Source organism: Rhyacophila brunnea, unplaced genomic scaffold, assembly GCF_057557595.1.
Source record: "Rhyacophila brunnea isolate RB1 unplaced genomic scaffold, BYU_Rbru_1.0 scaffold_7, whole genome shotgun sequence".
In the NCBI taxonomy this organism is placed as follows: domain Eukaryota; kingdom Metazoa; phylum Arthropoda; class Insecta; order Trichoptera; family Rhyacophilidae; genus Rhyacophila; species Rhyacophila brunnea.
The window spans coordinates 34,681,293-34,792,336 of NW_028233339.1; the positions used below are offsets into that span (position 1 = coordinate 34,681,293).

The following is a 111,044-nucleotide window of genomic DNA, read 5'->3' on the forward strand; positions in this document are numbered from 1 at the left end:
ATAATAATTTGTTATTTTCCTTGGATAATGAATACATATTACACACATTGTACATATTTAAATTCATTAAGCCCTGCCTAAACCAAACTATAATATATTATACAAAATATTTGTATATCTATAAAATATCCAAAGTTATGTATGATTCAGTTGCGTAATTTTAGATATTTTATAGATAGACGAGTATTTTTTGGCTATTATCTATTATGGCTTGATTTTCGTAGGGCTTAATTGAATTTTAAAAACTAACCAACACCATCTGTAAATTGTAGTCTTAATTCAATGACAACATATACGTATGAGTCACAAAGTTTAGTGTGCACTATTTATGGTAGATCTTAACAGCTTACCTCCACCCTTCGCCACTGGTATATAAATATAATAGTGTATAGTTTTTTTTAGATCATATTCTGTAGTTTAAACTCGATGAAATGGTAGCTAGTCATGCAATTATTTTATATATTATATTTAGTCAAAATAACGGCTTTTATTTTAATTGGCTGTGTCTTCAAATACCTTCGTTTTAACAATTTAGATAATTTTATTTATTCAATAACAGTAACAAGAAAATATATAACTCATTTTAGGCTTATCACACAATTTCTTGGAAAAAAATTTAGACTATGTATGCACATAATTGTAGAATTATTATCATTCATTATTATGGAATATTCAATCAAATATACTTACCTTGTTTTTATTTGTTTTGAATGTTCCAATATATTATGTATTTAGAATTAGAATTAGAATAATAATTAAATATTTTTATTATGAGGGACATAAAAGTTAATAAAATAAAAATTGATTGTATTATTATATCAAAATATTATTATTGTAACACATTGACGATTCTTGAATAAAAATATTTCAAACTACTTACTTTTTCTATTCTGTTTTTATCTTTCTAGATTTCTATATATTCCATTAATATAAAAACGAATTAAACAAGATTATTTAGACATTTAATAAAACATAACATTGCAATATTTTTTTATTAAATTTTCTGAATGTCGAAAATCTGTATCCGGTATTTGAAAATTTAGCTCACTTGCTGGAAAATGGCTTATTAATTTTTTTAGAGAGAAAACTAACCCTCATTTTTTTTACTTGGAACCATTACTATCTAACGTAATATTATGTTTTTTTACGATAATAGAAAAAATCTATAGTCTTTGTATGTAATTAGATGATATTTCAGTGACTTGTAATTTTATAGTGACTGTTCAATTCTTCGATTATTTGGAACAAAATTTTACAATAAATAACTATTGATTGATAAGATTATATTTGTATGTGCACATACTTTTGTGTAAAGTTTTCAGGAGTACTATTTTACAGCAATTCTTATTCCTATATTCCTTGTGAATTAACTTATTGATATGTAATTTAAATAGTGCACTCATGTGTATATTTTTACACTCCTTATAAAATTAATATAACGTTTACCTAGTGAATTTCGCAGATATTTATTCACCGTTGTAATGCAATGAAGGAATCTTACAGTAAGTGTTGATTTTTTAATGTACCCATTTTGTTATTAAATGATTTTTATGGAAAGTTTGTCTTTTATTTGTTGAGTAAAATTCCTCTTACATAATATTACTGTGATCTCCAGTTTTCATCTTTTAAAAATATCCGTTACTGTTTTAGAGTGCCATCTAGTTTCATATTATGTAGTTATTTAATTGATTATTCCCATAAACAAGCAATATCTACTCTTTTCAATTTCAGACAGAACCAGGTGGATAAAATAATCAGTACCTTTTTGAAAAATCTAATGGAAGGATCTATAACAGGGGTGAACCTATGGCACTGGCACTATACACATGGCTATGTCATTATTATTTTTAATATTATATCTATATAAGTATGTACTTATATATTTATTTGAAAACTTTTTATTAAAGAAAACACTAAGTATAATATATAAAATAGTAATTTCTTTTCTTTTCAAAATGAAACATTCACGTGCCATGCAAAATCATCTCGCGTGCCATAGGTTCGCCATCCCTGTACTATAAGTTTTGAAAGAAAAAAATGTTCCAATCAAAAACATAATTTTTTGTTCACTAGAATTTGCTGATCTTGATTCGGAATGGAACTTATAAAACTGATTTTTTTTTAAAACTTCGAGAAGTATTTAAGAATTATTTTTGATCACATTTTCAACCGAAGGCTACGCATACTATGACTTTTGCCTAAATACTATTAATTTCGTGGACCGCGTATGGCACTATGTTTCTATAATTCGGTAACAAAAAATTGTTTTTATTACTAAATATATTTTGTATTTAAATACAAACATAAGTTCACCTAAGGCCCAGATGCATAGAATGTCGATATTACATAAATCTAACTAAGGGCGAAAGCCATGCATAGGTTAAAATCGAATGACAGATGCGAGAATTTAATTAATGCAGAGCTACTTTCTGTGATCAAAATGGTTTTTTTTTTTAATTCCGATAATAGTTATTAAAAAATTTGTATGAAAACTGCACAATATAGGTAGGTATATTGTAGTAAATAATTATAGTCTTTAAATAATTTAATGGTTGCTTTATCAGTGATTTATACCTACAATGTCTTCATCATCATATATTTTTTTATCGAGATGCCTATATAATTTTATTTATAATCAAAATGCAGTCTGTTGATACCATAGATATCGATCAAGTATCAACACTTTAAAGCAGGGCTAGTCAACCTTTTTATACCTACCGCCCACTTTTGTATCTCTGTTAGTAGTAAAATTTTCTAACTGCCCACTGGTTCCACAGTAATGGTGATTTATAAAGTAGGGAAGTAACTTTACTATATAAAATTTATAAAGCGGTTAAAGCATATAATAATAAATACTTTATGTCAGACTTTCGCTGAGTTTGGCAGAATAAATCTTTACAAAACAACTTACTGTAGTTAATACTAAATATAAATTGTCACGTGGAATTTTATGAAAACATAATTAAAATGTTTTTAAAACCCCTACCGCCCACCATGAAAGCTGGAACGCCCACTAGTGGGCGGCAGGGACCAGGTTGACTACCCCTGGTAAAGAATGTAATAAAACAAATTTAATACTGCTAGTTTTTTGTGTAGATAATCAATACTCAAAATAATTTTGCTTTGTAGGAAACAACATTAAAAACTTTATTTATTTGATTTCTGGTTAAAATATGTACAGTCCTACAAACTTATCTAAAGAACGGTCAAAAATGGAACTATGGACGCCATTTTGAAAACGTCATTCGAATGTCAGATTCTGTCGTTGCGATTCAGATTGCGAGTCTTGATTGGGTAGTTTTCGAAAGTGGTTCCCCGATCCATTCTATAGATAAGTTTGTAGGTCTGTTTTTGTTTCACCTTTTCGTTGCTATTGAATGCGCTACTTGCTTGAGCACACCTGTTGCACATTTAATTCCATTTGATTAGTGGCATACTATGCATCAGAGCCTGAAGATTTTAATTATATCGGTAAGAAAAAATACAAGGGAAGTTATGTTCATTGGTAAAACCTTTTATTAAAAAATATGTAATGAAATACATAAATTATTGAAATATTTAAGTCATTTTAAATGCCAGTATAATTGAACATACATAATTTTGAAAAACATGGCCTTTTATAATACCTTTATTAACTAAATTAATTATCCAAGAATATAATATATTATGTATTATGAAATTTATTCATCTTGCAAGAATATTTTCTATTCTTGTCCGAATCAGCAAGTCTTCTAATAATTGTAGCTTCTTTGGAGGAAGCTGAAAAAAAAAACAATATTAGTTTTAACAACAATTGAAGCCTACTAAGTATGCAATAATTTAACAATATTCTTCATACATAGACCAGTGTGACTATGATGAATTTTTACTGGCTGCCTTTATGTGCTGTGTAAATATCGAAAATTAAGAATTTAGGGTGTCTTTGAAAACTCAGTATGAACAATCTGTAGACTTTGTACGAAACATGTACACATATTATGCTCAACCTCTTTTCACCTTAGTAATCAACATTAATTCATGATCATATAAAATAATATATTAATACGCCATAAACGTCGTCGTTTGAAATTTAGAGTAAAGCCATGTCTGTGATTAAAGCCTTTAAAAACAATTTTTATTTTTTCACCTTGGCAATTAGTTGTAGGTGTACTGAGAAAATTCGCACAGTGATTCTTTAAAAAGCTTCGGAACTCCTAACAAGGGAACCCATGCTTTAGGCCAGGGGTAGTCGACCTGGTCCCTATCACCCACTATTGGGCGTTCCAGATTTCATGGTGGGCGGTAGGAGTTTTTATGTTTTCATAAAATTCCCTGTGACAATTTAAATTCCTCAGGGATCTCCTTAATAATTTTAATGTGATTTCATCGGACTTCATGCTTCTATGTATACAAAGTATAAATGTAAAGATAGATTTAACTACAGTAAGTTGATTTATCAAGATTTATTCTGCCAAACTTAGCGAAAGTGTGACATAAAGTATTTGGTAAGTAATTATTATTATATGCTTTAACTTGCTGTAACTCTGCTTTATAAATTTTATAAAGTAAAGTTACCTCCCTACTTTAGAAATCACCATTACTGTGGAACCGGTGGGCAGTTAGAAAATTTTACTATTAACATAATGTATAAAAGTGGGCGGTAGGTAAAAAAAGGTTGACTACCCCTGCTTTAGCCCATTTATCTCTAAGGAAATATAGCTCAGGATTTGATTGAGGCTATTATTGTTTTAATAAGAAAACAAATGAATTTCAAGCCAATATGTATTGAATTTTGATAATAAGCAGTTGATCATGTATATTGTTTGATATCCATACAACTTACAATTGTAGCATTTGATTTGAAAGAACTCTTAATAAAAGAAATCTGTTCATTTCTGACATTGATTCCGTAATGTCGGCATTCATTAGTTACATCCAAAACATTTTCATAGAGAAAACATTTCATAAAATTTTCTATGGGATACGTCAGTGCAGCGCTGTTAAATGCGTGACTCATAATTACCATTCCATATCTGGAAAAACAAAAACAAATTTCTAATTACTTATATAGAAAAAAAAAACAGAATATTCATGCAGCAGTAAAGAAGTCTTACGGCAGACAAAGAGGAGTGGAATCACTTCCTTTAGGTCAGCGATACTCAACCAGCATGCGGCCCTTTAAGCTTTTATGTGCGGCCCGATACACATTTATTATCAGGAATTTCGTATATCTTGAGATTCGTTTCGACTTTGACGCACAGATAGTGACACCCGAAGAGGATTGTCATTATGGTTAATTTAAAAAACAAGCATAATTTTTAAAATCTCAAAAATGTTTTGTAAAAAAGGGGGGGTTTCATGATTTTTTTTGTCACACAATGCGGCCCGCATTACTTTGCAAATATATGTATTTGGCCCGAAGAAAAAAAAGGTTGAGTATCATTGCTTTAGGTGGTTAAGACTCACACCGGGTTGCATGGCCCCCACAAGGGGAGAGCTGATAGGACTTTAGCCTGGGGGCCCGGTGTGACGGGTAGACCAGATAAGTAAGATAAACACGCAACACAAATTTACACTAATAGTAAAAAAAGTCGCCTGCGGTGTTATTTTACTTCGAGAGTAGTGGGTGTGCGATGTAATTTTCGATACTCGACAAATCCTTAATTCAAGTGGATGTACCCATGAACACAAAATATCCCTAAAGTACACAAAATACTCTTAATTTTAACTCGAACACCATTTGGAAAACGCTACTATAGAGCGTCATACTGCCTTTAACCTTAGTGGTATGTAGGGGGCCCGCCAACGATCTTAGTCTGGGGGTCCGCTTTAGGATGTGGGGGACATGCCGGGTTGTATTACTGATAATGATAAATATTATACTCTTTGGGCTGCATATTTGTTTTAACTATAAAGGATTGTTCTTGGGTAAATTGTAATAGACAATTAATAATGAAAGTGGAAGAAAGGGAATTTACCTTCTGATCTGAGGAAGATGTAACACCGCAGTGCACATGCATAGTGCCGGCAACTGACTTAATAGTTTTAATTCTCTAATATAATTTCTTTGGATGTGACATACAGAAATTTTATAGGCAACTTTTAATGTGTCTGCTCTGAAACATATAAAACAAATTATGTACCTACATTAATAGTATTTACTAGTGGAATTATATTTTATAAAAAGGATATCGTCAGTGTGAGTGCAATACTGCACTGTTTATGAAAATATCTAGGAGAGATAAAAAACTTTGCTACTGTTCGGGTTTGCTTTCACATAATTCGAATATGATAGTTCCACGATGGTTCATCGATGGTATTGATTTAAGCTGATAACTATAAAATTATTGGCCGATTCTGAATTTTTACAATTAAATATGTATTGCTTGGTTTACACCTTTAAAAAATGCAACAAAAAAAATATTTTTTAAATTTGGCTCAATTTGCGGTATTGCTGATGATATAATTTATAATATTAAATTTTATAGATTGATTTATTCGTTGGTAGCTTTTTTCGTTGTCACACCATTATCATTATCAGTCTTTATACTGGTATGAAAACTGAATTAGCTGATAAATCAAATAATTTAATATAACCACTGGCAGTTTTAGGTACGTGGCAATCTGAAATACTGGCCTCTTTGAGAATTTTTTGCCTATGCGATAAGTCATCATTGAGTTACAAATACAATAATAGTTATGTTGCCAAGATTGATCAGATCTTCAAAGCTTCTACGTTTCGACTACCAGCATCATGAATGCACACCGCCATCACCAGGACACCATGGACTCCACAGCGACCAGAAAATAGACCATCGCCACAACGACGATGGAAGACCAGCTCGATTTCGCAAGCCTAACAACAGTGACACAAGGATTTCACATACACATTTTTTTCACAAACACAATCACAGCATGAAACAGAAACACGTATAATTTACCCAAGACCTTCGTCCATTAAAACATTCTTATGCAAAGGATTTGCTCTAATGCTGTGCAGATTCCGCAAACACACTTTAATATGTAGGTTTTGTTATTAAAACAAAACATTAGCAATAATAATTGTCAGAATATTCAGTAATTCATAGTCATTCATAACTAGACCAGTACAGTTTGTTTTGATTGAGAATTACGACAATATATATCGTCACTGTACAGGGCAATTGGCGTAACCCTCACTTTTCACCGAAGTGACATTTTGATGGCAATGGACTTATTACATACTCTTACACGAACTGGCCAAGTATCATAAATCTCAAAAAATTATTTCATATCAAAATATTTCAAAACTATTTTTTAAGTCACTTGTAACTTGACAAAAAATATTCCAGCCAAATGCTGTAACCATCTAAACGCAAGCCACTGATGTGTCAATAAAAGAAAATTCTCAATTTGTAATAAAATGATATGTATAAAATAATAAGTAAATCCAATGCCCACAGTTTTTTTCACTTCCTGAACAATTTGATATTTGAGGGTTATGTCAATTGGTCAGCACAGTGACAATATACATACTGCATTTAATATAAATAAGAAGAACAATCTATGAACTAACACTCCACTAATAGAGTCTGTCACGAGACGTAAGTACTGCTATTGTCACGAGTCCTTCACTCGACATAGTACAGCCGTTATTCCAGTCGAATCAAATCTCTCAGTGAAGTCTTATAATTGATCTCTTGATCATATCGATCTCATCAATACATCATTACCTCGCGTTATTAATCTCCACTTTGACATCTTTATTAAAGTATTATTTCACCCTTGGACCGTTCCACATCTTCATATTTCTAAATATTGTTTAGAAAACTACTAACTTCTCCACTGGGCAGGAGTATCAAGTCAACAAAAAGTATAGAAGACCTGGGGGAAAGTATGTGAGGGACGGAAGTCTTGGAGAAAAAAAACATTACAATATTACAAAGGAATTACTTTAAATATTGTGGCAGGTTTAAATATCTTGTTAATGGCTCAGTTTCTCCAATATTGCTTAGTATGTAAATAGCTTCCATCATTGGACGATTTTTGTGTTCTTCTTTCCGACTTTCAGTAATTCCATTACGTTGACTAATACAGTTGACATTTTGCATATTGAGTGCTTGCATTCCATAAACATTGTCTGAAGGTATATATTCATTTTGAATGTCATCATAGCAGACGAGCAACTGTTTTAGATATTCTCTCAATTGCTTTTTATTCAGTACGGGGTCGAAATTACGCAATTCCTCTTCACATAATCTAAAAAAACAAAATATATACTGTATGTAGATTAAAATTCACAATATTACGATACTTACAAAATGATTCACATAAAAAAAACACAGTAAAAAGCTTATATGTACTGACGTACAAAATGGTTTCAGCAATAAGGTAACATAACTATAAATTATCATAGACCAGAACAAAAATACTGTCAGAGAAGTATTTGTGGACCTTGAGTAAAACGCCAGCACAATTCTTAAGATACTTACTGTTAACATGAACAAAACCAAATATATGGTTGTATCAAGAGGGTCGGACAGACCTTGAGATACATTCTGGACACTCAACAGGGCTTTAGAGGGGTCAAGAAATTCGTGTACCCGGAGTCCTCTCGTAACAGTGAAAGAGCGTGTCTAGGACGATTCGGCGCCAGGACAACTGGGCGCCGATAGATGTTTGTGAATTATAGGCACTTTAAAAATATATATTTAATATTATTATTTACTAGCTGACCCGGCAAACGTTGTTCTGCCATATAAATTATTTGTAGTGAATATTTTGGTTGTTAAATAAAAAATAACGAATGTATCTATAATATCTGGGGATCAGGCGGCTCTCGTGGTGCAGTTGGTAAGGCGCTCGCCTTCCACCCGAGAGTTCCTGGGTTCGATTCCCGGTCATGACAAAAACATTTATGTGTTTTTCTCAAAGCCTGGGTGTTTGTGATTGTTCAAAATTACTAACAACCACCTTGTACGAAAAAGCAAGGACATGGTTATTAATAATTCTAAAAAAAAAAAAATATCTGGGGATCTTGAATCATATAATATGTGGGAATGGGATCTATGACAGAAAGAGGAATGGAGCGCTGTAGACGATGACCGCCGATAAAAACAAAAAAACACCAACCATTCATTTTCTCAATTCAAAATGAGTAATGATGTTCATAATGAATGAATTACCTGTGACAGGATCTCGTTGTTTAATGTTTATGCAATATCCGTCTTGTCCCTACCAGAAAATTAGCGGATATTGGAGAGCGTCGTATGAACGGTGTGTGTCAGCGATGAACTCCAGATTATTGTTTCTTCTTAGAATCACGAATTCTTGCGTCGATTTGCGGTCGACAACCATGATTCCAGCAATGTCATAAAAAACAGGTGCATTGAATCGATGCACGTGCTCTCCAGCTGATGTTTTATCAGGACTGATGACAATAGCGTGATTGTCACTTTGCAATTCGTGCATGTGTGCTTTGAAGAATTTCAATAATTCATTGTGCTCATTCAATAGGACGTCCAGTTTGCCGACGATACGCCTGGCATTAGGCGAATTGAGGTTATTGTAGCCGCAACGTACATCCACACGATTGATGTCCTCACCGCCCATGAAGTAGATTTGTAAAAAAATATGTGGTTCGTTTGGCATTGGCAGCAATGAGCCTACTTTGTGGTATACCTGGCCTTTGATTTTGAACGTAGAATGGAATTGTTGACCATTTGCCGGAGTATTATGAACTATTTCTGTTGCTCCGAATGAAGTCATTTGGAAACATGAATTGAATGTGCGAATGGACTTCAGGAACAGGTTTGAATCTGGAACCATGCCGATGAGCAAGCCGTTCAATGGTTCTGGTGGTATCTCAATTTCTGGTAGTTGCACTTTTCCTGATGTGCAACACATCCCGGCTGACTCATGTTTGAATTTGAGCGCATGACAATGGAGACATTCTTTGTCCATAGCACCAATCAGCACTTTCGGATGAGCGGAATATTCAATATCTGGCTCGTATTCGAATGCGAGACGAAGAAATGAAGCGGATGTAAATGCTCGATGTACTTGTTGGCGTTGTCAATCATTTGCTCTGCGTGTGTTAACTACGAACCGGCGCGCTTGGCTCCGCTCCAATTGTCGTTGTTGATTTCGTTCAGCTCGTGCCTCTTGTGATTGAGATGCACGCAATTGCGACATGCTCACACGCACGTTTTTGTTATCTTGTTGGATTTGTTCGTCTGTTCTTTCTGCTCTACTATTTCGCATGTTTGTGGCTTTATTCGTTCGACGGCCCAAATGGCCCCCTTGCGTCTTGCTGGCATTTTGTACTGTAATACACGCACGCAAAAATAGATAAATTAAAATAAATCGTACAAAATTTTGCACGCACTGCGTTGTGATATGCAGAATGAAATGTCAAAATGACGCGACGCTTTTCTTGAATTCTTCTCGGACGTAGCGCCATCTGTCATTCAACAACATAAATAATTTCGTTCTGTTTGAAATACGAATGACGGTTAAATTTGTTCATACAAAAATATTAAAATCGCAATTAAAAAAATGGGAGGGTGGGGGTAGGACGGTGAAAATTTGGGGTTATAGGTATTTTTAGATGCCAAATAATAAAAAAAATACAAAAAAAAAATGTCAAAAAAATAAAAGAAATTTTTTTCTGGATAGAGATACCCTAATCACCTAGCGGTATGAAATATACTTGTTGACCTATTCTCATACTTAAAAAATATACATAAAAAAATCATAAAAATCGGTCGAGCCATTTCGGAGGAGTGCGACCACAAACATCGTGACACGAGATTTTTATATATATAGAGATATTTCAATTACGTATATTATTATTAAATACTTCGTGAGAATTTAAATAGGCACACGTAAATAATGATTTAATTGTGCATGTGTTTAAGTTCCAACGAGAAGAGAGTACAATATGTTTATATAGGCATGATAATTCTCAATCCGCAATAAAAAACATTATGTTAAGATCAAAAAGATAAAAACTAGTGATAGTACTAGAGAGAAACTGATTAAAATTCCCTGTCTACTTTCTGTATAAAATCGTAACAAACGTCTATTTATGTCGTTCGACAGTGCGCCGCCCAATTGTCCTGGCGTCCAGTTGTCCCATTCCCGAGAGAGCCTAGAAATCAAAGATTTGTGCTAGGCAACAAATTTCGCATCATTATCATGAAAGTGCTACGTTCCAAGGCATTGAACCGACACTTGAAATATATTTTGTACAAAATGCTCATAGGACCAGTTGTCGTATAGCTCGGAAACCTGGTGCATGACGAAAAGCATGGAAAGAGATGAAATGACATCAGACGATATATAAATATTTTCATCCTCCCCTCCTTCATTGTCAAAATCTTTTACCACTTCACAAATAACATCACATTTTCTAAGTACCTCTTCGTTAAAAATGATTGATATCAGTGGGTTATAATGTTCTCATGGAATATTGATGAAAAAAATAAGAACACCTCCCCCTAGCCCTATCATCAGAAATCATGACATCATATTATCTGACCCCCTCTCAGCCCCTAACTGAAAATTGCCATAATTATTTTATTTGATTTGCTTACAGCACCGAAAGAGACGAGTGTTACTAGACGTCTGCAGTATAGTTTTAAATATAGTGGTTATTTTATTTCTTCCCCATGAGCATAACGTGGGTGGGGCTAATGTTTTCATGATCGATATCGCTGACTGCATCGCTTTGTCTCGCTCGTAACCCCTTCTACTCTTTCTTGTTTCCTGCCCAAATTATCGAACTTTACATATAGAGTGGTACATTCATACATATTATCACGTGACATGAAGTTTAATATATAATATGTTTTACATTATAATAAATCCACAAACCTGTAGCCATATAAAATATGAAATTTCACAATCGGTTCCAGTATTTTAATTCTGTCAGAAGAAGGAAAAGATTGAATAACCATGTCTTGACCGATGGATCTCAATCTGTCTGCGATAAAGTCATAAATGTAAAATAATTTGAATTGCTTATCGTTCACGACGCTAGAATATAAAATTTATACATAGTATTAATTATTATTAGTAGTTATTGCTATCATAATATTCAGAATGACTCACTTGAAATAGACTGACAAACTACAAGTTGATGTTTGGCACTAGTGTGACAGAGTGAGTATTGCTAGTGTATTACGAGCAATTAGTTTTCTAAACCGTCGCACCTCAAGTTATAGTTGTCGGTCTCTAATACTACTTGAGAAATAAGAATGTCTGATTTTTTCGTGATGAAATAGAAATAAATTAATGATATCATTTTTATATTATCATTAATTTATTATTCAATACATATCACCAAAATGCAGAATTAACAAAAACTTTGTTGTGAAAATCCATTGTAATGGAGTTTTACCACAAACACATCAGCACCTTTATTCCATTGCACCGACCGCGAGTGGAATGTATAATGAGCAGGTGATCAACTTGTTATTACCTCGAGGTTAGATTTTCTGCCATAGTTATTATTAACCTTTTCTATGCCTCACGATATTACTATGGCAGTATCTGACAGGTCGCAGATTTTTAACGACTAACGTTTAATGTAGAGTGAAGCTCTTACTAAAATCGCTGTAATATCAATAATTTATGGCTTAGTATTTCATAATTATTCAAACAGATGTCACTGGGTGTACACGTTTGTAGAGTATGCAAATCAATCAACAGTGGCTAGTAATTTGAGTTTAATGTTGGACGAGATAACTCGTGAAATTTGTATGTGTGGCCTGTCGATCACGGCCTCATAGAGCGAGAAAACTCGCTGAAGGCATAGAATCGGTCAAAGTAGTGAGAGTTTTACTTACTTTTTGCAGCAACAAAAAATGTTGGTTAATCATTTCCACGCGGACGGCACACCCATTTGTGCCCTCATTATTTGGCCATTCGATATAATTAGCATGTTATTTAAATGCGGTAATTATTATGTAGGTGGCATTCCGATTACACTTTGTAATTTTTCTTTCTCGGCCAGCTAGGTAGGTCTTTCAAAAAAAGTTGGGCAATTGCCTAGAGCAGTGATTTTGCACGCAAAGGTGCTCTAGGGCGCACATAAGGTAATAACAATTTGATAATTGTGGAGCGATATATTCCACATGCGGTGGGTACATTGGAATAAGAGTGCAGGTTGATTAGTAAAATTATATTAATGTACTTACTCTGTCAACAGATATCGAACTGTATCCGATAAAACATTTGCTGGGCGTAATAAATTTGGATTGGCTAAATTGTTTCCAGCAGCTGACCGACTGAAGCTTTTCACCACACGTCGAGGATCAGCTTTTGGAAGCTTTTGTTTCTCCGTTCCATGCATAACTTCTAAAGGATGTAACAGACCTTCGCGCTCTCGCCTAAAGAAATAAAATATTCCTATATTCCCTGCTATATTAGTTAAGTCACTAGATTTACTATCTAATGGACTGACGCTGTAATGAATCGAAGCTAGTCAATGGTAAGTAAGTCACTTACTCACTAGTGCTAGTCAATTGATATATATTATTAATATTTTATAATGGAAGTAATAATAAAAAAAATATGGTTATTATTTAATTGACTGTGTATTTACTAATAATATATTAGGCTTACATACAGTAAAACCTCTTCTTGCGGGCACATCTGCGTACATTTTCCAACGGTAAACATTGTTAGATTTAGGTTATTTATAACATAACATGAATGTTAATCCCATCAATTAGAATCTCAACAACGAAATTCCTCTATTATGAATTGTAAACAAAAATAATCGTCTGAACTCAGATTATAATTAATTGATACGCGAATCAAGGCGACAAAAGTAATAAAAATTGACTTTTACATTGTTGACATAATAGAGTACGATGTATTGATAGGTGACACGGGTGACAGCACTGACAGCTGTTTCGACGTTTATAGGGGTGTCCTTTATAATTATTTTATATCACTGTCCAGTATCAATAATTTCAATGGATCTGACTGAGTAGGTAGTCGCGAAGCAATTTTTGGTCGAATACATAGATAAGATACCTACGACCTCACGTAGTCACGTATATATCTGTACCTCAGAGGCAGACGGATGCAAGTGCCAAATACCCAATTGTTCAGGAGAGCCAAAAAACAATTTATACCTATTTTAAACGAATACTCATAACTTCTAAGAAAATATACATAGACTGATCATTATTTTTTTTATTCTAATTCAATTAAAGTACTTCTGGAATATGTAACAAAGGAATAAATATAATACAATTTTATATCTAAAAAAATAAAATAAAAATCGTAGTGTGGATTTGCATCTTTCTGCCTCTAAAGATATTTTGTTAATGTGGATTTGTATCTTATTTACCTAGCCAAAAAAAAACAATTTATAAGCTAAAAAGAATTATAGGTTTTATTTTTTTTTAATTTTATTATGTCATCATCATCACCACCAGCCTGAATCTATTCACTGCTGGATGAAGGCCTCGCTAATCTCCAAGCTGATTCCACTTCTCTCGTTCCTGTGCATTGCGTTGCCAAGTTTTTCCGCAGAAATTTATCATTTCATCGATCCAGCGGCCTCTAGGTCTACCTTGCGGATGTTTTATACCTCTTGGATACCACTGGATGACTAAATTTGTCCAACGATTGTCCTTTCTTCGAGTTATGTGTCCAGCCCATTTCCATTTGAGGTTTTTAGCAAACTCTATCACATCATTAATTCTTGTCTGTTTCCTTTTCCACTCATTCCTCTTTTTGTTCTTTTGCGTTATGCCCAGCATGCACTTTTCCAAAACACGTTGTGCTACTCTAAGTTTCTGGATCTCTCTTTTACTTAGGGTCAATGTTTCACACGCATGTGATTACGAGAAGTACACACTGGTTGAACACTTTGCACTTTAGGCACAGTGGGAGGTCATTTTTGAAGAAATTATTTAAGTCAAAGTCAAAAGCACTCCAGCCTAGCTTTACTCTGCGAACAATTTCGTCAAATATACATCCATCTATAGACACTTGTTGTGCCAGATAGATGTAGTTTTTCACCTGTTCGAGCTGAATGCCATTGATGAGGATCTCTTTTTGGCCCGCAAAGCAGTTGAACATGACTTTCTTCTTTGATACATTTATTTTCAAACCTATTTTGTTGCTTACTCCAGCGAGTTCCTGCATTCTGCTTTGGAGGTCTTCTGAGTCTTGCAAACTACTATTTATTATCATCGGCAAAGCGCAGATGACTCAAGTATTCTCCATTTATGGGGATCCGTGTCATTCCAGTCAAGTTACCTAAATAAGTCTTCAAGTGTAGCTGTAAACAGTTTAGGTGAGATTGTATCACCTTGTCGGACTCCTTTGCTGATAGGAAATGCGCGATAGTTTATGGAGATGTTATTACCACTCTAATTTCTCTGATGACTTGGATATGGTCCATAGTACTGTATCCTCCTCTAAAGCTCGTTCTCCTAGCTGGTTCTCGTCTAGTACATATTGCAGACGGTTTGAGAGAATTTGATCTTAGTGGATTATTGGATTTGCATCCTTCTGCTTCTAAGGTAGGTATAGCATTTGCATCTTTATGCTATGCATACCTTGGACTAGGATTTCCATCTCCCTGCCTCTAATAAATAAAGCCTTTAGCATGACGATTCTTAAAAAAACTCATTTTCCCCAAAAGTGGAGTTGCATCCGTCTGCCTCTGAGGTACAGATATTAGTTCTCCAGCATTTTTAAGCAGATTTTAAATTCAAAACTTACCATTAATACAGCTACAAAATAATAATTGTTAGGTAATTCAATTCAAAGAAAGTCCCTCCAATAGTCTATAAAATTGCGTCTTGTTAAATCCTTAGTCTAAGAAGGGCCCCCAGAATTATTATTATTCGAATTTGACTTTGAAGTCCTTGAGATAGGGTTTGCTCTTTCTTCTTCGCGTGAGGATATATTCTACTAATTTATTTTCCCTTTTCTTGTCGTTGGTCGTTCCTGTTTTTATTTACTGGTCATACCCGCGCGTAAATTTTTTATGTATGTAATTTGGGATTCTTTTGTCTCCATTATGGATTTGCCTTTTGACAGTTTCAGATGTAGCCTATGATTTGACGTTTCTAATTATCAAAAAAATGATCTTGGACGAACGTTAAGTGATAGTTAAGTGAACGTTAAGTGATCAGTGATTATGGCGCAACATCTGAATTACCGTGAGGAGGATATTCTAAAAGCAATGGACAACAGACGGCGAAGCAGAACTGCTACAGGAGGAAAAGTTCAACGTAGGTACGAGCGTCGATTAAGATGCTAATGTTTGAGGTATCCTCGTTACGTACCTTATTTCAGCAGGGGGACCAGCAAGGAGTGCCACAACGCCCAAAAAACAATTCTTGCCCCTACGGTCGTAGAGTTAGATCTAAATGACAAGTTGCGTCGGTGCGACCACTCGTCATCAGCTAACCATCTGACGAAGAGGACCATCGCGGCCCTCCAGAATGCGATGTTTTCCCATCGGGACAGCTTCTGAAAGCGTATGCAAGGGTTAGTGGATTGGGCAACCAATCCTCAAAAAATCATAACAGTGATGAGCCTGTACCAAAAAATCGAAGGGGGTTTTGGGGACAACACATAATAAAATTTGCGAGAACATGACTCAGATCCTTACCGGAAGGATACCTTCACTCGGGAGGCACTATCAAGGATTCCTCCGAGCTTAAAGCCCGGAAGGCCCTCGAACTCAAATTATGGCCGGGGTACTCCCAAGGGGCGACGTCCTGTGGGAAGGGAGTTCTCCATCGGAGGTACGGGCTCCACCAGGGATCCGTACTCTAAGCGAAGGTGACCGCATCTGGACGACCAATAACATTGGGGACCGCCTAAGAGACTTTCGTGGAGTCTGGATAGCGTAGTGTACCCCCCCCCCCCCCCCAACATTGGTAAAAAATAATAGCCGTAGCCCGCATACCTTTTGTGCGGATACCACTATTGGTAAGTCCTTCTTTACTTTTACGGAAAGATTTTAAAACGCAACAATCAGCAGAGGTCACTCTCGAGATCGAGGACTTAAAGAACTCAGGGGTTCTAGAAGAAGCGGGTAAACCCCCAGTTTTTCTCTCAACCCTGTTTCTGATCAAGAAAAAAGACGGGGCTCTATGCCCTGTTTTCAACCGAAAGCGTTTGAATGCGTTCCTACAGCCAAAGCCATTCAAACTAATTCACCATTACGAGGTTGCAGCCGTCTTACAAACAGGAGACTGGCTAGTAATAATAGATCTAAGCCAGGCGTCCCTCCAGGTACCAATGGCTTCTCAACATCGTCGATTTGTTCGACTAGCCTATCAAGGGGAGCTCCTACAATTCACGTGACTCCCGTTCGTGCTGCCAACCGCTCTGATTATGTTGGCATCCCTGACCAATTGGGTCGCCGAACGCCTACGAAAGAATGGCTGAGAATATTCACTAACCTAGACGACTTCTTAGTAGCCAACCAATACGAGAAACAGTCTCGGTTCAGGTGGAATACAGGATAACCTTCCTACAGTCTTTAGGGTGGTTAATAAATATTAAAAGATCCTGTCTGAACCCAAGCCAACAATGAGGGTCCCTGGACATCACGTAGGACACACACACCAAGCGGAGGTTCCTGTCGCCGGAGAATTGTGTAGCACTCCGTCACCATCTGCTAATGCAGGTACAAAAAGGCAGTTGGTCCCTCAGACAGGCACATATCCAATCCCTTCTGGGGCGACTCAACTTCACATCCTACCTCCACGAGGAAGGTTGCATTGCCGACGGCTACAACGCTCCAGTCATCAATATGGCCGAGGTCCCATCCTCGCCAATTGATGACAATCCCACCACAGGCCCAACGGGACATCACGTGGTGGCTCTAGGCGATAGGATCCTCAGAGTTGACATAACGCAGGTACAAAAAGGCAGTTGGTCCCTCAGACAGGCACATATCCAATCCCTTCTGGGGCGACTCAACTTCACATCCTACCTCCACGAGGAAGGTTGTATTGCCGACGGCTACAACGCTCCAGTCATCAATATGGCCGAGGTCCCATCCTCGCTAATTGATGACAATCCCACCACAGGCCCAACAGGACATCATGTGGTGGCCCTAAGCGAAAGGATCCTCAGATTTGACACAACGCGGGTACAAAAAGGCAGTTGGTCCCTCAGGCAGACACATGTTCAATCCCTTCTGGGGCGACTTAACTTCGCATCCTACCTCCACGAGGAAGGTTGCATTGCCGACGGCTACAAAGCTCCAGTCATTAATATTGTCGAGGTCCCATTCTCGCCAATAGACGACAATCCCACCACAGGCCTAACAGGACATCATGTGGTGGCTCCAGGTGATAGGCTCCTCAGAGTTGACACACATCAATCACTTCCTGATGACAGACGCAGCTGACACAGGCTAGGGAGCCCAACTGAATGAAAACCACCTATCAGGTACGTGGGAACAAGACCAGTTACCATGGCATGGCATTCCAACAGGAAGGAAATGTTTGCAATTCAATCTCAGATACAATCAATCATAGGATCAGATCTGCTTCTGCAGACAGACAACAAAACAGTGGTGCCATACATCAACAACGAGGGCGGCACAAAATCTGTCACCCTCCTAAACCTATGCCGACAGACACTAGTATTTACCAGTCTAGCCAACATCATGTTTACTACATTATACACAACTGCGTGGCAGATCATCTCTCCCGCAGACAACTCATTCCCGAATGGCACCTCATCAACACCGCAACCACCCCCCTGTTTCTGTTCCCGAGGTGGATTTATTCGCAAGCGAAACAGCACATGTCATTGCAACGTATGTGTCACGAGACGTTACAGACAGTGGCGCGCTGTTTCACGACGCCTTCAGCCGAGTGTATGACTTCAGATTGGCGTGAATATTTCCCCCACCAAACTTAATTTCACGAGTCCTAGCGCACCTGAACTCAGAAAAAGGGAAGTACTTACTAGTGGCACCGAGCTGGAAATAATGCTTTTGGGGAGTGGACTTACGAAAAAGGGCGATAGTACCTCCTTATACAATGCCGCACCTACATACGACACTAGTAGGTATGGAGACCAACCGTCCACCTCCAAGGACCCAGGACCTGTTCCTTCAACTATGGCTAATTTCGGGTGGGGTGGAAATAACATCAAATTGAATGGTGGAAGAAAGGGCACTCCTTATTTTCAGATGGCGGCCTTCGACTCTAAAAACTTACAAACCAGCTTGGAACAAATGGAAGACAATGACATGAGTAACAAGAACCTAATGGATCATAATAGCCCTCAACGAATGGAATTGGCCAGATACCTAGGCAACATGCACAACAAAGAGGGTTTGTCGTACAACACCATCCTGGTGCATAAGTCAGCCATAACCACTTTTTGCAAACCGATTATCATTGTAGATATCAGCATCAACGTGGTAGTACAACACAATATGTTACAGGCAATTTCGGTACATAAAACGAAACCCGTCAAACCACCGGTTTGGGATCCAGGACGAGTGGTAGATCATCTTAGGAAAACAACACCGGTGGAGTACAACCTATTCAAAACCTCTCGCAGGACAGCTACCTACTCGGCTGCTTCTCGCATCGGGACGAAGGGTTCATGGCCTCACACTACTAATAGTAGACAATGGATTGGTGGAAAAACGTGACTACATAATTGTATGGCCAATGTTTGGCGCAAATACAAATACCGCCAAGCATCGTCAATCGGAATGGAAGCTAAGCGCTTCCACGTGTCAAAACATCGACCCAGTATTATTCTGGTTACGGAAACTCGTCTGCATGTCAAACCCTAGGAGAGGGGAAGGTAGGGATATTTCGGAATTATTTATATCTTCAAGAGGATCACCAAAACCAGCCACCAGGACAGTTATAGGGAATTGGATAAGGTCAGTACTGTTGGAAGCAGGGGTACAAGAACCACCAGGCAGTGTCCGCTCAGTGGTGACTTCCTTAAACTGTACATATACCCAATGATAATCTTAAAGAGAGTATCTGGCGTAGTGAGTCAACATTTCACGACAACTACCAGAGAACGATGGATACACCACCATCAGAAGGGGAAAAGAACCCATTAACTTCTCTATTCAACCATATACATGGAAAGTCACGATGGTCTTTTACCTCGTCAATTAATCATTGTCACATACAGGAATTTGGCATACCCAACACCAGGTGATAACAAACAGATATCTCAAGGACTTCAAAGTCAAATTCGAATAATGAAAGGAGTTTTACCTACCAATAAAACTCTTATTATTCATGTTGACTTTGAAGTCCAGGTAACTTCTACCTGGTTCCTTGAGTCATATCATAATGAAGACAAAAGAATCCCAAATTACATACATAAAAAATTTACGCGCGGGTATGACCAGTAAATAAAAACAGGAACGACCAACGACAAGAAAAGGGAAAATAAATTAGTAGAATATATCCTCACGCGAAGAAGAAAGAGCAAACCCTATCTCAAGGACTTCAAAGTCAACATGAATAATAAGAGTTTTATTGGTAGGTAAAACTCCTTTCATTATTGCACACAGATTTAAGATGGATAAGTCGAAGTAAATTTTTGCAACGACTTCAATAGGTAGGTATCTACATATTTATTTTGAACGTAAGATAATAAATTGTCTGAAACAGCGAAGATGATGAATGCAAAAATTTGTATGATGGAAAACGGCTTTGTGATATATTGTTAGTACTTAACAGATTTTACATCTACTGCAAGGACAGTAAAATCACGTCTTAATATTTTGATCGAGGAATTTCAACAAAATAACATTGATCACTTTTCAAAATGGATGATATTAAAAAAAATCACAATTTTAAAGAGGGACATAATACGAATAATATAAACTCTCAGAGTAAGATTCGTGAAAATATGGTTTTTATGGAAACTTGCAATGGTTAGTGACTAACCACAAAAAATATAATATATTTATTGTGGTTATTTTATATATATACTAGCTGACCCGGCAAACTTCGTACCGCCTCAGAATCAATAATCTTATTAGCTGAATTAAATTCAGTTTTTTATTAAGTTAAAATGAATACTCAAAATGAATAAGTTCAATAAATGTGCAAAAATCAAATCAAAATGAAAAGTATTTTAATTATATTGAACTGTACACACTGTACATACACGATGACCGCGTGAATTAAGCGCCGGTCTATAGTGTCGAGGGTCCCATGTTAGAATCCTGGGTCTGGTAAGTTCACATATTGTAATTCAATTTCAATTCAATGATGACTACCGAGCCAACCTTCAGTCGTAAATTGTGCGGTGGCAAGCCAAGCAGATCCAATGAGCATAAAAATTCAGTTGGATAGTTGGTTGCTTCGTCTTCGTTTGTTACACAGTCGATAGATTTGAAGGAATGCAGTGGACCAACGATTTGATTTTGAATTGTGAAGTTTAAGTGATCCACATCTTTGTTCTTTACCGCAAGAATGCTCGTTCACTCAACCAATTGTCATGTTTGTGATTAGCAATGATGTTCGGTAACACTTTGTTGATGAGTTCATCCTTAGTTGAGAAGAAATTGGAAAAATTCAGCGGAAACGAAATCAATCCGCTCGATTCATCGACAGGAACACGGCCGTTACCGATAGTCAGCAATTGCTTGGAGAAATCTTCGGCAGATGGATCGTTTAGCAATGCAACTCGCATGTTTGTCGTCAACTGAAGTGTCTTCACATAGTACCACACAGTCGATGATTTGAGGCAAGCATTTATTTCATCAGCAGCGGTCGATCTTGGAAGTGGAGTGTTTGGCGAAAATCGCCAGATAGTAGAATCATTGTGCCTCCAAAACTTCTCTGAGCGCAGATCTTTCATAGTGTGCTTTCAATGCGCGTTTATGCGCCATTGTGCATCCATCCCAGGTGATGATTTTACTTGCTAACAAAACTTTGGCCATTGTTGCATGTCGGTTTTTCAGTCGGCAATTTCAACGTTGAATGAGGCGTTCGGCATCCTTCTTACAACGTGGCCGCTATCCCAGAAGAAGCAACTGCTACAGCATTTTCGGATCTCGCACGAACAGTAGCCAAAATCAATGACATATTAAGGAATGTCTTCCCAGTTCCATCGGGCGAGTCGAGGAAAAATAAGCCACCATTTCCATCATCAATTGCCTTCATTAACGTATCGTACACTTCCTTCTGTTGATGGTTCAACAGTGGTACATTCGTTCGAACTGATTGGTTCTATGCATCTCGATCATATTCACGATCACGTTCCAATTCTCGATTGAAAGCGTCGTTCATTCCACGATGTGGCGTTGGCATTCTTAACTTGACTAAAAAACTGCCGCACATGAGGTAACACATGTATTCTATCAAAAGCAAAGCCTGGTTATATATCTCCTCATTCACCTCGAGATCGGAATTCCCTGAACTGACACAAATTCGATGTAAAATGTCTTCTGACATGTCATCCTTTCACTTGTTCCACAGTTCAGGTGGATTCGATGGGAAGCATGTCGAAATAATGATATCAAATAATGTGCGTATCTGACTTGGAGATGCAGAAACAATTGCTTCAGCGATTATCATATCCCAATGAGTATCGTTTCAAGCAAATTGAGCTGTTGACATGAAGCACGAAATGTTGGGCACACTACACCATTGACAGTTAGACATTTCGACCATATTTCGACTATCATTCTTTCTTTTGTTTGTTTGTTTCTTCTTTATTGTTTCTGTCATGTATCAGAGATGGCGTTGTATACGGATTTAATTTTTTTGCGATTTTCTTTTATTTTCGAATGCGCGAGGTTTTCATCGTTCAAATTCATCGATGTCATTCAAAAGCCTTTCCATACAAAATGTATGAGAAAATTAATTTTCTTCATAATTTATTTTTTCCGTAATTTATCCAATGTTCTATTAGTTATTCTGCTATTCGGAGCGAAGACAAATCCAACAAATCAAAGGTTATAAAAATCGGTCCAGCCGTTCTTGAGTTATAAATGGTGTAACTAACCCGACTTTGTTTTATATATATATATATAATAACCACAATAAATAAATATAATATAATAGTCAATAGAAAGAAAATATAATATACCTACCTAAGTCATCATATTTTGTATTAGCTTACTCATTTTGAAGTAAATATTATATTTCTTACATTTAAATAATACAAGTTAGTAGGTAGGTAGATATAGTTAATTCTTGTTAATTTTCACGTTTTGATGGTAGTGGGCAGTTTTTTGTGATTTTTCTCAGGGGTCGCTGAGTTCCTTGAGGTAGACATAAACTGACATAAACTTATCTGTAGAATTAATGGCGAGACACATTTGATACACTGACAGTAGAATGACTTAGGCATTCAATATGGCGTAGTTAGATTTATTGTGCATTAATTTAATTTTTGACCTCCCTGCAGATAAGTTCATGAGAATTCAATAAATTAATGTAAGCATTGTGAACTACAATTTTCGGTAGTCAATACTAATACCTAGAATAGTATTGTCATTATTTTATCTAAACATCTCTAGTAAAAGTATTGCCAGAATAAAAACATCTGTTCTGTTATTTTTCTTTACGGTAGGTAGGTATGTAAAAATATATTAGGATAACCAAAGAGTTGGATGGATAGAAATTGATGAAAAATGCAGAGCTATTCTACCCACCTAAAGAAATACCTATGCATATATCTCGCTCCTATATATTATTACCGTAAGAGATTTTGGAAAACGCACAAACAGCTCATTTAAGCGACATTTTATTATTATTTTTACATCTTCATTTCGAAATGCGCGCTACCGATTGAATTGAACACATTTCAGAAATTTTCCATGATTTTACAAGTACGTGACGTTTATATCCGATATTTTCTTACATACCGTATACGATCGCCATATTTACTGTTCACGCCTAACAGAATGACGTCTTCGTCGCTTAAGACCTTCTAATCCTTTATTGACAAATGGGACCGATTATTTTAATTCAAATATCGTAATGTAGGCATTGGCGCACTTTTTTCCGGCGAGAAAACCATTATCTTGGTACAATTAAGTACGTAAATTATCTTATAACAGCCGCGTTCGCCACTGCTATAATTTAATAGATAACGTGATATTCCAAATTTGATTTTTTTAAAATACTTTTTACACACTTTTTTATTGAATAATTTCTTTCCATAGATTAATAATATAACCAAAATGTATGCCAAATTTGAATCTACTGAAGACAAAATTGCCATTGTAATGAATGAAACAGATAATTTAAATCTTTATTTTAGACAATCTGACATTAGTGAAAGACATCAATTATAATAACGGGTGATATTATAATAATATCTACTTATTTATATAATATATCCACTACGGGATGAAGGGTTCCGCAACCTGATTATACTACTATCGGCTATACGAATTTGTGATATTATACCTATTTCTATCGTCTTTATCATCATCGACCTGGACCAATCCACTGCTGGATAAAGGCCTCTCATATTTGATTCTACTCCTTTTTGTCATATGAATTGATATATTTATCAAAATCGTTGATATTATAAAACTATCTATTTATAATGTCATTATTATCATGAGTCTGAATCAATCCACTGCTGGATGAAGGCCTCTCTAAGTTGTTTGTATTTCTGTCGGTCATATGAATTGCTATATTTATCAAAATTACTGATATTATATTAACCCATTCATAATATTATAGTCATTATCATCATCAACCAGAATCAATCCACTGCTGGATGAAGGTTGTCCCAACCTAATTCTACTCTACTTGGTCATATAAATTGCTATATATTTTTTGAATTTGTGATTGTATATACTTACCCATTTATATCGTCATTATCGTCAATCAACCTGTGTCAATCCACTGCTGGATGAAGCTGATTCCACACCTTTGGGTCTTATAAATTCCTATTCTTATCAGAATTGGTCAATTCCTCTCAGATATAATATGACCATTATTTATCAACATTTCGATATGAATGTCCCGCACCAGAAGACTATGTTATTAAAAGTTAAATTTTAATTAAAAATTTGATTTTTTAAATATTATTCAACGGCTGCAAGCATTTATTTTTTATAGACTGCTAACCTTTTATTATCTAAATGGGTCCCGTGCAATGACATTAATATGGACGAAGCATGTGGGAAAAAAAATGACACTCATTTTTTTGTCGGGTCTGCCGAATGGCATAATCTGTACTAACGCCATTATGATAAAGGTGATATTGCTATAAATTTCCGATGCTTTTGTCGGGTCTGCCGAATGGCATAATTCATATTTTAATATCAATATCGCTCACTCAAATAAACATTGACACTAGAAACACTGTTCTAACGCCATTACAATAAAGGTGATATTGCTATAAATTCCCGATACGTGATATCGCATAATGGAAATTGCGAAATTTTGTCACGTGATGTCTACCTATACATGAGCGAATGTCGCTTTTACTTGCTAGCTACTGTACTGAGTGCGTTGTCCATTACTAATGTCATTGGTCCCGTGGCAGATTAATATTCACATTATATTGGATCGCTATTTATAATAATCACATACATTGCTTTATATACGAATTTATGAGATGTATAATTATTTATCATATTTAAATGCACGTGTTTTAACGAAACATTTATATAACTACACATATTATATTCTATTAAATTGTCCATGGTAGCAATCGGCGATTGCCAGCTGTTCTACTTGGCCTATCAGCCTGAGGTGGTGTCAGACGATATTGTGAAGGCCAGACTCCTGAATAGACTACAAATATGACCCCAAATTTATATTGGCAGTGACGACTTGCAAATCGTAAAACTGACAAATCAGCGAAATGTCAAACTGTCTGAGGTGAATGAAAATCCAATCCGAAGGGAAAACTCTATGCATACTTCACAATTATATTAAAATCCAACACCGCCAAGCCGTATGCAAGACCTAGCGAGACAGACTGGCGACTGCCAGCTGGCACTGCTAGTTTAATTTAATATTTAAAATAGTTTTTATAAAACACCATTAAAGTGATCGGGAGATGACAGCATATGATTTACAAGACAGAGTGGGGGGATTTTTAGTTTCCTAAATAGACTTATAAACAATATTATACTAGTTCCCCAGATGGCAGTGATAGTGTTTCAACTTTTTGGTTGTTGTTTATCTTTCTATTTCAAATTGCTTTTATTTTTGTGCGCACTTTGCCGTATTTTTGTGCCTTGTGATCCCTACCTATGCTGAGAATAATTCTGACCCACATACTAATAAAGGAAGGTATTAAGATTGGGTAGATATAAAAATACATAACAATAATAATAAAACAATTATACAGCAGTTATATTTTTAGAAAAAAGTATTTTTAATATTTATATCTTACATACAAAATATCACATTTTGAACAGGTTTACAAAATTTAATGGGTTATATGGGATTACTGCCATTCCTATTTCTTCAAGTTTCTATTAATAAGATTCAATGTAAGTAGGTATTTTTGTAAAATATTTGCCGTTTGAGGAATGAAATAGGGTAAGTATTAGGAAAAATTGATTCTAACGTCGGTTCCACACGATGCAGTGATTAATTGTAGGGTTAATAATTATTATATTTATAATACCATGAATGGTTTGTAAATAGATAGCTTATCACATGTCAAACTCGTGAAAAAGTTATCTTCATCTTCTTGAGCCTCCTGTCCTCGGATGAATCAATGCATCATATGAAGTTAGCTTAATAAAAGAATAATACACTTAGATACCTACTATACTGGTGCCACAGTAGAAGTATGGTGGATAGATACCAATTACATCCATGCACAGGAAATTGGCGGGACTAATTTGTATATTGGCTATGTTCACTGTCATCGCCAGTGTTTAAATCGCTTTTGTCGTATCGGCTGGTCTTAGTTGGGCCCTCATGACCTTTCTTGTTATCCACCCAAACTATCGAACCTTATTTACAATGTGGTACATTTATAAGCAGTGAATTTCGAATGTAAACAAGTTCACTTAAATCTAATTTATAACATTATCAAGTATCTATCATTAATAAGGAAACATTAATAAATGCTATGATTTTCATTATTTTGTGTATCTCTGCCCATAAATAAGATTCAGAAATAGGGGCGGCATACAATGAAATCTCAATATTCAGCATCATCACTGTACATGCCAATTGGCATAACCCTCACTTTTCACCGAAGTGACATTTTGATGGCAATGGACTTATTGCATACTCTTATATGAACTGGCTAAGTATCATAAATCCCAAAAATTATTTCATATCAAAATAATTCAAAACTATTTTTTTAGATATTTGTAACTTGACAAAAAATATTCCAGCGAAATGCTGTAACCCTCTAAACCTAACCCACTGGTGTGTCAATAATCAATTTGTAATAAAATAATATTTCATATAAAATTGTCAATGTTCACAATGAGTTGATTTTTTGCACATTACTCCTCCAAAGTACTCTGAGCCAAGTGGCGTAACCCTCATTTTTTTTAATGAAAAACATTAATAGTTAAATAACTACTTATCTTATCATTGTGAAAATTTTAACAGAGCTTTGAAGTCCGTTTTATATCAAATAATATGATTGATAATTTTGATTAATATTAAAATAAATCCAATGTGTACAGTTTTTTTCACTTCCTGAACAATTTGATATTTGAGGGTTACGACAATTGGCTTGGACAGTGACGAATTATAATGATATTTTTTTAAAAACTTAATATAAAATAATGTTTTGTTTTCATGTAGGTACCTAAAACAATAATTTTTACAAAAATTAATTTAATGCTTAAACATAAACGGTTTCAAAAATAGGTATTAACTAATGCTTTGGCTTACATTTATCAGTACAAAAACAATACTTTTTTAAGTGTGCAGTGTTTACACATCCACCGTCTCCTCTATAAGCGGTCAGTCGACTCACAATACCTTCAATTTGCATTTCATCAGTAACAGGAAAGTGCCTAACGGTTGCTTCAAACATCATTGTCCCAGGCTTAGTCACAAAAACTAATAAATAATCTGTATAGTTATCACTCGGTTGTAAATAATCATAAACATATAGATTAGTCACTTTTTGTAAAGATAATTTGGCACATATTCTACATTTCTCTGTATTCACAGTGCTTAATGTTTTTTCTATGTCTACATCAATAACATATTGAACGGCTTTCAAAGCTATCTCATGCGTCAACGGCAACGATTTCAGCATGTTGCAAGTGCACCAATGCGGTTCTAACGATGAATCGTCACATGACCTGTTAAAAGGGACAGGTTGAAAAAGACTTTGGCACATAGGGCAGCCTTCACTCGCGTTTAATTCAGTTTTTCTTCCAGAAAGCAAAAGGATATCTTGCAATGTAATATGAACGTCATATGGACTAGTCAAACGTTTAGTATTAATCAGCATTCCTTTGTGTGCTTGAGGGTGTTGATCTTTAAAGGAGTCAGGGAGCCAAACGAATAGACTCGGCAACCTTTCTTCATAGTAGCCCGAGAGCAATGATCTTAATTTTCCGAAACGTATGCCATGATCACTGATAAACCACACGATGGTAGTATTTAAGGCTCCGGATGCCTTGAGAGACACGAAGAAATCGACTACTTTGTCATCCATACTGGAAGGAGAGCTGACGTCGTCGTGACTGAATGTATTACTCCAGAAGAAGCCGAAGAATGGGTCATCAGCATATTTTTTTACAAAGTCGAGGGCATAACTGAATAAGAGCTCTCCAGAGGTTGTTTGGCCTGAGCAGTGTAATCGGTCTCCATTCCGGCTTTTGGTAGTCTTTTCAACGGCCATATATAAAGGACGTAAGTAGTGATCTGTGGGTGGATTGTTGAATCCTTTGTGTAGTGGTTTTCCGAATGTATCGATGCCTATATAGTCTTCAGCGTATGCGCTGACGTATCCAACATTTTGATAATGCTTCCACATGAAGTCGCAATTATCTGGTGAATTAATACCCTTTCCGTCGCATGCTTTTCTTGCTCGAGACTGGTTTCGGCCTGTTAGGATAGCCATTAAATTTGGATAAGTGTTGTCATCCATCTGAAAAAAAAAATATTACATCATTAATGCTTATCACTTTGAGATTGGAAATTGCTTAAATTTGTGTGAATGAAATGCAAAGATTTTCCGAACTCGCATTAATTTTTAACAATGATGTTTTAGCTTGACTGAATTGAAGAGTGTAGTATTGTGATAATGCAGTATTAATTATATTTGTTTCTACAATTTAGTTGTTCTAGTCAACACTAATTTTATTTAGGTTATCACACCATTTTCAAAGATTGAAAAATAAATGGATACTTATGGGAGTGCCATGCTACTATACATTTTCTGGAGGCATCTAGCGGCGAAATATGAAAGACGCAAAAACCGTTAAAATACACCATTTTTATTAGGTAGGTAGTACATAGAATTTTATGGATATTTTTATGTAGGTTTTAATTAGTTCTTTATAAGATCATAATAATATATTAATTAATATAAAGATTTTTCAACAATTCATTTTTTTAAATGTATATTTTAAAATTAATTTAAAAAACAACAACTTTTCTAAAAACTAAATATGTGTATAACTTGAAATCTTTTATAGTTCTATCAAATTGATCTTCAGTAGTATAATAATATTCCTGAGTATTTACAACATCTTGTACCAGTATTTTAAAAGAGATAAAAGTGTCGGCTATGACTTAAATGCTTGAACTGTAACCTTATTGTATCCTTGGAAGTCGAGCCATCCGTTCCTTTTCAAATATCTAAAAGTTTTAGGCATCGCTCTTGCTAAATTGATTCTGGATAGAGTATCAATTCCAACCATTAACACATTCCACGGTTTCTGTGTAAAGTTAGCTTTGAAGGTCTCCAGTCTTTTTTTGATATCCTCTGTTGGATGAATATTGGAGTGAGCATCTTCATAAACAGTCTTACTGTTTCTCTTGTTAGTATTTTTAATAGTACATTTGGCAACTATAAATTCTTCTGTATCTAATAGTGTAACTGAGCTGTTGAAGTCAATACAGGGTGACCGTCTGAAACATAGGAATAACAGTTCATTATTAGATTTCATTTATGAATTTGAATGAATAACCTTAATTCACAAATTTAATCTATCTATTGAAACGGAGTCTTGTTCTTAAATAATAAGTGGCATCTGCAATTTGTAGTGTTGGTTCAATGAAAACAAATACATATGACTGACAAAACTTAGTGTGCACTATTATTTATATCGGATTTTAACGGCATGCATCCACCCTTTGCCACTGCATGATAATATAACACAATACAATATATGGAATGTTACTCATGGCCTCTCGGTATTAAAAGAAATCATTAATATTATAATATAGTTAATAATATTAACATACACAATTTTTGCATCGGCATATTTTGGATCTGTCGGTCTTGTAATATTAAAATAGCAGCAAGCAGTTTGTTGATATTTAGTATTTTTTTTCTTCATTAATGTTGTATTAACGTGTAAAACTCCCTTTCCATTGGCATCGTGATCTAGATATGTGAAAGTAGGCTCATTCGAGCATGATACGTATTTCTTCGTGTGGAACATGACCATTGCATCTTTGCCGCGTGGATCGATGTCTGGTATTCGACACCGATGGCTCCAAACCAGGTATCCACTTGGAACTAGAATCAAGAAAAAAACATTATGTCAGCCTTACAAAATATTCAGTACCTGTAGCATAACCAGTGGCACCGAAAGTTAGGTCAGGTTAGGTTGATTATTTATTGAATTAACATTAAGTGGTAGTGTAAACGGTATTCGGTAGGTACTATGAAGATCTAGTGACAAAATTTCAAAAACTGAAATATTAAATGTTCAAAGCATAGGTACCGATCTGAAAATAATATAATATAATATAATAATATATAATATTATTGAAAAAATTACAATTTTTATACGATTACTTTTATCATCGAAAATAAATTATTAGTCAATATTATAATATACAGTATTGTCTCCAGTATAGCTTTATACAGTCATATTATTTCTTTTTATTTAAAAATATTTAATTTTTAAGAAAATAAAAATATATCTAATCGAGCCGAGCCACCTTATTCTGATGACCGTCTTTTAGTGGTTTTCAATTAAAATTAAATTGAATTATATGTGTAATAGGTACTGGCCAACTGCTATAATTCTGACAAAGGATTCATTATAATCTTGTTTGAAGTATGAAGCCATTTATATTATTTTCGTAATTTTTCAATAGATTGTATGTCTCTTAATTTCATCGCTAGATGTCTCTAATACTCATTACACTAATTATTCACATTCTATAAGGATTTTTTGCTTTGACTGAAAACAATACGTACATTTTTATTACAAGTCACTTTACATTTTTCATTCAACTAGCCGTACATTAGGTACCATATATACCGACATCGACAACTATAACCTGAGGTGCGACGGCTTAGGAAAGTAATAACTCACAATATATACATCGCGTGTATCAAGTTATAGTTGTCGTTCTTTAAAATATACAACACAATTGAATTCGTCACCTTGGTCAACTATGTACTGCGGTGCGAGGGCTAACAAGTGCAGAGCATCACCGTCCTGGAGTAAATGCTGATGATGGAAGGGCACGTAGGAAGGTCTGCCGAGGATGTACAGAGATGGAAGCAGCAGCAGCAAGATGGCGACACCGACCGCCCGAAGCCGTCGCGCCACCCGTCCGCCTGATGGCCACGGCGCCATTACCGGTTTGGAAGTGAGGCTTTCATCCAGTAACCGGACTGTCTCTGCCATTCCTGAAATATTAGACATCACCATCATAATTTGTTTTATTAATGTTAATGTATTGACATAAAATATAAGGTTTTCATTGTAGTTTCAATCAGCGCTCTAAATGGAATTGTTTACTAACCGGAACGCTCGATAATTTTAGAAAAATATTAACATAGTTATCTAATCGAATGTGTATTTTATAAAAAAATAAATGTGTTAGAATTTTTATTATACTTATGGTATATTATTTAGCTCATACGGTTAAATTAATATTTCCACGAGACGGAGCGATAACTTTTGGGATTTTATGAAGCGGAATGGCGCTCCGGTGTGCTCCGGTCATTTCGAACCATGGTTTCAATTACAAATTTTCAAACATTCTGTCGTTACGTAGGTACCTACTGGGAATTGCAATACCAAACAGAAATTTTGATTCCGGAGTTGGACAAAAATATGTAAAATTTTACCCAAAAAGAATTTTTTTGTTTATGATCTAAATGTGAAATTATACAAGAAATTTCACATTCAGTCCCATTTTTTTCACATTATTGATTGATAATGACGTTTATATGAGTTTTTATAAATAGGTAGGTACGCATATCACTTCGATCTCGAAAGCATATAAAGAATAAGTAGTGATCAATTTTTATATTTTATTATTATATAAACTAGAATCTGACTGAATCTGAGTCGCGTAGAATCATAATTCACATTTTGCAATTTTGTCTTTTTTAAGTTCAATATAGGTACCAAGTGATTCCAAAGGCATTAATATATATAAAGAAAAGTAGTTCGCTATCAAAAGTCACTTTCAACGTTTAAACCATGTGAAAATCGTTGACAAAGTTGACTGTTGGTATCATAACTTATATTTTTCAATTAATAATGTGAGTCCTATCATCAAGGCCTTTCAAACCAATCAGGGAGCTGTGTGTCTGCAGCCTTATGAGTTATGAGTATTATATATGTTAAAAAAATAATGTAATTCGACTCATTCACTCATTAATATTCAAGAAAGTTTAATACTTTTCTTCTAATTAGAAAAAAAACAGTTCTCTGGTAGTTTTTTGCGATTATCTTAAAACTCGATTTTGGGAATATGTGAGTCTATAAGCAACTCATCTGTATAAACACAAAATTATGGAGTTTTAAAAATAACTTCACAAATAAATATACATACTATATAATATTATGAATCCTGAGACGTTTCCATAGAAGTGATCGTATTGCAAACATTTATATTAAATTTATGTAGGTACCTACATTTTACCAGTAAAATACTAATGACTACATCAAATTAAATACATCATATTAATTTATTACTCAATATGAAAAGGTAAAATAGTCATTGTTGCCTTTGACTACGTCGTACAGAGTGGTGATTGATATTATTGAATTATGTTTATTTTCATTTGCAATAAATTGAATGAATTGCAACCAAATTGGCCCATCTCCAATTGACTGATTTTGATTTGCACAGCAATAAGTCTTGATGCGAATCAGAATAGTCTATTGCTACTGTCCATAAAGGATGATGTATTGTAATAACTAATGTCCATAATGCTATTCATATAAAATTGTTCAAGCTATGTCATCAACTGATAGAGCAGTGGCGTAACTATTGGTGTGCAACGAATGCAATTCACGCGGTCCCATGCAAGAAAAAATCTATAAGTACCTACTACTAATCGACTATATCATTAAAACGAGTCATGATTGAACAGTAAAAGTATTTAAATAATAATATAATAGAGAAATAATATTAGCATAAAACATGTTGGTTTATACAATATTATAGTGGAGGTTGTTTTAACATACCTACCTACTTTTGGTTGACGAAAAGTCTCTATATATGTAGATATTTCGAGTTGCTATTATATCGTAAACAGCGTACCGCACCATATTTGAAGTAGGTATAGAGTGCCATGGGCTTAGAGCCGGATTTACATTAAGGCTAAAGGGACTGCCCAGGCCTCTCGAAATCGATTTTTTTCATTTTTTTTAATACCTACGTTTTGATTAGTTACGTTTTTTGGACCCTCCGATTAGCCCAGTGGGCCAAGTGTAAATCTGACCCGGTATGGGTTGATGAGAAAATGTTGTCAGCCACACGCTCAACTAACACATTGCATGCAGTGACGTCCCGCGGGGGCAGGCAGATTGAGCGTCGCTTAGGGGCGGCAGTTACTTGAAGAGCGGAAAATCGAGTAGAATCATTTGGTATAATATATACAAATATCTACCTACACTTAGTAATACCGAAAATATTTTTCCATTAAAAAATTCAGCTCACTGGTTGAGTATCTCTGATTTCTGTATAATCTCACGCTGTTTTTAGATCTGCTTTCATATTTCTATCTGTAGGTATGCCTTATGGTCATCATAATTATGTTATACTGAAAATAGCTAAATGAAAACAAAAAATGTTGAGGACTTCTTCGAGGACGAAAAGTTTTTTGAAATAAATCAATAAGTATACCTACCTAGTTACTGTTTTTGTTGTTTAACCTGAATTACTACGTACTTACCAATGTTATGTATTGTTAAATAATGAAACAATCAATGGCGTATGTCCTATCTATAACATGACAACCTATGAAAATGATTTAAATTAAATTTTGTATGTTTTAGTGGTATATTTATGTTGAGTGAAAATGTATCCATACAACACATTTCTTAGATATTGGAGTCATGAATGGATGATACAAAATACTATAAATAATTGGGGCGGCAATTTGGCGTTGTCTAGGGGCGGCATTTTGTCTATGATTTTGTCTATGGCATTATTGCATGTTTCGTATTTTGTCAAAGTTTTCAATTGAAAATCTATTTATTATACATCGATTACAATGATAATGACAAATTACAAATTCAAAGCGTTGTGACATGCCATAAAAAACTAAGAGAAATGAGTGTTGACAATATTTAAATAAATTACGTACAAACATGTAAAAACGTATGTACAATGATCCCGAATCCCGGGATCCCGAGCTATTTTCGATACCTATGAATCCCGGGATTGATAGACATAATCCCGAAACCTTCGGGATTGATTTTTTTATCAATTTTTATGGAAAATAAAATAAAAACGAAAATATAACAGAAAAAATATTTTTAATAACAAATACCTACATTAGAAATAAACCGAGTTTGAATGAAATTCGATTTATACCCGTGTGTAAGTTGCCGATTCATTTTATTTTTTCACATAAATTAATACAAATGAGAAAGATTGGAAAAAAACAATGCTTCGCACTATTAACAAAATGATTCCACCATGATCTCATACGTTTTACGGCAGTTTCATATTTGGCTGACTAATTAGATTTATGAAGCGGAAAGGCTATAAGTACACCATGAATTGCTTTACTATTTTAAATCTCGCTAACCCATTCATTAAGTCTTTACTATCAGAAACAGCAATCTAATATTAAAATCACATTATTACTTATATTAAAATATTATTTACTCCATTAAACTTATGTATTTACAAGATTGAACGTATACAATATTAACAATAAATGTCTTAAATAGTGTAAATTCAATGACATTAATATGGACGAATCATCTGGGAAAAAAATGACACTCACTTCATTGTCGGGTCTGCCGAATGGCATAATCTGTTCTAACGCCATTACAATAAAGGTGATATTGCTATAAATTTCTGATGCTTTTTGTTGGATCTGCCGGATGGTTCGGTTCGAACGGGTTCGCTCAAATGAACATTGACATTAGAAACACTGCTCTAACGCCATTACAATAAAGGTCATATTGCTATAAATTCCCGATGCGTGATATCGCATAATGGAAATTGCGTGACGTCTACCTATACATGCGAATGCGCGAATTTACTTGCTAGCTATTGTATTGAGTGCGTCGTCCATTAATAATGTAATTGTGTAAATTATACTAGATTTATTTTTGACCGATTTTATCATTGTTATTTGTAAATATAAACAATTTATATTAACAATTGAGAAAAATGCCAATCCCGGGACCAGTCCCGGGATCCCGGGATTGTTAAATTGTAATCCCGAAATCCCGGGATCATAATTTTGGCTCGTGATTGGATTCCCTACTTCCGACTATGCCAAAAGTGCGAGAGGCTTTTAATTTCGTTCTTATAACAACACCTACATCGTATTTATCTTAATAAAAGGTATAATTTTCTTATAAATGGAAAAAAATATTTAGAACAATGCGTACTTTATCTTAAAGTTTGGTATATAATATAATATATATAATAAATCATGTCACTCACGATTGAAGCAAAAATATGATTCCCCTCCCTTCAATTAAATGAATGTATAGTATTATTTGCGAACATAATGTCGACGTTTTTTACTTTATCTTGTTTAACATAGGAAATATAACCATCCCGTGGCGTTGTTGCATGCTATTTATTACTAACCGATGTTTAATAACACCTGGCAACTTTATTTCAAGCATATCGAGTTAATTATTTTATTTGCGGGATACCACTTAACTTTGGCTGTTACACTTGACCCTTTTTATTACGGAGCATCAAAATCAGTTTTCGCCCACGGCGCTCAAATGCCTTAATTCTCTACTGGTATCATAATTTTGCTAAATTATTGTAATAGCGGATACAGTGATTGTACGCTGATTCTATATAATAGTGATGACTGATGATATCTACATAATCGTTTCATAATAAACTTTTCAACGTTTCTCTTGCCCTCTAATAAACCTATTTTTTACATAATATTATTAGGTGGAGCTCTCGTCGATTTGTGTATGTATTTTTTGTTAGAGATTTTAGCAGGGAATAATCGAAATTAATTGCAACAAAAAACGATCACGACGTCATGGTCATATCTCAAATAACAATATGTCTGAGAACATGTCATCTTGATAAATTTGTAAAAAATAACCTTGAAATCTTTTTATAATAAAACGTAGATCTTATTATAAAACGTAGGTATCTATTATAACTATTAGTACCTGCTAAGTCCACTGCCCCGTGCAGTGGCGTTCTTAAAAGAGGTACATTAATTATAGTCTTCCCCTCAATAATGCTCTATGTTACATTTTGGCAATTTTGAACTAAATATGCAACAATGATCTATTTCACATTGCCTCTGTTTTGGCATATTTTTTTTTTGATCTAGCAACAATAAGTCACTTATTTTTGATCCGTTATGTTGGCCTCCCTACAATAATGATCTATGCATCTGTCAAAATGGAGGGTGACACGAGAGGTTTTGTTAACTCTGCGGATGCACAAAGACTTCACAGAGAAAAAATCATATGGAAAATTGGAAGAGGAATACAAATAAGTGATTAAGGAATTCAGGAGAGGCCTTTTAATTACAAATAATTTCTTCTCAACAATATTGTTTTATTTGATTATCTCAAAATATCCAAATGTAACATATTATATCATTATTAAGGGGGAGGCTGCATTTAGTTATAGCATTTCAAAAATATATAATATTAATGATGACTTGGATTATGTATTAAGAATGCATTTGGGTGTATTACTGGTTTCGTTGATGTTATCGTTTTTTTAATAATACCCATTAAGTTAATAATATTAAAAGTATATATTATATATATCTACTGACACCTCTTTTTACGATAGGCAACCACCTGGACACTTCCAGCCCACTCTCACTCGAAAAGTAAATTCGCAAACGTATTAAGTTTACGACGCTTACTACAGATGCACAGAGTTCACTCCGCTCATGTTTTTTAGATGCAGTATCTCCCTTCGGATTTTGATCAATACTACTCCCCTGTTCACGCATTGTACAAGGTGCTAAATAATATCACGTAATACATTGTTCCGACGCGCGACGTCGCGAACTTTGAATAAAACCGACCTCCATGCGAAGTACTTAAATGCGTTTTAAGTTCTCCGAAACTCTTTCCCCTCGCACAGGTTATGCAAAATGAAATATTACATGCGTAGATATTAATTGATCTGGCGACCAGGCGTACACGTGATATAACTCAATTTCTATAGTTTTGAAACAATGTGATAGGTATTTGTTAATTCTACTCTATTCCTACGTTGCCAGCAGTTTCGGACTATAAACCCATCTTCGGAATTGTTGACTATAACTTTAAACAATGAAAAAACTTTAGAGTTTTAGACCATTTCCACTAACCTAGCCTAACCTTGGCTATTTTTGAAAGTTTGTAGTCAATTTAGTTTTATATATTCGTATCTGTACATATTATCGTTTTCAATGCTTTTTCTCCATATATAATCATTCAAGTAGAAAGTTAATTAGTCAAAATGTAGGTAAGTATGTCAATATTTCCCATATTAATATTCTTTACCTGCAAATCTTTGTGCATTTAGAGTTTGATTTCGTTTAAAATATGAAAACACGGGAAAAAAACGGGATAGAAATATATCATATTCTTCATCTTTAACCTTGTCCGCCCCTTAATTGGAGCTTCCGGATATCGCACGGCGTCTCCAAGAATCCCTGTCGCTCGCGAGTCTTATTGCATATTCCCAGTCATACCAGCATCCCGTAGCTCCACAGTAAACATTGGGTGGATGATATTTAGTACCCTTCCAGAACGCCGGAATCCATCTTGCTTGATGAGCATGCAAGACAGGTTGACATGACCTCTGCACTCTCAGAGTGATGAGAGGCTGATTGGTCCACTCGCAGAGTTATTGTAAAATACGGTGAAAATCGCGTAAATACGGAACGTAAGGCAATTATAAAGTGTAGAAAATTCCTGCTACGAATATGTATTGCCGAATTAGATGTTGAAAATGTATGTATTGATTACAGTCTATAAAAGGCCAATAATCGTTAAATAATTGGTTACAATTTTATTAACGAAAAAAAAATATTATAGTAATGCTGTACGCCACTGAGTTGTCGGCTAAAAATCATGACTGAAATCCACCTGTTAAATAGTTTTGTTAGGTATTTATTTCAGACAGTTTGGCAAGGTTAGGGATTTCGACATAGCAATATATTTTTAAAGAGATACAAAAAATACACAATGTATTATAGAAAAAAAGGAATTTATTTCAAAACGCTCGAGTTGACTTCAATACGAAGTAAAGCTTCTTTGATTCCATAGAATAAATTACAATAAGCCGAATGCACGATTTGATGTGCTATTTTTAATGCATTTTTAGTCTTTTTAAGAATGCCGGCAAAATCTTGACAAGAGATAATAATTAAAATCTATTATAATTGCCAGTCATTATTTGACTCGTACATAGAGACAGAAGTGCTAATCTGGCTGGAAATTAAATTTTCATTATTACAGTAATTTCGACATAAGATACAATTGATAGCTACACTTCGACTACATTGCCTGTTGGTATATAATATTATATTTATTTTCGCGGTTTGAGATTTCGTAATATATTTTCATCGTTTTCTATAAAAGTTTAATTAGGTAATTAAAAAGATTTCAAGTTACTTACACACATTTTTATATTTTATAAAAATCATTTTTTTTTTAAAGTTAAATATACATACACGAAAACAGATTAACAAGATAAGACGATTCGCTCGGCCAAATAAACAGATGAACTTGCCAAATGATTAGTTCAGTTCAGGTAGGTATCACATTTGACAACAAGAAACCATAATTATCACTGGAAACGAATCTCGATAGTGTAAGACTATAAGGTGCTTAGTTTTAAAATATAGGACCTGTATGATCAAAAGGGTTAAAGCTAATCAGACTAAGCTGATGGACTGTAAGACTGTGAGTGATAAAAATTAAGGAGTTAACATAGAGTTAAATCTTAATCCGTCTACATAACGCTTGCGGCGTCAAGTCAATGGGCCGCGCCATCTAGGGGTTTCTTTTCAAAGTCACGCCGCTACAAATTATATTAAAACTATGAAATATTCAAAAATACTTTCAATTCCGTAGAAAGAATTTATTAAATTAAGTAAGTACCGACTTATTAATTTGAGAATTTTTTACAACTTTATTTAAATTAAAGTTCATATGTATTTGCTTTAAAATTATTGTTTTTTTTTCACTTATTCACATTTTTAGATTTAGAAAATTGACCGAAAGTGGGCCTTATACGATCTCTGCGGCAGTGACAAAGTTTTGAAATCATGGACCTCAATAATATTAACAAAAATAATACATTTATTTATTTTAATTCGTCACTGTATGTTAATATAATTTTACAAATAAACAGTCATTATTTAATAATACCTATAAGATATCAATTAAAAATGTTTTCAAGGTATTCTCTATTTTAATTTATTGTGTGACGAATTGTTTCAATTAGTATTTGCACATAAGTACCTTCATTGATTGCTCGGATCGATGAGCAATTAGTCAATAATCTAAACAATAAATTTAAAAAAAAATAGGCGGTGGAGAACGGGTGGTGTAGGAGCTAGCAATTGGCTCGACTATATATTATTATTTTCACAGGCTGAATCCCATGACTGGTGTACTCCGACTATTTCTATCACTACGGTCTAACAACTAGAAATTGGCGATAACAGGAAGTCGCTGTAGTCGCATATAGAAGACTTCTCAGCGATAGAGGGGTGTTTAAATAATGTATCGGCTCTACTTTTAGATGCGACTGTTTTTCTTCTTTGCAATAAACCAAAAGTTTACTAATAATAATTCTAACATCACTCCTGATCGTTTTAGACATATCTTTAATATACAAAAAAAGCTTCAATTTACGTAAATTGATAGATCCGTAGATACAACACGGCAGCGTACAATCAAATGATAAATTTGAGGGGGTTCCTTATTTTGAAAACGGAAGTGCGATTAGCTGCACTAGAGGAGATTGTTAGTTCACAGTTTTGATACGTAGGCAAGAAGTTTTTGTTCGACAATAATAATGGTGCATTCATATGAGTGCACGGTTGAATCGTTCCAACGACTGGTGTAATTGGGAACTACTGGGAAATAGTGATCAAGTCATGAAATTATACACTGTCCTTTGACTCGTGTCAACATTAAATTTATCGACAGCCAGCGAGAAACAAGTGGTCAACATTTGTAGGTAGGTACAAACTTACCAATTCCCATAACTTCTATTAGCAAGACGTGACAAAATATATTTCGTCCGGTGGTATATAGGTATACCTACATCGGAAAATTCAACGAATTGTGCACTTATGTATAAAAGCATGAAATTTAGGATGATATAGCCATATATATCGTAAGTGTCATTTTTAAGATATTGAGCCGTTTCAAAATTCACTCAAGAGCCCCTAAATTCCAAAAAGGCGGATAAAAATGAAACTTCTTATCACTGACAATTGATTTGGTTGATTTTCAGTTTTGTCATGGATTCTATATGGCACTGAATACTACTTTGGAATGAAACTCGACGTTTTTCAATAATTGGAAGCCCAAAAAATACCAAGATGGTGGCCAAAATATTAATTTTCTCTAATAAAATCGCGAGTTGACATATTTTTTGTTTATACATACATTTTATGGTGCTGTATTATAATTAATTCAACGTTAAACTTTATTTATTTCATATAGTTAAACTGGTACTTCATTTATGATGTAATATTTATATTATTTAGCAAAAATGCATTTGGTTAAGATTAACTTTATAGTGCATGAATCCATATTATGACAGTTAGTACACATATTGAGTTTCATTGGAATGCAAAAATTTAAATACATATATTTGAAAGAAATTACTCAATAACGAATTAAATCTAATATATAAAAATTAATATTTGTGTGTTTGTGTGTTTGTTTGTTCGTATTTAATGCGCAGCCATACCGTTCATCCGATTGCGATAAAACTTTGTAAACTTATTGCTTGCACTTGCGGGAAGAGTATAGGCTATACTAATATATAAAAAATGAATGTCTGTCTGTCTGTATGTCTGTCTGTGTGTCTGTCCCGTATGCGTTCCTATACCATTCATCCGATTGCAATGAAATTTTGGTAAGTGGTTGCATGCACACCCATGAAGATTTATGAATTAGAAAAATCATCATCTTCTTCTTCTTCTTCATTATATTTTCTTTTATTCGTATGGTTCCTATACCATTCATCCGATTGCAATGAAATTTTGGTAAGTGGTTGTATGCACACCCGCGAAGATTTCTGAATTAGTACAACCATCTTCTTCTTCTTCTTCTTCATTCTATCTTCTTTTATTCGTATGGTCCCTATACCATTCATCCGATTGCGATGAAACATTCGTCAGTTGTTGTGGTAACACCAGCAATGGTTTTTGAATAAGTATAACTATCTTCTTCTTTTTCTTCTTCTATTTGTATGCGGTTCTATTCCATCCATCCGATTGCAATAAAATTTTCGTCAGTAATTGTGCCAACACCCGCGAAGGTTTCTTCTATTCTATCTTCTATTCGTATGCGTTCCTATACCATTCATCCGATTGCAATGAAATTTTGATCACTGTGAAGTGTTGTGCTCACGCCGCAAAGGTTTCTGAATTGTTACAACTATTTTCTTTTTCTTCTATTCTATCTTCTTCTATTTGTATGCGTTCTTATACCATTCATCCGATTGCGATGAAATTTTGACCAGTTGTTGTTAGCACGCCCGCGAAGAGTTCTAAATTAGTACAACCATCTTCTTCTTCTTCTATTCGTATGCGTTCCTATACCATTCATCCGATTGCAATGAAAATTTGATTAAGTGTTGTGTTCACGCCCGCAAAGGTTTCTGAATTGATACAACCATTTTCTTCTTCTTTTTCTTCTATTCTATCTTCTTCTATTCGTATTCGTTCTTATACCATTCATCCAATTGCAATGAAACTTTGGTGAGTTGTCGTGCGCATGCCCACGAAGATTTCTGAATTAGAAAATCATCTTCTTCTACTATTCGTATGCGTTCCTATACCATTCATCCGATTGCGATGAAACTTTTGTCAGTTGTGTGCGCACACCTACGAAGGTTTCTAAATTATTATTATATAACATACAAAGTTTGTTGTTTGTTTGTTCCATCCAATTTTGATTTTTTTTTACTACATATTAATAACATTAATAACGTTTTCATATTTTGGATTCGATTTTAATTTAGTGTTCTTATGTTTGACCTTTACTCCTATTTGAATTATTTTCATATTGCCATATTGTATTACACAGATATTTTAATATTAAAAAAATAATTACCTCTTATTATTTTTACATAAATATAACCACGACGCGACCCTGTGCGAAGCCGGGTACTTTAGCTAGTATGTTATAAAAATGATATTTGAGAGTAGCTACGTTTTCAATAGGAAGCCATGACGCTCAGGCGCGTACGCAGACAAATGGTCGGAGGAAGGGAGGTCCATTTCGAAAAGAATATTTATAATAATTTATTATTTATTTTTAAGGCGCCACCAATATTTACCCCGCATAATACTTATATCTTCTTATGGCTTTCCGGATATAGTACCAATACGCACTCCGTACTTTGAGTGTAATGATAAACACCTGATCAGCAGCTATATTTAAGTGTGCTCACCTACGAGATATAGTTACGTGTCGCATCCAATCGATTAAGCAAACATTGGATGCCTCAGATAGGTGCAACCATTATTCATGAGTGCCACGGATGCTCTAGTGGCCACAGGCTATGCGTATCGTCGAATGCCAATCCATTGAGAAAGTTTTTAACAGCCAAATCATCCAGGCCACGATCCTCAGACACGAGGTCCTAACGAAGAGGAAAACTAAGCATATCTTCCATTCAGCTAAAATTATTTGTATTTTATCCGTTCTTGGCTGAGGGGTTCGGATCCAAAAAATCGAAATAATTGAACATCTTTTGAGTCATAAATATAGTATATAACGAAGATTTTTTTTAGGTTTCGAATAATTGATTTGGCATCGCTAAAAAGGTTCTAAGGCTGTTTTACTTGCATTATAAGTACACGCTGATTTAATAATATTGCAATAGGTACGGGGCCATTTAATAAATTCTATTTAATACCTTGACCAGTGTTTCTCTGACCTTGGAGCACGTGGACCTTTAAACTATTATATAGTAATTTATTAACAGTCATTATCATCGCCGTATATGGACAGGTTTGTTATAATCGCACACATCTGACAATGATTAGTGGATATTATCGTTACGTATATAAATGAGACGAATAAAGAAGTACATAATGGAGACTGGTAGTAACGCAGTTAAAGACAGTTTTTATTTGTTGTTGTTGTTGAGACTTACTCTTTTCCGAGCTGTTATAATCATATATTTTCTTTTTGGAATCATATTTGAAAGCTTTTCTCAAATAATTAGCAAAAGAGGGTTTAAAAATTAGGACTGTAATAGGACGAACGGTCAATGCACATATGTACGAAGTTTTATAATTTACCATGTATATTTTTCCGATACAGTAATTCCACGAAAGTTAGGATGCTGTTTTTTTTCTGAAATTTTAATATTTTTGTTAATAAACAACCCATTTTCGCCGAAATTACAATATTTTTAATCCTGGGATTTCGGAAACAATAAATTTAGCGAGATTGCAAACCTTAACATCTACGCAACATCCAATATAATTTATTAATTAATTAATACCTATAGGTTTGCATTTTTTTTTATTGTATCATTACGTTGTTATAATATCTTGGGGTTGCTTCTAAAATTTGGTAAAGCGATAATTTATGGATTTCGAACTAACAACAGATTATTTGTTTATATATTAATATTATGTAGCTATGCTAAAAATAATTCTTACAAGATAAAAAAAACTTTTTATATACTTACAACATTTTTAAATTTTCTGTTAAATCATATAAACTTGACTTGACTAGCTTAAACGATCATAGAATACTGAAATGTCATATTGACATTTCATTTTGATTTCCATAGTAACGTGCGTATATATTAAGGCCATACCTCAGTTGAGACACGGTCTAAAAAGATCGTCGCTAGGCGATGCGTGGATTGCGGGTCGCGGGTGCAAATGAGGCATGTCAAACCAAATATAATTTGTCTTATAAATCCAACATGTGTTCATTTAATGTTCTGTTTATTGTTTTATCAGTAACAATAATAATATATTCATTGACATGTTTTCTTTTTAAAGTAAATGGGTAACGTTTTAAGTTATCTTTACACGATTTAAGAATTATTACGGCCGTCGCTATCACGAAGCAAAATGACGTGGTTCCAGCTCTACATTCTCTCTCCGAATGGGAGCGAGTGCAAAATTTCGTCGCGCCTATGGTTGAAAATTATTTGCTGTTTCACTGATGAATCACCTTAATAATTTAGTCGCTAGGGCAATCCGCTTAGCAACCAATAATGGTGTCGAAATAACTTTTCATACAAAACAGAATTAACTGAAAATGAATTCAATTCTACTTAAAGATGGCTAAAAGTATTAAAAAAATGTATTGGCATCGTGTTCTGGTATATTCTAAAAGTTTCGAATGTCTAGCTAGTCGGGAAGTTAGTTAAATATCGATTGCAAGATTTGTACCGGACAAAGACCCACCGGAAAAATAAGAATACGAGCTAAGAAAAACGTTGTAAAAACAAGGACAACGATATATAGAACATGTCGAACTTTCAAATTGCAATTAGGCTCCATAACGTGATTTCGAGACTTACCAACTTTTGGCAGTATCCTCACGATATACAATATACCTACATACAATTTGATATGAGTAAATATGATGTTATTTGAGGCGTAACCTAAGGATATACCTAAATTAAATCTAGAACCGGTTGTTAAAAAATGCGAATGAAATCACCGCAGACGTCATATTTTTTTGCATACTGAGTAATATTACAAACACCTGATAGGACAGTGACGTCCCTAGGCAAAGCACCGCCCTTACACGAACTCAGTATGCAGCTCTCTTTTTATTTGTATACCTATTAAATGAGTAAATTTTACCATTTCTTTTCATAATCTTAAACGGGAAAATAAAATTATTTTAGTCTTAGGACTCTTAGGTATATGCCAGGGAACACAGACTTAATGGAAACAGAAATAACTAACGGGTGTGGAGTAACAGCAACCGATATCGAATGTGGAAGAATATGGGATAAATTTAAACAAGTGTCAAGCGTCATTCAAAGCTTGACGTTCGTTCTGACATCTGCTCTCGGTTTATGCACTGACACTCAATCAATTTTGGTGTATTTGAAGGTTGCAATACATGCTATTGTACGCATATAATGTGTGTTTCATTTTCGTAGGACACATGTAGCGTATTGGGGTATACTTAGTCTATCTGAATTACATTTATTAATCTGTTATGTGGTATATGTGCATCATTCTACTTTGGCACCATAGGCGATTTGCGAGTGTATTGGCATTGTTTACTGCAATGCCTGTTTCAATGCTAGAAAAAATTAGCACCACTACAACTACAAGCCGCTTTTGCCATCCACATGATGCCATTATAACATAATAATGTAAGTACATATAAGTGATTTAGGTTAAATGTAAAAACATTAAAAATGTATATCTTTCTGTATTGAAAAAAATGCATTATTTCTCATATTTAAATTAAAACTAAGTAGTAGGTATTCGAAAACAGATGTGATCAAAGAAACTCAAGAAAATCTTTATCTATAGGTACTCTATAGAGATGGAGTCTAAGCCCCAAGTGTAAATTTTCAATCAAACTGAATAAAAGGTTAGTGTCACTAACTCGGTATCCCTAACTAACCTGTGACGATCAGTGGCGCACCCAGGATTTAATATTGGGGGGGGGGGGCAAGGAGGAGAATATAAATTAGTCCCATAGGCTCTTTTTTTTCTTCACAGCCTAATTTCTCGTTTATCGGTCCGTTGTCTGTTGCACTCGGTGTACCTACACCATGGTCCCCACATCCTGAAACGGGCCCTCAGGCTAAGATATTTGGCGGGTCCCCCCTACCTACCGCTAAGATTAAAGCCAGTGTGAAACACTACATTAACGTTTTTCAAATTGTGTTTTAGTTCAAATTAAGGGTAGGTACTTACACAGTGAATTATTGGCGATTTTTAATACATCCACTTTAATAATGGAGCTGTTGAGTATCGACACATAATAATCAAAAAATATATTGCAGAATTATATAATTGAAAATGTTCATGACCATGAAGTATAATAGCGCCGCAGGCGACTTTTTTTACTATTAAAGCTAATTTATGATGTGTGTTTATCTCACTTATCTGGTCAACCCGACACGCCGGGCCCCCCACAGCCCGGGCCCCCAGGCTAGAGCCCTGTCAGCCCTCAGAAGCCATGACCTACGCCACTCCGGAATTCGGGTGGACACCGAGAATTTTTAGACAGTTCCATTAGGGATTAGGTTTCTAAAAAGTGTGTTTTGTGTTTCGAAAGTGTTTCGAAATTTTTGTGTTTAAAATTAAAATCTAAGAAATTTTCTAAAAAGGGTGCTGGAGAATTACAAATCATTTTTTTGCCGTTTTTTATTTGTTTAAGCCCAAAGGTATAGTTTATTGGCTTTCAGTTTCAATGTTTAAAATCATTCTGATAATTTTCATGTTTGGGGGGTGCCAGGGCCCCTTGCACCCCCCCCCCCCAGGGTGCGCCACTGGTGACGATGTCTCATGACAGGGTGCTAGTCATATTATTATACTGGTCTGCATGTAGAGTGTAGGATATGATTGCGTATCAGGTTCATTTGCCAAAAGATGATCTGCCAAAAACGAATGACGAAACGATCTCCACTACAATGTTTAAAGTATGGTGTAATCAATATACGTACTTTGTTTGTAGTATTAAAATATTAAATGTATTTAATTATTAGGATGTTTATGTTTTTTTAATAACAAAAATACTCACGATTACCAACGGTAAAAAATGTGAAATGTGAAAATGTTACGGCGCTGCGGTGTGTTGAATAATAGAAAGTGAAAATCATGATGATAATTATAACGGTGTCTTATTGTTTCCGTAATCTGGATTTAGATTTAATTATTGTTGGTAGGCACTCTATCATTACGTATCTTGTAAGAATCGTTCACATCTTTTTTTTGTTTACTGCAGAAGTCAAGCGTTACCTAAACAATATTTTTAAACTTGTTTAAAAATATTTTTTGTAGGCAATGTGTTTTTATTTTCTTGATTGGTATCCGATGAGAATGCTTATATTAGAATATAGTATATCGAGGAGATAAAGCTTTTCGTGGATAGATAGAACATGTACTTATTTACTCATAGTCAATGTTTACACAAGCCGAATGCAAAGATTGGCACCAAAACTCGTGTCCGGAAACATGTACGTATGCAGTTCGCCGTAACACACTTCACCATGAAATGTTGTATCGGAAATATATGTCCGTATATTAAAGACCAACCTCTTTGGGTTGTATAGTACTGACATACTATTATGTCTAAATAAAATAGAAATCGAGAGCATCCGTTGTTTGTTCTCCCAAGGTGCAGAACCATTCTGCCACTGGCAATGCCAATTAGGAGGGCGATGACTATGTTCAACCAAATTGCTTCGGGTGTTGATATATTCCACATGAGTGAGGGTGAGTTTAGGTAGACGCTATTTGATAAATTCTTAAAATAGGGTCTCCTGAGCAAACTCGGTGTACTTCTTTGAACTTTTATATGTATAATTGTATTTTCACTGCTTTTGTATGTTTATATTATGTTCTCTTTTTATATTTTCATTTTTATCCCTTTTATGTATTACTTTTGTTTTTCTTTCTTCTTTATAATAATGTTTCATGTCATGTTGTGAACGTCTTAAACTTATAATTTGTAATGTCCACGATATGTAAAAATAAATAAATTGAAATTGAAATACACTTTACAGGAAGACAGCAACTAATAAATTTTGAAAATAGCCGATATATTGGATTATTTGTTAGGTTAGGTTTTCATTCTTGATTTTTTTCAAATCAGCTATGAAAATTGAATTAATGTTCATATTGAATCTAATAAAATTGAAGACCGAAAGCTCACGGTGAACTATGCCACGGTGAAAAGTTTTACGTAGAATTTACATGTAACCTCCAAAACTACGTGGAACTTTTTCGTAACTTTCAAAATTAAGATGCACTTTTTAATGAAAATAAATAATTTAAGCAGATTGTTTTGTTATTATTAAATAATTACATAAAGTATGTACATATTTAGACTATCGTTACAACTATCAAATACCTCAGATTTAAGCACGATCAAGTGATAAATAGCTAATGTACATGAATACAGTATTAGTGTAATTGAACGCTCAAATCATGAATCGAATTAGTTCACGTGGAATATCTATTATATAAAGATTATTTTTGAAATGCTAAGATTCCGCGTGTGCGTTCAACGCGTGCGTTGTACCCATGCGTAAAACGCGCATTCTAAATTACAGCTTGTGATTGTTTTACAATTATTGAAATTAAAAAAAAAACACCCAAAACGAAAGAGGATACCAACATCCTTCCAACGCATGTGTTGTACGTAGGTACGCGTATAATACCCCTTTACACGTGCACAGATTTACTGCTGACAGTATGTATTATCGCGGCCATAACAATAAAATGATCGTGTAAACACGTAATATCGTGTAAGTTGCAAGATTGCATGTATAGATAAAAAAAAGTTCAGAAGCTTTGGAATTTTCACGCGACAGTTGGATTTGTGCGATATCTGCGCCCGCGCAATAGAACGACGGTGGTGAACCTGCCGGAAAAAATAGAAACTACACCGCGAAAAGCATTTCGACGTTTATATTTTTTACAACCAATCAAATAGCACCATAAAATGATAACAACACGTCTCGCTTACGCTTAAAGAATGAGTTTGGCAACACAGTCAGCACGTTTACGTGTAAACAGTTATTGTCGCGATGGTTGAATTTACACACTATTGGTGCCAGTAAATCCATGCACGCGTACAGGCGCTATAAGCTCCCTTATTCATTGTTTACAATATGATGTATATATACATATGATATACTATATTACTACAATGTGCTGCCCTTAAATAACGCATGGTCAGAAACACCTAATAATTATTATATAATACTAGCTGACCCGGCAAACGTTGTTCTGCCATATAAATTATTTCTAGTGAATATTTTGGTTGTTAAATAAAAAATAACGAATGTATCGTAAGTGTGTGGGGATGGGGTCTATGACAGAAAGAGGAATAGAGCGCTGTAGACGATGACCGCCGATAAAAACAAAAAAAAACATCAACCATTCATTTTCTCAATTCAAAATGAGTAATAATGTTCATAATGAATGAATTACCTGTGACAGGATCTCGTTATATAATGTTTATGCAATATCCGTCTTGTCCCTTCCAGAAAATTAGCGGATATTGGAGAGCGTCGTATGAACGGTGTGTGTCAGCGATGAACTCCAGATTATTGTTTCTTCTTCGAATCACGATTTCTCGCGTCGATGTGCGGTCGCCAACCATGATTCCAGCAATGTCGTCAACAACAGGCGCATTGAATCGACGCACGTGTTCTCCAGCTGGTGTTTTATCAGGATTGATGACAATAGCGTGATTGTCACTTTGCAATTCGTGCATGTGTGCTTTGAAGAATTTCAATAATTCATTGTGCTCATTCACCAGGGCGTCCAGTTCGCCGACGATGCGCCTGGCATTAGGCGAATTGAGGCTATTGTAGCCGCAACGTGCATCCACATGATTGATGTCCTCACCGCCCATGAAGTAGATTTGTAAAAATTTATGTGGTTCGTTTGGCATTGGCAGCAATGAGCCTACTTTGTGGTATACTTGGCCTTTGATTTTGAACGTAGAATGGAATTGTTGACCATTTGCCGCAGTATTGTGAACTATTTCTGTTGCTCCGAACGAAGTCATTTGGAAGCATGAATTGAATGTGCGAATGGACTTCAGGAACAGGTTTGAATCTGAAACCGTGCCGATGAGCAAGCCGTTCAATGGTTCTGGTGGTATCTCAATTTCTGGTAGTTGCACTTTTCCTGATGCGCAACACATCCCGGCTGACTCATGTTTGAATTTGAGCGCATGACAATGGAGACATTCTTTGTCCATAGCACCAATCAGCACTTTCGGATGAGCGGAATATTCAATATCTGGCTCGTACTCGAATGCGAGACGAAGGAACAAAGCGGATAAAAATGTTCGATGTACATGTTGGCGTTGTCGGTCATTTGCTCTGCGTGTGTTAACTACGAACCGGCGCGCTTGGCTCCGTTCCAATTGTCGTTGTTGATTTCGTTCAGCTCGTGCCTCTTGTGATTGAGATGCACGCAATTGCGACATGCTTACACGCACATTTTTGTTATCTTGTTGGATTTGTTCGTCTGTTCTTTCTGCTCTACTATTTTGCATGTCTGTTGCTTTATTCGTTCGACGGCCCAAATGCCCCCCCTTGTGTCTTGCTGGCATTGTGACATTGATACACGCACATAAAAATAGATAAATTAAAATAAATCGTACAAAATTTTGCACGCACTGCGTTGTGATATGCCGAATGAAATGTCAAAATGAGGCGACGCTTCTCTTGAATTCTTCTCGGACGTAGCGCCATCTATCATTCAACAACATAAATAATTTCGTTCTGTTTGAAATACGAACGACGGTTAAATTTGTTCATACAAAAATAATATAGTCACGATTAAAAAATGGGAGGGTGGGGGTAGGAGAGTGAAAATTTGGAGTTATAGGTATTTTTTTATGCCAAATAATAAAAAAAAATACAAAAAAAAAATTGTCAAAAAAATAAAAGAAAAATTTTCTGGATAGAGATACCCTAATCACCTAGCGGTATGAAATATACTTGTTGACCTATTCTCATACCTAACAAATATACATTTAAAAAATCATAAAAATCTGTCCTGCCATTTCGGAGGAGTTCGACCACAAACATCGTGACACGAGATATAAATAAGTAAAAAATTAAAGCATTTATTTACACGAGTTATCTTGACACAGATCAGGGAATATAAATCTTTGCTGTGATTAACTATAATTTTAGTGTATATATATTTTAAAAGTTAAAAAAATTAATAGTCGACTAGTGTATAGTACTGACCAATCAATTTCTTATTTTCATAATATTAATTCATTATTTATAATTTTTCAGAATATTGTTCAAAAATTGGTCATAATTTTTTTTTTATTCTATTCGCAGAACCCCGGATGGAATCACTAATATGAATATTTAAGTTTCCACTATAATATTATGACAAACGTTCAACTTATTGAACGGTTCTACGGAATTATAAAAATGTCATGTTATAAAATGTTAATAAAATATAATTAAGTATTTTATAACGTAAATTACTATCAGCCATATGTATGCAAAGTGAATAATTAATAATGAACATTTTCATTAATTTGTTATAAATTCAATCAACTTATTGCCAAGTCAAAGCTTCTATAATGGGAGGAAAAGAATATTTTTATACACACCTTAATAATTAATGCAGGACGATGTTCTAGCGTGAGGAATGTGTTCAACATATTGGCAAAAAAATAAACCTGATTATGTTGCAATAGCATGCAACGCAGAAAACAATATTCTCGAGACATTTTAGTTTACTATTTATCTACTATCTATGGAATATCCATGGGATACATAAAAACAAAAGTATGGAACAACATCGGTTGGGTGTGGTTTGAAATCGTTCAGCTCAACTGGGTGTGATGTTTATTCTATCCTAATTAATAGGTAAACAAATAAATACAAGATGCCAAATATATTATAACATGATTAGTTCTGTATTTTTAGGTTATATGTAAATTGTACGTAATACATTTCGATGTAACAGCTCTTCGTGTGGTGAGAAAAAATAACGCGTTGTTCATGGAGCTATATATATTTATATTTATATTGACCGTATATTTATCTTTAAATTAATTAATAACCATACAGATTCCCCACAACTACTGTCTTACATTAAATTCAATGTACCAAGAGTGAATATTCGTCCTCACATTTTCTCACTTTTATAAATACATACCTACTTATAAAACCAATTTAGGTCACAATTATTGTCCGGTGGCTCGACTCTGCAGAACCTTGAATCTTCACAGTGATCGAGTGAATCTGTTTTGTTCTCTTGCTTCTTTCGATTTAAATGGCTCCAAAATCTACGACTAATTGTATCTGGACGAATGCTTATTTTTACAACGTTTTTATTAGCTCGTATTCTTATTTGTCCGGTGGTTGTTTATCCAGTACAAATATTGCAATCGATTTTTAACTAACTTCCCGACTAGCTAGACATTTGAAAGTTTTAGAATATATCAGAACACGATGCCATTGCATTCTTTTAATACTTTTACCCATCTAATTCTGTTTTGTACGAAAAGTTATTTCGACACCATTATTGGTTGCTAAGGGGGTCCTAGCAACTAAATTATTAATATATACGTGCGTTACTATGGAAATCAATATGAAATGTCAAAATGACATTTCAGTATTCTATATTTATTCAGTATTTCTATCAAGTACAAAATATAAGTATTTATTAATACATAGAATTGTCAAGTTTATATGATTCAACAGAATTAAAAACGTGGTACTTATATAAACAGTTCTCTTTATCTTGTAATTATTAAGTGTTCTATTTAGACATGAATTTGATCCATATAATATTACCTATACTGTACCACTGTACCTAACATTTTCATTATACATACCGTCCTTCTCATAATATAATTTCATGTTATAAATAAAAATATACAATTTTGTTAATCGGTGGTATGCACTTGATATAGGATAGGATATAGATTTGCGGTTGCTTGGTTTACCTACATAATATAGTATATAATAATTATTATCTACGATAAAAATGATACACTGATAATAGTGATAACTGATAATATTGTGCTAATTCCATAAAGTGTCGATGACATCACTTCAAAAATAGTAACTAAATATTTGCAATTAATATAAGTACTTATATGAAAATTCATGATCGAAAAGTATCAGTTACTGGTGAATTTATGACAACTAGGTATATCAACAAACACTGTACCTATCTAAAAATAATAGTATGGCAACGATGATTACCTGCATATTATAATAAATAAAAAAATGTGGGAATTTGGCCACGTAGGTACGAATCACCAAAATTACTACTAATTTGTGAACACTTACAATGTCGCTGTTTTATAACAATCGGTAGTATAATAAGTAACACGCATTGTTTCATTTTCTTATTTAAAAATGTGGCACATGCATTTTAAGCAATCTTGTCCTCAAACATCTTCTTTAATTTATTGTATATTATATATGGCGTGCACCACCGCCATCTTTAGATTATTAAACCCTGAGCATACATTTTTGCACAAGCAACGAGTGGTCCACTTTTTAGCTGTCAAAATCATATCCCAGATTGCGTGACATATTAATTCGCCCTTTCTCGTTTCAAATTGAATTATAAAAAATTCTCAAATCAAATACATTATTAACTATCAGTGTTATTAATAAATAATATACATTCTTGTTATTCATCAGCTGTCAAAGTCAGACTAGTCCTTCAAACAAATACCGGTGGTATTTCGATTTCCAAAAAATATGTAGCATTGATCTATGCATTGCATTTGTAGAAGGTGTGTTAATGCTAGTCTATCATTTATCATGTAACTTATCTATTCAAATCAAACCATTTCCTGTGTGAACACGAACATGAATGACAGTTCATACATAGACAACAACGGGAGGGGCGGAAAAAGTAGGACCAGTCGTTGTGAATGTATCGGCTTTCTACTTGAGTCGGCAATGCGTGCACTCATTATATATTTTATGCCCGCGGTGGCTGAGCGGTAACGTGTCGGCTAATAAATTCGTGGGTCCCTGGTTCGAATGCGGAGTCTGACAAAATCACATGTTATTTTATCCCAGAGAATGTACCTCATAGAGCAAGTAGTTATCACACATTAATTTCTCGTAAAAAAATCTGTAAGTAACGAAATCTCGCTGTGATGCGGCCAATATTCACGGATTTTAGAGCCAATTAGCATTAGTGAACATTTTAAATCACTAATTAAATGCATTTTCATGATATGATTCGTTCCTCATATTCTATTGAAGATCCTATTATTGGCAAGATTTATATTTTTAAGTGGTTCTAAAGACTGTTGATGCATGATGAATGGTCCGACAGGTATAATAAAATTATTGAAAAGTTCATGATAATTTATTAACGTCACCTATTATTAAAACAAACGTGTGTAATTTTTAATATTGATATTACACGTAAAGTTAAATACCACGGTGATAAATGGTTTGCAGATTGTATTATTCGAGACAAGTTAAGTAGGTAATGGTTATGTAATAAATTCGGCGAAGTGTTTATAATAATAATTATTGTGGCCTTAAAAATCATGACCAAGGCTTTTCGGTTTTAAGAGAGAACAAGAATGGCCAGTTTTTTTTAAAGATATAATACTTTATGCTGTATTTCAAAATTATCTAATAATGATAATTGTTACAGGATGCTGATAAAACAAATAAATGATTATAAATAAAATCACAGTGGGATGATGTTTTAATTTTAAGGCAAACGGAAGTTGACCACGTTTTTAAATTCCTTTTTTAATATGATTTTATTTTTAACGAGTCTAGCAATTTAATTACTTAGCACAATAGAACACAAACGATTCATGCTTATGGACATAATATGTGAATAAATCAGGGCTCGAAATGGACCGGAGCGCCGTTCCGGTTCATAAAATCTCCAAAATTATCGTCTCGTGGAAATATAAATTTGACCGACTGAGCTAGATATATCATATAATAAAAAAATCTAACAGACTTATTTTTATAAAATAAATATACAATTAATAGATAATAACGTTAATATTTTCATAAAATTATCAAGCGTTCCGGTTCGTAAAATTCTCCATTTCGAGCGCTGGAATATATATAAAAACAGTAATAGGATTCGACATCAATGAAAGACAATGTTTTTAATTATTACAAGCATAACCATATTCTATGGTTAGAATCAGGGCCGTTTGAAGGAGTTTGTAGGCACTAGACCAGAGGTCGGTAATCTTTTCTTCGTGGAGGGCGCAATGTTTGAAAACACCTAGATATCAAATAGTAAAATTGTGCGAAAGACAATAATTATTATCATAATAATACTATTGTTGAGTAGGTACATATATACAATATTAATATAAGATTTTTTCTACCTACTTATTTAGTGTAGGCGAAATATTAAAAAAATCCATTGTTTAATATTTTCTGAAATACACATAAATTCTGCATAATAACATAATATATAATCTTTTAATATGTAACTGGTAAATATTTGTTTTGATAAATGAAACCACTTTTATTGAAGATACTACCACTACATTTTTGACCGATTACAGTAATAAAACATAAAAAATATGTAATACCTATCACTCAAGAACAATTTTAAAATGTACACAACTACAAAACAAAATTTCGACGCAGGTAACAGTGGTTTTCAAACTTTTTAGTGTCGCGGTGCACTCAGCATATAAAGATTCATTCACGGTGGCCTAAAATGAATTGTAGTTAAATATTTCCTCTTTAGAATCATATTTGACACTTCATTCCCGACTTACTAATTTAGTATTTTAGCTTCAGTATCACATTTGATTTCTTTTTTAGATTTTATGAGAGTAAAGGCATATTTCCGACTTTTGCTCTATGCGTAATGTTTACGACAAGGGAGGAGCGATTAATATTTTCCAATTGCATGGAGCAAAACAGCCACCGAAACATAATATTATGAATGCATTATTATGATCGTAAATCAGCGCATTTAACTATGATTTTTTTCGAACACCCTTGAGAATTGCTCACAGAGCACATGTTTAATACCACTGGTAAATGAAACAAATTTATAAGAAATATCCAAAACAAAATTTACAAGATAAATGGCTCCTTAAATAAATTCTGGTATATTTTGCTCAATAAGAGTTGGCAACTCTGGTGAGGACGCATATTAGGCAATTATTTTGTTGTAATAAGTCAACGCCATCTTTAGATTAATAAAGCCTGAACATATCTCTTTGCACAAGCAACGAGTGGTCCACTGTTCAGCTGTAAAAACCAGATCCCAGATTGCTTGACATATTGATTCGCCCTTTCTCGTTTCAAATTGGATTATAAAAAATTCTCAAATCAAATATATTAACTATCAGTGTTGTTTATAAATACTATACATTGCTGTTATTCATCAGCTGTCAAAGTCAGACTAGTTCTTCACACAAAACCGGTGGTAATATCGATTTAATATGTAACATTGATCTATGCATTACATTATTGTAGAAGGTGTGTTAATGTAGTGTATTATTTATTATGTAACTCATCTATCCAAATCAAACCATTCCCTGTTTGAACACGACAGAGGCGTCAGTTTGAGCACTCTATAGAACAATGACAGGTCATCCATAGACAACAACGGGAGGGACGGAAAAGGTAGGACCAGTCGTTGTGAATGTATCGGCTTTCTACTTGAGTCGGCAATGAATAAGTACAAAAATCGGAATATTTTCTATAATTTCCAAGATAATTCAAGGAAAATAATAATAATATGATGAAATGCGATAATAAAAGTACGAATAAAAAATATATTTTTATCCTCGTACAACACTATCGATAAAATCACACGGAGTATATATTTGCTAAAGATGATAGATGATACAATTTGAAACGTAACATAAGAGTTATTTGATTGTTGAGAAATACTTTGAACTATTTATTGACTTCATCAATTCAAATTTGTTAGTATTTTTTGATTAAAATGTACAGTTTTTGTGTGCTTAATTAATTTAATGTATTTTTGTTTGTGTAGGCACTATGCGGGATAAAGCAGTAATTAGAAGAATAATAGAAAACATTTACTACACATCATGGCCAATCCTTGATATTAAGAGAAAAATTACATGCTATTGAAGTTAGAAACAAATATTTACTATATGTGCTTATAATGTTGCATTCGCATTACAATTATTTTTATACGATTGTTATCTTAATGCAGACTAGCGTTTCAAAACAATTTTGGTAATAGAACATTTTTCATTATCAACATCAATCAATCATCATAGCTTATGCAATAATACTCGTCCGGTCCTCCGCATTGCGCCGTGTGGTGCCAATTTATTTTTGACGCCAAAAACTCGAAAATCCTTCACTACAGTTAGTAGTTGAATCACCAAAATATCGGTCTCACAAACTGGACCAAAGAATTTTTCGTTGAAAACGAAATCATATAATTAACGGTGTCCATTGCTTCTGGCCGAAATGATACATTTAAATTAACATTTTTCAATCTATAACATTTCAAATTTTTAATTCTAATTTTGAAGTAACGCATTTTTATAATACACATATTCAAAAAATCGAGTTTTTAGATAATTGCAAAACACCACCAGAACACTGTTTTTTTTGTGATTAGAATAAAAGTATTGAACTCCCTTGAATAGTAATGAGTGAGTGAGTCGATTTACATTATTTTTTTTATAAAATCTATATAAATAATACTCCTAAGGCTGCAGACACACAGCACATAAATAGAGTTCCCTGATTGGCTAGAAAGGCTTTGGTGACAGAACTCACATTATTCATTGAAAAATGTGAGTTTATGACACGAACTGTCAACTTTGGTAACAATTTTCATATGGTTTAAAATGACTTACCCAACAATTTTTCTTTATATAGATTAATGCATTTAGAATCATTTGTTATATTTAATAAAAAATGACAAAATTGCAAAATGTGAGTTATGATTCTAGGCGACTCAAATTTTTAAAAGCAATTAAAAATTTAAAAATACATTGCCGGTACCTATATAGCAACCAAACGCCCAGGATGACCGAGCGGCTACGCGTTATGCTTATAATGACATGGATTCGAGTCCCAGGTCTGGCAAAAAAATCACATGTTGGTTTTCAATGTGTATTTGGATTCAGAGTATGGGCCTAATAAATTGAGCAAGTGAATTTCTTGTAATTAAAAAAATCTGCTATGAAACCTTTTCGTGAGGCGGCCAAAAATAAATAGTAATACATACTCATATAGGTATAGCTACCAAACGAAATTGTGCTACAGGCGACTTGTTTACTGGTTTGTATGTACACATACCACGTTATTTATAAAATATGTACGGGCGATGATCAGCATTTATAAGATTAAAGGGAACATATTTAAAGAAAATCTAGCATTGTTTCATGTCAATGTATTTTTTTCTTGTCACATTTGAAATATTTTTTGTTGATGGAAGTTGCCAACAGTTATGACAGCGTCAGATATCTTGCATTAGCGTATTGACTCGCGTGTGCGGCGTTGACAAAATGTCTCTTACAACTTAGCAACCTCGATATATAGTTTGGAAAATCAATATATATATATATATATATATAAATTAACTTCATCGGAAATGTTTCAAAAGATATTGTTTAATAATATTGACCCTTGCTTGTACATAGTACATAAGATTGGCGATCATCATTTGTATCCTGATTATATGCTGGAGAAGGCTGTCGAATGGCCAAATCATCCGGGTCACAATCCTCAGTCATGAGGTATCTGCCAACAATGAATAAAATAATTGTTTTGTACTTATTTGAAAACAACGCACACCTCTGCACGTCGCTAACATCAATAGTAACGATTATTAATCATTCTTGGCATATCAATCATATATTTTTTGTAATATTGTAAATATATATATTATATATTTGGTTAATGGGTTTTTATAATTTATCAAATATTTATTGTTTGATTGGTATCAATGATAATGATCAATTTATTTGAATAAATGCAAATGCACTCTTTCACTTTGTTTATTTATTTGGTTTGGTTAAAATTCATGGACAATTATTGTCTTTTAATATCACCCATTACAAAATTAACAAAAAAATCATTTAGTATAATTTCAGTCAAGAAATTTCAATAACAAAATTAAAATGTACTACAAAAGATGGCTGAGTGACGGTACTTCTTTGCTTTAGTAGACAGTAAGTTGTTGGCAAACGTTTTGAAGGTATGGATTATCATACAGCGATAACACGGTATTTGGCAGCGCCGCCTTAGTCTAATCAGTCACTTGACGTAATTAGACATACAAAAAATATTAAGCTAAACAGATTAGGTACCTACAGCAAATTATTTATCTCGGCGGGCGGACGCGAATCCGAACCGCAGAGCAAGGGATGTCCGAATGCCTGAAAAGGAAAGTCAGTAACTCCAGAAAAGCTTCCAGCTCTTTGGAGAAATAAGGATGGAGCATTATTATGAAGGGAGAATGTGCGTCACCAGGTATGAACCCATTTATATATATTAAATTATTGTAGGATGTTAGAGCATGTTCACAATTTCAGTATGTATTTGTACTGGTTAAAACTAAAATTGTATTGTCGCGGCACCCTGATTTCTTCATTTGGTGTTACTATATTATCAACATCAGCCCGAATCTATCCACTGCTGGATTCCACTTCTCTCGGTTTTGTGTGTTGCGCTGCCAGGTACCTCCGCAGAACTTAATCATTTCATTATCTACCTTGCGGACGTTCTGTACTTCTTGGGTACTACTGCGATGGCTTAGAGTTAAAATATTGTATCTCCATAAATCATAATATTGAGAAAACTGCAATTGGAAGTTTGAAAACCTTGGAAAATTAGATTTTGTGATATAAAAATAGGTATATATCTTTGAAATGGTAGGTTTAGAAGATGCAATATTTTAACTCTAAGCCATCGACTGGATGACTAGATTTGTCCAACGATTGTCCTTTCTTCGACCTATGTGTCCAGCCCATCATATACATCAGTATAAATAATAATGTATGTACTTAGATTCTACATAATAATATTTAAAAAAATATAGAAAATGTAAATAAAATAATTAGTAAGCAACCATTTTCGATTCTGATCCTCATTGCCATGATAAAATGGAGGTTATATTAAGATAGTGTTTGGTCCTTTGCTCTGGAACAAACACATATTGGAAAAAAATAGATACTCGTATTAAACGTACAATATATAATATGCAGATACATTATCTGCACATTATTATGTATTATTGTACGTAAGTACGCTATAAAATGAGTAGTTGCTCGCACACCGTAGACAGCTTCATACAAAGAGCATCTTTTCGATATTAAGACATTTAAAATTATTTTTTCTACCATATTACAACATAATATATTAGGAGAACCACCGATTCATAAAATTTTATTTGTTATTGGCCAACATACTCGAATTATAATTATCTAAAAAAAATCGTTGAACATTAGCGGAATTAACTACCAACATAAATAGTATTGGGCTGGAAATAATACTTAGAATGCCATTAGGCAACTTAATGGCATTTAAGCCTAATTTACGATAATTTCGTAATAATTTTGAACTAGCCTAGTAATCAAAAATAATATTGTCTGAACAATCTTTTCGTGCGATCAAGTTAAAGACGTCGGTATAAGATAAATTTATTATATCTCTTGTCCGATAAGTCAATACTAGTACCTAGGTACAACTTTAAAATATAGAGTGTATATAATATATAAAAAAAAAAATGATTTTTACTTCCGGCGTTATTTCTAAACATCGCACGCGTGTTAATATTCAGATAATGCAAATATATTTAAAGTAAGGTACCTACACCTAAAACAGTGATACACAAACTGCGACCCAAAATAATAAGTACTTCATCACCAATATGTAACTATTAAATTTAAAATAATAAGATGGTGACATGCATCTTAGTATAATATGGTTACATGTAAGTTGTACGTATGCAGTTCATCGTGGGACACTCATTCGTGCGCCGCAGTACGTAAAACATCAGTTAGTATAACATTTTATCAAATGACGAGTTCTTCGTTGAACATTTCACCGTGGAATACATTTGTACGTATCTTACAAAATGCGGCGATAGTTTGCAAATAGTACTGTTTCAATTAGATTAACCCTAACCTAACCTAACCTAGTAAAGACATCTCATAAAATTCACCACATGTTGTAGCATACGTACAAATATACTCCACGGTGAAATGTTCAACGAAGAACTCGTCATTTGATTAAATGTTACACGAACTTATGTTTCACGTACTGCGGCACACGAATAAGTGTCCTACGGTGAACTGTTATACGGTATAATATATCATTATTTTTCAACATTTCAACCCACTGTGGCTCGTGAAAATTTAGAAAATGGATAAATAGGTTGTGAAATAATTTGTCAAAAATTATCAATGAATTTCACTTGTAATGATAGATTATAATCTCGTGTGCAATCAGTAACGTAGTACAGCGATTAAATTAAGCCGCCGTCTAGCTAGATTATCACAAGCGACATCTTAAAAAGACGCATTTACGTATGAAGTAGATTTTGTCTCTGTTTTAACGCAATTAATTCAAATATTTTCAGAAAAATATGTTTTTATAATGTGTAGCGAGTGTATTATAATATCGCCATAATAGTGATTAAGTATATAATTTTAAAAAAATCCTTAATAATATGCAATAAGTATATTATGTATATTAATTAAGTATATTAATGTTCAACCAGTGTGTGCTTCCCGTGATCACATCGTCGGTGTTTTGTAAAAAGGACGAATTAACCAAAATGCTACTTTACAGGAGGAGAATTTTTAACTTTTGACATTTATTTGTTTTTTACCTGTAGATGATTATAAATATCTAACAAGTTTATAATAAAGCTTAGAAAGAATACTGTCATTATAATAGGTATTATTATATAATATTTTTAAAGGCCTAATATGTCACATTTGCTTTTTATTTCGTAATTTTACTTAATTTAATTTTAGTCGATTATCGTTTTTAAGTACTTTCCTGTGGAAATAAAAATTCGCCGTTTTTACACAAAAAAGCTAGTGGGGTACATATTGTATTTTCATTAAAATCTCGATTTCGCCAAAATGGTTGATACGCCCTTTTTACAAAACACCGACGACATATGCGTGTGAAACATGGACCCTAAGTAAAAGAGAGATCCAGAAACTTAAGAGTAGCACAACGTGGTATGGAGAGGTGCATGCTGGGCATAACGCGAAAGGACAAAAAGAGGAATGAGTGGATAAGGAAGCAGACAAAGGTTTACGATGTAATAGTTTATTAAAATCCTTAAATGGAGATGGGCTGGACACATAGTTCGAAGAAGAGACAATCGTTGGACAAATCTCGTCATCCAATGGTATCCAAGAAGTACAAAACGTCCGCAAGGTAGACCTAGAGGCCGCTGGATCGATGAAATGATAAAGATCTGCAGAAGTACGTGGCAACGCAATGCATAGGACCGAGAGAAGTGGAAGCAGCTTGAAGAGGCCTTCGTCCAGCAGTTAATAGATTCAGGCTGATGATGATGATGATATTATTATTAAAAGTTATAACTAAGCTTCGAGATATACCTATGGTGACAAAAGTAAAATAAAGTAAATAATTGAACAATATAACCAAACAAAAAAGAAAATTATTATTTTGTTTTCAGCAAATAAAAGTTCTAAAATGCCACGTAAACGTTAATAGATGAAAAAATACAATTAAGGGGAGAGGCATGCCAGCAGAGGCACTTACCGGAAAAATACGAATATTTGTTGCAGGGTCCCATCTTATTATGGTCATATTTATTATTAAAATTTAGTTTATTAAACTAAATTTTAATTATAAATATGTCGATAAAATATAATGTAATAATAACGTAACTCTACAAGTTGAACAGAAGTTGAATACAGTTGAAATTGTAAATTATCAAAAAAATGTCTTAAATTGTAAGCTTCGTATTTTTCCGCTAGGTGCCTCTGTTAGTATAAGGATCCCCCTTAATTGAAAAAATAACACAATTTTGGGTTTTTACTATTTCTTTTATTTTTATTTTTTACACAAATTGACACCGATTTCGTCGAATACGAAAATGTCATAATCAATGAAACCAGTGGTATTTTTTTAAGACGTAGAAATCCTATTTTGTAATTCTGTACATCATTTTTTTAGAATATCATATTATGGGATTCCACAGAGTAGAGGATTGCATTAACATATTTTTGTTTTTTTCATGAGAAATTGATGTTAGCTACTTACTCAACCTTTTTGGTTCATACTCCAAACACACACTGAAAAACGATATGTGTATTTTCTAGTCCCAGGATCCGAACCTGGGCATTAAAACCCGACGCGTAAGCCGCTCCGCCATTGTGGTCGATTATTAGCAAGGATTAACAGGAAAAAATGAAGAATATATTATTAGTTTCACCGTAGAAATGATAATTTATGGAGAGAAAATGGTTATAAATTTAATAATGTAAAAATGTTTTAATCAATAAATAAAAGATAAACTAAAATCCTTAATAAGATAGAAAGTAACCTAACATAAAGGCTAATTGGATACACTGAAGCAAAATGTCATCTTAATTTATTGTCATTCTAGGAAAAGTTAATTTTTAGACATGGCAAGTATAGTTTTTTCGTTTTCCTCTACAAATAGACTCTCGGACTACTTGGATTAGACAATAAGTAGTGTAGCCTTAGAACTACCCCATAGCAGTGAGAAAATACTTTTGCAAATAATATAAGTAGGTACGTTTATTGTTAAAGATATATTTTTATTACAAAAACTTCCGGGTTATAATGTCTTCGCGACAATAATAACTTTTTTTTTATACTGTGGTAATATTATGTTAAACATTGGTTATTAAAATCAACTTCTTCTTTATGTGATATGTAGTAAATTTCTGTAATTACCTAATATTACATATTTTTTCCTTATATTTAAACGAGCGCGTAATTATATAAATATACTTACTTAAATAAAAGTATTGGAATATTTTATTCTAAATTTATTCTATGCATTTACTACAGGTACAACTTTTGAAAATAAACTCATGTGAGTGTTAATTATATACACAAGTATGTATCAAATATACATTTTAATAAAAATCTATTCATAAAAAAAGACAAGTGGAAAGTTAAATACGGAAATTACTTTGAAGACATACATTTACAAAAAAAAAACATTTAAATTTATGCAAATTATATTATTTAAATATAGATTTATATTGGCATGACGTTGGTAATGAAAATTGAAAGTGGTCAATTTATCATCATAAAATTTCAGAGTTCATGAAAGGTCCTTCGATTTTTTTTGTTGCCAACACACATTTTTACATCGCGATATTTTCTAATTTCTTTGCCGATTTGCCAGTACAAAAACGATACGTCTGTTTTACATTATCTTTTGTTTACTCAGTGCATAGGTATTTAAAAAATAAACACACACACACTGGGCTAGGTTGTTAAAAGCCAGATATTAAGCAAATAAATAAAAAAAAATGTATATGTAATGAATTAAGTACTCTACAAACAAGAGCAGGACACAAAGCTTGAAAAAGATGTTCAGTGGAAAAATTAAGTAATACGGTTTTACCCAAGATGTGCAAAATATTCAAAAAGTTGAAATAAGGTGCATTGGGGTAATTCCGACAGGAATTTCTATGAGATGACTAGAGGTTATATATTTCGGTTAATTATTCAAAGTGTTTTATATTTACTGCCATTATTGTTTTACCTCTGTGTACTTAAATAAAAGATGTATGATAAATATATATTAGATTCTTGAATATATAGTTGGTTTCTTTAAATTGAGAATTTGAAATATTGAGTCGTATATTTTTTGGCATTGGGGAAATTACGAACTATCTTGGGGTAATTCCGAAATTATTCAAAAGTTGATTTTATTGCACTTTGACCGAAGGTTTACCTTTCTTTTTCGACCGTAATTACTCCTAACACAAAATATCATCAATTTTGTTAATAGTATCCATAATCCCTAACTTTTGATACTATTTGTTCGGACTTACCCCAAAAAAAGATAGTGGTTCTCAACATTTCAGTTAAGAACTTAGGATTTAAGGGATTGTGGAACGGGATGGAGCAGAGCAGGTTTATTCCCGGTTGTTACTACCAGTTTTGTTCCCACCGGTGAGAAATAATGAGAAAAAATATCCCAATATGACACAAGTACCTACCACCTTAAATCAATAAAATAAAGACGAGGAAAATCAAAGAAAGTGATAGTTTTTATAATGATAATTTGACTACCTTGATAGAACAATATTTTTTAAAAAGATATCTTTTGTTTACTTACTGCTTTTTGCATAGCAAAATAAACTTTCTTCATACCCATACACTTAAATTAGTCAACATTAAAAATGTTAAATCAAAGTCGGAACTTGTCTTTTTAATCATTTTCATCTACTTTTATGGCATAAACTTATAATTTATTCCTGCTAGCAAACTTAAAACTAAAATGCGGGCTACACTGTTAAAAAATATAACAGAATTGCTTAAGACATGGTCTGAAAGCCTCACATATACATAATAATGATCTATTAGTTTGGTACGCAATCAGTCAAAATAAATTCTATCTTAATAACAAATAATAATTAATAATAAACAAATTACATAAGTAATATTCTTTTTCATCAGCACTTTTTTTTGTATATCTATCCTCTTCACTATTAATGACTCTGGAACGTTGTCACTATCTTTTCTTTTGATCGTAATAAAGGTTAGCTGCTGCTGTGGTCTCAATAGTTTTTTAAGAAGCTGACAGAGAAGTATGTTTCCTCATGTTTTATTAGTTCTTCTATGAACCCAATATAGTACCTCCATTTTTTCTGATTGAATATCTGACAAGCACTGAATCATTTAATTTGTAATTTTCCTTCATGGCAGGGTCCTTTTCTTGAGTTTTGTATACTATATCTTTATTTTTCAGTTTTAGTAGCAGTTGTTCATCTTTGTCTTTTTCTTTTGAGTCTTCTCTAGTTGTCATATTTTTTCCTTTTATAAAAACATCAACGTTGTCTTTGTCATCTCTTTCAATGTGTCTTTTCTCTTCGTTTTTTTGTCTGTTTTATCCGTTTGATTTTCTTTACCTTTACTTTTTTTGCGAACACCTTTACTCTTAGTACAGAGAGAATTTGAATCGTTGTTGGTGAGTATCTTTTCGTTAGTTAAACTTTCGCCGTATTTCACATCTTTTGTTTTTTTTTTGTGACCTTGGTTCTTCCTTGTATATTTTTCTATCATCTTCAGAGTATTCATCCATCAATTCTTCAAAATCAAGATTATCTATAATATCAGCATTGCTATATTCGCTCATGATGTCGGATACACTAGTTATGCTGTTAAGTGGAGGCTGGCGTTACCGCACTTACCCAAGATTATAATAGGGCGTGCGATAGCTTCTTATTAGGACGACGCTAAATTTACTTACTTTAATATTAATTTAATTAAGTATATTATGTACATCTAAATTAGATATAATTTTAGTTTCTTTACAGATTGAGAATCACTGCCAATTACTATGAAAAAGTTAAGTGGGCTATTGCGGAATGAATATATATCAGAATAACCCCAAAGGGGTATTTCCGAAAAAAAATTTAAAACACAGCTAGGACGTTGTGTTCTCTCACAAATTCGTAAAAAACGATAATCTATGGTAAAAGCAATCACTTATTCAAATAACTTACCAGAATTCCGAGATATGTATGTTGGGGTAATTACGAATCAGCAAAAATGGCGCGAAAAACACTTCTCCGAAAAAACTTAATGGTATGCACGCATTGTTGACACTAGCGACTAGCGACGACTTACGAGGCGATCACAATGAACATGGCTTCTAGACTAAATGTTGCCAACAGGAAAATATCGCTTCGATTGGTAGAATTTTTGAACTTTCGGAATATACCCATATTCGGAATTACCCCAATGCACCTTATGTTGTTAATTTCTGAAGAAGTGCCTAAGCAACGAGACAACACCATTTACAAGACCGAAAAAAGTTGAATTAACTTGGATACGTTTTTATCGAGCATTGGATTGATCCAAGTTAATGATGGTGATGCATAGTATAATATGTAGGCATATATTTTTTTAAACACCACAACAGGCCACGAGGCCCAATGGAAGTAGTGTAGTAATACAGTGGTATAGTTAGTAATAAAAGAGAAACAATTACAAATATCCGGGCTTTGGAAATATCAAATAAATATATTGTCATCTCACCGAAAGTCGAACCCAGAGCCCTCAGAATAATTATATACATGCATGTATAACGAAGTTTTACTTGAATAATATTCTATTAATTATTAGATTTATTCAATACTGATTTTACACACGTTTCAAGAATTTTAGATTCTTATTCATTATTGAGAACTATTAATTAATTCAGAAATACCTCAGAAAAATACGAACTTTTAAAAATTTCAGAAAAAAGTTGAATCGAGTGGGATTCAACTTTACATCTTTAACTGTCTGGGTAAGTGCTCTTATCCATTAAACTAACTTTCAATCCTTCACTTATATGCGAATTCAAAAGGTAACCGAAATTGAAATTAATCACTACAATTACTAATATCATCATATATGGGTAAAATTGAAGCATTTTTATTTTTTCAATAATCAGTTTATGATGTAGATATTTGAGTCCATTTTCCACCCTTCGAATTAAGGGTTGAGTAAATTGCTATGGATTATGAATCGATCCTAATAATACGTAAGGTAAAAAGTCAAACCTTCACATTGTGGCTATATTATGATTCACAGTGGAAGGACAATAGTGATAAAATTGTTTAAAAATTGTCTCTAAAATAACAATCAGATCTACACCATTGGAATATAATCAATATAATATGACGTATTATTATTATTTTATAAATAATATAGGTTTAATTTTTTTATTTATTTTGTAAGTGCATACCTAAATTTCGATTCGAATGTAAAATTTTACGACTTGTTTGGAAAGTATTTTCTTCCTAATTAATGACAATAATTAATAAGAGTGTATTGTCACTCAGTTAATTAAAATGCCATTATCATTGCTAGTTAGGAATCCCCGGAGGTCAGTGGTGTGGGCAGGTTATTACGTAAAATATGTCGAATATAATGTAATCAATCTTTGATGAAAAAAATATCATAAAAACGTTCTCAAAAAATGAGGAAACAATAAAATAATCTTTCCAGTCGACGGAGATGGGATTGATTGAGCGAGAAATCGTTAGTCACGGTTTCTAGAATGAAATAACGTTCAACTATCAACTCCGAATTATGAGATATCTTTTTAATATGGCGGCAATGAAAATTTGAGTCTCAGCGAATTTTAATGAAAATTCCTACCTAGGAGGGAGATAACTAACTTGTTCATTCCACTTTGCTTCGTGATTCTTCAGGCTTGACTGATTTAGGTTGAATTTCACACAATGACGTCAGAAACACCGGCAGGACGCGACCAGCAAAGCATAAAAAGCTAAATTTGCCTTTTTGTGTAAAGTACCACCTACTTATTATCCGTTTGTTATAAATATTGCGCAGTTCGGTATAAGTATATATAATATATTAAAATATTTAAGACGTGGGCAGTGGATGTTTTTGAGTGTTACCAAAAAACTATTATTGTATCAATTTCAGACTCTAGATCAGACTTCTTTTACTATAAACAAATTAAGTACTTTACAATTTTTGTCAAGGTCAATAATTCATAAAAGTCTTATAAGAACACATACACATGTACTAATAATACAACAAGTACAATATGAAATTTAAAAAAACAATTGAAGAACAAAAGACTTTCATTCAAAATATATCCAATTCTGGTTTTTGGAAAATTGTGTTGTTTTTGTCAGAGCAACTTGGATGCACACTTCGTAGTTCAAGAGAATTTTCTAATTTTTTTTTTAAATTCATGTCAGGAAAAAAACATGATTGCAAAACTATGTTGTTACACAAGTTAGCAGCTTCTTTGCATCGTCAATATACGCAGCACATTTATAGAAACAAATAAATGTAAGTATAACAATTATTTGGCTTAAATTCCTTTTTTTGTATTTTTAGTGAAGTTTACCCTAATTAGGGCAATTTACCCCTAGTTCTTGCTCCCTGATCTAAGAGGTTTCACTATGTAGAATATTTTTTCTAGATTTTTACATCATTGCCAATTTTATTAACACAATGATTTAATTCAAATTTAACCTAACGTTTAAATTATTTCTGGAAAATTGGCTGTAACTAGTACAATATTTTTTTTGATAATTTTGCAAAGGCTTAACTTTAGATTTAGAACGTTAACATTTTTCGTTATGTTTGTTCGGAATGGAAAAGTTTCGAAACAGCAGTATCTAAAATCGGTCTAAAAGTGGTCGGCAACCTTTTGAGAGACTGGGTAAAAAAATCAATTTTGAAAAAATAATTTGGTTATTGGATAAAAGTTCGAAACAAGTTTTTAATATTAACAAAAATAATTTTATTTTTATAAAATAAAAGTATATAGATACATATGTATACATTTCGCAGAGTATTCTGGACACATTTAATGTTGAACCAAATGTTGGTAATAGAGCAAATGCAATTTTCTTTAAGCATGAAAATTTTTGTGGTAATGACGCCCAGCATGATGGTATTACAGTCATGTGATCGTGTTCTCTGTTTTCAAGATGCTGGCAAAGATATTTAAATTTATCTGTCCATTTGAACTGAACATTTGAATTCAATGTATTCTAATTCCAGATTATTTATTTCAAGATATTCAAAATATTTAAGCTCAAGCTCTCCCTTAAATCTATCTCATCCGGTTTTATAATAAAGCTAAACATTGGAACATACCTACGTCTTTAAATCATCAAATCTTGCGTCGAATTCCGTTTTTATAGCGATGATATATTTCACAATTATATTTAAATCTACATCTTCAATTCCTTCGTGTGTTTTTCAAATACAGATAAATCCAAACAAAAACCTTTCCAACATATTTTCATGTTTTCTTGGTGGGTAACTCAAATTGTTTTAGTGGGTAATTCAATTACCCGCGGGTAGTGGTTGCCGACCACTGATCTAGATTTTAGAGCGTTTTACTGAAGATTCCTTGGTCAAAGTTAAGATCAACGCAATGAAAATGAAACGAATTGGTGGCTTAATTCACGAGACATAAATATTTGAAGTTTCAATTAATCATTACACAAGAAGAAACAATGTACTACTTATTTGAATTTTTTGGTTTCGTGCTTTATTTTGTATTTCTTTAATAATTTGTAGGTATTCATGGTAATGGAACATCAACATTATCAAAAGATAATAATATTCGATATCAAAAATATATTGATTTGAATTCAGATTTCACTGACAAAATCTATAATTTTACAATCAAGTAATGATGCATAACAATATTCTCGAAATATTGCTGGAATCTACCTTATTTACCACAACAACTGACCATCAAACACAATGTCAGTAGTGTAGAGAAACTGGAATGCAGTAGTACAAGCGAAACGATCACATAATACCCAGACTTTGAGTAAACCACAATAGTTGTTTCATGATGTCACCGGGAATTACCTGGGTGATGACCTAGGGGCGGCAGGTTATATGAAAGTATGGTGAAGCCGAATAGTATGGCGAAACAGTATGGTGGGGCGGGCTGGTAATCAATTTGTGGCAAAATTTGAACGTTTACATTATATTATATGGGTACGTTATAATGACCAAAGTAAATCCTCTGTGATGCTTTGATTTTTTTTTATCGCGTCGCTATTTTTCGTAAGTTATCGGCTATTGTTGGCCTGCTTCATTCAGCTGTATGAGAAAGCCGATTCGTTTACCTCTATGGTGATGACCCAGTGTTTTACGCACTGAACCACGGGGGCAGCCGTCTTGACATAATCATACATATCCTGATTTCTCCAGAACATGAGACATTTACAACGAAAACACACCTGATGATTTGTTTGTTCCCATAATCTCAATGATATCAAGCGATTTGCCTATATGCAGAATCAAAAAGTTTCAATTATTAATTTGTTTGCCTTCAATCGTTAAGTGTATCAAGGAATAACTTACGTGATGAATTAATACTTCTCCTATGGTCAATTTTATGGCACAATTTAATGAGCGGATAATTCAAAAATCTACTGGCCGATGAGAATAATTTCCAAAAAGATTGTCTATGTCAAAGGTTGAACGATTATCTTTAGTGAAAAAAATTTAATCTAACCAAGCAAACGCACAATCAGAATCTATAAAGTATTGGTGTTCTGGACAAAAAACTAACGACACATTTATTATTTAATTTTTCGTAAAGTAATATAGAACAGTAAAAATGTGCAAACAAGGAAAACCCTAAGCGAAGCAGGGTATAAACGTCAGAAGAATAGAAAAAAACCTATAATGGCTGTTGTCTAATAATTATGCTGTGGATGTTTTTTGCTCTCATTTTCAATAGCAAGTCAGTAATAATTATTGTAAAAAATAAAATTGTTTGTACAAAATGATGAGCGTTAGTTTTTATTAAAATACTACTTTAGTAGGTGGGTAATAACTGAAACTTATCATTTGCCTAGGAAATAATTTAAATCATGAATATACGTCATATTATATATCAATACCATGGCCCGGGGCTGACAGGGTTCTAGCCTGGGACCCGGACTTAGAAAGGGCCTGGCGTGGTGGGTCAACCATATAAGTGAGATAAGCACACATCACAAATTGATATAAAATTTAAGTAAAAAAGTCGCCTACGGCGCTAATTTACTTACAATATTAATGTTAATTATGGTTTAAAACATGTAGTTATGCCAATAATATGCCAACATATAGTAGTAGTAGACAATTGAATAAATCAAGTGGATGTATTAAAAAATCTTTTATTTTATTAACTATCAATATTCATGTTGGAACTGCATTGTATTGTTGTTTAATTTAATAAAACCCATTTTTTTGTAGTACTTAATTGATTTATTGATAATATTGTTTATTTTATTATTTTTTATATATTTTTTATTGTAAAATTTGACTAATCATAAATATTTGTTGTTATTAATGTTATTGTAAGTGTTGATTGTTTCATATTTTGTGTTTTGTTAATATTTTAAAATAATTTGTTTAGTGCCACTGATGTAGTATGAAATATTAATTTCCATCCTCATTAGTTTTAAATTAATTTGTTATTGGGAAGGTATTATTGGACGGATAATTTATGTACCTATTGATATATTATTTCTGTCGCTTTGATAAATATTGTTTTTAAAAAAATGTATTCTGTTGAACATGTCCCTCTGAGGCGGACGAAACCGGTCCTAATTTATTGATTATAAGTGGAATAAGTACTACAAAAAATGCATTTTATTAAATTAAACAACAATATTAAAAAATCGACAAAAAATATTTAATTTTACCTCAAACACCATTTGGAAGACGTTACTGTAGAGCACCATACTGCATTTAATCTTAGTGATAGGTAGGGGGCCTAACAAACACCCTGGCCTGGGGACCCGCTTCAGGGTATGGGGGTGTGATCAATACCTATATACAAGTATATGAGGTGTTCCGAAAGAATATGTAGGTGTGTTCAATAATGAATTCTTCGTTATAAAATCTTAGATAATATTATGTCTTAAAGCAGTTTAATTAAAAAATATCATAAATATTCTTAATTTACACTAACTAATAGATTGCCATCCCCCAACAATGGGCATAAAACTATATAACAAGAGTAAATGAAAACAACGACAATGAGGAATGTATAATTCAGTCAATTACCAACATATTTTTTATTCAGAGATCAATCAAAAAGATATCATCATTGTTTGTCATACTAATGAGTGATGATAGAAAATATAGTACTTATTACCACGTTTTTATTAGCTCATATTCTTGTTTGTCCGGTATAGATTTTTTCTTGTGTGTCCAGTACAGTACAGATTTGTATTGGACGATTGAAGATTTTTAACTAACTTCCCGACTAGCTAGACAGTTGAAACTTTTAGAATATATCAGAACACGACGACAATGCATTATTTTAATACTTTTAGACATTTTTAAGCAGAATTGAATTCATTTTCAGTTAATTCTATTTGTATGGAAAGTTATTATTGTTGGTTCTAAGGGGGTCCTAGCAACTAAATTATTAATATATACGTGCGTTACTATGGAAATCAATATGAAATGTCAAAATGACATTTCAGTATTCTATATTATTATTCAGTATATCGATCAAGTACAATAAAAAGATTTTTATTAATAGATAGAATTGTCAAGTATATATTATGATTCAACAGAAAATTTAAAAACGTGGTATATAAAAAGTTATTTTTATGTTGTAATTATTTTTATTTTGCTTTGGCAACTAGGCATATTATTATTGAATAGCTGAAAACGCCAATTACGAATTTGCGTGCATAAGAACGTTGTACCTACTAATTGTTAGGAACCACATTCCACTGTTAGTCAAATAATATATCAATATCGAATATCATGATAGCCACTTTGAAAATAGCTCCCGATTTCAATATAATTTTACAAGTGAAAGAATCTGAATTATTTGGTTTGTCGAAAAGTATAAAAAATTGTGTACACACGAAACATAAATGAAACAGTTTGCTTTGAATTTCAGTTTCGGGAAAATCTACCAATTGGTACTCCGACTTCACCAATATAAAATATACGTTGGTTGAAGAATTTTACCGTATTATAACATATTATTTTAAATATATTATATAATTAAAAAAGGTTTAGTAAGTTTTTTTCGAAAGTCACAAAGATTTTTTAATAGGTGGGTAATTCATATTTTTATGTAAAAATGTTTTAATATTTAATTATAAACAAACATCTGTTTTTCTAAAATATAAAAATGTGTAGGTAAGTAGGTACCACCTTCTTTACTTTTTATAAAATTCGATATTTTTGAAAATTAAACATAAAATACATCAAAACCATGAATTATTATTTAAAAAATCTCTTTTTGACCTACGAAATAACTAGAAAATAATCTGTAGTAATCTGAGATCCATAGATTTATATTATGGGTTTTCTTTAATTGCACTTAAATTGTTTTTTAAATCTATTTAGAATATTTTTATATATCTATGGATTGATAAATAAAAACACTTAGGTACTTAAATAATATCTCCCTGGTAGAATTGGCATAGTTATGCACTTCGCCTCTAGTTAATGTCAGTAAATATTTTACACAACAATACTAGAAATGGTTCATGTGGTGCGGATGTGTTGCAATTTCGTTTCCATCACAGAGAGTAGAGTAGAGAACGGATTTAATGTAGGTACCGTATTTTTTACCACAAAGCGATAAGAGAAAAATACGCATTTGATTAAAGCGTGGAGATTCACATCTTCTCATTCTCTAACTCCTTCTGCATGTAGTAAATGATGCAATATGAACAGCGCTCGAAATGGAAAATTTTACGAACCGGAGCGCTCGACAATTTTTCTGAAGATATTTACATAGTCATCAAATCGTATGTGTATTTTATAAAAATAAGTGTGTCAGATTTTCTATTCTATGGCCTATCTAGCTCAGACGGTTAACATATTTTTTCCACGAGACGGAGCGATAATTTTACAAATTTCACGAGCCGGAACGGCGCTCCGGTGCGTTCCGTTCCATTTCGAGCCCTGAATATGAATCAAGTGATACAGAGAAATCATGCGGGTTCCCTTTTAGTTAATTTGAAAACGACTTCCAAGTTAATTGGCTAAAGAAATACAAATAGGAATAGTTAATGTCAATCTTCAACATCTCAATGATATCACGGTTCACTTCCTATGGAATAATATTCTATGGTGTGATCCACCAAAATCTATCCCGCGATCAACACTTGGATATGCCTGCCCTATAAAATGACTGTGGAGTGTGGCGCTTCAACTGTCATACTACATACATACCTAAACTAATAATTGTATTATTATTGATGAAAGCTGATTGTCATTATCTGATTGTTTGTATACAACAATAAATATTGGGTTTGTCGACTAGTCACTAGTTAACCTAATTATTCTCAATAGCAATTAGGCTGAAACATGTTTCTAAAAATGTGTGTCTGTTTTGATTTGACAAAACAAGTTTAACGATTAGATGTGATGTGGTTCAATCACCTGATTTGATCATTATCGCTAACACGTTAAATAAACACGAGGTAGGTACTTCAAAGTTCATACATATATGTGTATAGGTAGAACTAGTTGGTTAGTTATAGGGATTGCAATACTGGTATTTCAAAACCGGTATTCCAGTATTTATCAATCCCGAAATACCGGTTTTAAAAATCCAAAATACCGGAATTTTTGATATTAAGAAAGCACACTTGTTTACATTTAAAAAAATGAATGTAATGTTATTTCTCCATTAATTTGTACTATTTTGCCTATAAAATTGAGTAAGTATATAAGGTATGTGCTGCTAAAATAATAATAAAACAAAATACCTACATCAAATATATTTATCAAATTTTTTCCGATGAATTAACATAATATTATTTCGAAATAGAAAACATCCGTAACAAAATGTTCAATCATAGTGTACATGTGTTGAATTTAAGAAGGTTTTTCTGCCGCCAAACTTATTTGCACTTGATGAACTAGCCTTTTGGAGGGCTTTAGTTAAAATTACCAATATACATATTCAAATTATTTGTAAAAATCACGAGTTCTACAATATTATGATCAATACATATTTTTAAATGTCAACTGAATAAATGTAGATAGGTAGGTTTTTGCTATAGGTACAATAATGTGTTAAAAAGGTTTTAATAGCTACATGTACTGATAAATAGTTCTGCTTTTTATATATATTGTATCGAATACCGGTATTAATACCGGTATTCCACAATAAATACCGAAAAACCGGTATTGATATTCTCATTCGGTATTGCAATCCCTAGTTAGTTACCTGAAATGTTTCCATAGCGTTTTTTATTATCACATCACATTTCACGGCCACTCTGTTCGATGTGAGTGAGATTATAAATGTGTAAATATGTATAATATATTTAGTAATGTTGTGGTTTATTTTTTAGCAACGTAAATGTAAAATTAATTATTATATACCACAAACTACTGCCTGAGAAAAGCTTCCAAAAATGTCACAATCTTTTTTAGCCTCTAAAATACATTTACAAATAGTACATAGTAGAGTACCTAGAATCTAGATATTGTGAGCACGCAATATGTAATAAAAGTATTTTTTAATTATTTTTTATCGTTTGTATTTCCAATGAAAACTTGTTATAATTAAAAAAAAAAATACGTTGTTGGGATAGTACTTACACTTATAACACAAATATAACTATTTGAAATGGTCATGAGCCAATGAATTGTATACAATATATTATTATTATGATGAATAAAATGAACGAAGATGGACGGTTTATCCAACTGCTGATTGACTTTTAAAGACAGCGCATCGTAAATTGTCTAAATACTTAATTAATTAGTAATGTTCGATATTTATCTAAATGACAAACTATTCATATTTAAAATATTTATATAGATGTCATACTCATATGTAATCATGTAAAACCATATAGGGACTGTATCAAAGCTCGTTTTGACATAAATAAAAAAAAATCTTTATGGTTCCTTTGAAAAAACTTATCAAACTACTTTTTAATGATTAAATAATATCCATTAAATACAGCGTAGGTATTAATCAGGGAACACACAATTAATGGGAAATGGCTTACCTTACTGGGTGTGGTATAACAGGTTAAATATCTCGAGTAAGGAAAAATATGGTACAAACTTAAAGACGTGTTAAAGAATATGCATTTTAGCTTGTCACGTTAATTTAACGTCCTTTCAATCTTTGGGAACAGTCGATGCGGTTTTTTCACTTGGGTTTTAAGGCGGTCAGGCCATAAAATACCTTGCTTCAAAACTTTGGTCTATGGCGATAGCTTTTACATTTCTATTTATTAATCTGTTCTATGATATTAATAAAGATTGGGTTTTCAATTAACGCATATTTTATATAGGGGTGTGGGAAGATAAAGTTTTTTTTTAAATTATTAGATAAATATAGAATATTTGAGATTAAAATAATATATTAAATTGCAGATTTTAACCTTTTGCACTTGAATTGAAAGAATACCATATAGGTACTTATTAATATTTGGTGGATTTAATATGGTATAATATTTAATAAAATATAATATTTTCTGTAGCCTCAATCTTTACATTATTGAGAATAATTTAAAAATTGGTTACCTATGTTTGTTTATGCAATTATTAACGTACCAACCTATTATTAATGCATAATAACATTAAGATATAATATGTATCGTAGTGCACGTGTTTTATGCATATTTTTCAGACAAACTCGCGATTTTGCTACACGTTATAACACCTACTGTAGTTTGCAATAATATTGCTGCTATTAATTTTATGATTACGTTTGTATAATTGACATTATGTCGCATTAGAATTGGTTTATCTAAAGCAAACATATTAAGTATCTTAACTTTTCAGGAGACGAACAAAATCATAATCTTATGTTTTAATTCCATGAAACCTTTCACTATTTATTTGTTCACTATCTATTTGAGAATATATTTTAAGTAATATCAGTGGATATAATAGCTCATTTAATTGCATCGAAAATCGACCTATTCTATATCCTAATTTTATGATTTCGTTTGTCAATGTGTGATATCTGTAGTTAGCTCCGTGCAAATGTCTTAAGTCCGTTTAAAAAATCGAAAACGAGTTTTCCCGAAAGTGTTAATTTAATCTAGCTCTCATGTGCAATTGTTGTAAATACATAGTTAAATAAAAATAATAATATCCATAGAAAATCCTGCGTTAATCGAAGTCTTTCTACATAATTATACACATACACATATTATATTATTATAATAATTATTTATTATTTAATTTAATTATTTATTTGTCGATAATCCATGACATTATGTGAAAATACAAGACGATATAATATACTGCTTATTTTACGATTAGATGTACACGTGATGTTTTTTTTAAGTTATTAAAAAATGAACACAATTCTTAGTCAAACTAGAAATTAAATAACATTTGGGTATGGCTCCCGAGTCACTCTATAATTTCGGCAACAGCAATAAATGGAGACTGAATAAATCAGCATGAAATAATCTCTTCGTATCTTGATTTCTTAGGAATTTATTAAAAAACATATCTCCGTGTCCGGAGGGCAAAAAAATATATATTTTGCTATGATTTATAATATGCCTATAGATAAAATACATAAATCTGCAAAGAAACTCTTTTTTTTTAACGAATGTTCGACAAACCAATTCTACGAAGATGATGATTACGTCTTAGCAAAACATTGTCGGTAGCCAAACATGCCACGACTACACGCTTGTTATTAAATTCAATAGCTACGCAAAAAGAAACATTGTATGTATGTACTTATAACGTTATTATTAATTATATTCATATAATATTATGTTTCATCAGCAAATTTAATAAAAAAAAACCTGGCTCTATTGTGTAAATTCCTTTATGTAAATAATAACAATATCTATGGTATGGCTAATATTAGAAACTTGTTTCATGATTGATTTTCATCACAAAAGTTTCAAGCATAGTATAAAAAATATGGAATGGCTATAGGTAATTCTTTTAATAATTAATTTTTCTTTATGACACTAGTGAAGTCAGTTCGGTGCCATTGCGGTGATACATCCAGTGACGTTTTTATACAACCTTTTTTACGGATTTGGGTCGAAATCCCGAATGCTGAAATCCAGAATGGACGAAATCCCGAACACAAACAGAGACAAAAACCCATTTTTTCTACAAAAAAATGATTTTTTGTCTCTCTTGTAAAATTTGCGCAATGCAGGATAAGTATTAAGATTGCGTATTAATTATTACTGTTTGTATTTTTTTATTTTTCGGGATGCCGGCCATTCGGAATTTCGGCCTTCGGGATTTTGGCTTTCGGGATTTAGGCTTTCGGGATTTCAGCATTCAGGATTTCGTCCGGCACACCTTATTTACGTCATAACTTTGATCTGACGACGGTGTGATCGATGACTAACTTTTACTTTTAGGGATGTTGTTGAAAAACATACATACAAAAACATACAGATAATATGTATTATCTAATTGATTATTTGCGGGTGGTCGATGACGTAGTATGGTGTGTGATTTTATACTGACTATATTAATAATATATTCTTTAAAAGTTTAGTTAGATTTACCACCGATCGCAATAATATGAGATAGTAGCTACTGTATGTATTATTTCTGGGATTGTTTTGAATATATTGGCTGATGATAATAATATTAATTTAAAAAAACATACATACATTATTAGGTATAATATTTTTCCTAATAGCAACAATGTTGGCAATATGTTATACTCGGCTGTAGTGACATCTATCCCCCCAAAGTCACACTTCGTCACATTTTTGAACCCGCCTACCCTATTCATTATAAGGAAAATTTGTTGAAAATGATTTTCATATTTAATACAACTCCTCCAACCACTTCGTCACAAGTCAACACATTATAACAAGTGCATGGATTTACTGGCAGCAATAGTGCGTATTTTAAACTATCGTGACAATAACTGTTTACAGGTAAAAGTGCTGAATGTCTCTCCAATCGCATTTTTCAAGAGTAAGCGAGACGCGACGTTGTCATTTCATGGTACTATTTGACAGGTAGTGAAAATCGGTTAATCCAAAAATGAGTATAGGTCGGTAGGTTCGCCACTATCGTTCTACTGCGCAGGCGCAGATCGAAAACATCTCTACTGTCGCATGAAAATTCAGAAGCTTCCAAACTTTTTTGATTCATGCATGCAAGCTTGCAACTGCAGGATAATAGGTAAATGTTTACCCACATACATGTAGAGATACATAACTATCATCCTCAGTAATGTCGAATAGCTTTACAATCACACTCATTAATTCTCAGTAAGTATAAGGTTTTATTTTAAAACTTTAAAGTTTCAAGATAACAATATAAAGACAATGTATGTTTTCGGTGACTTGTCTTCAACGCGTTCTTCGGTTTTGACTAATTTAATTATCACAAATGTGATAAAATCTATCTTATTACTTCCAGTAAGACACTCCTTTGTTTATATATACGTTTACACATACTATTTGATTATAGAACACTTTTCGTTTTTTTATATTCTTCCCGTAAAGACGGAAAAACGTTATAAAATCAGTACGAGTTTTTTTGCGGTCATGCATTTTAATGCCTAGCAATGTATTATAATATAATATTATGTAGGTAAAAGATTCTTATATTGATACAAGGTCGCGTTATATAATAAATTCACTTTTATATCGTTATTGTCAGTGTTTGTCAAACGTAAACATAAACGGACACTTTCGATAGATGTTTAATGTTTTTACCAACTTTATTGTTATCTCAATTCGGTCAATAATTCTAACGTTACGGATAATAAACTGTCATAGTACGTAAATGCGTTAACGGTAAATTAAAAATTCTATTAGCAACAGCATTGGAGGGGGGGGGGGGGGAGACGCAGATAATCGAAAACGGAGAACGTTTCTTTTTATTTCGTTTTAAAATACTATTGCATATTTCTAATAAAGATAATTATTTTACATGTTTACTACGTATCTATGATTATTCTTTTTTTTTTTTTGAGAATCTTTTATTGATTTCCTAATAACAGTTTGATTTTTTTTAAATACGTAAGTATATAAAAAAAAATCATTATATTCGAAACCCGTTTAGTCGATGCAGTCTAATTAATGCGATCGATAAGTTGTTTTCCTCTTCCAATTGACTAAAGGTGGAATTAAAATCTGCATTAACCTTTTGTTGAAACCCCTCGATCGCATAAACCACGTTCTCATCACTTCTCATTTCACGCACGAATAATTCACACAGTGATAATTGAGATTTACCTAACGGATTAAAAAAAAACACAACAACAATCGCGTATACTCCCCCCTTGCATATTACCATGCGCACTTTGAGAACCACTGGACTGTGTCAGTCATAAATATTCGCATAATATTTTCTACTGTATCTTTCCAGTGAGATTTAATTTAAAAAAATGATCCGACGATCGTAACTGGATGACTTAATTATTCGAATAATAATAAAGTATGCTACAAATTTAAATAAAAACAAACATTATCACTACAGTCATTATGTATTATTAAAACAATATTTTAAACTATGTACCTATGTTTATTTGATCTGGTAAATAATGCGTTAGATCCACTATCGAGAATAATAATTCTCGTCTCGAGTAGGTATCTCTCGAAAAATAATGAAAAGTCAGGAGATTCTTTTAATGAAAAATACTAATGAGATTATTGAGAATTTGAGAAAAGCAATATTACACCGAGTACAGTTTTTTGGAAAGAAAACTCAATTATCAAGAATCACGAAAATCGAAAAATAGTAACCATAATAAAAATAGACATAAAAGTATTAATTCAAAGTATTTTATAATAATAATATATATAAGATTAAACATATTTATATGCGAGATAAAAGTATAAGTATAGAGAATGGTAAAATTAATGAAACCGGTTTTTCTCGAAGTAACATTTGGATAACCTAAAACGGGTGTTAGGTATTACATCAGGAACCGACAGCAACATTTTTTTATTTTTGAAAATTCACTATAATAATATAGTTAGTTATACTTTTGTTGTAGTTTAATTTAATATTATTATATCAATTAAAAAAACACAATTTAATCATATAACGATCAGTTCCGGGTTCACTGTTTCATTGTGAGTTTAATTCAAGCGTTTGGTTTCGATATTCAAGTTCAATGTTTAGGTTATTGAATAGTATTACTCTTCATTGTTTAGTTAATTACAATGAAAGCTAGAGACTGAATAATGAATTGAAAACAGTTACCCTAGCTACATCTACATGTACTTAATAATTATTTCCATCGAGTTTCCAGCTTCTCTATTTATACATTTATTATTTTTTTAAATGTGATTTGGTTTTGCTAGTGCGAATTACATTTTTTAAATATGTATTATAAATAATTATTTATTTGGAATTAAATTTGGGTTATCATTTTCTTAGGTAAGTAATATTGTATATTGATTAACGTGACGTTTACGTGGTAGAACTTCTATGTTAAATAATTATACTGTATAAATAGTTTTCAATTGATTCATGCTATAAACCCATCATCAGAAATGTTTGTCATATAATGAACTCCTGTTTCCCGGAAGTTGATAGTGTTGTCCGAAGATTGTAGACAGGAAAAATGTTGCTTCCTCAATTTTAGAATTAACAACGTAGCTTGTTACACAGTTATAAAAAAATATAGGTATATAAAAATATGTACTGTATCTACCTCAGGATGTAATTTCGTTGCGACGAGACGTTCTCCGCAAGTGGATGTTAGTTTAATGCTTTCGTCCTGCCAATGCGGCCGCAGTAAAACTATAGTCAAGACTCAAGTAATTCAGAGGATCATAGCAGACCAATCACAAAGTTCACCTTGAGCGTGACAGTCCGTAAGAAAATAAACATTATGACGAGGCGCGAAGCAACAGTACGAGTGCTATAATTTTGGCTATCTTATCGTCGCGGGCGCCTATTCGCAACTGATTTTCGCTCATGCTTGTCCGCCGGTCAAAGCCGTTTGGGCAGGAACCGCCGGACAATATTTGACAGCCGTAGATACCCGTTTACAACGAATCTCGCGTGTTAATTGAGTCCGTTCACGTGAAATAATTGAACTGTTTGTCTTTCCGACTTGTGCGGATAGCGAATGGTGCATTGTGTTCGACCGCGTCTGGATGTGTACTGAACACAAAAGAGAACGGTCGCAGCTGCCTTTAAAGATAAGGGTGTACATTTTCCCACCAACGCGCATGCGCTGCGCTCAGATTTTCTCGATATAAAGAAAAGCTGTGTAATATATTACAAGGAAAGCCTCCGACGGTGTAAGGAAATTTGAGCTGGCTGCTTAGGGTGGCATGTTTTAACGCGAGCACTATTAAATATACCGATCTATACAACAATAGGTGGTATATAGGTATAGTTATAAATACTACAATAGCGTTCACGACTAAGTAGGTACTTAATGTATTTTTTATGGTAGTCATAAGTACGTCTTAATAAAACTGTCTAAAATACATAATATAAGAGTAAAATGTGCGTGTCTGTCATTATTATGCCGTTCTAACAAATAACTACAGGTAACATGGTTTCCGCATTGTAAATACTATTGCTACACCTAAAATATACAAAACTTATAATTTATTTAGTGGAATCGTAAGTATTTTTTTTTCTGGTGTGATGTTGTGTGTAATAATTTACACGTGCATGGATTTACTGCTGACGGTACGTATTATATACGTGTAAACACGTTAAATGGTGCAAATTGCAAGATTGCATGCATGTATCAAAAAAGTTCAAAGGGTTCTAAATTTTCACACGACAATTGGACCGTGCAATGTGCAATATATGGCGCCTGCGCTCCTAGCGATATTAGCTAACCTGCCGGTAAAAAAACGAAATGCACCGCGCAGAGACTCATTTTGAGGTTAACCAATTTTCATGACCTGTCAAATAATACTATCATAAAATGACAACATCGCGTCTCGCTTACTCTTGAAGAATGAGATTGGCGAGACAGTGAGCACTTTTACATGTACACAGTTATTATCGTGATAGTTTAAAATACACACTATTGGTGCAAGTAAATTCATGCACGTCTACAGGCGCTAATATAATACTAGATACTATGTTGCCAATATGTTTATCCGTAATTATTACTGAATATGTCAAATACACGAAAGCGATTTTGTAATGTTCACCCTTATCGTAATGTATGTAGACTTATTTTGAAATTCACGTACAATATACCATGTAAATTTTATGAGGCATTATTTAAATGGACGCGTTAATAGTGCTGTAAAGTTATGAACGCGTATTTGCAATATGCACCCCTATTGCAATGAAGGTAAAGTTTTTTTAACCACATTTATCTGTCCAGGAAGTAGTTAAATTTATGCGAGCAGATCCAGATTAGGGTCTTGTATTGTTCGGATATTGCGCTCATTTAGTAAATCAGTGACTTATCGGACAACCAAACTTTTTTGTATTACAATATTCGATAGTGATTCTAGAACGAATTTAGTATGAAATATGTGTCCTATAAAAGGTAGCCGATGTTGGCGTTTAGCCTTTATTATTTTTGCTTACGTACTGTTATGTAATTTAATAAAGATTGCTTATAAATAGTTAAAATTTAACTATAATAAATAGTCTATATCTTAATATAATATGTCGTAGTATGTGGTTTTTAAACTTTTTCGCTTCGGTCCCCTAAAAATGTCTGTCCTGAATTGAAAATTTTAAAACTGAGTAGTGAATAAAAATAACAATGTTTAGGTTTTCTATTGGTATTTCTATAGGTCGTCAATTGTAGCATCCCCTTCAATAATGGTATATGTTACATTTGGGCATTTTGAGATAGGTAATCAAAGAAAACTGTTTTGTTAAGAATAAATTATTTATAATTAAAAAGCCTCCCCTGACTTCATTAATCACTTTTTTGTATTCTTCTTCCAATTTTCCATGCGAATTTTTCTCTGTGAAGTCTTTTTGTATCCGTAGGGTTAGCAAAAACTCTCGTGTCATCCTCCATTTTGACAGATGCATAGATCATTATTGTAGAGAGGCTAACATAACGGATCAAAAACAAGTGTCTTAATGTTGCTAGATCAAAAAAATAAATATGCTTAAACAGAGGCAATGTGATGTACATCATTGTTGTATATTTAGTTCAAAACTGCCAAAATGTAACATAGATCATTATTGTACTCAGTCGTAAGCTTAATTTAGCTTTTCTGAAAGGCGTCGATAAATGATTGGCTGTAATATCCGACTCAACGCATAGTTTCCACGATAAAGTATGAGCAGTTTCAATAAACTTTGTTATCGCCTAAAGAAGATAGCCAACGGAGAACATGAATCTGCGTTTTCAATTAAGATTATGTAATTATAAATTTTAAAGGCAGCGTGCGGAGCCCCTGGGTATTAATCGAGGTAGGTACTTCAGGGCACAACGGCCCGCACTTTGAATGCCACTGTCATAGTCGGTAAGTTTAATGGTATCCTTAACTCGCGTAAACATTCACAATCATCCGCCGACGCAGATATATGATGCGTAATCTTGGGTCAACAAGATTCACGTCATATGTAATTAGGGAATCCAATCCCGAGCCAAAATTCTGATCCCGGGATTTCGGGATTACAATTTGACAATCCCGGGATCCCGGGACTGGTCCCGGGTTTGGCATTTTTTCCATTGTTAATATAAAATGTTTATATTTACAAATAACATTGATAAAATCGGTCAAAAATAAATCCAGTATAATTTATACTATTTAAGACATTTATTGTTAATATTGTATACGTTCAATCTTGGAAATACACAAGTTTAATGGAGTAAATAATATTGTAATATAAATAATAATGTGAATTTAATATGAGATTGCTGTTTCTGATAGTAAAGACATAATGAATGGATTAGCGAGATTTAAAATAGTAAAGCAAATAATCATGGCGTACTTATGGCCTTTCCGCAGCATAAATCTAATTTTTCGACCATGTCCGACCAACCTGCAAAATCTAATTAGTCAGCCAAATATGAAACTGCCGTAAAACGTATGATACGAGGGTGGGTCAATAAGTCCTTAGAAAAGCCGACAAGTGGCGCGACTAGTACTGTAAGCGGTTTGTTTTCATGCAGCGGCACTACCGATTCAGTATGCTGCGAAGTTTCAATCAGATTGGTCGGGTTGTTGTGTGTTTTTCGTACATTTAAAAAAAAAAATTGCTTGTGGAAAATGGAAAAATGGAAAATGGAGAAAATTGAGTTTAGAGCTGTTATTAAACATTTTAATATAAAAGGGTTAACAGCAAAGGAAATAAAAAATGAGTTGGATTTAGTTCACGGCATATCTGCTCCTTCACTTGCAACTATTTATAACTGGTTAAATGAATTTAAACATGGTCGTACATCAACAAAGGATGAACCACGCTCAGGACGTCCTGTAGAGGTGACTACACCAGATATGATCAATAAAATCCACGATATGGTGTTAAGTGACCGAAGATTAAAGTTGAGTGAGATAATTGAGGTTACAGGGATCTCAAAAGTTAGCGTCATTTCTATTTTACATGACAAATTGGGCATGAAAAATATTTCTGCAAGATGGGTGCCGCGTTTGCTCACAGTCGACAATAAACGCAATAGGGTGGTGGCCTCTAAAGCCCTGTTGTCGCTCATGCAACGCAATCCGGATGAATTTTTTCGTCGCTTTGTGACTGTAGATGAAACATGGATACACCACTATACTCCCGAGACGAAAGAACAGTCAAAGCAGTGGATTGCGAAGACAAACCATGTCCAAAGAAGGCGAAAACCGTAAAATCAGCTGGTAAGGTTATGGCTACTGTATTTTGGGATGCACGTGAAATTATTTTCGTTGACTATTTGGAAAAAGGAAAAACAATAACAGGGGATTATTATGCATCTTTATTGGACCAGCTAAAAAACGAAATTGAAGAAAAATGGCCTCATTTAAACAGGAAAAAAATCCTCTTTCATCAGAACAATGCCCGTGTTCACACATGTTTACGATCAATGGCTAAAATTGAAGAATTGCAGTTCGAATTGGTCGACCACCCACCGTATTCGCCAGATTTAGCCCCCAGTGACTTTTTCCTTTTCCCAAACTTAAAAAAATGGCTAAGTGGACAAGGTTTTTTTTCAAATGAAGAAGTCATCGATCGGACAAATGCTTATTTTGAGGACCTTCCGAAAACTTATTTTTCTGACGGTTTAAAAAAAATTGAGAAACGTCTTACCAAGTGTATTGAGCTCCAAGGAGATTATGTTGAGAAATAAAAAAAAAATACAAAAATAAAAACTGTTTTAATGCTTTTTTCTAAGGAATTATTGACCCACCCTCGTATCATGGTAGAATTACTTTGTTAAAAGTGCGAAGCATTGTTTTTTTCCAATATTTCTCATTTTTAATAATTCATGTGAAAAAATAAAATGAATCGGCAACCTACACATGGGTATAAATGAAACTTCATTCAAACTCAGTTTATTTCTAATGTAGTTATTTTTTATTACAAGTATTTTTTTGTTTTATTTTCGCTTTTATTTTATTTTCCATAAAAATTGATAAAAAAAATCAATCCCGAAATCCCGGGATACATAGGTATCGAAAATAGCTCGGGATCCCGGGATTGGAATCCCTATATGTAATGTTATTTTTTGTGTACTAATATTGGAGTATTGATAAGAAAGATTTTTTTCGAGTGCAAATTTATGGTGTTTTAGTTAAATTTTGTAATTTTACTACTACGTTACCGCTTTTATTTCTATGGTATTTCGAACCAAACGTCATGTATTTCGATTGAAATGGTTGATACCACACGCAGGCATATCGACTGGATTTTACATGCCCTACGAAGGAAAGGTCGACAGGGAAGCGGGGGTCGAACTCAGCGTTTGATAGTTTATGTTTGCGGACAGCCTTATCCGTAGTTTTTGATACAAAGTTCTCTCAAAATGCTGCGATTTTTAAATTTTAGTGTAGATGAGTCTTAAATGCAAGATATAAGTAGTAGTCATATTAATTTTTTTTAAGCACAGCTGCTTTTCCTCATTGCTGAAACTGTAAGCCGGCTCGCATATCAAAACTCGTCTCGTCTCCAAAATGTCGAATACGTCGATGTAACGTCATCGTTATTCAAAAACACACGTTGCCAAATGGAGCTCCGCAGATTGGTCGAATGCGACTTTTTAGTGTGAAAACAAATCTAGTGCTGCTATCAACAAATCGCGTGCGCTTCGGGCCGCTAGTCGAAGACGCTAGAACGCATACACATATACGAATTAGTCATTCTTATACCGGCTCGTCGGTCACCGCAACCAAATATCTTAAGTTTCAAGAGGTTACGTGCGACTGTCGCTAGGTAGGTGTGCGCGGTCTTCATATGCAACATCGGATCGACGTTCCTAGAAGGTTTGAATTATGGCTGTGTTGTCAGGCGAGGCGAGTTTCTATGTGAGAACCGGCTTAGATTCACTGAGTGGAACAGCTCCATTACTATCAAAAAACGCTCGCCACTCTTCTATAAAGTTCTGGACTTGTTAAGTTACTCCGAAGTTCTGGAGAGGAGGTCATCTTTGATTTTTCTGTGTGCCACTGTCCTTCAAAATCATCGGCGATCTATCAAGCAGTGATAGGTGATACGAGCGATTTTTCTGTTAATTTCATCAAAATATTTCGACCTCCATCAGACTCATTCAATTGTTATAATATAGTAATATTGAATATGAGATTGTAGGATATCCGTACATTGTCTTCATAATACTAAATCACATCACTTCTAGCTGACCGTAAACACAAAAACCTTGGCCCGATAGTACGGCCAGACTCATGAATAACATTCAGGGAGAGAAGCGAATCTGCATTGATATTACATTGTATTATTATCAAAGTAGGTATGTGAGATGCCAAATCAATTTCGTTCAGATGAGTAGCATATATTTTTTTTAAAGATTTGTACAACGCGTAATGTCAAGTTTTTTTTATTATACAATAATCAAGTTATATAGAATCAAACGTAAAAATATCCATAATTCAATATGTAGAGATATTAATGAAACAATATTGGTATCTTTCAATACCCACAAATCCTTGTAAGTACATACATTATTAAGCTATTTTTTTCTACATTCAGATTTGTCAAAAACGTATGGGCGCTGTTGATGAATTTGCATTAAATATTTTCTTTAAAGTTGAAGTTACTTAATAATGGATGTAGAAACCTACAATTTTATGATGTTAGTTATATGGAGTACGATACATTTTTTTTAAGAATTATTTGGTTTATAAAATCTATTTTTATTTAAATTTGTCAAAGTAATGATCAGTTTGCCTCATACCTACATGAGGTGTGTAAGTGAGTAGAAAATATATAATGACCCTCCGTCTTCTAAAAATCTTAAAGAGCATTATATTTAGCTTCAGTTTTAGTATATCTTTATTGTATCATTTACTTCTATCACAGACTTTTTACCTTTGTCATTTTGTATAAGAAAAAGCTAAAAAAAAACACAAAAACCTATATTTTTCATGTTTTTTTGATTCCACTGATACACAAAATTAACTTAATAATAGAAGAATTTAATACCTACAAAATTTAAAAGTTTTATTTGAATTGAATGACTAATAAATGAGTAGTGTCAATTTTAGTAATCGGTGTGCCTTTTTAAGTGATCCTCAAAAATTCACTCGGTCCCAATGGGTTAATTCATTGTCGAAAGACTCCAATATATAGAATAGGACGTAAGTACATAAACATAATGTATAATTTTTGAATTTTCAGCCTAATAACTTCCCATTTATTTATTATATAAATATTTTTTTCAAGTTGTGATCACAAGTAGGTAGAGCAACGTAGTACGAAAAGTGCATGTAACCGACTCGAGTAAGGAAGAATCCGGGTTAAACTTACACACGTGTCAAGAATACGTTTTACGTCGAATACTGAAAACTGCTCTCGGTTTATGCATTTACGCTCATGTAATGATTGTGTATTATACTATTGTACGTGCATAATGCGTGCTTCATTTTCGTAGGACACTCACACATTCAAAAACCGTGCATCAATATGCAGCGTATTGAATATAGTCTATCGGTATTATATTTATTATCTGTTCTGTGTATAGAGTGTTTGCTACCGCTGGCTTTTACGACACATCCTGTTTTAATTAGTGATGCGAACTCTCGTTGACTAATATTATATGCCAGACTGGGTAAGAAAATAAGGTTGTTGAAAGAAAAAATGTTACAATTTAATTCTAACGGATTTAAATTCAAATTCCACCAAGTACCTTCGGTCGATAGTATTATTACTAGATATTAAAAATGTAAAATTTTCTAAAACTGAAATCGGCATTTTCCATATTTATATAATGATGAATTATATTTTTCAACCTAATCAGCAAGTCATATGACGATGTATATAATTATAGTCTAAGTATATACTTAGACTATAATTATATACATCGTCATATACTTAACTAAAAGTGAATAGATACGAAATATTTTGTTGTTAACATCCAAAGTGAAAAAGTCCGGCATTTCAAGATAATTTAGTCACTAGTGTAATATTTTTGCTTTTTATGAGATTTTTTTGGCTGTCAAAAAACAGTAGATGTAATGCCATACGCCTGGTGTCCATTTTTAAAGCTCTATTACAATTGGTAGATCTGGCAAAAAGACGCGTTGTTTACGATGATGTAAAAGAAAACTGGTATCTAGCATTATTGTTCTCTGAGACCCACGACGAAAGGCCATGAGCTCTTCGTTAATATGTATAAAAACAGATGACGAGGATAAAAGGCCGTTTGGCGTTGGTGCTTCTTAATAAATTATACATATATATATAATAGAATAGGCATTTTTTTGGACAAAAAATTATTTATAGTATACTAAATTTCATTGTTATCATCAGTGTTATCACTTCATGAGCACCAATCACAAAATACAAGGGACATAGAAAAATAAAGATAACATTATCAGTAAGTACCTATTTTAGTGCAGTGATTGATTTTCATTGACCGGCAGTCTGCGCTGTACACTCACCAAAGGCAAACACACGTGAGTGTACACAACGCCTGAAGATGCCGAAAGACGAAACCCGGGTCGCAAAAAACGACTCAAATGGAATAGTACAAAACTTAAAACCATTAGAATTTAAATTCAAATTCCATCAAGTACCTTCGGTCGATAGTATTAATATTAAAAGTATTTATTTCAAATAATGTCTCCTTAAATATTCAAGGATAGGACTATTAGTTTCCGACTATGTCCGATCCTAATATGATCATATGGGCCTCCACATAGTGTAGGTTTGTATTGACAGATTTTGTTTTTACGAGAAATGGATGTCAGCCACTTGGTCAACCAATTAGGTCCATACTCTGACTCAAACACAAATTGAAAAACAATATGTGTACTTGTCAGACCCAGGATTCGAACCTGGGACCCACAACGCAATAGGCCAACGCTTAAGCCGCGCGGCCATCGTGGGTGTCATTTATTAGTTTTTATGTAAATATTATCGAAATACTTGTGATAATAAAATCAAGTACATAATAATTATTATCATACTCGATAAACATACGTAACAGTAGATTATGGAAGGTTTAATCTTTCTCTTATGCAAAATTATTTTATTACGTTTGAATGGATGAAATTATTTATTAACGTATTTCGTATCAAAGTAAAAATATCTCAACGATCAAAGATACAATTAGGATGAACCATTAAATTATTGCGATTAATAATAATTTATGATAATAATATGTTGAAATTAAAGATGGCCGACTTCAAATACTATTTATATTGCTGATTTGTACACAATCACAATAATATATTTTAATATCAGAATTTTCCAATATTACTAAAACTGAACAGTCATTATTCGAAAGACGTGTCATATTTTAACGTACCAGCTTCATTATATTACAATATATACGTACGTACTCTTATTATATGGCTTAATGGGTACATATTATATTCAATTTGAAGACAGTCAGGCGTGCAAATAAATGCATGGCTCAAGATGGAAAGTCAATATTCGGGTATATTCAGTGGCATGCTTTCTTTATATTATCTTTGATAATGCTCATGGTGGTATTCCATGACTGGAACGGTGCTGATTTCACCTGCAATTTTCCGCCTTTACTTTCTGCACCCGCAGTGAAAATGCCAAACTCTAAGGCCCGTTTCAGACGGGACACCGGTATCGCGCTCGTATCAATAAAGGAGGCCTTTGTATTCGAATAAAGGGGTCTTTGTATTATGTTTATGAATGCCCCAGAACTAATGAGTCAACAAGTGCCCGGTACACTTTTCCGTCGGCCGCTACATTCTTAAGCCGCCGATACACCTGTTTTTATTACCGCAGCCAGTTTTATGTTCTAATTTATATCGCGAAATTATGCGTTGACTCATTAGTTCTGGGGCGTTCATAAATATAATACAAAGGCCCCTTATTCGAATACAAAGGCCTCCTATATTATATACGAGCGCGACACCGGTGTCCCATCTGAAACGGGCCTAATTATTTACTCCAGCTACCAGAGAATCTTCCGCATAGTATTTGATCTACAATCCATTTTACAATTATTGTCATTTTTGATCGTTAACGCGTTATTCCTGGTCAATACCTATAATTAGAATGATTCTAAATTAAATCACTTATAATCAGGGACGCGCCAAGGGTGGTTGCCGCTCGGGTGTCAACTCAAAATGCCGCCACACCCAATAAATTAATCACATGGAAAAACATTAAGGCGAATTTTTCATCATAAAGTTCACTTTATGTAATTAAATAACATATGTTTTCAATATTATTAAAAATGTTTTTCAAACTTTTGCCGTTCCCTGAATCCTGCCGCCCGGGGTTTTCGCACCCCTAACACCCCCGCTTCGCGTGCCCTTTGCTTATATTGAAGATTTGTATCAACATGATTCCATATAAGATATTATAATAGTTCTGTCATTATCGCTGAGCCTTCAAAAACGAAAGCATTTACCTACTACAGTATCCATGCCTCCAGGCGCATACAGAACAATACTATGTGGGCTCCATTTTAACAAAAAATCCATAATAATTTATTATTGATTTTTAAGGCTGTGGGAGGAAGCGGGAGTAATAAAATCCAGGTGCCACTGACTTCCGCATTTACCCCGCTTACCACTTATAGCTTGCGGGTACATTCCATCTAGCGTTGAACACTTGATCTACAGCTATAACTACGAGTGCTCACCGACAAGTTATTGCGACCTGTCGCATCCAAGAGTGGTTGTGGCCTAACGGTCATAATTATTACAATCGTTATTGTTCGTTTGTGTCGTCCACGCCGTCTTTTCTTTTAGAGATGCCGCATCAGAATATTTAACCAAACATTAGATACCTAATTTAGATGCGATCATCAATTAGAATCTTTAGATTATCGCACCAATTCATGAGTGCCATGGGTCTTCCAATAACATATGGATTGCGTGTCGTAGAATTTCAAACGGAGATGGGCTAACCCGTTGTGAGGACTGTTCGATAGCGAAATCATCCGGGGCACGGTCCTCAGTCACAAAATCCTGACGAAGAAGATGAAGAAGAAGTAATATACAAACAAAAAATAAACTGATTTTTAATCGCTCGTTTATACATCTGAAAAATCACAAAATTCTGAAGAAATATATTAACAGAATCGATAGTTACTATAAAGTATACCTACCTTAATGATACATGCACTTAAATATTTTGTATTTTTTCGTTTCTGTGGGGGTGGTCCGGAACTGAAGATCTCCACCATGTGTGCTCGCCTACATGTCAATATGTCTCTATTGCCAAATTCCTTACTTACAGATTCGAGGGTATTATATTTATAGTGGGTATCTAATAAACTAGTTGCTAGGTACAGGTTGTTATTATGTGACAAAACGCACTTTTGCGGTGTCTGGTAGGTATGTAAATTTGAGTAAAAAAATATAATATGTCAAAGCGTCATTTTATGCGAAGCCACAGAACTGTACATAACTTAGTAAATTGCCTATTATTCGCATTGATTCATCGTCAGATCCCAATGCTTAATTTGCGACAATTATTAATGTTAAATTTTAACAATATCTAGACATCGATAAGAAGTAAATAAATTTGATAATCCTAAGTATTCGACTGTCTTACAGTAACTGGTTGTAAAATCATGGAATAAATTCACTGAATACATAGCTTCATTAAACCACGTGATTGTTTTTCAATAATTATAACGTATCTACGTGGTTAGGGACTTGCGTGTCAATGATGTTGTTCCGTTAGTTTGGTGTTATAACCTCCTCCCACTCAAATGCGTGTAAAGCGATCATTAAATAATTATATTAAAATGAAGTAATGCTCTTCATATCACTTATAATGCATGTGACTATACGCGATATAAGAATTAATTGTTCTCCTGTTCTCTTGATATTGTTTGAGGGACCTAGATCATCAGGTGTTTCTGTTAAAAAATATAGATCTGGCCTGATATTAGTGTTTCCTAGGACCAGTGTTGCCAACTGTCGTTGACAAAAATATGCCAGACGGGGTACAAAAACAAACTATTTGGCAGGAAAAAACGCTAGATTTTGTAAAAATATAATCGCAAGTAAATTTACTTATTCTACCATGAACGACGTCAATACCTTTCCTTTCGCGTATCGAAATAAAAGTGCAAAAACCGAAAAAATGTCTAGTATGTGTACCCATACATTTTAACAGAAATATATTTCAAAATTGATAACAAATACCCATATTGTGTCAACGGCATTCAAGTTTCGTTTCATGTTTGAAGACAAGAGCTTATTTCTTATAGGACAGACAGAGAATCAAAGAACATATTTTTTAGATGAATAATAATTGTTAAATTAATATTTTATGTAGGTACATGGAGATTCTGAATAATATACAATAACATTAAATAATGCAGCTCAACCCGAAACCGGTAACATAGAAGAGTGGAATCCCCGATTAATGTCAAACCGATGTCACATAATTTATCTAAGCACACATTAAATTATATGATAAGTACTATATATTATAAGGTCAAGAATGCTCATTTTCACCGTGTGTTTTATTTCTCACGCTACCTACTAAAATAGTTACCGACCTGCAATAAATATCTGATAGTCAGAAATTTATGGGCATGAAAATAAATAAACTAATTATCTAGCGTATTTTCAGCATATTTAAAGCTGCTGGAAGCATCAAAAAACGCTAGTAAATACGCCACAAGCCAGATGCGTTTTTTGCTAGCTATGCCTATCGAAAAATGCTAGGTCTGGCAAGAAAAAAGCTAAATTGGCAACGCTGCTCGTGCAAAGAACAGAGCAACCGATATTTTGTAAGCCATCCCCTATCTATAAAATTTAGAACTATGAAGACTAAAATACAAAATGTTAATTTGTATTCGTGGTACCCATTTAATTACAAAAAAATATATTTTTCCTAATTATGTTTCTGGGGTGTTCCAAATTGTATGTTAATTTAACAAAACCTTTTCCACTTTACCACCAGGAATTCAAACCTCTAAAGTTGTGAGGTAAAGCTGTCCGTATTTCAACATCTGACATGGCTTGGTAATGCCAATTGGGTAAGCAATGGATATATTCTACTCACATTAGTCTAAAGCGGGTCTGTTCTGTTTAAATGTTTACAATGCATACGCACTGTATGTATATCTATAGTACCTACCTACGTATTTTACAACTCAAATATCATGTTGTGACCCGACACACATAATATATATATTATGTTCGTAAACCTATAAACGATATATAAAAACTGTTTAGAAATATGTTGTGCTTGTATTCCATGCAAATGGCAAACCATGGCAAACATTATGTTATAAACAATTAACTGTGATCGTATTCCTGGTCATTTTTCACTGTTTCATCGTAGCGATGCGTAGTGTTTTGGTCGTTTTGGTTAACGGGCGCAAATTTGTACGATGTGGACTGTCCAAACTACAATTATTTTTAAGCAATGTTTGTACGTGTGCATATCGTCGGTGTTTTGTAAAAAGGGCGAATTAACCAAAATGCTACTCGTACTTTACAGGAGGAGGATTTTTAGCTTTTGACATTTATTTGTTTTTTACCTGTAGATGATTATAAATATCTAACAAGTTTATAATAAAGCTTAGAAAGAATACTGTCATTATAATAGGTATTATTATATAATATTTTAAAAGGCCTAATATGTCACATTTGCTTTTTATTTCGTAATTTTAATTATATTAATTTTAGTCGATTATCGTTTTTAAATACTTTCCTGTGGAGATAAAAATTCGCCGTTTTTACACAACAAAGCTAGTGGGGTACATATTGTATTTTCATTAAAATGTCGATTTCGCCAAAATGGTTGATTCGCCCTTTTTACAAAACACCGACGATATGCGCTGGATTAATGGTATACAATATTTGTTTGGGGGCTCATTATGTATACTAATCAGGACTAAGATTTAAATTAAAAATTTGTAATTTGAATAGATATTTATAAATAACGAAATCATTAAATTTAATGTATTTATACTCAATTTAGCAGCTAAGTATATCAAATTAAAGTAATTAACTGAGTACCTATCAAAATAACAGATTGGCACTTTTTATTAATTAGGTACTCAATCAATAAAAAAAAACATCCAAATTCCCACACTTATTAGTTATTACAAATATGACATTGAAATAATCACTGATCAACATGCTCGCCTGTCTACATTTGTATGTAAGTAAAAGTAAATTTTATTATTTTCAATCACGTTGATTGAAGTATTCGCTAAATACTTTGGCGCTAGACAGCCGAATTGGAATCATTTATTTATGTTTCAGACGGACACAGTGAGTTTTAGTGCACATATTATAGGTAGTAACATACCAACTGTAAAAAACATGTTATTAATGGACTACAAAGTACATGAGACGTGAAGTCTCGTATGTGTAAGTATAATTAGATATTCGTTCGAATCCAATGCCAGTATTAGATATTTACAGTAGTCAAAGTTGTACACTTTGGGAATTCGATCGATTGCCAATCTTGCGGTTCCTTTATTAATAGTTGCTATATTTTCAGAACGACGATGATTTTCTATTAAAATAGTTAATGTATTATTTTCTAACCGTGCCATTTCTTAAGGGCCTTAACCATTACGGCGATATTTGCTACCCGAAACAGTTAGATGGAGCTGCACTCATACCGATCACGGAGATTGTTAAGCCATGAAATGCGCTGCCGTCCACTGCTATGTTTACCGTTGATCTTCCCTGTATTGCGCCGGTTAGACGGCAGCGACTTGCCTGCGCGGTATAGTTTGTGAAAAAAATACGGAACACTTTTACAGCGCTTTTCGGTTTAAGCGAGCTACAGTTTTCCCGTCCATACACACGGGCTTCCCGATACAAACCGATTTGCGCAGGTAAGCTTGTGTTAAAGCATGAGCGTCTAGCCGACGCTTATGACGAGTTGTAGAATGTTATATTTCTGTCCTCTCATAATGGAACCGAGGTTCCCACTGTAGTTTTCTGGTTTTGATACTTCGCAGAACTTATCGGCCCTTTCCCATTTGATTGAGAACGTCAACATTTTTGTCACCCGGTCAATTCAATGAATTTTGAGGATGTGTCTATATAGTTACATCTCGAACGCCTCAAGTCTCTATGATATCCATCAGTTTAATGTCGTACCATAGAAAAGGATTGAGAGAAGTTCAATCCGTTCGCTTTTAATAACAAAACTTGTGTTGGTGTTTGATGTCGCTATTAATGTATATAATATAATAATAAGAGGACGACATGATTGGACTGTCACCTCGAAGAGAACCGCACCAAAAGTTAAGTTATCAGTTTGTTTGATCTCTTCGGGGGCAGAACTAGCCTGCCTGCTAATTGGGAGGGCAATAACCGTATTCAACTAAATCTCTTCTGAAATAGAAATATTCCACTTCTGTGAGGTTTAGGTGGGCGTTGTTTTAAAAACTCTAAAGTAGATATCTAGATACGATATTTTATATGATTTTGCATGTATTCATTCTATTACGCTGTTTATTGTTTGAATATATTTATTTATTTTCTTTGGTTTTCATGTCATGTTGTCAACGTCTTGAATTCATAATTTGTAATGTTTCTTCCATGTAATAAATAAGTAAAAATCAGTGGCGCATTGACTATTAGTAATATCGGAGAGGCAATATGTCAGAGAGTTTCGTGACATTTTTTCGCTTAGCTAACGTCTATCTAATGAAACAAAATACTATCATCGAACTACCGCATTGAAGATAATATTATGATTAGAATTATGAATTTTTCTGTAAAGTTTTTTTTTATTACCTTACACACGTATTCTCAGGGCTGTCACAGGGATCACGGGTGCCATCGTGCGAAAACACTGAAAGCTCCCTCTCTATAATTAAAAAAACAGACGTTAAAAAAATGCGTTGGAAATCACAACCTATTTTGTACAGTTAAAAATAGTTGAGCGTAGTTATGCCGAAAGCAGAGAGTCACCACAAATTGAGATATAAGCACTTTTATGTTACATGTGATTATATAATTGTACACAATTTTAATGTAAGTACTATGTTTTGTTTTCGAATGATACATGATTTTATAGAACTTTCAAGATTATAAAATGAATTATTTAAGATATATTGGTATTTAAATGGCTAGCTGCTTTCTACAAAATATGAAAATTCAATGATCTTCATTCTGCAGAAAGCAGCCATGTCTGGTTTTGTTTGAAGAAACTCCATGTTTTTATGTAATTATTTAAAATTTGCTTCTTTCATAATAAACAAGTTGAGAATCGCAGACAATTTATCATAGACCGACATCCACAATAACATTAGGGGTAGGGGAACAAATTAACTTAAACGATCTACCTGTAACTCTATGGGGAGTTTTGCCATATTTTTCTATGTTGATTATTTAGTACAAAAGGGTAAAAATTATATTACCTACCATACATAGTACAGGATAATTTTTCTGTTTCGTCTCGAATCCTTCAAAATTATAGTATTTTTGGCCTATTTCCGTAAAATTTTAACATTATACTATATTAATGGTGCAGTTGGCAACACTGCTTCCGATGTATTATTTTCTACGAATAAGCTACTTCTAATGAAACGTAAAACTTTTAATAGTACCTACCTTCATAATATTAAATAAATAAAAAATAACATGTTATAACGTCTTAAATTTGTAACTATGGTAAAATGCATCAGTAGCCTGATGCTGAGTACCTCCGCTACATGGAAGTACATTAGAACATGTATAAATTGTAATGTCTGAGAGCAATTGAAGACACATATCCACATTCCAATGTACTGCCATTGCAGCGGAGGTACTCAGCATTTACCCACTATCCAAATATTTTGTTTAAAATTGATTTTTTTACCCAGTCTCTCAAAAGGTTACCGACCACTGATGTAGATGTTTTTTGTTACGTTTTAATATTCAATGAAATCCTAAATTCAAGTCGTAGTAAAAAAATATTCATTTATTTATTAAATGTCTAAAATTATGCCATTAAACCATACACAATTTTTGATATTTTATAAATAGAAGAATATTTTTTATCGTCAATTTTATTTAGTCTAGTATTCACTTATTAACGTATATTATTTTGTCTTACTAAGGTTAAAAAATTGAAAACTTAATAAATAATAATAAATAATATGACCATAAAATATAATGTAATAATAACGTAACTGGGGAATTGAATACTTATGTAACAAATCCACATTGTTTTTACAATTGTAAATCTATCTTTATCTTAAAAACAAAAAAATCTTTTTAATGTTTTCAGATAAATATTTATTAATACAGCTGAAATTGTGAACTATCAAAAAAATGTCTCAAATTGCAAGCTTCGTATTTTTCCGCTAGGTGCCTCTGTAGGTACAACCCTCCCCCTTTTAACGTATATTTGTCTTACTAAGGTTAAAAATATAAAAAAATAAAAAATAAGAAATACATATCAGTAAAAAATTAAAAAAATTAAATATAAATTTTTTTGTCGGAAGCTGGATTCCACGATTCTATTCCACGCCAACAGAATTTTTATACTATTACTGTAGTCTGAGTAAATTATAATAAAATGTTCCCAAGCGGCACCCATCCAAGTAATATCCGCGCCAAATGTTGCTTAACACTCCCGTTGCCACGATGGTCTCGCAGTTTAGAAATGACCTTAAATCATAGATACCCCACTTATTATTATGTATATAAACGTCTACTTTTAGCTATTTGTAGATAAAATATTTAGGCATAAAAAGAAAAATATGTAGGTAGTTGAATTGAATGTCTTATATGTAAAATTAATCATTTTTCGAAAGTCTAATCAATATTTTGATAAGAAAGTGACAGGGCTATCTAGAAAGATATACGTTAGAGAAACGCGCATAATAGTAATGTAAACATGAGACAATATTTTAAAATGTCATTTGTTAGTCAGAGATAGAAATTTATGTCTTTGTTCAAAATAATTCTGTGAAGGATGCATTCATCCGTAGCCTCCCACAATATATCGAACCTTGAATTATAAATTTTTCAAATGCATCTGACGATAAACGCCAAAGCAACCCTTAATGTAATGTTATTAGTGTTCATTTTAGCAAGTCAACTTCGCTTTATATGCCGTTTATTCCACAATACTGACCGGAAGGGCTCAGTTTTATTGAGCCCCTAATAAAAAAAAATGTACCCGGATTTTGAATACGACCCTTATTGCCAGGTATGTAAGAATTACATCGGTTTGTGGGCCATGTGTATTTGAAAACTTCGAGCGACCTAAAAAAAACATACTATTATTTGGGTGCACAGTAGAGGTGGGAAAACTGGTCGATTTTGAAGACTAAGTATACTTACTACCAGTATAAAAAAATACTTGGTATCTAAACTTGTTCCAAAATACTTACTAGTATTTGAAATATCAGCTTTAATAGAATCGTTAAAAATACGTCGGCTTTTTGGAATGTCCCATTTTCGAGACAGGTACAGCTGGAACTGTGGCGCTAGTCACTCATGTTTCAGTAGTTATCCATTTATACAATCACGCATATAATTTGAATTCAGTTTATGTTTACAAATTACAATTATAACACTAAAAAATCGAGAAACTTGACGTGACGAAACCAGATAAACGCGTAGTAAGTTAGCGTTATCAGAACTCCGTTATTCCGGCTTGCGACTGACGTCAATTCGATGTAAATGTCTTACTCAACTAAAACTAAAATTAAAACCCGTCGCATACTAAACATACGCGAGTCGCGACGCCGATGCGATGATTTCATACGTGGCAAGACTACGAACTAGCTAGCGGTCGGCGAGATCTCATACCATGCGTCGAACTCCTGGACTCGATAAAGTTTCATACTCAACTGAAACCAAAAACTCTTAAACCTAAAACCCTAAGGCGAACTCAAAAGTATCCTATAAAACGAACACGTGACCATTTCTGTCCTTCACTATACCAACTTTACAACAGAGGAGAAAGGGAGAACAATGACAGTTGAGTATAATATCACGGCTAGACATACGTGTATCATGATATCTCGCTCGCGCGCATTTAATATCAATAGCGCTGAATAGCGAGTCACGGCGCAGATATTATCGAATGCGTTCGAATTCGAACATCTAATACGTTTCAAGTTTCTTGAAACAAGTTTATTGGGCAACAAATACTTAGTATGGGTAGTTACATCCGAAACTTAAGTACACAAACTTGTGACAGTATTTCCAACTCACCTCTAGTGCACAGCGGGCAGTCGAACGGTTAGATTTGTGCGTACTCCCATCATCTACACGTCGATTATCAAATTGACAAATATTTTTGAAAATATTTAATCATGCCGAGAAGATATTTAGCAGAGGAAGAAATCAGGGTGGCTGCAGAGGAGTTTTGTGATGACTCTGATATTGAGTTTGAAGTGAACGACAATAATATTTCGGATAATGAAAATTTAATAGAAGTTTATCAAAGTAGTTCATCTGAAAGTGAGCACGAACCAGACGTTCAAGTGAATGATAGTGATAGTGAATCGGCAACAATTTACAAATCTAAATCAGGATTTGAATGGAGTTCAGTGCCACCTCCGGTTTGTAGACGCAGGGCTCATAATATTGTATCAGAAAATTCCGGTTTACGCAATGAAGCGGTAAGTGTTGAGAATATTTGTGAAATGTTTAGATTATTTATTAATGACGAAATGATTGAAGAAATTTGCACCCAAACAAACAATTACTGCCAAAATTTGCATGTAAGTGAACAAGGCAAAACATTTTTACCAATTACTGCAGACGAAATGAATGCATTCATTGGCATTCTAATATCATCAGGCAGAAATAATACTGGTAAGTTACAGCTTAGCGATTTTTGGACCAGTGAAGTTCTCCACGCACAGCCTTTTTATAGAGCCGCAATGTCCCGTAATAGATTTATATATACATAGCAATATACGGTTTGACGATAAAACGACGAGGGCACAGAGATTTTCAGAATCTGGCAATAAGTTAGAGCCGATAAAAAATATTTTCGAAAAGTTTTCACATGCATGTAGCAATATGTACTCACCTGGATCTAATTTAACCGTAGACGAAAGATTAGCTGCCTTTAGAGGTAACTGTTCATTTCGTGTATACATGAAAAGTATACCTGGAAAGTATGGTATTAAAATATGGACTGTTGCAGATTCGGCTGTTTCATATATTTTAGATATGCAGGTATACACAGGTATGATGAATAACGTAAGGGAGGTAAATCAAGGACAACGAGTAGTAACAGATTTAGTACGGAAATATTACGGTTCAAACCGGGGAGTTACCACTGACAATTTTTTCACGTCGATTCCGTTGACGGAAAATTTATTGGAAAATAGCATCACTTTGACAGGAACCTTGAGAAAAAATAAAAGTGAAATTCCAGCTAATTTTTTGCCAAATAAATTAAGAGAGGTATTTAGTAGTACTTTTGGATTTACCAGCAGGTTAACTTTAGTTTCGTATGTTCCGAAGAAAAATAAAGCAGTATGTTTATTATCTAGTCAATTTCACGATGCTTCAGTTAGTGCGTCAAATGAAAAAAAACCCGAAATTATACTCCATTATAATAGAACAAAAGGAGCAGTTGATACAGGTGATAAAATGACCGCAGGATATTCTTGTGCGAGACCCACCAGAAGATGGCCATTCAGGCTTTTTATGGAAATGATAGATATAGCGGCTTTAAATGCTTATTATTTGTGGGTTTTAAAATATCCAAATTGGAACAAAAATGATAGAAGTAGACGAAAACGATTTAACCGAATTTTAGCTGATGAGTTAGCAAGATCTAACGTAGAAAATAGAAAAAACAGTACAATAAAATTTCACATTCAACAGCAGGATGCTATTAATTTTTATTTGTCAGAAATTAGTTCAAGTAGCACAAATTTGGCCCCCACAAACGTAATAGAACCCAATCCTCCTGTGGCACCAAAGTCAGGATGTTGTAGATATTGTACGACCTCTAGAAGAAGTCGCATATTTTGCGAAACATGTGCAAAACCTGTATGTGTGGTACATAGGGTTGAAAAAAAAAGTTTTAATTGCCTTAGCTGTAATGAATCTAATAAAAAACAACATTCAAATTAGAGTAGCATTATGAAAGATTTTTAGATACTGGGGATATTATGTGTCGTGGCGTATTTATATATTTGTATATAATTAATTATTATGAAAAATAGTATGTGCATGGCTTACGTGTATTTTTAGATACCTTTGTATTTTGTTTTAACAATTTACATACTTTCATTACAATAAAATATTAAGAATTCATATCATATCAATTATAAATAAATTTCATAATCTTGTACCTACCCATTCAAATGTTACATCCAAAACCAAAGATGAAATCCATTTATAAGTATTCCACATTGAAATCAGATAGCTACATAAGTAATATTATGTTCTAATGAGTTTTAAACTATGTAACTTATGGTGCACCAAGGCTTTTAGTACGATATTCTAAAATATCCTTTTATGACGATATTAGGGTAAATAATACATACATATTATATTAGTTTTACTAAGAAGAATTAAAAAAAGATTCCAAATATTATTTTATTTAGTTTGTCCGTAATAAATTATATTGTAGTCATAAATAATTACTAATAATAGTTTTCGCCCGAAAATAATATTGAGTTCGGACGTGCTGACTGCAATGTTAACTGACTTTCCCTAATGGGTATGGAAAAATATGGGATATACTTGAACACATGTTAAATATTATATTTTTTTCAATAGTTATGTCTGTATGATAATAATATGCCTTAAAGTTTGTCACGTACATTTAAAGTGCATTCAATATTGAGGGCTGTCGGTATGCTTTGTTATATTTGGGTTTTATGGCCATAAAAGTACCCTACTTCAAAAGCTTAACCCATGGTGATGGCTTTTACATTTATATTTATTATTCTATTCCGCTATGATATCTTTCAGTAGGTCTCGTACAAAGAATAATAATTACTTACTTATATTTAGTTTTATCTTTTCATTTTATACCAAATAATATTAAGTAGGTCCCTACCTATGTAAATAAATAAATATAGTAAACCTGTTGCATTTATATATATTATGATATAATTTTAACTCCATGTGTCCCTAAAATCGGTGATTTTTAGGTAGGTACGAGTAATATATTTTAATATTACTAATTAATCATGTTGCTTTTAATTTCAGTTAAATAATGTTGTTTTATTTTTAAAATGTTATCATACTCTATCTGATGTAGGTATAAACATAATATTATATTATTTCTCTGCACCCATGTCTGTAAAATCAATTTATTTTATGTAGGTTTACCATTTTAAATGGAAATCGTCCATACACAATGGTATTGACTAAATATGTAAATAGCATAAAATATCCTAATCCCCTGCGTAACATGTTTTTATGTAATATTATTATGTAATTTTTTTTTCTTAATATTTTTCGTTTAAGAGAATGAGTATTATTCTTAGAAATATAATAGTAGGTAGTTTTATTATTTAGTTTGTTTTATATTATATAAAGTTTTGAGTCTCCAGTTAAAATTTAATTAGTTACTAATATGTAGATACCTATAGTCATTTTTAGTTTGTATAATATGTTATACTTACTTAGAAGATTGAGTTAAAATTTAGTACTGTGGAATAGGCCTAAAGGGGAAACCACAGATTAAAAAAAACGCGCCATTGTACTGTACCTCCACGGTGGTGTGGAAATTAGTACAATTTTCCGTAAGTACGGGATCTTTCCCACCGTGATCTCCTGATTAAATCTAATGATTGGCTTATTATAATGTTGAGTATCTACGAAAATATATAAGTATTAAATTACGGTACCTATCATATATATATATATATATATATGTATAAAAGTAGATTTTTCTGGAAATACAATATTATATTAAATATATGTTTATGTATTTTATTATTGACTATAAAACCTCTTGTTATGAACTTATCTAAAAGTAGGTGTGATATATCTATAGTCTAAGAGGTATAGACTTAATACGTGCATATAAGTTCAAGTAGCGTAGTGATTTAATTTTTTTAATGTGTATTATTTCAACATAATAAACATAATATTAAAATATATTTAGTGGAAACTATACGATCGGAGTATTTTTGTTGTTTAATTATTCATATGTAAGTATATTTTTAATGTGTTTTAAAATCCGATTTTTAATAAAACCTAATAACATGATACAATAAGATCACAATGTTTTAAAATTATATAGGGAATCGATATTGCAAAATTATAACTATTATTTTATGTGGTGAACGTGATGACGCAAGTCCACACAGATGTTATCCTACCTAATAACATCCCTCGTTCGCTTCGGATGAATTAGCCACCCCCACTCTTCGTGAAATGACAGCGTGTGTTGGTTGTTCCATTTAAAACAGATCGAGACATCAGACATGCCGTGGTTTGGTTATGACGTACATTTATCGATGTTCGATTATTATACACGATTATAAGATAATTGCAAGTGATATACTTACACAGACTATCATGTTAAACGATGACTAAATAGTATTTAAAAACATACTTTACCTTTTGAAGCAATCAATTAGCTTTTAAAATGCCTTAAAATGCCAAATTTCTATCGGGACACTGAGTGGACAGCATGGGATCGGGCGTAATTTTTTTACCATGGTAAAGGAAATGATCGGATCGGTCGATGATCGGACGACAACCTTTGAGAACGCTTGGTTAGCGATCTCTTGGCGATGACGTGAAAAATTGTGATAAAATAGTAATAGTAACATTTCTGCGTTACACTTGAATTTCTGCACACAATTTTAATATCACGTCGAACGGTAAAACATATACATGTTTTAAAAAAAAACCTATCTTTTAGCCGCCCTCTAAATTCGGCCGCTCACGTACAACGTATACGCCCTGTGCAGGTTAATGGGTATGTCTACATTGTAGAACTGGATATATTTTTTTATATACACAAACTGCATTTCGTGTGTGTTTAGTGATGATGTCGTGTTTCGAAAATGCTGGCCGCAAGTGTTACAAAAATATACAATACAATATGGGCGTGTGAAGATTCATTTACATAACTAAATACACGAACTCAATAATGACGTTCGCTATTGATAAATATAAATCAAACGATTTTTTTTCCATGTATCTCTTTTTGTATTTGCACGACCAGCCTCTATAATAATATGTGAGAATTGTTTTCAATAATTTATTATTGAACTTGAAAATCATTATCACGTTTCACGGTGCACAACCAAAAGTCGTGAAACATCCATCAAAAAATCGTTGAATCACTTCATTTTGAATTCAAAAATCATTATTACAAACCACAAGGTGAAGATTTGAATTCTTGAAAATAGTATTATCATGTATCCAAACAGCGGGTCCAATTCAATAAATTGAAAACACTTAGTCGTTGATACATAAATTATGTTTCAATCTAATCAGAGTTTATTACGTATAATAACAATTATGATAGGTAGGTACCTATATCACGATATATTTACCAAGAATTTATAACGATTTTACAAAATAATATTTATCTTTAAAATATATACATTTTTCGCCAATCAATAAAATTGTCATGTTCTACAAATCTATACCTTCATTCAGACGCCTTGCCAGTACCGACAATGATTTTTTGTGTTGTGTACTCTACTTATCTAATCGATTTTATCTAGTCTGAATAGCTATTTTTCTGCCATAATATTCATTTTGAGATTCTATCCAGGTGTTAAAGATTAAGTGATTATATTATGACGTCACATGGACCTATTTTTTTTAAATGGGTTAGAGACAGTTTGAACATCAGTCAGTGATTCCCAACCGGGGTTTCGCGGAAGATTGAGGCTCTGTCAGGGACAGGGAAAAGTTTACCTAAAAGGTAGAGGGGATGGGATAACTGAGCGCCAGGACAATTGGGCACCGCGCTGTCGAATAAAATAAATATACGTTCAGTACGATTTTATACAGAAAGTAGACGAAGAATTTTAATCAGTTTCTATTTACTACGTAGTCGTTTTAATTCATTTTGCTCTTACCATATCGTTTTTTTTATTGCGGATTGATAATAATTATCATGCCCAAGGCTTTATATAAAAATAAAAGAGCTCTCTTTTCGTTGTAACTTATACACATGCACACTGTTATCATTATTTACGTGTGCATATTTAAATTCTCACCAAGTAATATATAATAATTTAATAATTTAAATATATATTTTTAAATTACCTATAATTGACGAACGTCTATTTATTTTCGAATTTAATATGATTGCGTGGCGCCCAGTTGTCCCAGCACCGAATCGTCCTAGACCCAATCTAGTCTTTTTGCTAATAAACTAATAGTTAGCACGTAACCTGCATTTAAGTAATGGTGTGTTGGAAAGTTGGGCTTCTTCAGGTTTAGATATCGCATCATAGTAAATTATTGAACAAAACCGAATTATACTTGCAAAGACAATTTTCTAACAACTATATGAAGGAACAACAATTGAGGAATCCAGTTATATTCAATACTATTATTTCAATACGTAGGTATCTGTCTATTTACTAGTTATGTCGGTAGACATACCGTGCCAGTAGGCAGGTCATGAGTCGCTTGGAAGGAATACGAATAGTAGATTACGTATTTTTTTGTAAGATTACTTAAAGTTTACAAAATTTTCGCCAGCGGCGCTAATGTCATACGAATTTTTGTCAAGTTCTGTTTAGAGCATGGGTGGCCAACCTTTTCAGCAGCCGGGCCAGATTCTAAAAATGAGACTTCCTACCGGGCCGCACAACCGATTTTTTTAATTATGCAAAACAAAAAAGAAATATATATTATATATTAATAAAATAAAACGAAAATTAGAATCCATCATATTTATTAGATTAGACTTTTTTTTTAAATAATAAAAAATAATCAAAATAATAAATTTTAGTGAGAAGTTTGATTTTGTGTTGCAGAACTAAGTGTATCAATATCGATATCGAGTGAGATTATTCCTACACGCAAACAGTTTTCCAAATGCGCATCAGTGATTTGTCATCAGCGATCTCATTCGGGATTTGATATGCTTCATCCAAATAAAAAAGCTGTTCACACGTGTAAGTGTTTCCAAATAGCGAAGTCATCATTAGAGCATGTTTGTAAAATGCAGGATATTTCTCCTTGTCCAAATATGTTATTGTTGAATATATTATTGATATATATTTCCACAAAGTAAGCATCTAATCGTATCCGTTTATACCATACACTTCCACTTATAAATTTAGTGAAAATATATTTTCATGAACAAAAATCATAAGTTTAGTACAGCACACGTATCTAAACCGCATACGGTTTCAGTCCATGGATGGCCTCTAAAATAGAAATCGAACCAATTTGAGTCTCCTTATGGTCAACTCTCTAATGTCACTGACTACTTACTCACTCAACTGCTTTGCAAGGTCATGTTGTAAATTATCACCCTGGACCTTAACGTACTATGTCAGCCAAGTAGGGGTTCTGCGAGAAATAAGTTAAATCAATTACAATTTAAATTCCATCAAGTATCTTCAGTCGAATATTTTAATTTTTTACAATTTTTATCAAAACATGCTTCATATTGTTACCTCAAGCCTTGTCTAGACAAATAAAAAAATGTGAAAAAATAATATACATCTGTCCCAATACAAAAGGTACATGTAAGTCCACTGTTTGAAAGATTTTTAAATGCATTTTACGTCGTACAAATTTGCACGATTTAATCAAAACGACATTTTTTCACATGGTTACGAGACCACGACACGAGTCACGCGTCGCTACTTCCGATGAAATACTGAACTTTTTCTCAAACGTGTACACACTGTTTACACTTGTTTTCCAGCCGCAGCGGAATACAAGGAACCATGAGCATTTGTATCAAAACATTTCAATTGTTCTTACTTATATAAAAATTCATAAATATTTTTTACTCGCATATAACGTATCATGTATTTTGGTCTGGACTAGGAACACTCAGTCGAAAGAGGTTATCGATTGTGCAGGCTGCTTCGTAAATATGTAATAGGTCCGGTCCATTCGACTGAAATGTAATTCAATTTTGACTTATAGTCATGTAACTCCACATGGATTTGACCCTTTTAGCATCGACAATAAACTGAGAGTGACCGCTACGCCAGGGTCATAAATGTCGTAGCAGGCATAAAAATGGTATGCTATACAATTACTGCTAGTATTTCAGTACTAACTTGTATTACACGTATCACTTTTCTGCATTTATATTAATGATATTCGGTTTTATACCGAGACTAATCAATTATTTAATTGCATTGGACATAATTATCATCGATAAATGTAGACATATATGTAGATATACTGATGTAATTCATTTTTCAATTGAGTTCAATTAATTTATTTTTAACATATCATGGGCATTAAAAATAATTAATTTAAACTTATATTTAGATTCAAAAAAAATGAACAAGTTGTTAATACATTAATAAGAAAAATTGGTACTTATTATAAATATACAGAGAGAAGGGACGTATACAAAACGTATTTTAAGCAATTATTATAAAATAACATTCAGTGATTCCCAATCGATTTCTGCAGAGCTATGGAGCTCTGCGAGAATTCACAAACCTAAAACCATTTTTATCAAATGAAAAAAAAATGTTTAACGTGACCCATTTTAAATAATGTAATATGTACTTTGAAAGTATAGATTGTTTAGATATCGTATCATAAATAGTATTGCAGTTGTGATAGTTTCACTTGCGAGAGGTTTTATTATAGTAGCAAAGTAATTTATTGAAAATTCAGTGTTCACGAATGAATGACGCCGCCTACTACACACTGCCCTTTTTATTTATATTAAAGTACATAGAACTAGCACATTAACGTTACAATTTTTCTATACTGGTAATAGACAAGTTTAGTGTGCTACTTATATTGGACTGCCCATTAATTTTGGATAAATAATATAATATACATTGTACACTATGCGTATTTGTAGATGTACATAATATTATATGCAAATCTCATAAATTAAAAGATGATCTTTTCACATTGCATTCATATTGCAGATAAAATAGCTACGAGAAATAATACAATTTCATACTATATTACTACACATTTAGGCGTGGGTACTGTTTTATGTATTTTATCATTTACCCATCTGGATCTAAATATTTGTCAGCAAAGTAGGGGTTCCCCCGACATTTCACAAAATGTTGAGAATCACTGATTTGAATTCAAAATTTAAATGTATCGATATACGAATCAATTTGGATATGCACGGCTATTGCTTTCACAATTGACAGGAAAGTTAATTCGACACGTTAGGAAAACAAAATTGATGTTGTTGATTCGTTATTAGATTGGTTATCAGGGACACAGATATATCTACTAGGAAATATGATAGATTTCTCATTTATACCATGCCAAAATTCTTGTGTTTATTGAAGAAAATTCTTAATAATCTCGAGTTCATATTTTTACAAATACTACAACAGGCCTCGTTCTCCAATTATAATACATATTAAAACACATT

At 33.2% G+C, this 111,044-nt stretch overlaps 2 protein-coding genes across 6 annotated transcripts; both read right to left on the minus strand.

The window, feature by feature from the left end:
- Positions 1–3,493: 3,493 nt before the first annotated feature.
- LOC147064778 (SAC3 domain-containing protein 1) lies at positions 3,494–13,870 on the minus strand. Of its 5 annotated transcripts, none has more exons than XM_085958076.1 (7): positions 13,817–13,870; positions 13,161–13,352; positions 11,836–11,997; positions 7,912–8,217; positions 5,958–6,095; positions 4,823–5,012; positions 3,494–3,759 (listed from the first exon to the last, which is right to left on the minus strand). In XM_085958076.1, the coding sequence occupies exons 1-7, from the start codon at positions 13,825–13,827 to the stop codon at positions 3,685–3,687; spliced, it is 1,074 nt and encodes a 357-aa protein (XP_085814202.1). In that variant the 5' UTR covers positions 13,828–13,870; the 3' UTR covers positions 3,494–3,684. The 5 variants fall into 5 exon arrangements, with proteins under 5 accessions (XP_085814202.1, XP_085814201.1, XP_085814203.1 ...); XM_085958075.1 differs by having other exon boundaries at positions 13,592–13,870; XM_085958077.1 differs by having other exon boundaries at positions 13,588–13,870.
- Positions 13,871–26,299: 12,429 nt separating this feature from the next.
- Positions 26,300–83,176, minus strand: LOC147064779 (uncharacterized). The gene is made up of 5 exons (XM_085958067.1): positions 82,720–83,176; positions 31,489–31,737; positions 30,333–30,609; positions 29,678–29,996; positions 26,300–29,010 (listed from the first exon to the last, which is right to left on the minus strand). The coding sequence occupies exons 2-5, from the start codon at positions 31,733–31,735 to the stop codon at positions 27,781–27,783; spliced, it is 2,073 nt and encodes a 690-aa protein (XP_085814193.1). The 5' UTR covers positions 31,736–31,737; positions 82,720–83,176; the 3' UTR covers positions 26,300–27,780.
- Positions 83,177–111,044: the final 27,868 nt, after the last annotated feature.

Coding starts and splice junctions, on each gene's coding strand:
- LOC147064778 (XM_085958075.1), bottom strand. CDS start 13,644: ATGTTTACCGTTGGAAAATGTACGCAGATGTGCCCGCAAGAAGAGGTT. Junction 6,096..7,911: donor AACCTGCCACAATATTTAAA/GTAATTCCTTTG, acceptor TATATGTTTCAG/AGCAGACACATTAAAAGTTG. Junction 5,013..5,957: donor CATCTTCCTCAGATCAGAAG/GTAAATTCCCTT, acceptor TTGTTTTTCCAG/ATATGGAATGGTAATTATGA.
- LOC147064779 (XM_085958067.1), bottom strand. CDS start 31,735: ATGGCAGAGACAGTCCGGTTACTGGATGAAAGCCTCACTTCCAAACCG. Junction 30,610..31,488: donor GCAGTACATAGTTGACCAAG/GTGACGAATTCA, acceptor TCTTGATTCTAG/TTCCAAGTGGATACCTGGTT. Junction 29,011..29,677: donor ACTTCCAAGGATACAATAAG/GTTACAGTTCAA, acceptor TTTTTTTTTCAG/ATGGATGACAACACTTATCC.